Source organism: Salarias fasciatus, chromosome 10 (assembly GCF_902148845.1).
Source record: "Salarias fasciatus chromosome 10, fSalaFa1.1, whole genome shotgun sequence".
Taxonomy (NCBI): Eukaryota; Metazoa; Chordata; class Actinopteri; order Blenniiformes; family Blenniidae; genus Salarias; species Salarias fasciatus.
In genome coordinates, this window is record NC_043754.1 from 8,521,477 (window position 1) to 8,627,904 (window position 106,428).

At 41.7% G+C, this 106,428-nt stretch overlaps 1 protein-coding gene across 2 annotated transcripts; it reads right to left on the minus strand.

The window, feature by feature from the left end:
* Positions 1-11,368: 11,368 nt before the first annotated feature.
* LOC115395142 (roundabout homolog 1-like) lies at positions 11,369-97,024 on the minus strand. 2 transcript variants are annotated; one of them, XM_030100537.1, is made up of 29 exons: positions 96,459-97,023; positions 74,072-74,398; positions 36,903-37,060; positions 32,524-32,644; positions 30,084-30,222; positions 29,854-29,981; positions 26,802-26,926; positions 26,531-26,702; positions 23,999-24,204; positions 23,839-23,920; positions 23,578-23,743; positions 22,570-22,736; positions 22,359-22,480; positions 21,283-21,517; positions 20,593-20,714; positions 20,241-20,412; positions 19,860-20,057; positions 19,129-19,155; positions 18,448-18,487; positions 18,102-18,256; positions 17,622-17,981; positions 17,423-17,542; positions 17,195-17,330; positions 14,848-15,000; positions 14,339-14,769; positions 12,910-13,050; positions 12,605-12,820; positions 12,333-12,487; positions 11,369-12,204 (listed from the first exon to the last, which is right to left on the minus strand). In XM_030100537.1, exons 1-29 carry the CDS (start codon positions 96,514-96,516, stop codon positions 12,190-12,192), a joined length of 4,647 nt encoding a protein of 1,548 aa, XP_029956397.1. In that variant the 5' UTR covers positions 96,517-97,023; the 3' UTR covers positions 11,369-12,189. The 2 variants fall into 2 exon arrangements, with proteins under 2 accessions (XP_029956397.1, XP_029956396.1); XM_030100536.1 differs by having other exon boundaries at positions 14,339-15,000; positions 96,459-97,024.
* Positions 97,025-106,428: the final 9,404 nt, after the last annotated feature.

The window sequence follows — 106,428 nt, forward strand, 5'->3', positions numbered from 1 at the left end:
CATATAGCAAAGTGATAGTTTCCCTTAGAGAAGGCATTTTCAAATAGTTTGAGCCACAATGTTCTGCACCATGCTTTTTTAATGTAATTTTTTCACAAATATGGGAATATTGCTAATCCATATGGAGCAAAAAGAATAACTATTGTATAAATTACATTAAAAAATAAATTACATTTAGATGCTTTTCATTATGAGATGAGTCTAAAACTGATGAAATTGTAGTTTTGCGCCTAAGTTTATTTCTCAGGCCCTGTTTACACGACAATATTTTGATGTGACAAAGGAAACATTTAATTGAAAATGGCTCTCAATATGGAGCTTTTCGAAAACGCTGTCACTCCATGCAAATGAAGGAAAATACAACTTTTTCAAAATGCTGCCACGGCATCAAATCAAACCAAGATGGTGGTAAATAGTTCTAGTTGGACAACAACGTTTGCCTGCCAATATTATATCATGACTCCCAGTCCTCATTCTCCTGTCCACACAAATGTCCATTTACTTCTATTGTTAATGTGTATTGTTCTCTGCATACATATGTGTGTGTGCTTTCATTACAAAAATGAAGAGCAGCCCCCACTAGTGGTCCAACTTGAAAACTACAATGTTTTCAGTATAAATGGACATCGCTTTAAGTATCATATAAACATGAAACTTTTGCTATACGGAAATGCAAAATAAATGCATTTTGACTTGAAATGTTGTGTAAACTGGGCCTCGGGCTTCACCCACCTTTCATTTTTAGTTTTGGATTTCTCTTCTGAAAAAAATTGATTAAAAAAAAATTGCGCTGGGAAAGGGCAAGAGATCAGCAGTTTAACTGATACACTACCTAAAAAAACAAATTTTGACTTAACTGGTGCTCAGACGTTCTTATGGTAACAGAGTGAACAATTTAGCTTATCTCAACATGCTACACAGAGACACCTGTGTTGCTGCAGGAATCGGCAGTGAGGTGGAAAGCTTCTGGCCATCCTGCAAAAGGTCTGGTTCTCAGTGTGGGACGGCCGATCAATATCAGTATCTGTTTTTATGGACAGGCATTAGGACAGTCTGCAGATACCATGCAGGACACAAGACGCATTCACACCTCATGTCCTCTCCTTGGTCTCCTGAAGGTGTCAGGCCGACAGAAGAATCGCTGCTGTGTAGTCAAATCTATAGCACTTCCACTCAATTTGGCTCCCCTATTACAGGGACCAGTGCCTTGTCACCCGGCGTTGTACCGACGCCTCCTAATTTACCCGGCTTGTAGAACATGTGAATTTAATGGAGGAGCAGAAACACACAGCTCAGTCCACAGAGCCCAATTACAGGGCTCTACCTGCATTCATACAGCTGCAGTTTTGTCTTATAAAGATGTCGCCTCGTGCGCTGGCGTTGGAATGCTGTGCTGACTTTGTGGTTTGTTGTGGTTTCGGTTCGACGAACAATCAGTTTACTGTAACAAATTTATTGCCGAGGTACTTTCTCTTTTAGCCCCCGGGAGCAATTTGGCCCCAGACTGCTTCACTTCTTTCGACATGGCAACAAACAACTGAGAAATACTTGTACTGGAAAACACTGGTCGTTATCATAACAATAAAGCTTCTCTTTTCTTTTCTTCTTCTTCTTTTTTTTTTTTTTTACAAGAAATAAACACTTCACTTTACAAGAATCAATATTTGATTTCAAGCATTATTTGACAGCAACAATAAGAAAGCACGAACTGAAAAGATGATCCAAACTGTTTTTTATTAGTATTTATTTAAGCAAGCTCCAGGTGGAAGGCAGCCACGGGAGGACAGCGTGTGTAACTTTCTCTCACTTTTCCGTGTTTTCCTCACCTTTTCGGTCTTCATGCAAAATTCATGCTGCGTTTGTAAAGTGGGACACCCGGGGTGAGCTGGGTCGGTAGCAAGAGCGCTGCTCGGCAACTGACCCCGACCTTTTACCTCCGAATAAGTGAAGCAAAAGGACAATATCGCCTCGGAGGATGGGGAGAAAGCGGCGCATTTCCAGCTACGGCCACATTTTCCGGTTATATTCTGAGGTCCAGTTATTTCTACACATCAGCAAGTTCATATAGTTCATTCAAAGAGGGATGGATAAAAGCAGTGAGGACGCTCTTCAGGTGCAGCTGCCTCCGCAGAACGGCACCGATAAAGATATGAGCAAGAAAATAATTTGAACTCAATTTGTCAGCATGCACTTGAAAACCTAATCATCAGTGAAGAAAAAAAAAAAAGAAGAATAGAAAGAAAGAATAGTGTATGGCTAGCTCTCCCTCTTATCTCAAAAAAAAAAAAAAAAAAATGACAGGCTGCAGTTTACATTAACAAAATCAACCTCACACAATTCCTGTCAGCGCACATCCATATTCAAGATATTACATGTAGAACATTATTAGCATATTTACATAGAGAGTATTCACATTTGTGATGCTTTCACCCCAGTGCAGAGCTAATTTTAGACACCGGGAATGTCAGAATGAAGCATTTTTTTCAAAGGACATGCAGACAGTATGACTACAGAGCTCGCAAACATTCACTGTATGTTTAGAAATCCTTCATTTCTTTTCAAAGCGAAGTGGTTTCGTTGAGCAGTCGGCGGCTCGGACAAGCAAACAGAATACATTAAATAATCTGAAAAGCTTCTTTCAGAGAAGCAATACATAAAATATACATTATACACTGACACTGTACAGTATATTGCTCTGTGTGATGTGCTGTATTAGTTTTTGTGTTACGATCCTGTGCTGTGTCTTTTTTTCTGTTGCTTTTGTCTTGTTTTCTTGTTGTTCTTGTTGTGCTGTTCTCTGTGGTTTTTATGTGGTTTTCTATCATCGTGAAAACATCCTTTAAGCACCCCAAAAAGATTGCATAAAACATGAAGTATTAAAAAAAAATAAAGTACAGTAAAATTAGATTAGCACAACAGTTTGTTTCTATATTTTGGCATTAGAATTTTTCATCTTTAGCTTAGAGGAAAACATAATGAGATACAGAACACGTGTTACGGCATATGGCTACTTGTGCAATAAAGGGTTAAGGAAAGAAAAACAAACTTTTATTTTTTTCCCCCATCCAGCACAAGCTGTGTCATTTCATGTATTTTTCCCAACATGTGGTGGACAACCTTTTCAGTATGATTATGTGTAACCTTGCTTCGAAGGGCTGATTTGTGACTCATGACATTTGGCTAATTGCAACATTCAAACAGTGTGGTGGTTTACATGCTGCCCCCCCCCCCCCCCCCCCCCACCCCCCCCCCACCCCCCACCTGAGATGCACCAGTCCCGCTCCGTGGCTCCGCTACCCTGAGGGTAAGCTAAAGGCCAGTGGTCTCCCGGCCTTCAACTCCCTCAGTGACCAATTTATTTTCATCTTGTTCACCCCGATGCGTCGTCCGCCGCTTTCGCGCCGCCACTTCACAACGTGCCGCCGACACAATGCTCTCCTGGAGGTCTTTGATGGAGGCCGATGAGTAAATGCACGTCCATCCCAGTAATCATCTCGGTCCATGTCCACTGTTTTTCTGACTAACAGTCTTCAGATTATATCTGAAAGAAGTTCTGACTCCTTAATCCTGGCATCAAATTTCAACTCCAGTAACCAGAACCCCCCCCTGGAGGGTACATCTGTATTTTAGCCTTCCTGTTCGGACAGCATGTCTCTGCACTAGTGCCCAGATGCGTTCTTTTCCAGCAACTTTGACTCATGCATTGTCTGATGGTGCTGTCATGGGAATCTCATTGAGCCAGAGCATGACTGACATGAGAGGCTGTTTTCAAATCCGTCTGCCGGAGAGGCTTTCTCTCCAAAGTCGCCTTGTAGTTTCTTCACACAGCAAAGATTTACAGTAGTTTGGAAAGCCATCAAACAACTAGGAGGAATGAAAATACAAGAAAGACAGGGTTTGTTTTATTTTGAAATAGTACCATCTCATCTGCAAATTTGGCTGATTCCAGTTTGAGTTCAAAAACGTACTTTTTAACTCGACTATTTTCGCAAAGGAGGAACAAGTAATCACTAAGTTGAAGCATTGGCAACAGAAAACTAGACAAATAGAAGGATTTAAATGACTTTTTCTAAAGAATTGTCATGGTGCCAGATAACACTGCTTCAGTGCACAGTAATGTGGTTGTAATGTTATGGTTGGTTGGACTTTGCTAGTCTGGAGTAATTTTCAATACACTTTACATGATCTGTCATATTAAATCATTCACACTCACTTTGGGAATGATTTGTAAGCAGTGGAATAACTCAAAATCACATTTTGTGTACCTATAAACTCTAATATAAAAGAAAGCAGCTAAAATATAACTGCTTTGATCCCACATATGTGATGTTTGCACGTTCTCTCTGCGTGAATGGGTTTCCTCTCAGCCATGTGTGTATCCTGCCCTATTCCTCCCAGTGCCTCTAAGTTTGATAAAGAAGTCATATGTTGGATGCTGAGAGCAAAGTGTCGTGTTATCACATAACTTATCACCAAGGACGAAAAAGCTATAAACCAGGCACTGAAAAATGGGTTTTATTGGCTGCATTATTCTATAATCAATCAATACTTGTCATCTATCTTTTTCTTTTTTGTTTTGTTTTACTTCTTTTATTCACAGACAAACTCCACAACCCTCCAACTCTGATCGTGTTTGCAGATTTCCTGGCATAATCCTTACAACTGTGTGTCAGAGTGTGTGTAGAAATGTTGCCCTGATGTCCGCCCTGATGCTCCCGCTGACGCCATGAAGCCTGGGTATCATCCTCTCCACACTGAGTGCAGTTTGTGACAACCTCCCGTTCCCTTCTCATCTGCCGCCGAAAGCCCTCTCTTGGCACGACGGGATGCATCTTCACCAGTTTGCACTCAGCTTTTTTTTTTGCCTCTCTATAATAGCAGAGAGTGACACGGCTCCATAAACAAATTTGAATTCAGCACTGCTGCAGCGAGCTCCACCTCACCTCCAGATTCATTATCTCTGACACCTCCTAATTCCTCACCAACTGCCTGGTTTAAGAGGAAGTAATCTTCCTCAAACACAACTGCAGTAAATCAGAAATCATAAATTTGTGCCCCGTTATCCGTGTCCCCCTCCAATCATGACTCCTCACTCAGCCGCCGCCGTCGTCCCCTCATTTTCAAACCTTGGCACCTCCTCGCCGCCGGTGGGAAACACAGCCTCTCGGAGCTGAAATATGCTGCCTATCTATGACGCCACCTGTTTATTTTTCACTGCTGTGAAGCTAATCAATGTCTTCATCACCTCCAGACTTATTCCCTGCAACACTGCTCTCTGCACAATAAACCTCATCATGCTGAAAATCCCATTGCAAAATGACTGCATGTACCTGCCTGAGACCTGGAGTGGCGACCAGAGGAGGCAAATGCTCTCACTTTTCTTAAGTAGCAGTGTAGATGTAGAGTTTGTTTTTTTTTTTTTTCAGTGCTCCAATTTAAAGTGGTGGTCTCAGCAAGTCACTGCAGACTTAGAAATCTAGTTTTTATGAAACTTACTGGTGCATGAAGGATTCAAATCCCACATGCTTCAAGTCATGAATTCACCTGAAGTGCACCCAGGTGAGTGGAATTTATTTTATTGATGCACACTGGGGGATACAAACAAATGATTTAAGGTATCAAAACAAACGAAGGAAACAAAGGAAAAAAAATCTGATTTTAGTAAAACATAAATGTTCAGACCAGAGGTTTGAGAACACTATGTAACCACTGTCAAATGCTATAGAAAGATCCAATTTAAATGAAAATGTATTTGATTACAAAAAAAAAAAACAGTTTATATACTGTATATATTTGCACCCAAAAACTCTTTTGAACTTTTTTAATTTGTTCACCTCTGAGGTGATTTGCTCCACGAGCTGTTGTGAGTTAGTGTTGTGGAGACTTTGCATCTGCCAATCAACTCAACTCAACTCAACTTTATTTCTAAAGCACTCTCACAAAACAGCTTGTATATGTGTGCAGGGTGTATGTGCATGCATAGAATAAAGAGCTTTGATCCCGATATTTTCAATGTCAAGTAGGGACCCATGTCAACAAATAACGTCTCATGAAAAAGACACCTCTTGTTTTGTGTCAAACGGTAAATTCCAAATTAGCCCAGATTTGTTTGTCGGTGGCAAACTGAATGTGAGCACTTCACTGGGATATGCGGTGGAGCTGGTGGGTCACAGGAGATGCATTCATCCACAGGACACAGCCCGAGCCTCTATAGATCTGTCCCCTTATAAAGAGATGTTCAGAGCTGACAGCCATCAGTTTCATTTTTTCTGTCAGCCACTGTGCAATTTTGCCACATTTGCCCTAGCTGTCATGGCTGCCTCTTTGTCAACAGATTGCAGAGAATCTGCTGGATAAACACAGCAAAATTGAAAATGAAACTTGGCAGCTCGCGCGGGCGTGCGCACACGTACACACACACGCACCGAACAGTATCTTAGAAACCAAGGCAAACACTTGAATAACCCACTGTAGACAGTTGTCCTTGAGAGGGAGAAAGAGAGCGCATGAAAAAAAAAAAAAAGAGAGGAGAAAGAAAATGTGCGAGGTGACAGCAGTCATTCATGGTGCCGGCGAGTTGCTTTTCAAGTGGAGAAAACATGAGTCACAAAAAGTGAATCTTGCACAGAATTCATTTTCCATTGCATTAAACTGATTGGAATAATTCATGAAGCGCCTCGTTGCAGGGATGTCCGAGTAAACACTGTAAAAATGATTCAACACCACATGGTAAAGCCAATTTACATGTTTCTGTGCTCGTCGCTACCCAAAAAGAGAGAAAGATACTGAGGCTTTGTATCAATGATTGATTTATTTTGAGCCATATAGGGAAGCATCACACGGGTCACATCACTCCATCTTCGAAACGGGACAAAAAGGTCAGAATAAACATTACAGTGCGTCGTAGCTGTTGACAGATGCATAGCTGTAAAGAAGGTCAACCAGTTTTCACAAGCAGAACATACAAGATGTTCTCACAGTTTTTTTTTTTTTTTCTACTGAAAAGGCTTTTGTGCTTCCTGCCTGCTGTGCAGCATTTTTATGTATTATAGAAGGTAACAACATAGAAGCAAGTGCACCCGAGAATTGCTTTTCTCTTCAGAGAAAACAGCATGAATGTTATTATACTCTTCTTCGGTGTTTTGTTCTTCTTTTAGCTATTGTGTACATCCATCAGACGAACAGCAGCTTTATTTTTTTATTTTAGATACCGCATGTTTTGAAATGATGGCGAGTGAAGGAAGCAATATATTGAGATAGATAGATAGATAGATAGATAGATAGATAGATAGATAGATAGATAGATAGATCTAATATCACATTGTACACTTATTCCATACCTACTTTTTTATATCGATGATCCAGCTGGTGTGAAGGGAGGATCAGACTTCAGTCATGCATGTTGCTGTGGATCATGATTCTACAGACAGGCCTGCAAATTGAAACCACTGTAGGTTGAAAAGTGCTGAGTGGCCTCAGTTCTTTCCAGTGTTTTTCACACAAGTGTTTCTGGCGGCTGTGTTTAAATCAGGAGATCGAAGGGGGCACTTCAGTGAAAAGTGCATACACACTTTACAAGGTCAAGAGATTATCCTCCTCTGGCTCTCTTGCCATCAGTGGCATGCATTGTGAAAACCAGAGCAGACCGACAGTGCACGGCAAAACGAGGATTGTATTGTTTCATAGTCATGTCGTGTCATGGAAATGACTTATTTTGGGATTTAATCATTGATTGAGAAAAGGTTCATATAATTGTGATAATTTCTATGGTTTCTTACACAATGTTAGATGATATTTGCTGTCTTGGTTCCTCAATTCCACCACCAACACTGGCACCGGTGACCTCTTCAGTATCTGGTTATTTCTCAGACGTGCGAAAGGAGAACATGCACATTTCACCTGTTCTCCCTTCATCACTGTGCAATTGACTTTTAGTTCTTACTAACTAAAAGAAAAGAGACATATTACTGCCACCTGACACACTAAATTTAACGCACTCACCTTCAGGACCTGCATTACAAACCTTCCCACTTTACTGTTGTTAAAGTTGTGTCTCACACTCCGGATAGTTACTAAGAAGAGCAGATACCAAACAGTTTTACATCTTCTGATATTAAATCATGGATGCTGGTGTCTTTTTAATTGAGCATATATACGATTTGAGAGGTTTTAAGTGTTTGGAATAGATTTTCAGTCTAATTCAAACACCAAATGGGATTTAATAGCATCTTGCTTTTATACATTTTTCATTTCATCCTCCACTTGGTAACATCAGGAGCTAACCGTTCTAATTCAATTCCCAACACAGGCAGACTCCAAGCAATTTGAAATATTTGACAAACACCTAAATGAGTCTGAATTAAACAGATTGATTCCATCAGCTTCACTTTTTTAGTGTGACATTGAAAACCAACTTTGTGTGGGGAGGTAGGTTAATGTGGATGTGAACGTCAGCTCACCTCTTATGTGAAACAGCTTAATGAGTATTAAAACCACAGCACGGTACAGTGATGTCTGCTGTCTGTGAAATGAGAATACAGCAATCGGAACCCCATCTGAGCTTGTAAATGTGCATGTTGTGACTGTTAATCCGTTCCTTGGATTGGAAAAATTACCGGCCTGACACGGAAAGTTAAACTTCCAACAGAACCAGTCGGAGAGAAACATCCGTTTGGAGGAACATGAAGGAGGAGGGCAACGGGAAAAAAATCTGGGGATCAGATCAATGCATTTCCTTAGTGAGGTGTTAATTTTTGAAGTGACACTTAACAAAAAAATGTGGAAATATGTGAGCAAAACTATCCAAAATCCAATTAAAACACTTTTTTTTTTTTTTTTTAACTAGCGAATTCATTGTAAGTGCAATAGAGATTAATTGAAATAATGAAATAAGCCTTAGGGCTAAATCATAAGCGTAACCGAATATATATAAATGCTTATCAGAGTTATGCTTTTAATGCCTATGGATCCCAACAATAAGATCTTATTATGGGAAAAGCAATCGAAGCAGAAATAGCGGCTTGGCACGAGACAAAGCATGAGCTGAGCGAGTTAGATACATCCTCTCACACTTTGAAAAGCCCTGATCTAAGCTATAAGTTTAATGGCTGCATCAGAAATAATAAAAGTTTTTTTTTTTTTTTTTTTGCTGGCTACTATATCATTAGCCCGTCCAGCACAGAAATGATATTGCAAGTGGGCTCAAACTCACAAGATGCCCATTAAATGGAATGAAGTGCACAGCAGACCAAAGCAATACCGGCTTTGGGTAGATCCTCGTGGAAAAAAAAACTGAGATAATGCAATTTAACTGTGATGCTTCCCGGTCCAGTGTTTCCTCTACGCACACGTTTATGTTTCTCATCATAATTAAAGGGGAATAAAAAGACTGAGGGGAAGTACAAGCTGGGTCGGAGGAGTTGTGGGGAGGCAGACAATGGAGCAAGTCCTCAAGACCGCAGGACTTATTAAGGACAAAGAAACATCCCTCTGTATTACACGTTTTGGACAGAACTAGGAATACACATTACACACTGCCTTGTGGCAGAGCTTGCATGCAATTACTCATAATTTTTTTTTCACATTTTCTCAGGCTGGAGGTAGAATAATCTTAAATGTCACAGTATCTTCCTGCCTGGCTGCAGAATCGGTGCAGGATGTCTCTTGGTAATAAATCACAATTATACAATCAGTGTATTTATTTGCGGATGACACACCGCTTACCATGTGAGTCTTGGGATAACCAACCTACCTCACAATGTGCTGAAAGACATCTGTGAAATACTTTCTTCATTTCAAAGGCTTCCAGCTGCTCTCTTGTCGAAGGCTCATAAGCGAGGTTAATTAAACGGCATATCTCATCACGCCCTCTCAGTACTCCTTTCTCCTGTTTCTCTAATCTACCTCACCTCGCAACCGCGAAAAGGCAAAGGGTTTAATGTGCCTACGAGACAAACTGGGAGACATTCAGCAGAATTGTGATTGCTAGAATTCAGGAGACACAAGCGGAGAAATGTCTTTGAAGCAGCCTTGCTTGTAACCAGTGCGGCAAACATCACGTCTATATGATTTCTGACTTCTGTCGGTTTAATTTCGTGTGGTATTAAACACGCAGGCATGACTTTCAAAATCATTTCAGCCCGTTTAAAATACACAAAGTGAAGTTCTGTCGTCATGAAAATCCTCCTTCATGTACTTTCATTTCATTTGATTCACAGAAATGATTCGCTCTTTTTATTCCACCTTCTTGTCAAGGTTTTTTCGGTATTGCATGTGCTTTCAGACAAATGCACAAAAAAATGGCCATGACAACTTTTTTCTAACTTTAAATTGCCTCTTTAAAACACAAATGAAAAGCGGCAAAAAAAAAAACCTAACCCGTGTCTGACTTAGCGCTGCTTAAAATCACCTCCTCTTTTGACCCTTGCAAGATGAGTTGTTGTGTTTCACAAATGAGCTGTTCAAGTGTTGTAGTTGCTTTAAGACAGCAATGTTTATTCAAAGAGAGTAGTTAAAGTGACATATTTGTTCATAAATAACCCGCAGAGTACAGCTGGAGAAAATAACTAAAATAAACAAAGCAATAACTTCTGGTGCACAAAGCTTAATTTAAATTCACCTGAATCACTTTCAGCTACTGTTTTTTTGATTACTGGTACCTATATGATCAATATAGTGGTTCGCACTTCAAGCCTCAAGAGATCCAGGTTTAAGTCCGATTTTGCACCGAGCAAGATTATATTTGCGTTAATTTTCACACCTTTAGTGGATCAGACTTCACATTCGATGTTTATTTCCACTGAATTGGACTTGATGGCCGTTATTATGCAGATCAACCCATCATCCTGTAGGTTATTCTTGAATGCTGCAGGTGCCACGGAAAAATAAATAATTAAGCTCATCAGTTATCTAGTAATTGTTCTTGTGGCAATTATGTGCATGAGGAGAAGCCAGGGGAGGAGATAAAGCACAGAGATGCAGTCTCACGTTTCACTCTCAGAGGAATCTGGAAGCTGTGTTTATGTTGCAAGAGTCTTGCACAAACTTACAGCAAAATTTGGCTCAAAGTCCATCTGCTGTTTTGGACTCATGCGGCATGACACTCGCTCCACGTTCATACAACACAGCTGAGACAGCTTGCAACACATGTTGTGTGTGACAGTTATAAGAATACAGAGTCAATCAGTTGCAAACAGCAATTCAAGGAAGTATATATCCATAAGCGATTCCTCGTCAGTGCATTGGTAAATTCTGATTATTTCCCAGCTGTACTCCAGGAGTTTCGGCCAAGGTTAAGGGAACACAGGAGTAGATAAAATGAACTCAGTGGAGGGAAACAATAAATGGAACCAGTCCATGATGAGACTTGTCCTCATCCTGAGGGAGCACGGAGCAGTCCGGGTGTCAGGTGAAACCTCCTTCAGGTGAATCTGCATGCAATTCTCTCAGTACACACAACAGATAGCTCAAATCCGAATGTAAAGCAGCTCAAAAGTACGCAACCGAATGCACAATCACAACAAACAATCTTTTCCTCAGCCTCAGTGAACTGATGAAATGCTTAAACAAGCGTTTTCCTCCAGAGTGAAATTCATTTAACAATGGCAGAATAAAATTAAGTGATTGTGCTTTTATAACCAAAGTAGGACAAATAATACAAAGACAAGATGTACATCACTTATAAAACATTAACACTGTTATATAAAATTTGAATTTGAAGCACTTCTGTGGCAGTAAACAATTTACAAGATGGCTGGTAATGACTGTATATCAATTACAGTAAAAGAACAAAGACGACTGACAAACAAAGTTCATATGGACCGCGTCAAGCAGTCGGCATGGACAATATTTTTTGTAGACACTCACGACCGCCATCAAATGTGCATTCATCTTACGTTACCGAGCAACCAGCAGTTCAGGGTCCCGGTGGGGGGGGGGGGGGGAGGGGCTGGTCACCCCATAAAACATGATCAACAAATAAACAGTGCATCAAAATCCAAGTCAGGGGACTCAAACATGAGAGCACTTCTTCTTTTTTTTTTCTTTTCAACACCTAATGAAAATTTCGAAGTAAAAAAAACAATTATATGTATTGTGCAGTAATTTCAGAGTCTTTTTTCCATTTCAGAAAGGTCATAGTCCTTTATGTGAAGCAGCTGCAGGATATCTTTTGTCCACATGTTTTGCTTCTTAGTTGTTCTGGAACTGTGAAAAGAAGAAAAAAAAAAGGAAAACTTGTCAAAATTGCAAAGCTAATTTCGATGACTTTCAACACCCAACACATATATTCAGAGATAGAATTACACTACACGTGTAGCATTATATTCAATTACCTCTTCTACCTCTCCTGTAACTACCACATGTCCTCCCTGTTTGGTCCTCGAGTCTCCGAATGACAAAAAGCCGGATGTGTTAGATTCATCCGCCTCTCTTGGAGTTTGACCTGATGGGAAGGAGGGACGACTATACAGAAGAACATCCCCAAATTCTGAAAGACAAAACACACACACAAAAAAATGATGAACAACCTCAGCAACAGCACAGTTTATTCTTTTTTTTTTTTTTTTACAAGGTTTCGTTGTTGAAACTGGAATGCATACAGCACCTGAGTGCTGTCGGTGTTTTCCTTTTCCCGCTGTCTGATTCTTGTGGTTCTCCTGGTTCTCTCTGGGCTCGAGCGCGCCCTCTCTGACCCTGTGAGTCCCCGTGCTGCCTCGCCGGCCCCGGGCCTCGCCGGAGCCCATCCGGGGCAGGGTGGCCCCCCTCACTTTATAGTCTCCGTGGGACAGCTGGCTGGTGAAGTTCAGAGGCATGCAGGAGTCTGTGGACGAATCAGAGCGCAGACATTCAAATGTTGACGATTAACAAAGTCACGCAGGAGCAGATCGATCATTCTCGGCTCATATTTACCATCGTTGAAAACGTCTTTGGATGGGTAGCCCTGTTGACCAGACTGGCTCTGTTTATGCCTCCGGGGCCTTTTATGTGTGATTGCGGGGCTCATGTTGCTATCTGTTGACATGGGGCTGCTGGGTCTCTGGGGCCGCCGGCCTTCCATCACCACACGGGATTAACACAAATATTTAAAGTTTAGGACATCTTATCTGTAAAACTCATAACATATTGCGTCTGTCTGGGAGCATCATGGTCTTGATATGAAGTCAGTGTAACAGTTTTTGACATTTTTATTGAGAAACCTCTATTTTGCTTAATAAGTAGGGAATCAGGATTAGTTAGCAGTTAGTTGAAATTAGTTAAAATAGTCAACATTTTGTGCAAAGCTGAGATGTACACTGATAAATCTTTGTGTGCATACAGGATGCTTATAATAGAGTATCAGTATTTATGGTCTCTCTCTGCAGTAAACATATTACATATGTTTGTTGCAGGGTAAATTGCCAGCAGCTGTGGATGCCAGAGTACACAGGTTTAGTTGAGAAATGGTTTGAATAGGAAGCTATTTGCACTTACAGCATGCTACAAGAGCGTGGATGAGAATCAATACCTATTGAGAGCAGACAACAGCCTTCATGTCACCAAATAAACGGCGCTGTACAGTGTTTCTGTAGTTTTCCTCAGGAAATGCTGTGTTGTTATTATGTTTTAGTTTTCTACCGCGTGGAACGCATGAGGGGCCTAATCAGACTCGTGTTTTCCACTCCTGATCCTGAGGAGCGATCGCCCTGCATGACGCAGACGTCTTCCAGCACACCTGACTCCAGTGAACGAGTCATCCAGGTGCTGCCGAAAGACGCCGCCATTTAAATACTTAAATCAGGTGTGCTGGAGCACAGCAACAGGAAAATGAATGAGAGCTGAGTTTAGGAACACACGCGAATGATGTTGGGAATTTCTCATTATAAAATAGATGATAGTTTTACACATATCCTACTCCTACTATTTTTGACAGCTGGCATGAGAACTCTCAGCTAAAATAGTTTTGATTATTTTTCTATTGTTGATTAGAATTAGTCAATTTGAAATACTGGCGTGATGGTAAAAGACTTGAGTCCATCAGGAGCCAATGTGTGTGTTTTTGTCGAGATCTGAAATATTTCACGACATTCAACTGTTTGCAAAGGAAAAAAAGCAGTATAATACTGTAGTTATGTATCTATGTAACTTAGAGTAATTACTAGGAATTTGACTACTGAATTTCTACCTTTTGTTTTCCTTTTTCTTTACATGTATGTAACATTCCATTCATATATTCAGTTGTAATACATCAATCACTCCACTGAGAAACATGATCCACTGTTTTGGACCAGTTTCAGCACATATTTCTATGTGAAACAGCCACAGTAGCCACACAGTGATGCAGTTTTGACAGCTGTCTCACCTGACTCCTCTGGGTATCTGCACATGCGCAGGCCCACGATGTCTCGCGAAGAGGCCACCGCCTGGTTGAAGTCGCCATCTGTGAAGAAGGACCCCTCCGAGGTGCTGACGACGCTGGACCTGCCCGATGAGATGTTGTCCTCCGACGCCGAGCCCCAGCTGTTCACCATGGACCCTGTGACCGATCTGTCCAGATCCCCGGTGCTGGAAGCTGGGGTCTGCTCCAGCCCGTGGAGCAGCAGCTTGTGTGGAGAGGGGTGGTGCAGCTGGTGCTTGTGCTTGTGATGGTTGTGATGCTGGCTGTAGTGAGAGTCGGCGTGCTCCGCATCCGTCTCCCCCTCCGCGTCGTCCTCGTTCTCCTCCTGCTCGTCCACGTCCACGCAGAGGCGTATTGAGCTGTAGGTGTGCGTCGGGGAAAGGGATCCGGGATGGCTGGAAAACCATGAGAGCATTTTTGTCATGACAAGAGTTTTAGCAGAAATAACTTTAAAAAGAGGCGATAAATGCCACCTGAGCTGTTCGGCTCCATTGTGCAGGCCGTTGCTCAGGTCTCCCTGCGACGACGTGGCTGCTGGGTGACTGTACGACACCTCGGTGGGGGATGAGGCCGCTCCTCTGACTGGTGGGGTGGGGCAGCCTTCCCCTCTCTCCTCTGGATCAAAACTGATAAGAAAAGGACAGCTGACATAAGGTGATAGATAAAGGAATGAGGGGGGCTTGCAGTTCTGACACATTAGTCACAGCCCATTAGACATGAATGAACCAGCCTCAGCCCGACTTCAAAATAGTCCATAAAGGAAAACGTGCAAAAGTGAACAATAAGCACTCCGCACAATCTGTTTTTTTTTTTTTATCGCTCACATGCTGCTCATCTTTTTTTTTTTAACGCATACTTGTTTATCTCCCTCTCTTCGTTGTACATTTCAGTGAAGCCATTACAATTATGTACACCCTGCTATAACAGTAAAGTGACTGTCTGACAGTGACAAAAATCTAAATTGTATAATTAGTTTGGTTGAAAGTGCTTGCTGTGACAATACGCTCTTGTTTTGACAGAAGGCTTGCAGGTGTTCACAGCATATCTCCAATTAGGCATGTGTGCGTCAGATAACTTTATCATATTACTTTTTCATCCCAGTCAGGATAGGTGGATGGCTACAGTTGGTATAATGAGCAACATAATATGCGATAGCTGGCACATTGAGAGATGCTGCTAATCTAATTTTTGGCACTTGTGTGTCAGTCAAGAAGAAATAGTAGAAAATGTGCATTATTCAAAAGAGCACGACACTTCTGCACCCAGTTGGGAAACGTATTCCCATTTTCTTAATGATAAATGATTAGTTTTGGTCATGAGTATAGAAATAATGATAATTTAATAAAAAGAGAAATTATTAATTGTGGGGTGTACTCATTGTAAATGCAAGTATGTGCAGGCGTGTATATATGTATACATATATGTTTGTATATGGGTATGTAAATATATGTATATATAGCTTTCATTGTATATAATTTTTCTGCATAAATTATAGATTTTTGACTTAATAAAGTAACTCTCTACTCTCTTAACCTGATGATAAGCAAACCAAACCAAAATGATAATGCTATATAAACCCCCGACTAGCAATCCTCAGCAAATCTCATTATTTCCTGTGGACGATGATATTTTGCTTTTCAAAGTGAAATAATCTGGCTTCCAACCAAAATGTATTGCATAGTGTGATGGAAAAAGTGTGTAACATGAGTGTGATCCAAAACCACAAGATGCTCAAATCCAGCCCACCAAACCACCATTTCAAAGAAAACCTTTTGTTTTTTTTAAACAAGTTTCTACAACACAAAACTGAGATCCGATAATCTGTGCCACACCAACAAAAAATAACAACATTAATATGAGTAACGGCTGGGATAGTTCTTCCTACTAGTCTGCATACCCCTCTATCTTTCTTTGTTTTTGTTTTTTTTCCCCGACACCTAAGCTCCACATCTTGAAGTCTGCGTGATCACAGGAAACGTGTGTGGAACATTGCAAGGACAAGAGGGAAAGAGGACAAGTGTGCAGTGCGGGGTGTAAGAACGGTGCGTACTTACACAAAATATGACAAACAGATCAAAAAAAACCTGACAGGGATGCGACTCTGCGCACACACACACACACACACACACACACACACACACACACACACACACTTTAAATAAATTGTAACTCATCTGCAGAGCGATTAAAGCTGTTTTACCCGCAAACCAACCACAACACATAAATGTTTTTTTAAAAACAAAGTCAAACAAAGCTGTGATATCTAATGCAGTTAACTCTGAAGTCATAATTAAAGAATCATAATTACGTTTTTTCGTCTTATTTTGTCTGCATTACCATTAAAGCTCTGAAACATGAAGCTGTAATGTTTTAAAGCTTCACACTCTTTCATCTGACGTCCCTTTAATATTTGCAGCCTGTCTTTGTTTGCACCTCGCTGAACTCCCCCCACCCTCAACAAAATAGGCCCCTGTATGCGCCCCTAACACACCTTGAAATCCATGAAATTAGTATCAGAGGTTCAAGATTAGATCAGAATTATTAAACCTGGTGTGGAAGGGGATGAGTGGAGCCTGTCTGAGCGTGAGTGTGTATGAGCCTGGAAAGATATATACCAAATTGAATACATTATTTCACTAGACTGAGCTCCTCCAAAACCTAAACATGTTAACACATGTTGAAAGCGGGATCGTGTACAGATATTTCAACTTTGATGTCAAGGTGCATGTTTCCATAATCAAGACGTGATCGCGGAAACGTGTAGCAGGTAACAGACAGATGGGTATTATCACGATCTGTGCAGCAGCACATGCTTCTCACCTCCTTTCCATCGGCAGGCTGTACTCGTCGCAGTCCCAGGCATTAGCATGGGGAGGAGACAGGGCTTCTCCCCAGCTCAGTGCATTATGTTTTGGGATCTTTGGTGCCCGCGTTCCCTTCTTTTGATTTTGGCTCCCTGAGAAATGAAAAGTAAACATCAAGGTAAACACAGACCCGCCGTTTGCTTCATTAATATTAAACGTGGCACGGAGTAGACGCTGGCCTCACCTGAGGTGCTGTTGCTGCCTCTGTCTGAACTATGGTGTGAGCCTCCTGTGCTGTGATCGCGGCTCTGGTTGTAGGGCATAATTTTAGGATGAATCATTCCCTCACCTCCTTGCAGATGATCTGAACACAAAGAAAAACTTGCAGCAGATTTCCTTTTTTTGGATAAATCTGTTGTGCTGCATGTAAATTCTGACACTACCTTTGCTGTTTTGCTCCATCATGTTGCTCTGCATCTGTGCCGCCATCTCTTTAGTTATCGGAGGCAGGTTGGGAGGCTGTTTCCAGCAGGGTATGTCCAGAGGCTCGGCTCCAGAGCCGCCAGCGGCTGCCTTGTTCTTTATGCTTGCCTGAATGAGCTGCGTGGTGGCATATGGAATGGGCTCATACGTGGCTGCTGAATCCCCTCCTGGACTTGCATAGCACAAGTTGGAGTTGTTGAACGTTTTAATCTCATTGAGCTTGTTGGAGAGGTTCACATCGCTGTATATGGCTGTCTCAGAACCAAGCTGTCCTCCCTGTTTGTTTTCTGGATGGTTTCCATAGTTGGCTATGCAGTCAGCTGAGTACACAGAACAAAGAAGCGGCACATGAAGACAGGGAAAGTCACAAACCGCCGACACTGCCTTCTTATTAGTGACACAATTTCTCGCTGCTCTTTGGGATGAAATCTCACACTAACCTGGTCGACTGTATGTTGTCATGTTGCTGTCACTGGTGCCGTTGCCATTATTGCAGCAGTTGATGCTACAGTCCTTGTGATTGGCACAGGCATTTGGCCAATTGTCTGGCAGCCACAGCTGGTTTAGAGGTTCACCCATGCTGAGAAGGCCAGGTCTGCAACAGGGAGGACCGCAGAGCTGTCAATCACAACCTGCCACCTCCTCAAATCAGCAGTGAAAGGGCAGGGAGTGTGATGTGCAGTTCGTCCAGAGCAGAGAGACACCTCCCCCTAGTGCCTCTTCACTGGAAGTGCACTCCACCTGCTTGCCTTTATATAACACAGGAGGGACAAAAATATCACTCACCTGCCAGCACTGCACACAGATTCCCCCCTTTGATAAGCGACTGCAAAGAGAAAGAGCAAAACATTCAACCTTGATGAGCTGTCAAAAAGAGGAAGCGCCAAAGGCGCTGAAAACAATGAAAGGTGTTGCAAGGATCCGGAGCAGGAACCTAAAGTCAAAAGTCTGCTCTCACTTCAATGCATGCTCCCATCCATAGGGTGCAAAGTCTGACTGTCTGGTTTAATTTGCATGTAGACAACACAAATAATTGCCTGAGCCTTTACCCAACTCCACATAACTCCACCACTGATTTAGAAACACTGTTTGAGACTGTCTTTCATACCGGCGAAACCTGAAAATGAATGGGACTCCCACTGTGAAATATATTCCGCATTTCCTTTATTTAATCAAATGAACCAAGCCCAGCAAGTGCGATTTGGCACATAATTAGCCTGCAGATGTTTATGGGAAAAACACATTCTCTTTTTGTCATTGTCATCTACATTTGCATGAATTTTATTCAGAGTTTCTTCTGTTTTTAGATGTTTTAGTAAACTTCTTATTCTAACTGGAACGTGTAAGTCATCAACTTACTTTTTGCTATCAGCGTGAGCTGTTTTAAAACCCCCTCATGTCTATTGTGTGTTTTGTGCAGTCGGTTAGACATAAGGTCACTGGGAGGATAGAAATAACATTACATACCTGTAGGTGTAAAGGTGAATGAAGGGACTGCAGAGACAAAGGAAAAGCAAAGCAGAACGGATCAGTATCTTAAGCATTATTTCATTTAAGCACCTAATATTTCTGCAATCATTTTTCAGGGTGTGAGGTTTTACGTCACATGCAATGCCTGCTGTGTGGCTGACATCTTCTCATATGAAAAAAAAAAATCTGATGTATACAAACATTTAAATAACCACATGCCATCAGTGTTACTGCTGACTCCGTCTTTGACATGAGAGCTCAGGTGAAGGTTAATGGGGGTGACAGGCAAACCTGAGAGACGGGTGATGAAAATAACAGCAGTGTTGCGGCAGACATGCTAATGGCAGGTTGACAGGCCTGCGCCTACAAGTCTGGACGAAATGACACTCTACAAATAAGCGATTAAAGGTCAGCCTTCGGATGTCTGTGTCGTCTGAAATGCAAATTTGTTCCCGAGGTCTTTGTGTCAGAGGAAGATTAGACTGGATATTTTTTCCCCCTTTGATGTGATCTGCTTATCAGCCTGTGAAAAATAATCTTTAATATCTCTCACATGGCTGCTGCTTTTGAGCGCGGAGGCATCATGTCAAGGTTTGATCACTCCCACGCTCGGAACGGCCGTTCTGTGCGCTCATAAAAGGACTGCTGCAACCTGTTCTGTACATGCGTGGCCTGTATGACCAGAAACATTCACAACGTACTGATAGCCACAAGAGAGAAGTACACACCCTTGCGGATGCCCGTGTATGTGCTGCTGAGGCCACTTCTCTTCTTGCGGTGGCGGTAGAGCCACACGCTGAAAATCATGAGAACCAGCCAGCAGGTGGCGCCAATGCCAGCAATAAAAGCTGGCTGCTTCACCACATCTGAAATCTGGGACAAAGTGTCTTTTTCCTCACTGATATCCACCATCTGGCCGGAGGAGTCTGACCAATGAGAGGAGAAGAGAGGGAAGTCAAACATTCGTTAAAAAGCCTCAACGTTGGTCCTCCATCCAAACTTTTTACACAATGAAGTTGAAGTTGAAGGAAAACTCTGGAATAATACTGAATTTTCAACTGAAGAATCTGGAACATACTGTCTTAAAAAGAAAAAAAAAAAGGTTTTACCTAATTGAAAGAAAGCAACATCACTCTTCACCCCGGGCCCGGCCCCATTGCTGGCCGCCACTTCCACGCTGTAGCGAATTCCTGGTGCCACGCTGGAGATGAGCACCGAGAAAGTGGAGCCATCCACCGACTGGTTAACATGGTAGCGACTCTCATTACCCAGGCACCAGATCTGACAGGAGGAAGTGAACAGGAATATGGGATGACAGTGATCGCCCGAGGGACAGGTCCGACAGTACGACAGGCGGCAACAGTTTCACACAGACAGAAATTTACATCCTAACTGATTCAGGGTGTGTGTGTGTGAGTGTGTATGTGAGTATTTTTTTCTTCTTTTTTTTTTTTTTTTTACCTTATATTCTTGAATGATGCCACTCTTTTCTACTTCTGGAGGTGGTTTCCAGGAAACAAGGATGGCGGTCCCATTGGCATCACTCTTGGTGACTGTCACACCCTGGGGGGCTCGGCTCGGCGCTGAGAAGAAAGCACAACTCTTCACATTTGGCCATTTCATGTGTGGGTGTGTTACAGCAGGCAAGGAAGGCCATAATTAGGATGCAATTTGGAAAGAAGCAGAGGGGGGGTTGTTGTAATACTTTTTTGAGTAGAAGTATAATGATTTAAAAAAAAGGAAAGGAGCTTAAAACTTGAACAAATTAAATAAAGACAATGTATGATACCTGATGACATTATTTACAATAAATCTTCTCAATGTGAAATTCATCAGACAGTATTGCATCAACTAAAATTCAGTATGCACTGTAAGATCTTTCACTCTTGAAACCTGAGAGTTAGCAGCTCCTTAGATTGTAAAAAAAAACAATACTTGATATTTTTGTCTGGTTTACTGAGGGAGGTGCTTTTATAACCGCGTGAGCTCAAGATATATTTTTCTCCCTTAACTCTGATAGAAAAAAAATAATTCAGGAGGAGAGGGGATGTGTTGACCAGAGAGATGGGTAAATAACACAATTCTGAACACAACACACCGCAGTGTTGCTAATACTCCGTTTGGAATGAAAGACCACAAACCAAACCTCACCTTCTTCCAAAGTCCTGACCACCTTCACCTCGCTGTCTGCTCCCTGGAACTCATCAAAGAAGGGGCGAACTTTGAACTCGTAGATGGATCCTTTCTTCAGCTGACTGATCACCACGCCGTCCTCCCGCGGAGCGCGCGCCTCCAGGACGCTCCACTGCCCTTCAGGCTGGCCGTGCTCGGCGGACGCCCTGTAAAGCACTTTGTAGCCCTGGATGTACGGCGACTGCTGCTCGACCTAGTGGAGAGGCGGGGATAAAACATGCAGCGTAAACGCCACTAAGCAGCCTCCCTTCTGATCATAAGCAACTGAGCATTTGGCTCGGAATCAAACTGAAACTAATGTCTGAGGTTCGTGAGATTTATGTGAGAGTGAAAGTCATACATCTAGGAGGCAAAAGCTTCATCTTGTGTGAGTGAACACCCAGCGGAAAAGATGTTAAAACTCAGTTAATTGGCTTTTCCTACAGGGTGATATAGATTAGTATGCCCCAGTATCTGTGAGTTCTCACTGCGAGCCAAGATGAGGTCATTAATACCTTCCACTCAGTGTGGCTCCGGTTCAAACTAGGCAAAGAGAGGACTAAGCACTTTCCATTTAAACCGCACTGTTATGACAAAGGATCCCTGACAAGGTTTTAGTTGTGGCATTTACATATCCACACACGTTTATGTGCTTGGCTCACAGTGAAATATATCACACCAATGAATTTATGTCCCTGTGTTGTCGATTTATTTTTCTTTGGAGAAAAAAAATCCAACAGTGTAATGCAATTTCAACACAATAAAAGTTTAATGCCGTTCAGCTTGTGTTAGGATATATCTCCCGAGCTATAATGAAGAGGTGTTTTACTGTACGCCAGCTTAATGCGCTTATTTTATTTTTTACTTTGAAGTTCTTTATAACAACCTCGGTAATAAAAAGAAAAATCCATCAATGCTGACAGTACCTTCAAAGCCTGATCCTTCTCCTTTTATAACACTTCACTGGATATTTTCCTATGATTTGCTTAAACTTTAGCAACTTTAAGTATACGCAGTACTTAATGTGCAGGACAGTCACCACAACACAACCTTACCATCCACTGCACCCTGACCGCAGATGATGACAGGACAGTGGGTGTGTGCAGGTGGATCACAACATCTCCCAGTTCTCTCTGGATGTGACGGTGGTCCACTCCCTGCATGGTGGACGTACTCTCTGCAGGAAGGGAGGATGCAACATAGTCGCATTACTCATTTATTTTGAATCCGAAAGTCTATTAAAAGCAATGGAAAAGCTGCACTAACCTTGTGTCCTGACGGAATCAGAAATGGGACTGGGGTCACTGAGGCCATAGGCGTTCACCGCTCTGACCATGAAGAGGTAGACAGCTCCGGGTTTTAGGTTTTTCAGAACAAAGGTCTGCGTCTTCACATGCTCAGCTAGAGTCACCCATCTGTTTCCCAAAGTGTAACTGCGGGACAAGGTGAAAAACGAAAACATATGAATCCAAGAGCTGCTTGATTCAACATGTCCTACCAGTGTTGACTAAGTACTTCTTTAGAAGTAGTTTCTTAATACCGTGCATGCTGTGACATATGTACATTCACACGTTCACATAAAATTGCACCAGTTAAGGCCTGAATCCATCCATCTATTTGAGTATTACAGAAAAAAAAAGAGAAGAAAAAACAAAAATCTGAATTTGGCAAAAAAGAGAAATATTGGAGATTATCAGTCACAAAGCTAAACATTTTTGGAAAAAGAACAATAACAACAGCGATTAAAAAAAGACTGCAAGTCCTAAGAAGAGGTACAAGGGAGAACATATAAAATATTTAAATAAAAGTTGTTCGAGGCCGGCTGAGGGCAGACTCTCAGCAGTAGCATCTCTACCGAAGGCTGAGCCAATTAGCTACTTTTAAGTCCAGCAAAAAGAAATATTATCATAAAAAACACAATCATTGTTAGATGTTAGAAATCACATTATGTGTTGTATCTGAATTTATTATAACAAACTTGTCCCATGATCTGTGTGTGCTTTTCATTATGCAAACAGTCCTGACAAGATGAATCCAAGTTACAGCAGTGATGCAGAACTTAGTATAACACCTATTCTTGAAAAAAACAAATGGTTTTGATAACAATCAAACAGCAAAGAACAGCCTGCTATGAAGGTCGCGTCAACTGTTTTCATTTACAAGTTACAAGTTCACTAAAACTTTTAATTTTATATTAATAATCAGTTACAAGACTCTAAATGAAAGCAGTGGCTTTGCAGTAATTTATTGCCTATAGCACATTGCTCTCCTTACCTGAATGCCTCAATTAGGTAAGATGACGGTGGTCCACCGGCACTGGGCCCAGATTTCCACGATAAAGTGACAGAGGAGCGGCTGACCTCAGTCACCTCGGGTTTGGACGGAGCGCTCGGGATCAGGTTCGGATCTGAAGGACTAGACTGGACGACTACTCCAAACTCTGCAACACAAAAACCAACACATCTGCTTGAGTCATCATCTCGATCTACACAGAGTTAAAACCTTAATTACAGCTTCTGATTTTGAATAGCTTACCCTCCACTTGCAAGTAGGCTGTCCAGGAAGCCTCTCCATTGGGACTAGAAGCTATGCAGGTGTATAAGCCCGTGTCTCCCAGCTGATGAGAGAAGCCAACATGAGCAGGCTTGTTTTGTCTCCGGGTGATCTCTAACAAGCTCTATTTCTCTATCCTCACCTTGGCGTAGTGAATCTTCAGTGATCCTGTCTCCGTTAGGGACGTCCGAGAGTCCACCGGGGAAACCACCACGCCATCTTTCCTCCACTGGACCGTGGGAGGTGGAGTACCGGCAGTCTGGCAGCCCAACACAACAGTGCTGTCGACAGGTACAGTCTGATTGATCGGGCCCTGCCTAATAACAGGAGGAGGGTGGTCTGATCCGGCTAATAAAACACAAAAGAATGTAAGAAAAACAATAAAAATATTAAAAATTGTTCCACGGTGACTCACAGCAAATTGTATTGTAAACCCCATAAATGATAGAACTGCAGCACTGGGACTATTACTCCGTTCTCCACAGAAACATTATATAATGTGATACCGCCACGATCAGCAATAAAAGTGCAGAGAACAAAGAAAAGCAACTGTAGACAAAAGAAAATGTGGAATCATTATACTCCAAAACGTTCCGGTTACAGTTTATGCAGTTATATATCTTAGGAATGGTATTAAAACAAATTTTTTGGGGAAGATTAGTTGTCACAAACTATGCCAGACATGAGCAGCTGGCAACTCGTGGATCACATGTAGCACCCTTCCCATTTTTTTCCCCAGCCCCATGAGCTTATTCATAATTGGTTTCAGAAAGGTCACTAAAGCCAAATTTTAGTCAGATAAAAATTTTAATTCTGCTAAATTTCAACACCGAAATATCACACCTGCATGTTAATTTCCAAAAATTAATTTTGACACTGTGCGTGGGTTTCCTCCAGATCTTTTTGGTGTTCTGCCACAGTCCTAAAACATGCATAATTGGTTGCTAAATTCTTCCTTGGTGTGAATGTGAGACCACGTGTCTTTCTCTGTGTTGGACAAGTGACCGGGCCTAGTCATAATCTGGATATAATTTCCCCTCCGAATAGTGTACATGACCTTATTTTGTTCAAAATTGCCCATCCTTGGTCATTATTTGAACAGTGGAGTGACAAAATGCAACAAAATGATTAAATATGATTGGATAAAACTGTTTGTTGTGCAGAGAACAAGAGGGGTTAATATCAACCCATACGTCAAAACAATGAGTCTATTACTGTAGAGCAGAAATGAACAAAATGCCACATAAAAGATCAGTGCGTGACTGGAAACGGTGAGCTGATGTTCCTAAAATGTCAAAGTTTTAGAAGCAGAGAGAGAAATAAAAGTAAAAGAGATGAAAGTCGCGCAAATGGAAAGCGGAAAAGAAAAAAAAAACAGGAGACAGATAAGATTTGAACGATATTGAGAAGAAAATTGGTAAAGAGGGAGAACAATAAGCTTAGGAGGCAGTGCAGGCAGTGAAGGGAAAAGAAATCAACTCTTTCCCCTCCAGCGGAGAGCAACTAATCGTTCACTGGGTAGTAGGTAACGCCGGAGCCGGATCCAATCATGACGGCAAAGCCCAACTAATAACAGTCCCACTTAGATAACAGAGCTCTCTCTCGCCTCTCTCTGTCTGTCTCTTACATTTTAAAAACCCTGTGAATGGGGGCAGGGGTGCCAGATAAATAAATAAATAAATAAATAAAAATATCCCCCCCCAAAAAAAAGGTGATGGAAACAAGCCTTGAAAACTGCCAGAGGTAATGCGAACCAGTTATTACCATACAAATGCAGCACTCCAAATAGGGGGATGAGAGAAGTGTTGCAGGATGGGGAGAATTTGGGGGAGGGGGAGAGCACATAAAAACAAGTAGAAGTGTAGGCTGGCACGGATCACTGAAAAAAATGGCAAAAAAAAAAAAAAAAAAAAACAGAACCTCAGCCTTCTTTTTTTTTTTCACCAAATGCATACCTCTTTATTTCCTGTGTAAGCAAAACCTTGACCATCATAACAGCAGCACATCGGCACTGAATACCTAAATGTCAATTAAATCTTAAAAACCTGAAGCAAGCGGCTTCATTAATGTATGTAAGTAGCACAAACTAACTGAGACATACTCTCACACAGGTGTGTAATCACTGGCGCGGGCCTGCGAGCACATTTAAATTGGTTTTTAAAGCAATTAACACAGTTCTTTCATCATGTGGAAATTAGAAGATAGCTCCTCAAACCATTTCCCCATTAAAACAATCTGCAAATGATAAAAATGATGACATATGTCAATCTTAAAGTCGTAATAACAAATATTAGCAGTAGAATGTCGCATCATTAATTATATCAAAATGATTTTGTATTTTTTGTGTAATTCCATTGCATTGCATACAGTTTCATACAAAAACAGCCCCATTTTACAAAAAATTACCACGGAAACAGAAAATTTTGAGCCCAACATGAACACATTTTATGAAATGCCTCTTCTGGCCAACTAACACATCCAGTAGGAGTGGGCTGCTCTCGCCAGTCTGCCACCAAAGCAAAATTGCTGCCGCCGAATATACCTGCTCAACAAAGGGCCAAACCAGCAGCGAAGCAGGCTGCTTCGCCCAAAGACAAAAGAATAAAGCCGGAAAAACTCCCTCGTAAACCACTCCCCTCCTCACGCACCGCCCTTTCATCACTTTTTTACTCACAATCTGTAACTTCCAGTAGTGCTTTGGTAATGACGCTGCCGGCGATGTTGAGAGCCTGGCAGCTGTAAAAGCCGCCATCAGAGCGCTGAACATCGGTGATGGTCAAGCTGCCCATCTGTGAGACAGACAGGCGGCTGAAGGGCTGTGGCGGCTGGTACGAGAACAGGAGACTCTGGAGGAGAGACCAAGATCACAGTCGTAAACCCGCTCATTATCTTTATTTACGCCGGGCTGTGATTTAGTGTGATGACAGACTGAGGGTCAGTCTCACCTCGCTGCCCTCCCTCTGCCAGAAAATGGCGGGCTGTGGGTTGCCGGTGGCCTCGCACTGGAAGGTGACCATCCTGCCCACTGCCGCCACCTGGTTCCTCGGCCGTACGGCGAAAGCTGGCGGCACTGCGGAAGAGGAACGGTCCTAATTACCTGGCAGCCTCACACACTCTTACCGCTATCAGTTGTAAAACATAACAGTCAGCATAAAAGCTACAGAAGTGAAGCCAGAGATTCTCTTAAATGAACAGAAGCATCAAATGTTCATGTATTTATCCATACATAACATGAGTTACATACTGTAATGGTGGATGAAATTACAGTGCGGATAGGACAGTGACAGGGGCTCGTGATTTCCTGTTGCTGTCTGATGGTGAATGAGGGATGGATGACAACTTACCGGTATCGACTACAAGGGGAGAAAGACACAGAGAAGAGCAGTGTAATGAGTAATCAGGGTGAGTAACTGCAATGATGCACCACACAGTAATGACAAATGCTTGAATGAGTCGTGATGGAAATGGTCAAAAGCAAAAAAATGAAAGAAAAAAAATGTCACGAAATCAAAGACTACTAAATGTTCATGTGATTCATAAAAATGACACACAGAGTAAGGACATTATGTGCTCCGCAACAAATTGTATCACAATGGAAAGGCTGTTTATTCCTCATTTAAACGGTGATATTCATAGTAAATGTGCATTTGTGGGATTAGCAGCAGGGATGAGAGTTGAGTTTTCGTTGGGATTTTTGACAGATTAAAGGAGGTTTCTTGCACACATAAAAGAGAAGTGACAAAATTTTCTTTTGGATAAGACTGATTGACGAGTAGCATTGTTCCAACAAACACATTCATTTAATAACTACATTTTTTGCATTTGGCTTCAAGGTTTTTTACACCTGTTCCAAGCATTTTCAATGCTTCACACATTTCAATGTGATCCTTTAACAATGGAAGGAACCATTTCTGCTTGAGTAGTTTCTGCTTCCTCAAGAGTTTTTTTTTTTTTTTTTTTTTTTGTTTGGTAGGAATTTTAAAACAGTTCATTCTTTTCTCTGAGTCCATCTTTCTCTGAGCTGGTATATATGTGCCTTAACTTTCTCAGTGAAAAAAAATCCAATGATCTCCACCTCATATATAGTTTTCCAACACATTTTACTTTAAATACATTGACTATCATTAGATTTCCTCACTCCTTTGATTTATGGGTTCCATCTTCAGCCTAAAAAACATCTCAGTCTCTCATCTTCTCGATTTCACATCTTTCTCTGTGGTCATTTCACATCCTCCTCTCATTGTTCAGCCCCACACTGTGGTCGCCTCTCCTCACCGCGGTTGTTGTACGTCTCTTTCTTTGTGTCATTCCACATCCATTTGTATTCCCTTTGCCTCGACTTGTAGCTACATGGTATGTCCTTGCAGCCAGTTGCATCTTTTTGCGGTCATTCTCGGTGTCTTTGTAGTGGTTTTCTATCTCCATGCAGCCAATTTTCAAAGTTGTTCTTGGCAAAAGTATCTTTGTGATTTTATAAAAAAGGCTCGGTGTAACAGGATCAGGATGGCAGACTGGCTTCAATAATGCTTTTTATATTATTTCAAAACAATCTGACCCCTAAAATAAAAGTCAGAAGTAGGTTGTTAACCCCTGATTACAGCCAGCAGACTTTTTGGCATGTGTAAAATGTATAGAACTGCTGTTTTCAGGCATAGTAGGAAAAAAAAAAAAGTGACACTCAACCAGTTATCACATGAACTTATGAGGTGAGAAACAATCACAGTGTTTGAAATGAGACGTGGCTGGGAAAAGGCTTTCTGCTGTGAGTGTGCCTCACAAACAAATAGTCACACATGGAGAAAGGAATGGCAGAACATCTGTAACATCTGCAAACTAGATTCATGGAGAAATGAGTGGCCGGCCGGCCGGCCACTCTGGTTTTGGAAGTAGTGTGCAAGGATGGCTGTGGTAAGGTGGGTTCAAGCATCAGTCTGACATGAAAAATATATACTTATATATAGTCCAGTTAATGTATGATAGAAGGCAGCTAGGAAAGCCAATTCAGCTTTGGAGACTGTACAATGAGTGAGGGAATAGTTTAATATTAACCAAATGTTCCATGATCAAGACTTTGGCTCGAACAAGCCTGAGGTTAAGACTGCAATGTTTTCACTTAGCTTCATAATACTACCTCTACTTATCTCTCATACTCTTTTCCTCACTGAATGTAGGAATTACCTATAGCTCTCTTTGATGCAGTTTTTTTTTTTTAATTTTAGAGTAATAGGAAGACAAAGTAATTGGAGCCATGTCACGTCCCAGCATGCAACTATCCCTGTCTTTTCTTTAATTAAGCCCTACTGTCCTTGCAGTATATATCACCCACTGTGTCAAAGCTGTGTGTGTGTGTGTGTGTGTGTGTGTGTGTGTGTGTGTGTGTGTGTGTGTGTGTGTGTGTGTGTGTGTGTGTGTGTGTGCTGAATATCGGTCTGTGTGTGACTGTCTGAGGTGTCTTTCTGCTCATTTCCTGTCAGTGATTTAAGAACTGAAGGGTGTCATTGTTGCAGGGTGTCTCGGACCAAATGAATCCATTTTCTGCGGTCACGAAAACATTTACTTTGCACTCTCTTTTCAATTTAGTGAGGACATAACTATGAAACGCGCTGTAAACAAACTCCTGCAGTGCCTTTATGTCGCTTGTTAGGACCGGCGACTGCTGCAGATGTTATGTGACCTTCAGCAGGGGAAGTGCAATGGAAAAAAACAAACATACGCACAAGTACCCCTGAGATCATTTCACCAGTTTGTGCTGTCATGACAGCAGAAGCGAGCGAATGCACTATAATGAATACAACGACTAAATAAAAAGGCAATGTTGTAACAGAGTGATGCCCGGTTAATCTGAGTGACTGAGGGACCAGATCAGTTCTTCTTTTAGGCCTGCAACAACTGTCAGACACACACTTCTCATCCATGAAAAGAAACTTCAGAAAAAAAAAGTGTGACGGTCGCTCTGCAGTTGGAGAGTGTTACGTGTGAAGGTCGAGTTGTACTGACCGTGCACAGTGAGCGTGGCGGATGCTTCAGACTTCCCGACCATGTTCTCCACCACACACGTATAGGAACCCTCATCTGAAGAGGTCACTTGGCGAACAATCAGGGTATGGTCCTCTAGGATTTCAAATCTGCAGGCAGGACGGACACACATGCTCAAGAGATGAAAGAAGGAGTTGAAACGCCATGTTTGCATGGTAAATTACTGTATGTAGCGGGCCTTTGTGAGTTACCTGCCCTTGGGCAGGTCAGAATCATCTTTCCTCCAGCGCACAGTGGGAACGGGGTCTCCTTGAACCACGCAGTGAAACTCCACGCTCTCCTCCGCCAGCACCACCACGCTGCTCGGCCTCCTCACAAAGGTTGGCCGCTCTGAAGGGCAGCACAGCAGCATGAAATACAAACACAGTCAAATACAGCCGTGTACAAAAGAAAAGAAATGCATTAGGCAGAGGGTATACTGACAAGAGAGAATATTGATTTCCACATTATTTATGCTGAAGATGCTTCGCTTTTCTTGTCTTTTGAACGCATTCATGGCAATTAATTCACCCAGTGGTTCCTAAGCTAAAGGCCCGGCGTCTCCCGGTGGGCGGCTGACGGGAGGGGTGTACTATCTCTGAAGATCTCGGGTTCTGTATTTACAAAAAAGTTCTGAAAACACTAATGTACAATATTGTAATACCTGCCTGTATTATATTAAATGCAACAATTTTCACCTTTTTTCAAAGTGTCAAAGTCCATAATAGTCCAATAGTGCGATAACACATTTCATCCATTATTGTTATTACATTTTATTAATATTGTAATTAGTTATTTTATGACTGAAGTAAAAAAAAAAAAAATTCAAAATGTAATAACAGCAGCCAATTATGTAATAATGCATAAACACTGATGCATTTCTTGGAATTAAAACCCTTTTTTGAAGGTTTTGTGCAGTTTGCATTTAAACTCAAATCTCATGACACAAGAAATAAAACTAAAAGAAGCTTTCTTGTGAAACCTTAAGTGTAGCACCGGTTGCAGACTATGTTTGAAGATTTAACAGACTTCTGACTTGCATAAGAAGAGATTTTAATTGTCAATGGATCTAAAAGGTTCCTTGCAATTATCATCTTTTGGTGTGTAAAAACGTTTGGAACCAAAAAAATTCTTAGTGGGGATGATGCAAAACATGTGGTGTGAGAGTTGAACTGGTGAAGGCTGGGAGGGAACGAGGGGGTTGAAGGAGGCTTCTCATCCTGCACTGAACCCCTGATTAACCTCACTCGAGCTTTTAGTGACTGACGTAATCACAAACCACTTGTATTTACCATCATTTATGATCACAGCATGGCACCGGTCTCACATACTCATTAAAAATCATGCTCTCATCTGCAATGGTACTATCAATTTAAAATTATCATGCCAAAATCAAAGTTCTGTTAAATCCTTCAGAATCTGAATCAGGCAAACTTTATTTATTCCTGAAGGAATGAAGAAGACTGCACATCACCAAGGCCAATGAGACAAAATCAAGAGTTTTCAGGTTCCAGATAATCCATTATTTTGCACTTGGACTGCTAACTAATTATCAGAGAAACAAATAATTCCAATTTTATGTGTGCCAAACAACCTGTACCATTTAAAACTGATTTTAATTGTTTGACCTGAACCTTTTGAAGCAAACACAGCGAGGCAGAGTTAATGCAGCATTCAAATTGGACCATGGTGGATTGAATCTATTCATCAGAGGCTTGTTCACGTTTTGTTTTGGTCTTGGTCTGAGACTAAAAAATAAAAAAAAACACCGTTGAACTCAAACTCAGAGAGTGCTTTTGCCTCCTCTTGCTGTCGACACTCACATCACGACATTCAGGATTACCAGAAGTCTTCAAGGAACAGCCCCAACAGGCATCATTATCGAGAGGAATTCTACAAGTATAATCAGGGTTGAGATGATCCCCATTTGACCCTCTATTTATCCCTTTTCCTGATTATTCACATGCATGTAGACAAACATTAAAATGCAGGTGCTGCATAAATGCTTTTAATATACAAGTCAAAGTAACTGTATACAGCAAGCATCACAGCTGTTTCATTTATTCTTTAGAATTACATATGAAACTACTAAAATAAATCAACTTTGCACTTTTAAATCAATAAAATCTACCCATCTTCATTACATAGTGAATTGTTATGAACAATTTGCAAAGCCAACCATTTTGATTTGATTCTGCATTCAGCTCGATTATCCCCACAGCCTCGAAAGGCTCGACGAGACAGTAAACTGTACATGTGCTGCCCATACCAAGGTCATCTAATTGTGTGGTGCTGATAAAAGCCCCATTCTGACAGAAAGGGAAGGAGGGAAAATAGATGGGGGATGAATGTTGAAAACCGGAGTGTGGGGGTCCAGGTTTTCAGAAGCGTGGTACCATGGGGACTCTTACAGCAAAAGGTTATAATGTTGGATGCAGCAGCAGCGGATGCAGAGCACATGCTTGGTGGAAAAGCTCTCCAAAGCTGCCAGACTGGATGCTGCTGCTGCTGCATAATTAACATAATTAATGGGTTATTTTACCCGAGTGACAAAAGCTTCGTACAGCCGATTGGCACAGTTAAACCACCGTAAAGCAAGATGATACTTCAGCAAATATGGTGAAAGGCAATCATAAACTTGCTAATTTTTACCAAGCACTGTGAGTTCGGCAATCTCGCTCTCCCTCTCTCCCACCATGTTGGTTCCAACGCAGATGTATTTCCCGGCATCGCTCTTCCTCGTGTTGGTGATCATCAGCTTGCCGCTCCGAATCTTAAAAGAAAACACAGGAAATGTTTGCACTGCTGTATTTGCACTGGATTTGTGGTTTTGCATTCATAATTCGTAAAATAATCTGACTGCAATTTGTATTCCGTGATAAACGCACCACAGGTAAGTCTTCTCTGTGTGACATTGCCAAAATCACATCTGCACCTATCGTCCATTTGAAACACATTCACTTGATGGTACATCAGCTCATGCAGCTGTGTATGCCTGTGTGTGTATCAGTATGGCTCTCTACATCTGAAGAACAGAGTTTGCACTGCCTTTCAAGCTGCACAGAAGGTCACCCATTATGAAATTACATAATTCATATCTAGCGCTACACCAGAATCCTGGGAACAAAGACAATGTTTCTTTGTTGAGATTTTCCTTGATGTTCTGTCAGCCTGCTTTGCCTTTCCCAAACTTCTTTTTTTTTTTTTTTTTTTTTTTGTTACCAACCCCCTCTATACTGGTATCTGCACACACACAGGCACACCCACACACACGCGCACACACTACAAAGAGGTGGAAGACATATGCACTCCATGCTGTTTTCACTCCTCGCTATCCCCCACACGCCCCCGCAGACCACGGTAGCTGTCTTTACGGTGCTTTGAATGTGAGCTGCGGTACTGATAGTCTTCAGCAACCCCGTGTTAGAGGTGATGCCGGAGCTGCACTGAGTCGACTTGATGCTGCAGAAGGAAAACAAGCTGATCTGAGGACCTCCAAACAAACACAAAGCCGTGCTCTGCAGCCGGACATCTGTAACCTACTCGCAGGCATCAGCTTCAATTAAACTTTCATCCCAGTTATTATGCTTTAAGATTGCTTTTTCCTGGTTTTTCTTTTCTTCTTTCCAAGGCAAAGGAAATCAAACTATTCATACACCCTTGGCAGGAAAACGCGTAGTGCATAGCACAGCTCCATCATTTCTTAAAAGAGGTCGGAGGTCAAGGCTACCCCCGGTGCCTTGGTGATTCGGCCTCATGCTAGATAGCACCTGGCTTGGTGGGCACTCTCCACTTGCTGGCTCGCAGATGGACTACATCATTAAATTGCTGCTGCAGGGACGAAACCAACAGCCTTTCATTTATTAGTCAGCCTCCTCTGGGCAAGCCTTCCACCACAAACTGCTCATACTGTCCACCAAATAAATAAAAACTAAGAGAGGTCTAACTATGGCTGACAGTCCAAATCTGCTGTAAATGATGTGGTTTTAGGAGGAAGACTTAACAAACTGTGGAGTACCTCGCATTTGAGTGCACTTTGGATACACAATAGCAACCACTGGTAATGATAGGGAGCATGCAGGAGCGTTTGGGAACTGGTACTGCAGATTCAGCCGTTTCTGTCAGCATTCAGCGGATTAGGGTTGGATGTTTGGAATGGCATTCGAGCCAATGCAAAATGTTTGAAATTTGGTTGAAAATTGAGTTTTTAGTGGGGGTTATTTTGCACATGAAAGATGACTGAATGAAATGAAAACACAGCAGTTCATAAAAATGACACAGGGGGTTTTCAAAGCGTGGTGGGAGGGGCCCAAAATCACGGAGTTGAACCACGTTGCCACCCCCAGCCCTCTCAACAATGACTATAGCAGGGTTGTCAAAGATAAAGCCCATGGGCAAAAACCAGCCCACACGAAGCTCCAAGCTGGCCTGCTGATCCACCATAAAAATTTCAAATAAAACATTGTTTTTTAAAACTATTTCCTAAGAGTAGCAGACAGAGAGACCTGAGCCTGGCTATCAGTGATGCTGCTATGAAAATATAAACACCTCAATGGGATCAAAGTCAGGCTGTCAGGGTGAGGTGCAAAAGGCAACAGGTATGGGAGACATTTGTTAGACATGTCATCGTATTTTGCACCAGGAGTTATCTTTAAAATTGGCTTCACGTTGAGATTGTTGTTTTAAAAAAAAATCATAATTGTTTCTTACAATGTAGACATTTTCATCACTTAAAATTCCAATTTAAAGGTTATTATGGCACTATTTTACCAGGCCAACCAAGTCAAGATTAAATTGAGATGTATATGGCATCTGAATAGAAATATGTTACCCTGGTCTGTAGTCATAACCAACTATAACCTTTTTGTGCTGACTACAATGTGATTTGACATGATATTTAGACATTTTTCCCTCCATTCTTTTGTTTAAATCAGATTTTCTTCTCAAAATATAACAGAAAAATATCACGCTTTGAAAACACATCCCCCTGACTCCAAGATTTTTGATGCTGCTCTCCAAAGGAGGCCTGCTCCACACTTTGATAACCGACGACTCACACAACACAGCATCACACGTCAAATATTGCAACCTCGTCTTTCATGTCATATTAACAGAAATCTCAGTGGACAGCTAAATTATTGACTTCTCATCTTCTTATTGGGTTACATTTCCAATATATCTTTTCGACACGGCAACAACAATATGCTTCATTAAATATTTATCTCTATTCAGTGTTGATAAATCGTTGCATTTAAAAGGCATCTGCACTCATTCCCACCATCGGGTTTATGTAAGAAGTATTTCTTGACGGACTGATATCAAATCCTCTGGCGCTGTATCATTGCCAGTATTATGTTTCTCAAGGGAAGACATAACCAGTGTTTCAGACTAATTTTAACCTTCTGGTCTCTGCAGCGTTTGCTGTTTGCTGTAAATACCTCTGTATTCATAACTTATGCAGCTGATTAAAGAGCGGATGAAGAGCTTTTTTATTTCCTGTACTGACCGCTCCTCGTTTTTAGCAGCATTTCCATCGCACGGAAAACCAAGTGTGGTTTGTCTGTCCTCCATCTCGGACACCAAAACCTCAGCTTTCGTTTCTGCTCTGTTTCAAAGTCTTCTCTTTGCTCTTCACAAAGCCTCAGATACCCTGGAGGCACATGTATCCTCAAACTACTCAAAGTGCAATTTATACGTTCTTTACCGCATAAAGGCATGCAACTTGTTAATCACAGTCTCCTAGCATGTGAGTGCATTCATGAAATGTGTATTAAGAATGAACAACATCTACATATCAGCATTAATAACTATTGCCTCAAGGGGAAATACTCAAAAGGGGAGAAAGTAGCCATGAATCACTTAGCGGCGGACTTCTTTTGTCTTTGTACTGTAAGTAATGTCTTTGAGTGAACACTCATGGCAAAGACACATTTCCATATAGAAAAGATGATTAGGGAGGACAAAGACAGGCACGTGGAAAGTACAAAGCAAGAAACAGTCTTTGTATTTCCCTCAGAGGAGCCACTCCCCCCGGCTCTGATCCGTTCCTCTCCTTAAATCAGAGATAGCTGCTCTGTCCATCACAGTTCCCCAGAGAGACTCTACCTGTCACTCCACACTAACGCAAGCTTTGAGTCTCATGTCGGGTGTACCCGGGAGCACTCAGAGACATTCAAATAAACAAATCAACACACACACACACCCTTGCACACACACACACACACACACACACACACCACTGAACGCTGGTGCTATTCTGGTGTCAAAGCGACGACAAGCCTGCTGTTGCTCGTCAATCCTGCTCCACGCACAAAAAAAAAAAAAAAAAAAAAAACTTTAATGTATATCAAAACACGACAGCAAACTCACTGCTGTGTACTGACACAATCTGCACTGCAGCAAAACTGAGCAAAACAAATGAGATCTCTCCTGTTAATGCGTATCACCACTAATCATATAAAGCAGCAGCGTATGCACAGTGGAATGGAAGCTTTTCAAAATGCTAATAGATGGGAGAGGAAATTAGTGAAACTGAATAAGGGAAACGCACTTGTGCAACACAGAAATTTGACATTTCCTTTCATGAACAACTCACAACAGGTCAGAATAAAAGGATGGAACAACCAAAAAAAGATTGGCAAAAACTTCAGCGGCTCAGCTGGTGGAGCAGGCCATTTTCTACTCCTAGGATTGGCAGTTCAACCCCCCCAGCTTGTCCATCTTGCCCCTCTCCTGAAGGGTCCCTGGGCTAGACACGAAACCTCAGATGCTCCCGGTGGTGTGGAGGCACTTTACATGGCAGCCAAACAGATGAATGTGACTAATCATGCAAAGTGTTTTGAGACTGCCGAAGCGTTGAAATGTTCTGTATAAGTAAGGTCCATTTACCATTTAAAGATGAATCAAACAAATTACTCAATCCGGCAAAGGTGATAATTTACTTTTGAATGGAAGCATGGAGGATGAAATAATCATTAGTTGCAGCCTTGGAGGAGTGTCTGGATTTAAAGGTTGAAGCAGCAGTTTATTACTGTAATGCGCTCGTCTCTGTCATCTAGATTGGCGCCGTCTTTCCTCCAGGAGATGGTGGGTTCGGGGTGTCCGCGGGGCGGCTGGCACTCCAGCACGGCCGGCTCACCTACCGCCACCATGACGTCCACGGGGTTCTGCCTGAAGTCGTCCCGTAAAACTGCAAAACACAAAGACACACACATCAGTAAATTTACTGTTGTGAGCTCAGAAACTCTGACACAGGACATAGCATTTTTTGCAAATAACAAAGACCAAGGAAACAGATTCATGAATTCATTTCTTCACTTGTCTCCTTTCTGTTTTGCTTCCTAAAGCCAAAATACAAAAAAGGACCTTTTTTTTGTCTTTTTATTTTAAAACCTGGGTAAACTGGGCTGTGATCCGTTATGTTTTCAGTCACCTAGCAACAGTGTTACAAAGACGTAGACCACTCGAACGGCGAGGCATTGTGTACTTGACTTTTCATGTTGAAAAAAGTTAATAGCGGCATAATAATGGGTTGTTTGCCGGATCTGTCCGTCACAATTTTTTTAAGAGCTGCACAGAAACACTTACCCAAAATATAATAGCACAATGTTTATATTCCATTTATCAAGTGTCAGTCATTCATCTAATTTGTGGGTTCTCAGGATCCCCCCGGGGCTTAAAGCCTTACAGTCCGACTGAGACAAGCTGCTGTAAAAGTTGGTCCTTTTTAATGGACAACAGTAAAACGAGAAGATATAGCTGCAAAGCTCTGGCGAAAGGTGGAATCCAGACAAATGCACTTGCAGGAGGCGGAAAGCTACCAGAGTAATTCATCATGTTTCCATAACTAGAAGTAGAGAGAAAAAAAAAATCCTGCAGCCAGAAGCTGAAGACAAAGCAAACTTGGTTCTACTCTGAAGGAAACCCAACTGGAGAATGTGAGTTTTTGGTGAGCCCCTTCCTGTCTCGACTCCCCTTTACTCCAAACACCTCAGGGAGGATACTACCACTATTATTTGTAAGATCATAGCAAGAAAGGCCAGGATATGTAAAAGGGAAATGGGGTCCTTTGTAAGGAAAACAATCTCTCAGTCCATATCATTGAGCACACTTGTGCCCCCGACGAGATGAACACCATGTGCTAATGTAGACGCCTGTGCATGAGTGACCGCCGTTAAGCGTTCCCAGTCTTAAATTACAGGAGGGGCTTAGAACCTGAACAAGTCAAGGGAGCCCAGCCAACTCAGAGCGAGCAGAACGGCAGAACACGGCTGAGCCGGTTGGGGTGAAAAGACAGGAAACAATAAGGAAAAAAGGCGTAATGGCTCCCAGATGGAGGCAACCCGTTCACCTCTGGCTTTGAATTTGGCTTTGCAACTGTAGGCAATTGGGCCTGGAGAAAAAGAAAAAAAAAAAACCCCAAAAAAAGTCTGATGAGTGTCGTGGCTATGGGAGAACAAATTGGGATGACCTTCTAATTGGGAGTACTCGGGCCCCCGCGCGTCTTTGAGCTCCACTCCGCCACGTTGCCCCTCTGATCCTCTGAGCTCGGTTGCGACTGGCTGACTGCAGTTGACTGAGTGCTGATGGGAAACAGCTGCTTGACGACCACCGCCCCCCCCTCATCCACCACTCCGCCTCCCCTCTAACCCCCCCACCCACCCCCTCCACACCACCACACTCGCCAGCTCTGCTGCGTCACATGATAAAAGGCATTCCTCACGGGACACAAAAACACGGCTGAGGTTACTTCAGACAGGAAGAGAGCGAGACCATCGCGACTTGTCGTACAGTGCGCGGCGCGCTGACTGATCGACTGACGCTATCTTCCAGTTCCAACGGCCGTCGGGTTACAACATCTGCTTTTGGTATCGTGTGAGGTCTAAGTGTTTCCATAGGATTTGAGAGCCTTTCCTCCCTGCCTTTTGTCAAAGATTTATTTAGGTTTGATAGCAGCGCCGTTCGTGTCAGGAATACGGCGAAGGCAGATAAGGATTAAAAGCAGAGGGAAGCTCATGAAGGTTACGTGAAGAATGTTCTCATAAGTGTGCCTGCTTTTGTGTTTTTGTGGACAGGGAACAGTCGGGGGGGTGATTTACTGGTGTGCAGGGTGAGCACACAAATAATCTGGAACATGTGCTTGTAAAACTGTCTGTTTATGTTCTCAGAAGGGAAAATGTATCTGCTTATTAGGTTGTAATGGGAAATTATGCATGGCCAAGTAAAGACCGTGCAAGCATATACAAATGTAGGCACTTTGATTCTCAAAAGTTAAATAGGTTTAGACTGATTTCTTCTCCCCGTCAGGCTTCAACTCCTGCCGCTCTCTTGCATTAGCGTCTTTTCTTGTCATCTCCTATCTGTGCAATTCGGATAATTTCTGCTTATCTTTAACCGTATCCTCACAATCTCGCCTCCTGAGAGAGATGCTGCTCTCTCTACTAACTAGTTTTAAATCTCTTAAGTCAGTAACATTTGCAAAACCAAGCAATACGGAGAGGGGAAAATGAAACTGTGCTGACTAAAGGGACGATTGAAGAATTACGTAGCGGACAATCACTGCAAATTAAGCCCCATTTCTTTCTTTACTTTCTGTCAGTTGGCTTTGATTAGCAAATCTATTGCATCTCTCTTGTGCGCTCCTGCCAACTTCAGAAACGTCTGCAAAATCTTTGAGTTTGCTTTAATTATATTTTCCTTTCTCTCGCTCCCCTGCATCTGCATCATAAGGCTTTGTTCATCATGCTGCTTTATTGCGCGAGTTCCCTGCACGTATATTTCACAGGGTTTTGAGGCCATGCGCAGCATAAAGGGTTGATACCCACCTCTACAGCTTCTGAAGCCAACCCAGCTTGAATGTTTAGCTGGAGCTTTGCACCTCTCGCTGTCTTCTTTTCTCCCTCCATCTGATCCCCCCCCCCCTAGATGAGAATCTCATAGCCCACTTCAAAGCATCAGCCTTTGCCCTCACTAGTCTGGATCTGACAGTGCCTGACTTGTTGTTAGTCCTCTGGAGCCTGAGCCACAGCTTGAAAGGCCCGCTGCAGCCAAGCTCCAATAATCCTCTCTGCAGAGTCCAACTGGACCAAAAAGGAATACAATCAAGGCACACAGACGTGAGGGGTGGTATGCAGTAAAACTGTCACACTGTATCGCTGCACGAGACACCTTTAGTCAAGAGTGTCATCCTATCCTGCTGCTCCACTCGGTTTCACAATCAGTGGTTACAAATTGCAAAAAATAAGGGCTGTGTGTGTTTCTTTTTTTTTTTTCTGCTTCATGTATTTTGGAATTTATGAGAAGATTTATGCAAGAAAACAGTAAAACACAAATGAAATCAGACAAGCGTGCTGTGACATGTCAGTTTTGGCTCCAAAAGGGACTTTTTGAAAATGTGGCATTCATTTTTACAGTCAGCAGGACGTAAACTGACAACTATAATTATCTGTCAAGCAATAACAATAACTGATATTATGATCATAACATAAGATATGAAAAGAAGCTATAATGAGGATTTTTTTTTTCTTTTTTTTGGACATCAGGGAAAAATGCTTGATATAATCTGGAAACATGAAGCTAGTTAATAGCCGCCAGTTTAGTGAAATAGTGAAATTAAACTGAAAAAGGCTCGCCAAACTGTGTCCTCATGCTTCAAAAAATCAGACCGAACCAATTCAGCTGAGTTCTAAGCAGATAGATCTTACTTATTTTCTGAGATTGGACTCCCTCTTTCATGTTCAACTCTTTGAAGAACTTCATCAATTTCAACTTTACACAATCAAGCACTGACAGTGTCTCTGCTAATACACAGAACGGTGCATGGAAGTATTGGACAAATTATCCCACAGACTTCACATTGATCTACTGGTGGAGAAAAATGGCTTGTGAATATGTTTTCTGTTCTCCCATTAATGTCACAGGATTTCCCCTGCTTTGGCCTCACAGTCTGCCTTTTCAACTTCAGTCTTGCTTTTGTATTTGTACTAAAACTGAAGTGTGAAAACAGAAACTTATAGTTTAGAGGGTGTTATATGCAGGACTGTTCTCCTCTGGCTGGGAGTACTGACTCTTTTTTTGATTGTTTGCTGGTTTTGGCATGGATTGCCGAACCTATTTCAGACTGAATTCCACACCGATGAAGTAAATCATAACTTTTTGGTACATTTGCAGGTAGCCTATGGCATAGGTAATTTCCCTATATTTTATTTGACCATGCCTGCAATATGTGAATACTAAGAGGGAAAAGAGACGGAGACAGAAGTTGAAATTATGGTTCTTTCACTCTTCCATAGCACTCCGGACTGAAACCGCACTAAAACACATTATTCCAAGGGTAAGTGGTAATAAGTAAAAATAACTACTGGCATCTATTACACTATGCTGAAGTCTTAATGTTTTCCAGTACTTGAAAAACATTATTTGCGACTGAAACACAAACTATCCTTGTCCTACAAAAATATCCCAGAGCACTGAGGCAAAAAATATATAAATATAAGAAATACCCTGAACTAACCTTAAAAATGCAGCTATCATTCATTCCCAGCAGATATGAAATCCTTGACTTTTCTCACAATCTATCTCCTGACCTCTCCCTACCCCCTACCTCAGTGCGTCTTTGCACCGCAGCCCCTCCTCCTCTCCTCCTCCTGTCCGACTCCTTACTTTCAGTCTGGAGAGACAGAAAGCTGCAGGAGAAACAGCTGCTCCACAGAATAAAAAAAAAAAAAAAAAACAACCCAATATGCCCAGCTCATGTATAATAGCTGGGCAGATGGATCGAAAAAGGAATCAGGCTCACAAACAGTCGTACAGGCGGTCCGGTGGGTCCTTATCAAGCACCTACCAAAACCAATAATATAATATGAACAGCAACCAAGCAGATCCAATAAGAAGCGGAGGTCCCGCACATACAAATTACAATACATGCATTAGCTCAGTCTCATAACTATGCCACATGAGACTCGCGGAACACACACTAGCATCCAGAAGACAGCACACACTGCTTATAAAGGAAACAAAAAATTCCTCACCCGTCCTCCCCAAGCTCCCTTATTTGAATTTCATTTTCTACTAAGAAATCATTACTCAAAAAAGTCCCTGGGCAAACAGATTTTCTTTTGCATGCGAAGCCAAAATCTATCTTGTGTTTGGCAAGCCAATTAACTCGGCATAGTGGCTCACTTACCGGGATGAAACTCCCAGTTATAGTATTTGTTGAGTCTTTTAACTCTTAACTTTGTCTCTGCTCGTCTTCCTCCCGTTTCCCTCGCTCACATTCAGAAAGGAGTTTCCTGTGTGGCTCTACGAGGCCTAATCAGATGAACCCTCATAAGACGCACTGCTGCATTAACTTGTTTTTATCAAGATTTGTGTCATCTATTTAATGGTTGCCATTATTTTTTATCTCGCACTCCTGACAACTCCACTGACGATGCCGTCAAAGCTACTGGCGTCAACTTCAGGTCAACACTGGGGGGATGTCATTCTCCAGACAGCTTTCTTCTTATCCTAATAATAACAAAAATGTATTAAGTGTTTATTTTATTAACTCTTACATCCTCTTTGGGTCAAAATTCAACCATTTTGACATTCAGCAGCAGTCGAAAAACCCAATACGTCATTACTTGACCCTGAAATTTTCACAAAGTGACCAAAAACACAAAAAGCTAAATTCAGCTACTGTCAAATGTGACAATTTGCTGTCATGTTTCTTGTCGTATATTGAACAAGGCAGTTTATTGTGTATAACAGATGTTTTCCATCAAAAATAAGTGCGGTGTAACCATGAAAATACACTCTCCCTGCTCCGGCTATTTATACATCATAATTATATATTTCACTAGTATGAGTGAAATCTTGGCCTGGGTCAAAAATAATCTGCACCATACTGTGAAGGCACGAAATACGAACAGTGTGTCAGGATTATAGCACATTATTTTCGAACTGAACGTTAGCTACAGGATTCAGACGAACATAAATTATGCAATAAATGAATCCTGCTTAGTGTGAGAGAAAAAACAAACACGTGTTGTATACCTGTGGATTGCCTCTAAAAGCTGCTACAGGTGTTTTCACATCTGCATCCACAGAAGCTTCACTGTCTTTACTGTGAGAGCCAGGAAGTGAAACGATGATCCACATGTTCATACATTACAGCAAATAGTAACAATTTCAATGAAAACATTGATGTTTTTTTCTTTCCTTTTACAAAATTTTAAAACACAGCATTGAGACCCAAGATTGAATATCGACGAGGATGGCATGAATGCTAGCTATTTTGTTGCGATCAAGCCTGAAAGTCATGCCGTCAGTGTGCGTTTGGAAAAACATGCAAAATACAAATGGCTACAGAAAAAGTGTTTGAGCATTCCACTGTATTTTGCACCAGAAGATTTCCATAAAAGTGCCTGTATTGATTGTGGCAATTTTCAGGAGGCAACTGAGAAACATTTTCATCCCATATGCTTTACGCTACAGGAAAGTCAAACTTTCAAGTTTAAATTTAAAGGCTATTATGGCAGCATTTTACCTGCCCACTTGAGATGAAATTGGGCGGGATGTGGAGTAAAATGTGTTCGACACCCCTGGGATAAATCAAACTGCAGCTACTTGTTTGAAGTAAACACGTGTGCAAACGTTCAACCTGTGAGCGAGTCAATTACTGAAATATTTGGAGAATTGGCAGCTGTGCCTTGCAGTGATTGGTGATGGGGGGGAAAGGTTTTTGGGCGGGGCTATTAAAACCACAACCTTGGCACCACCTCTTGAAAACCTCCCACATAAACACGCAGATAAAAAAAAAAAAAAAAAAAAACGTACAATGACAAAAAAACATGAAGGAATGAGGGATTTTAGTCTGACAGACGATGTACATGTGGACTCAACACACGTTCATACAGCCTATTAAGAAGCACTGCGTTCTGACAGGGGGCTTTATGTGCATCGCAGGGCTGCACGGGTGTGTGTGTGTGCGAGGATGGATGCACTGTTTCATCGGTTCTTGGAAGTTCTGACGCTGTAATCCTGTTGATGTACGTGCAGAACATATCACTCGTGAGGGGCAGATATTAAAACCAGCTAAAAGGATTGTGTAACCTCCATTTTAATCTCCTCTGCTCACCCCGATCCCCTCTGTAAGAGGCAACGCACTGCTGAGAATAAGGAGAGGGCAGATACGAAAAGACGGACGGGCATGAGGCAGATTAGGAGAATTAGTGAGGTGGCAGAAGAGCAGGGTGAAACAGAGGCTGAGGCGCTCTGATAGGGCCCAGAAAAATTGTCAGCTCCACAAAAAGTGGTTGAGTCAGAGGCGCTGATTTCTTTTTTGCTGCCTTGCAACACGTCAAATTGTAGCATGAGCTTGCTTTTATTTTATTTTGCTTTGTTTTATTTTATTCAAATGCTGAGTATATTTATGAATCGTCTACACATGTTAGAGAATTTACAAGGACTCGCCCACAAACACTGTTTATAGTATGAGTTTTCATACAAGTGTTGAGGGACTTTGCTGACAATCTTTCATTTATGCCAATTTTTGGGGGGGTTGAAGTACAAGGTTTTCAAATGTTTTTCACAGTCTATCATATTCTTATTGAAAGCTGTTGGGATTTATAGCCAATAAACAGTCTTCTTTTTCTAATATCAGCTGAAATATCCAGCAAGCCTTTATATAGAGCAGACATGGAATACTGGTGCCTGTTTCCATTCTCTGCAGCCTGCCAGTTAAACTCCCCAAAAACTGTAATTTATTGGCTGCAAAGGTAAAGCAAGGAGGAAAAGTAATTTTAACCTGATATTATTTGCGATTACTGTAACACTGAAAGAATTCTGTAGTAGAACAACTGAAAATACAGATGTGCAGTTTGTTCTTTTTGTTATATTAGTTGCAAAAAATAATCCTGTAACTCTACCCTTGTGTTAGAGGGGCTGAGACAAGATTTGGCCTCATCACTGTGCAGATATTTATTGCCCTCACTATGATCAAAGTTGCCCGTCACTATGTAGTTTCCAACTGTTATCATTTTGCACTCAGGTACTTTTAGACTTAATTTCATTTTCTCTCCATAAAACCAAAATATGTGTGCTGGGAATGTAATAACTGCGTTTGCTCTCTACTTATGTCTTTAAGTCAGATTCGTTGGGAAATGCATGCTGGGAAAAGTATCCCCGGACCCCCACAGTTTCCTCTTAAAGCTTTTACCGGGGGAAGCACGCCTCACACTTAGAAAGTCACCGGTTTATTAGATATAATGTGTTTTTAACTCAAAAGACACCCAGACATTACTTCTTCACTCCAGAGCAAGAAATTAAGTGGAAGAACAGCCAGTGCTTGAAGCTCTGTTTTTCAGAGCCATTCATACACCGGACCCCCTGCTGTGTATTGAACTGTTGTTAGGCAAACAGTAAAGACCACGCTCTGTTGCCTGGGAACCCTCTGTGCAGAAGACCAGAATCACACCAGTCTCAGGTAAATATTACAGAGACCACATCAGATTGTTTTGGGTTGGAAAAAAGTTACACAAACCTCCATCCAGACCACAACTTCTAATGAGAAGTTATTTCTTTATCTTCCACAATAAATAAAATAAATGAAATTTGGCTGTAACTCACAAAAAAAGAAAAGAAAAAAAGAACAAGATCTTTCACGTCTGCTCTTTGATAAAGTATATTGTAACACACCAAGATAAACGACTTTTTACCACATCACATCCGTGTCTTTCTGCTTAACAAATCAAACCCGAGTGTAGGATTACGCCTCACTATTTCTGCAGATCGATAGAAAAATATTGATACTATTAGACGGCAAATGTGTCCCAGGATCGATCTTTGTGTTAAAAGATCATTATTCACTATAATATTCTGAGGTAAGCTGGTTTCTTCATGACAGAAAAAAAAAAAAACACATGGTGCAATTTACAAGGCCAATTTCTCATAGACGAACAGGAACTGCTTCTTGCTTCTGTCTGTAATGTGAACTACAGCTGCTTAAATGCCCCACACAGGTGAACTATGGTCATTAAATCAGAGGCTGAGATAGAAATTGATCATGGCAAAGCACAAAAACAGACATGTGTAGAGTTTTTTTGGCACTAACAAAAGGAACAATGTTCTCAGTTATTTATTGTTAGTATTTCTTAGACTCAGTTCACAGATACTATTTGAATGTACTTATGTTTACTTCCCCTTTCCGAAGACAGCAGGATTTTATCCAAGTTATTGATGTATATCTGTGTTATGAAGCATCTGCAAGACCAGATTTAGTTTGCGTACTTTTTTAAGTTCTTTAAAAACATACTAATTTTATTTGCGACTGACTTTTTTGTTGTTTTTTTTTTTACTATTCTACAATAGTGGTACATGGTTTTCCAGTACTCTTTCCCTCTCTGGTTAACTTGCACTGAGTTGACAACTAGTTTTATTTTGACATGATTTTAATGTAACGCTTTCATTATTAGCATCACAAAATGGTCGTGAATCTTAACCATGAACATGAAGATTTTACCAAAACACTTTGTTTACTGCCTGTGGGCTGCAGGTGCAACCTTGCTGATGTGAAAAGCCCTCTCCATCTTTAGGGTTTTATTAATTTGATAAGTAGGTTAAAGAAAAGTGAGAGGGGAGGGAGGTTAATACACATTCCTGCCATGCTGACATGCTTCCATATTACAGGGGCAATTACTATCCAAACTAGAGTATGGAAAAGCCAGAGGGTAAACATGGTGCCTCTCACTTTAAATTGGATTATTTTATGCCATTTTATGCGCTTGTGCATCAATCGAATTCACACAATCATTAAAATCAGTCTGCAAGCCAATCACTTGGAAGTGTGTTTTCTAATTAATTCTGCAAAGGTGAACTGCTTCATTATGTCAATCTTCTATTAAGCCAAATAAATGAGGAGAGAGTAAATCAGACCCAAAAATGGCAGCTTGGTCCATTTAATGAGCGCAAACGAATTCAGAGTGATGTTTCCATTCTTCGGGGCACACAATGACGCTGGCAGATGTGAAGTCTGCTGAAAGTACAGAGTTTTTGTCCTTGATGTGTTTTCTGTGCAGATTTACATTAGCGAGGAGAGAGTGCTCTCAGAGTGCCGGTGATGCGACGCAGGCCTTGTCTCAGCGAATCAATTCAGAGACTACATAACGCGTTTATATGCGTGGGTGATACCTGCACTTTTCACCTGTTATTTTATAAGCAGCTTCAGAGGACATGAGCGCTTGAATGCATGCAGAATTTCCAGTCTGCGTCAAATCCTTTGTCTTAAATGTCACTTTATAACCTGCGCTGCATTAAAATGCAACTGTAGAATGTACAATGTAGGATGACCACAGCTCTGCAGAAACAGGGATTCAGGATATTGAGATTTTGTCTGGCTTTGTCGTGATAGGAAAGACCAACAACTGAAAAGAAAAGGGGAAAATGTTGGGTAGATGACACTAATGAGTGACAGACCAGGCGACACATGACAGGGAGGTGACAGCAGCAGGTTGAAAAGGCGGTTGAGCACAGACAAAACCTGGGGATTGTCGACCTCAAAGCACAATGACCTATATACTGAGATCTGCTCTAACAACACGGCCCCAGTGGGACCTGACCTCCTACTAGGCTTACAATCTGGTCCCACAGCACACAAACATGGCTTTATTACTTTTAAGGCCCGTTCCAGATGTGAAGCAATTTATAGACTCCGTTGAGACAATCAGGATGTACATCGGCTCTCGACTCGAAACACAAAAAGACATCACAACTCCCCAAATAAAAACGGTTAAAAAAGACATCCTGGTTTTAATTATGACAGCCGCAGCAGACAACTGGATCTTTCAGATGGCAGGAAGTGCATGCCAACGAGAATGGGACCGGTACAAAACCAAATCAAGTCCTCTTCTTCTGAATAATGGAGGGAGCGAGAGGCAGTGGAAACGTGGCCCTTTCTCTCCGGGGCAAGAGTCCCTTCGCATGAAAGCGGAAAAAGCCACACACACACATCCACCACCCTTTAACCCTCTCATTAGTGTAATCCTGCATGAGAAGAGTAAATTGTCATGAATAAATCCACTTAGAAGCCAGCGAATGAAAGACTTTCACTTTGAGATGGCTGCATTACCATTTCAATAAGCGTGCCACACTGCAAAACGTTGGCAGTGTTTGACAGAGTAATTGGGAACATTAACGAGTAGATAAAATATAGTTAGCAGAGGGAGGTGTGCATGTAAGCATGTGTGTGTGTATGTGCATGTGTCTTTTTTTTTTTGTTATTATTATTTTTGAGCAGATACAAAACACATTTTTGAATTCTGTTCACTAATAAGGCCAATGTGCGCTCCCCCCCCTTCAGGAGAGAGACTGGTGAAAAAGGATTTTAGCAGGCTTTGTTTGGCAAAACAAAAGAAGTGAAAAGCAGACAGACCTTGAGACAAATGTATTCCAGTATGTTGGCTCATGGAAACCTTTGTTTGAGCAGCATGACCTTAGCAATGCTGTTTGGAAAATCTCCTTGGGCTACGCTGAGTTCTAAATAAGCACCTTTCACGAACTGTACACAAAAAGTGAAGGGGGGGCAAACTTCAGGGTACGTGCAATTACACGTAGCAGACAGGGTATAAATCTGAAGCTTAGCGGGCCACTCTTTGTTTGAGTGAGTGTCCACCGTAATTCCAACCTGGCCTTTTGTTTGCGAGAAAACACAAAGTGGGGGAGAAATAGAAATAATAAAGTGCGATAAGCCGGGAGAGATGCTCGGAGGAGAGGAGTGCGCCCAGGTCACAAAGAGAGGCGATGGGAGAGGAGGAGCAGCAGGAAGAGTTGGTGGTGGTGGTGGGGTGGGGGGGGCAACATATTGTAACAAAGAGAAAAGTGAGCAAGACAAAGGCAGGCGGGCATGGGTAGGAGCCGAGACACAGACACAAAGAAACAAAGAGCTACAGTGAGCACAGCTCGGAATGAGACGACTCAATAGTCACGGTTTGCTTTACGGCGAGCCAGGTGCCAGAAAAACGCAAAAGTTATGTGTTCACAAAAAAACACACACACCCACGCAAATCACACCCCGCTGCACACACTCATAGTTACAGCAATGTTCTGCATCTTAATGTACCCCGAGGTGCCCCAGTCTTTCCCCTGCCATCAATCTGGGAGACAACTCAGGGCCCAGGAGAGAACGGGGCTACAAGCGGATATGCAATGTTCGCCAGTGTGACAGAAAAAAAAAAAGAAAAAAAAAAAAAGGACAACATAAATCAGGCAAAGATATACCAGACAGAATCACGGGGATGTTTTCAACACAAACATTTGATACTGTGGCATTATATTCCGCGGCATATTGTGCTGACTGACAGATATACATTCTGCAGCAAGATACACAACATAACACAACAATGCTCTCATTCAAGCAGGGAAAATTGCATTTTCGTGACAGGAAAAGATGCTGACAGTGCAGGTACAGATAGCAGAATCACATGACTGTGAAGCATTTGACACCGCACTACATGTAATTTCCACACAACTGATGGATATGTGAAAAGATGCAGTAGAGAGGTGGAGGAATAAAAGAAAGAAAGATCACGATTGGCTGATTTGGAGCCATTTAGTACATCATGTCAGGTGTTCGATATTGATAATAATGTGTGCAGGCAGGATGAGACAGATGGGGCGAGCACAATGGCACATAACTGTGTATCAGTCAAGGTTCACCAAGTATTTCCTTCACGTTTATCTCCCTTTTTCTAATTCACTATTGTTCACTCTTCACCAATGGGAACAAATGCCGTCAATATTTTTTTTTTTTTACATTATCACCAGATTCAGGATGGTTTGCGAAATTTTTTACAAATCGAGTTGAGTAAAAAGAAATATCTACCAAGAAAATAACCTTGAAACAGTAGTCTAGCACTTACAGTCCTTTCAATTCGCTGAGAGGCTACAGACTGGTGATTTAGAGCCGGGATGGGAAGAGAAATTGAGTAGAACGACAAGCTTGTTTGGTTTGGACCGAACTGCACTGGGGAGGAATGAATAGGAGGAGAAATGAATGAGGGGTGAAAGATGAAACTTTAATGATCCCTCCAGGGAAATTCGGTCATTGCAGCAGTGTAGGGAAGGGTATAGATAAGGCCTGAGCAAATGCACATTTCCAGATAATGCATATAATTATAAAACTAAATAAACACCTTAAGGAGTGCTAAATACAGTGAATTTGATGATTAGTAACACCTTTATATGTCAAATGTCCATGTCAAAATGTCACATTGAGTGGAAATGTCAGGCGTGGTGAAAATGTGCAATGTGTGAGATGCTTAAATGATCCAACACTGCAGATGGAGCAAAGACTGCAGAGGAAGGGAAAGAGGGAGTGGAGACAGATTGAGCAGAGGAGGGAGGAAGACCAGGAGGATTGTGCTGAAGCAGTCCCCAGCCCCCTTAATTGGTAGGAAACAAGAGGTCTCTGAATAAACACTCGTCACAAGGCAGAGCCTGGCTCATTTTTCCTCTGCTCACACTATCCTTCCATTTTCTTCAAGTAGTTCAACTGAAGCTAACTCGGAGCTGCGCTCCGTTTCAAAGCTCTTCCTCCTCCTCCTCCTCCTCCTCCTCCTTCCCTCCTCTAGACTTCCCCTTCACTCGTCACCAGTCCCGGTTGTCTACCCTCCATCCTCTCATGTATATCTGTCTGTTGCTGGGACAACGCACTAAACACTATCTCGAGATTTCCAAATATAACAACAAACTGTTCTCAGAGTAGCAGCCATCCCCCAGCTCCGCACCGGCTCCTCTCCACGCTGGTCTCTGCTAGCCTGCTCTCTCTGGCTGTTGGCCTGCAGCACCTCCCGTTATTTCTGCTTTTTGGTCTTCTCCCTAATTATCTCTCGTGGAGGACTAGGTAGCCCACACCATCCCCCACACCTCTCCAGCCTCGCCGCTACTGAGAGGCCCTGATGAATAATTTCACGTTTTTCCAGCCTTCTCTTTCTCTCGTCCTCAAATTGATTATTGTACAGAAAGCACAGCTAAAAGAGCAGCCCACTGGGTAATTTGTCTTTCTGATGAGCAGAGTCCATGGATAGGTACAGCAGGGAGGGAGGGAGGGAGGGAGGGAGGGTAAAGCACGAGGGCTCGAAATGATATGCAAAGGAAAAGAGAAAAACGTGATTATATGAAAAATTGATATTGGATGCTTCGCCCGGCCTGCGTGTGATAGCTCATTCTGTTTGATGTTGTGGTCAGAGGCACAATTGGGGAAAAGTGGACATTTGCATGTGAAAATGTTCAGAGGAAAGTGGGCAAAGTGAGAGAAGTACATCCCTGAGAAGCATCCCTAATTACACCGAGCACGTCGGAAAAATACAGCTAATGCCGCGCCCTGTCATCTTCCTCCTCTGGTCCCTGTGTGTTACTCAGTAAATCCCTTTCGCAAACACTGCTGCAGCCCCCGTAGCTACAAACATTCATCTGTCAATGTTTGATTCCACGTTAATATGGCTGAGTGATGTGCGGCTGGGTGATGCTTGCCTCCAGGTGTTTGCTGCAGCGCTCCCATTGGCTGCTGTGCCAGACTCCAGTGATGACAGGGAAGGAGGGTATCATTTGGGCACCACAGGAAAGATCACGGTGTGTGTGAGTGTGTGTGTGTTTGTGTCTACACCCTGCCTTATCATTAACATGAGGTATGCTTTGAATAAACCGAATGAATAAGTGCTATTGAAAAAAAAAAAACCATGATGCTATCCTACCTTATTCCTCTGCAACATTTCATGAGTCACCTAACATAATTGGAGCAAATTAGCAGGTCGAAATGAGGTCAAGACTGTGTGTAATCATCAATTACAGCTGAGACAAGTGCACACCTGAAATGTCCCGAAGACACAGCTCACACAATCAGCATTCACCTTTTTTTTTTTTATTGCAGGTTCCACCATGCTGCTTCGATTCTCCACCACGGCAAAGTGAGCTGAATCAGCCACCCACCCAATCTCCCCGTCTTCTCCCGCTCTATACTGTACGCCTTCATCACTTTTTTATCCCCCCTGTGTTTTCCTGTCTTCAAACTTCAATCTGTGCTTACCCTCGTATTCGTTCCTCCAAGCTATCTTGCCATCTCTCAAGGCTTCGCTCCACCCCGTCCTCTTTTCTTCTACTTCAAACTTGCTGTAAAGTCTCTCAGCAAAGCAAGATTTTCCTCGCTGATTTTTTTTTTCTTTCTTCTTTTTTTTTTTTAAGGCCTGAGTTTCCCTCGTTTTCTCAAACAACCCTGTTGTGCATTCTCCTCTACCGCTACCACCACCACCACCACCCCAACCCCCCCACCCCAAACCCTCCTAATGGATCCCATGTCAGCAGAATACCACAGCAAACCACACAACTGCACTGTGGCTTCATGTCTGTCTCTGCTTCAACGTCTCTCTCCTCCGTGCATGAAAAAAAAAGGGACAGTAAAACTGCTGGCTGAACACAACGGTGAAAGATTATCCGTACTCCGCACGTCATATTTCACATGAAAAACCTCAAATGTTCACATTGCGTGGTTTATAACACAATAACCAGCAATAATGCGTCAGTTAAGTGATTAAGTGATCAGTTTGTTTAATTGTATTGACAGATTTTTTTTATTATTTATTTGAACAGGTTATTTATTTCTGAACATTTCTTTTTCCTTACTCATCTAACCATGGAAGGTATCATTAAACACGATGCAAACTCAGTTCTTCCATGCTCCAAAATAAGCAGTTGCTTCTGGTCTGCTCAGCACTTACTGGCCATGAAAATATTTCTTTTTCCTAATTTTGTGCCACAACTTGTATCCCAAAGGAAATCACCCTGGAAATGTGCTTAATAAACAGCCCTGTCTGCAGGAAATTATGCTTATATATTGCTAATTTGTAGCAAATATGTTTTGTTAGAAATATAATGGCATCTGAAAAAAACATGTATTTTTTTTCTACCAAAAAAAAAGGTTACATTAAAGTCGCATGCAAAATATGTATGAAACACGTTTGTGGTGAAACAACATTCAAAGCCATTCGCAATGGAAAGCTCATAAACAAAGTTATGCATGATAAGAGTGAATCATAAAATGAAGCAAATCATCTGGGGGCGAAGCTTTCAATGTGCCCGCATGCTTCATCTTATGAAGCGTGTTTCTGGTTGAATCCCAGCATCTTCTAATATTTCTCCCTTTACAAGAGATTATTCTAAATCAAGCCCCTGTGGGCCAACACTGGGCCACAAGGGCCTCCAATCTGGCCCACCACACCACCAAGCATTTTCAAGCCGCAGGAAAAGGCATGCCCCGGACCCCCAGACTGTTTCTGCCGCTACACCCCTTAATATTTCTGACAGGAGTATCAGTTTTTGAATATGCATATTTATATATAAACAAAAAAAATAAAATCTATGAGTAATGTACCTGCTATGTTATGAGCTTGCATACTCTGCACTCAATAAAAAATTCAAATAGTTTCTCAAATATGTGCCATGATGTTTTGAGTTCCTGAATGCAGCTTCTCATTACTCTGACAAATGTAGCTGCCAATGATTTCCCCTCAAACAGCAGGAAGTCAGACAGAATTACAGCTTTCCTTTTGCCTCGTTCTCTCCTTCAGTGAAGGAGAGAGACGGTCTGGGAACGGCCTCAGAGGGACAAGGGTGATAGACGACCTGATAAGAGACTGACAGGGACAAACTGTCACATCTCTGCTGGGCTCGGAGCTCCACAGGTACGCCGCACAGGCCCCGGCGAGCGGGGACAGTGACAAATGGACCCAATTTCCATTTATTTATCTATCTGTAGTGTGGACCACAGAACACATGCTGGCCCGCCCCCCCATAAATCTTTATCCTGTTAACACAGCACCAATAAAGCGGCACATTAGCCCTCCCAAGCAGCACAGTCTAATCAAGCATGCCGTCACACAATGCGTTAAGAACATGAACACATTTGCTGTGAAATTACTGGCAAAACGCACATCAAGGGGACAATTATAAAATCCCCGCAGACAAGTGCCTTTACTTGTGGACATCTGCATGCGCAACGAATGAAAAAATCAACCTATGGAGAGCAAAATGGATGGCGTGGACTCAAAGGAGAAGTCTGGAGCCCAAACAGCCTCACTTAAAACACAGTAATAGGTTTGTACTGCGGAGATGGAAAGGCCAGGAAAAAGGCTTCGGGGAAAGATGGGGTCAGGGCCGAGAGGAGGCACACTTTTATACTGCTGCAGTGTGATAAGGCCCTGGATCTGCTGAGTGAGGAAGAAGCAGGCTGCCAGTCTGAGTCAGTGACTCCAGCAGGGCTGGCTCAATGCGGAGGCCTTGCATGACAAGCTGTCCGCTCCGCCATTAACCCCGCTGACGACAGCTCACCCCTGACACTGATATCTACATTGTCGATCTGACTGGCCCATCTACAAACATGGCACTGGAGCTGATATTTCTTTCTCCGGTGGCCACTTCTGTCTCTGGCTCAGGTCCACAAACTCATTTTATAGCCTCAGTTACATCCACCTCTCTCTCTCTCTCTCTCTCTCTCTCTCTCTCTCTCTCTCTCTCTCTCTCTCTCTCTCTCTCTCTCTCTCTCTCTCTCTCTCTCTCTTTGACATTAACACACAGCCTCATAAACTCTCCCTGCTGGTTTTGTCATATTACCTGACAGAACACCAACAGATTTTTTTTTTTTTTCCTCATTGCCAAGCACTCAGTGGTGTGAATGGTTGAGCCTCTGGATTTAATTAGTGCTGCGCCCATATGGATTAGCAAAACAGACAGCCACACGCACAAGCAGAAAGTATGTCACACTCCCACCTGATCAGCTCTTAACATTGCCCTTGGTGGCATGCAAACACAGATGCACACATGAATACACACACCAGGGGGAAGGAGAGAGGGCGTGGAGTGGAGGGATCGGGGGAGCTGAGCAGCTTTATAATCAGGTGATTTCTTTGCTGTAAATTTAATTGGTTTTAGCAGCAGTGCAAAGAAAACGTTAAGGTTGGCTTGCTGCACCATGTGCACAGAGACAGCTGCTATGATGGGCAGGAGGCAGGAGGGAGCACAGGGAGCGCACTGCTAAATAGATTATTTTAAAAACCAGCCAGGTTGATAAACAACATACTGTCGTCCTGGCAGCACAGAGACACAGATGGACGGAAGGACATTCAAACACATGCACCATTTTGCCTCTTATTCACTTTCTGCTGGATGATCTCAACCTCCTGCCGATTCGCAGACGACATCAATTTGACCCGTAACTCCACAGTTCCTGGCAGTATTCCTTTTCTCTGACTCCTGCGTTGGATACATGCATACAAACATTGCATCAAGTACATATTTTACTAATTAGGCTGGATGTTTGGTTATTTGCACAATCAAAAGATTGTCCTTGATGTACTCTTTCATAAAAAAATGTTTTACTCCTTGTCACAGAATTTCTGCACAAGTTGAAATAACCAGCTTGAAAAGCTTTAACATGTGGAAAAATGTAAATTACTCATTATCAGTGTTGTGCCAGTTAATGAAAATTACAGTTACAAGCGCAGATAAAGTACCAACATGCATAAAGCAAGAAATAGCTCTTACATGAGTAATGTCACGTGTGTTCAGGAAGTTGAATATATCACAGGGACTGTGGAAGCAAGGCTTAATCTAACATCTGGATCTGGGAGCAGCTTTCCATGTGAGGGCAGAATTAAAACTTCAGTTATTGCCACTGCAATGTTATTTCATAATATTCACTTACATGCACACTGCTACCACAAGTAATGCAATACTTTATAACATATTTTGACACCGATTTTTATTAAAATGACAAGGACGTCATGGTGATGAGACTCACTAACATGAGAACATTTTCATGTGTTCCGGAGTTGTTGTGAGCTGTGCAGTCTTTGTTTCAACAAGTAAATCCTTGGATGTGCTCCTAATCCCAGAAGAGGGATGTGTGATGTTTCCATGTGTGATGCCTGAATTATTGCACAACACGATGATGCATTTAAGATGTTAGGAAGTTTCACATAAATCAGTACTTTCCACAGGGAATAACTATGTGGTAAATTATGATATAGCGGTTATGATTTTTTTTTTTTTTAAAAGTCACAGCTGTTTTCTGGCCTTTTTTGTTCTATTATGATTAGCTCACAGTTGTGTTCGAGCTGTAAGTAATTCAAAAGTATCTCAAGTGGAACTCCGAGCATGTACAAATGCCATGCACTGTAATGTGGCACTTGTAAGGCGTCTGGATCAAAAACAAGAGATCACATCTGGTTTCACTGCAGAGGCAGAAATAAAATCAATGGACAGACTTCAAATGCGACTGTACTTTAACACCTAACAGCTGCTGCTTGTAACGTGTCCTCGACTGAAGTCCATTTATCTCATGAACCACTGACAGCTGTACAGTTTTTCTTTCCCTTTCTCGCCAGGTTTGACTGATACTAATTAAATAAGAGACAAAGATCCTATTTTAAAAAAATAGTAGATTCCATATACTCACACACATATATGAAATAAGACGGGAGTGAGGGAAGATGAGACGCTTTGCTCAAAATCTTTCCTCATCTGAGGTGTCTTTTGTGAGCCCAGAAGTCAGAGCCCACACTCCTCGGAGCTAAGCTTCACTGATCAATCTACACCTGAAAGGACGATAGCATTTCTTCATTTCAGCCCAACAATACCCTCAAAGCACCAGCCTAATAGAGTCATCAACGATGTGTTACAGCCTGAGAAAAGAGCTGTAAAAGGGTAATAGGGTTTGGTTCTTCCTTGCCCTCACCCAGACTACTTAAATGGCGAATAATAAATAGCAGTATATGCTACGTAATGCGACGGCGGTTAAAGCATTTAATGCAGCTAAGCTTTGTATGAATAATAACGTAATCCGTTGCAATTATGAATAGATATCGTATAATTAGCTTGCTGTAATCCCTCCAGCTGTCTCCGACTTAGTAGACTCAGCTCTGTCTGGATCCAAATGGGAAGCAATGAGAAAGTGAGCAGTCGCGGATAGGGATGACCTTTCCTGAGAAGACGCTTTTTTTTTTCTTACCATTACGAACTCCAAAAAAAAAACTCATAAAAAAAAAAAAGGGAACCCTTCACAGTGTGGGGAGAAAGTTTCACTCCTGTGTTTGTTGGCTGTCAGGAGGGAAACAACATGAGAGAGAGTCGGGGTTGTGTTGACATCAGTGAAAATTGTAACTTAAACTTTGGTCGCAGACTCACACTCCGCAAAAATTACAAACCGTACCAAGGCTTCTCAACGAGACGCGATCGACTTTCTTGATTTTCACTCTGCCTGGCAGCATGAGTCCGAATTAATTGGTTTATAGTTAGACACGTTGTTTTCTTTCACTCGGCTTGATATAAATATGCAACTGCTTCGGGCTGTTGTATGATAAGAGGGAGGGTCAGCGCACCTTCGCAGCAGCGTTACAGTAATTTCCAAAGCAAGGGAGCACAAGCGCACGGTGACTAAAACCCTTGATTAGACGCAGTAGGTGTCTCTGCTGAAGGTGGCCCATGTTTAACAGCGTCCATTGAAGCGTACTGACGAACACGCAGGGCTGTTAAGGTTCCTGTTGTTTGTGAGCTTGTCCTTCTATTCAGGAAGTAAATTGGAGTGACAGGGAGGGCTATTAAACATGGCAGACTGTGTATACTGTAAACAACGTACAGCACATTCTCCTGCTGTGTGTTCATGCGAGTGTAAAGCTTCTTCCACTTCTTTCTCCCCGAAGCAATTTGGCACCAGACTTCTAACGGTGCGGTTGCTCTTGGCTACACAAACATACTGACGGAGGAAGCATTGATATCTATTATGGGTGTGTGTCTAAATGAGCTGCACATTAGAGGACACACTTATAAATAAAATGATGCTAACAGAACACCTCCATCAATATATCCAAAGGGATTGAGCTATTAAACAGTGGCAGTGCTTAGAGATAGCTTAAAAAATATCTTCCATGAAGAAATGCATGTATTAGTATCCAGAGAACCTGGCTTTGTGCGTTTTCTTCTTCAACTGAGATGTAAGGCTGAGAATATGCAAAAAAATGCGCTTTTTCTAAATGTTTTCCCTCTATCCCTGATATATCTGAAAGTGTATTCAGTAGACATCTTAAAACAGGTCGATACAGCAAAAACAACAGACCCCAGGATCTGTGGACAGGGACTAACAGGGAGAACATCTCCGCTGTTTTGACATGAGTCAATTGCCTCTTCATTTCCAAAGTGATGAACTAAAACTGGATAAATGAGTAGCAGCAAATCTGTCTGTGTCCCTGTTCAATAGAAGCACAGCACAAGCAGCACAATACTTCGCACAAAATTCAATTTGCTCAGCCAAGGAAGGTGCCTGAACTGTAAAGTCAAAGTGATAATCAAGCAGATACGATTTCATATAAATCCGCAAATAAATGTGGGATATTCTCATCCTTTGGCCTCTCCATCCTTTCTCCTCCAACCCTCCCCACAGTCCAACACCACCACCTCCATCCCCCACAGCAATGTGAGGCGGGCAACAGTATCCGCTCTATTACAGAACCTCTAGAGATATCTGCCTTCTCAGCATGCAGCGGGGCTAACACACACACACACACACACACACACACACACACACACACACACACACACACACACACACACACACACACACACACACACACACACACACACACACACACACAGGGTGGATCTCAGGTCTAAGATAATCAATGCCAACAGAGCAGCAGCAGATAGAGAGAGAGGGGAGAGGCAGACTCAAGGCCAAGTTCTACTCAAACAAGCAAAACCCCGCATAGAAAATATTCAAAGAAAAGGAATATGAGAGCATAAACCAAAAATATTTATAATTTTGTTATCTGAGTGCAGTGTTTCACAGGAATTCTCCAGACTTTAGAGCTTACTTCTTGTAACGGCTTATTAAAATTGTAACACGTGCAAGGCCTGCGCACAAGTGATAAACAACAACCAAGAAGTACAAGAAAAACAGCAAGAGTGCAAAACTGCAAGTGAATACGAATTAAATGTGCTCCAAAAATAAATGCATGAACAGAATACATGAGAACCTTTAATTAAATCGATATGACGTTTCGAGTCTTTGCTCCTGATATGTTTTTTTTCCCCATTTTTTTTTTTTCCTCCTCCTTTTTCTTTTCAGAGGTACACATGCTGACAGAAAATGCATGCCAACAACAACACCACATGGCTCCGGCATCGCCTATTTATAAAAGGCACTTAGAGAGAATAGGTGACAGCAAGAATACAAGACATCAGACTGACAGCACTCCTACATCACACTCTCTGCTGTCTCCGCACACGCTGTCAACAAGAAAAAAAAAAAAAAAAAAAAAAAAAAAAAAAACCTGACAAGATGTGCAGGTGTCCAATGGCTATTAGTGTAAAAAAAAAAAAACCTCTGTCAGTGAAAGGAAGCAGTTAGTGAACCAGCTGTCAATTAAACAGCCACTCATCTTGAGAAGCTTCTCACTCTCAAAGTACAGAGTGGGCGAAAAAGCCTATGTGTGTGTATACGTGTGTGTGTGGGTCTGTCTGCGGTGGGTGGTTGTGGATGTTTTATTGTCTGTCGGCATTTTGGTGCAAGACCTTTAGAGAGACATTTCTCGTGGCATATACGACATACCCACACTTGATAAAAGCTCATTCGAAAGAAAAAAAGAAGGGGGGGGGGGGGGGGGGGGGGGGGGGGGGGGGGGGGGGGGGGGTGTGGGGGGGGGGGGGGGGGGGGGGGGGGGGGGGGGGGGGGGGGGGGGGGGGGGGGGGGGGTGGGGGGGGGGGGGGGGGGGGGGGGGGGGGGTGGGGGGAATAGCCTGCTCTAAAATGGCAGCAGGCAATGAAATAGACAAGGTGAGTGTTGTGTGCAGGAATCTTATTATTATTGGATGTCTCAATAGGATTTGGGAGCTGTTCATGGCCCACGAGTGTTATTATATTTATTCAGAGTATTTGACAAAGTATGACTGGACAATCTATGATAGTGCTGATCAGCACAAAAACAGAAATGATACGCTTAATATGTGCATTTTTTTCAAGTTCTGAACTTATTTTCATTATATTATACATTCACTGTGCCAAGTAGGAGTGTCAGGGTTTGCAGCACTCGATCGATCTAATTATCTGTCCAGCTATGAATCCTGGCTCACTAGGCTCACTCACTCACTTACTCACTCACTCAAATAAATTCAGCAAGCCTATAATTAGCCAGCCTTGCTTGGAGGCCACTGGGATAACATATAGGAATGGAGCCGGGAAAAAATATGGGCTTCCTTATCGGCCTGTGAATCTTTCATGAGAAGATGCAAAAACCTTGGAGGAGGAGGCTTTCTTACGGTCAATAAACCAGTCAGACAGAAATCGGACTCAGTTACCTTGAGACACAGTCAGGCTGGAAATGCACGCACGCATGCATGGAGAGATCTGACAGAAAATACTGTACGTCTCAATTAAATCACATTGTTACGACACAACGCTGACCAACAAGCAGTACTGACACAGATGCATCTGACTTAAACTTGCTATCAGCGCACTGTCTTAAATGTCATTTAATGTAATTTAACCACTTAATAAGGTTTAAAAGACATGTTGTTTGCAGGCAGGATCACGATATAAACAGTATAAGAAGTTCAAACAGACAAAGTAAAATAGCATTTTCGACTTACCGGTAATTGTCATGTGAATGCAATAATCTAGTCAACAACCACAATAACAATGACTTTTTCAGCCGTGCAGTACATAAAGATGGAAGTACCTTATCTCCAATTTCACAGTTTCACTAGTAACAATCATTGGTGATAATGACTTTTTTTGCTTCCTATGGAACCCAACAGATATAAAGGACAGAAATCCTTTGACGCAAAATTCTTGAGACACATTAACCCAAGTTTGCTTTTTAGCATGAGGCAATATGTGCAGCGTATGATCTTCAAGTTAATAGGATTACTTCCACTCTGAACAGCCCTACTTTACTTGGATTCTAAGATGCATCCGTTTGATGTGGTTTGTCCGGGCTGTTGGTGCAGCACCTTTATCACTGTGAGAGGGAGATAAATCTTATCTTCCTGAGCAATAACTGTAATTCAGCAGAAAGATAGAGGGTAGATCCCCTCCAATTTCCACCCAGAAAATCGCTCACTGGATGGAGGGATATTGTCCATAATCACTGCATAGGCAGTACAGGAAACAACAACAGCGTTCATAGGCATGGACGGCCTTAAAAAATGCAAATATATTTTTTTCAGTCCCGGTTAAAAGCAAACCACATTAGCACTCTGCAGCCTAGGCAATTTGTGCATTAGAGTAGTGGAGCACACCTGTCATTCATCTGCCTCTATACATAATGCGGTGCGACAAAATGGTGGTGCCATCAAGCACTGAGCTTGTAAAGGTGCTTTTACACGTGTAATTTCTTGCCCACATACTGATGTTCCGTGCCATTATTCTACAAGAGCACAAAAACCGTTTCTTTTCAGAGCCCCCATCTGAGTAGCATTTATTTTCAGTTTCCTTCTACATACGTTAAGAGAGATAACATCTGATTGGCACTCATTAGTTATAATTACAACACACTGCAGAGAAACACCAGTTACTGATGCATAAGGAGAGTTTTGTGACCTTGCGCATCAACAACGTGACATTTCCACTTGATTTATTGCCACAGATAAGAAAGAATTATCTCATTTCATAAACTCTGAAACAAATATGTCAGAAGGTGATTGGCAGGGCAGAAACTCCAACACCATGACAGGTGGCTGTCGTCGTGCATGTGAGACAGCCAGTCAGCTGTTTTTCCCTTTGACCCCAGGGAGCGGGGGCATGTACAGTCATCACTTCAAGCCGCAGAAAGCACCACTTCATCAGCACGAGAGGGCAGAGCCACGACTCAGGCGTGACCTTCAGTGTTCTCACAGGAATGAATGAGGTTACCGATCAGAGGTTCATCAATTCAGCATGTACAGCTGGGAGAAAGTCACTGAGACCAAGGTATTGGAAAAGAAGCTTTAGGTTTAATGTTAATGTTCCTTTTAATGTCAAGTTATTTTTAATGGCAGTTGGCCTCCATAAGCAATGTAAAGTATCACTCTCTTTTACATGATAGGAAATGTTAGAAGTTGAAATTTCTGGTAAGACTTGTGATGTAGGATGCCACAACCATAACTATGACTAAAACTGCTTCTTTCCTTTCAAGACTATTTAATCGTTTCAATTCAGTGTTAATCCATTACACACACACAAAAAAAGCACTTATTCTCAAAGAGTGGGAAATGGTAACGTGGCACCCTAATTTTTCATGCTGGAGGCCAAGCCCCACACTGCAACCTTCAAACTTTGGCCCTGTTTACATGTCAACAGTAAGTGAAAACAGAAAACTTTCACTGTGCTTTGGAGATTAAATGGAAATCTTGTTTTTTTGCTTCCTGTGTTAACTGGGAGAGGATGTCTTAAACTCCACTTCTGCGCATGTACACTATGGTCTTTTACAGACATCATTTTCAAAATGTTGCCATGTAAACGCAACACATTTCTGAAATGAAAAGGCAAAAACGGTGTGTTTTCACTTGAAACGTTGTGTAAACTGGGCCTTAGACACTATTTTCTGATGGATGAGCTGTAAATGTCACGTGCACGTGCATATCTCTATAGTAAGAGTGAGGCAGAGAGGAAACAATTCTATTAGCGCTGTGCACATATTTCAATTTGACACGAAAACCTAAAAATATACACTCTTGTTGAGAAACGGCAAGTATAGTATTAAACCAAAACATTAATTCCACCGGCATAATAGCATATTTTTCATGCTTGGTTGTGATAAATTGCCACTAGACTGCTGTTATGAAAATGAGTTGAATCCTGACGTGCTTTGCATAACACTGATTAAATATATGGGCGGGGTGCAGGAAGGGGGGGGGGGGGGCAAGATTTATGTGCTGCATGAAGCATGGAAAAAAAATAAAAATGCATCTTTGGCTATAGGTAAATTACCTCGTTTTAATGTGCGTGTGGAGAGGAGCGTTTATATGTGTGTAAATGAATGAGAAGCCCCGGCGCTAACGGCTGTATCACTCCGAAAGATCCTTTTAATTATCTCCAGTCCCTGTTCTGTGTCTTTTGCTTTTCCTTTACCTCTCAGCTCCAGCCTCTCCTTCAGCTCCCACTGCCGTCTGTATTTGTGCTTCTTTGTTATATTCCTGCAATAGCCTTGGGAAGTCTGGGAGAAACAGCGAAGGGATTTTTCCACAGAGAAAAATATAGATTGCGAAGGGATGGCCAAACAGAGGAGGGGGATTTATTAGCAGGGGAGATTGCACAGTGAAATGGTTCCATCTTTTCGCCATTCTGAACGTGAAATGTCTGAAAAAAATGGATAGTCTTTCCTGAAGCACACAATGTCTGTCTCTGTAGACGCTCGTAGGAGACTGCTAGGTTGTGGTAGACTTAAGTAGGCTTTCATTCATGCCGTGGCCTTGCCTTATAATACTGCAGCCCTGACTATTTGCCTTGAGAAGTGGTTAACAAAAATGGAGAGATTAATTTGTGGATAAAAGATCCCAGCTAGGCAAACAAAGGTTGAGAACATAAGCTTTTACTGCAACTGCACAAAGCAACTTTAATTGGAAAAATATTGAAATGAGCTGTTTAAATTTGGCATTGTCGATATCACAAAAATTGCAGCCTTGTCCAGAATGTAATAAGTCAACTGAAGACACAGTTAATTTGTTTGATATGATTTTCTCTCACTCACTGAAAATTAACATCATGTGTTCGATGTAAGGATTGTACAACTTAAAGACAGACAACATTTTTGTGGAAGGCAAAGTTTCCATACAGGTAAACCTTTGTCTAACGTATGCGTGCAATTTGTGCTCAACAACTGTGTGTTTGTGCGACAATTCAATAATGAGGAACACATTACCGGTCATCAAAGCTTCCGGATTCCACAACAGCAGCTTCTTTTCAAACCTGTCTGCACACTGGAAATTATTCCCCCGGGAGAAAGGGAGGAAGCAATGCTCCAGAAGGATAAGGAGGAGGAGTAGGAGGAGAGAAAAAAAAATGGCAGAAAATAGGGGCTGCACAACTGACAAGCCAGGCAGGCTCAGGAGTGGTTGCAAGCGCCTTGGAACTGCTCATCTCATTATTTGGCTTTCCATTGAGAAACCACCCCCCCTCTCTCATTCTTTGTCTCCTGTTTTTGCTGCATATTGTAAATCACCCCATCTGCAGCCCATTAGAGAAGATACCAGATTCTTTGGTTGTGGTGTGTAAGCAGTAGGAACAATGCTGCATAAACAGTCTGCGACTCTGCAGCTGCACCAGGAACCGCTCGCGTCTCCGCTACCAAGTGTCTGTCACCGCTCCTCGTGTCTCTGTGAAGTACTCCGCTGAGATATGGTATTCTCAGTCTCCCAGACTGTTTCTGAAGAATTTCTGATTTGCTTGTCATTCTTTTAAAAAACAGCCATATTATATATTTATGCTGTGTTTTAATACTAAAACTTTGCAACAGAGCGTCTCCCAGTGATGCGGATGATGTTATGCTTTATCTCTCAAGGAAACTGAACACTGTCTTCCTAGTTGGACACATACTTTTGTATTTTACAGATTTAATGCAAAGGATTATTTCTTTTTTACACTGATTGTATTAATAGTTTTTAAAACTGTGCAAGAAGGGTACAAATATGCTTCTTGTATATAATGTTTCACCATTTCAAATACGCTTATTTTTTATCTAACAGAGTTCTATATTATATTTACGCCTTTTCTGCCAATAGCAAACGTCAGGAATCAACAGTCATAGCCTGTGGGAACAGCTTGGCTGTGCTCTTTGTGTCACAGAAGCTGAAATCTGAAGCTCCTATTTGTTAAATGAAAACTTTGTCAGTGAAATATAAATATTACTTTTAAGACTGTGATCATCCAGTCCATTGTAAACAGTTGTTTGCCAACATGTCAACAAACTTTTAAGCAGCTCTACTGCTCATCCCACAAATTTACATTTAAATTTGAAAAGGGAGAGCTTCGCCTGCTCTGGGATTGACAAGACAGTTTTGCACACATCAACTGAAATCATCAGAAGACACTTTATGAAATCAACAGTTTATTACTTTCATTTTTGGTGCTCCTGCTTTCATACATTAGGGAGGGTGTTTGTGCCCACGAGAGCTCAGCTGTAATGTTAAATGTGTGGGTGGGGCTGAGGCATTTCTTAAGATGTAACTGGGGGAGTAATATATAATTTTCAGCAAGGACTGTCAAACTTGTTTTTAGAATCAACACGTATTTAACATTTCAGTATAATGGTGAGTTACTTGTCATGTTCACCGTCAATAATAATACATATTAGAAGCTCAGAAAGCCATTACTAATTATGGCAGATAACAGATATACTGAAACTTGCAACAGTTTTGTATTTGTGTTGATCTATATGATTCAAGCCACACTGTGAATACTCCTTACAGATTGCCATGAAAAAAACACATTTGTAGAGTTATTTGAAAAACATGTGTTACGTGTTTATTAACTTGATCACTTTGTTGCCTCATTTTTTTTTTTTTTTTTTTAGAAGTCACGGCATTCTTGTATATCAGCATTAACAACAGCGCAATCAGGTATTAACAATTAATTTTGCATGATGCTATTAGTTAAAATTACCTTGCCAAAAATAAAAATAAATCTGTTCTAATCAAAAGCTGTGTATTTAAGCTTGATGGCATCCTGACTTTACTTTGTTCAACAGTAGTGAACGGTGATGAAGGAATCTGTTTGTCTGCAGGGTATTACTTCAAACATGCTCAAAAATCAACAATAAACACAGAGTCGAATCTCCCCACACAGTAATTTGCTCGTCTGGCGTTCATTCAGAGTATATAATACTTGATTGTGGTTGGCAGTGATAAAACAAAGCTTCCGCCTTTAGTAGATCACATAAGAATTTTGATTAGCGTGATGATAGTCCAAAAAAAAAAAAAAAAAAGTTAGCGTTTTAATCAGAAACACTAACAAACCATCATCAAACCACAATTACACAGCACACCATCTGGGGGAGCATTCATTTTTCATTTTCACGCCCTGGAGGGACTGTCAGAGTTGTGCTGGGATTCATTTATTTATTTATTTACTTCCCAAAAAGAATTACCCTTAACTTTCACTGGGTGATGTGATACAGCGCGGAGCAGCGGGGGACAGATGAAGACTGACACACGGCTGAAAAGAAAATGCGAGGCAACCTCTGACCCCCGGTGGACGTCGGCATTAACCCCGATCACAGACTGAGCCGGTGGATGCTGTTGACTGCGGCGTCGCGGAGTGACAGATAGAGGATGGATAACGTTAATATCTCACAAAATGCACAACCATCCCTCTTCTCTTGGCGACAGCGGGATTACTCAGCCATGCTATAAGCCCTTAATACGTCTGCACCGGCAAATTCATGAGAAAAATATAGGGCACGCTGGAGATATTGCAGTTGATGTCAGGACGTGGCGCGTTGCAAGTTGCGACACGATGACGGATTTTCACCGTTAATTAATTTCAGCTGCGGAAAAACTCTTCCCATCAATGCTGGTTATTTCTTCCCTCCAGGCATGTTTCCCATGCAATAGAAATCAGAGGAGGAGAGAGCGTAACACAGATGACACCAGAGCAACCTGATGCACAAAAGAGGAGGTTTTTTTTTTTTCTTTTCGGAAACTGATTAAACTCTGGCTGCGTCGCCGCTGCTCTCAGGTTGAAGGGAAATGCAATACGCACTAAATTTCTGCAAAGAGCGGGAAAAAAGGAAGGAACGATTCAGCGTCTTGAGAAAATGGGCCGAGCCGTACGGCGTCTCCCAGGCAACAATCAAGAGCCGAATGAATAAACCACGACAAAAATGATACCTCTAGTGTGATTCGGTGAGACACCTTAGGCATGTTGGCAGGAGACACCCAAAGCATATGTGTAATGTCACTCACATATGGACACCCAGAAGCACACAATATGGAGGAGTCTTCTTCAACAAAGGGATGTGTTGATTTGATGAATGCAGGATGTTTTCTTCCTTCTTTTCTTCTTCTTTTTTTTTTTTTTTTTACGGCCTGCACATGAACACACATGGCCAACAAAGCTTGTCGAGGTGGCTCCAGATGTCCATCAAGTAGCTGCACTAACAGCGAAGTTGTCTTCCGCTATAACGTCAAGATGGTTGTAATTAATGATGTAATACAATGAGCTGCCAAGTTGTGAAAGATGCGAAGATCGCTCCTTTTTCCTCTGTGAAATAATTGACAGATGCATATTTCTGACACTGTATCCGCAGAGACACACTAAAAAGGCATGGTTTCACATTCTGATTATACCGATACACACCCAGGAGCCATATGGTCTTTGTCAGAAGTGCTCAAGTACTTCCCCTGTACTTCTCTCCTCACCGTACCGTTGAAGCCCAAACAAACTCTCTCCCTTCACCCCGACACTCGGGCACAAATCTGGCTCTTGGAAACGCTGAGCCGTGGGGGAATATAGCGACTGAAATTGTTTAGACAATACTTGCAGCGCACTCGCCCCAGTCTCCAGACTGTAAACACAAACCAGCTGTCCCCCGAGTGCGATACTTACTCACTGACTGGTCTAACCATGGGCCAACTGGGAGAGAACAAGGGAGCGGAAAACAGGATGAGGAACAAGAGGCCAGCACCGCTTTCACAGACTGTCACAGGCAATTGGAAGTAAATACTGATATCTGACTCTGTGGCTGTGAATGGAGAGCATTTACAATGTGCCAGTGTCGGTCTTTCAAACAGTATCACCCCTCGTGCATATGGAGGGAAAAATGACAACTTTCTTGAGATGCATGGCTTCGCTGCCACTTAGGATCTGTTATTGCGTTCATCCGGAGTGACTGCAGACAGGACGCTGTCAGCGACAGTGACAGCCATTTGAAGTGGGGAGCCATTAGTTAATGGATAGGGGTAGGCACTGAGGGAATCTGACCTCCGAGGATGTCTTTGCGGCTTCAATCGTCTCCCGAACCCGCTCATTTCAAGATTACAATCAAAGAGGAGTGGGCAGGAGAAGACAGACCAGGGGTCCCACCTCAAGCTGTCAATCACACGGGGTGACTGAGCAGCCCATATCCCATGATCCTCTTCAAAGAGTATGGTGTTCAAGCCGACATGTCTGTCATCTTAATGCACTCGTGCAATTACCACAAGTTATCACGCCGCTTACACTGGATTTAATGGTTCAACGTATATGAAAAGACAAAAAGAAATGCTCATTTACATAGTAGGGAGAACAAGATCATATCATAGTCGTGTTACATCCACTTTTTTATTCTCTGACATTGTTAGTTCCATTCCCAAAATATTTAGTTAAGCAATTTGCAGAGATTTGACACAATGATGGTGCACAAGTGGGTGGACTGTTTGCATTCAACTTAGCGGAGGTGGGGAGACTTTATGGGTCTGTTGCAGAACATTTTACCTCTATTCATCCATCTTTTTTAATTACGTTTACTAACTACAGGTTGCATGCAGCTGGAGCTAATCCCAAGCAATGAAAGCAATGAAAAGCAACGCATGCTGGATATGTGGAAAATATTTGTCTTGCTCCTGTTTCTTACAGGTCATTAATTCTTCGTCTTTTCAGAACAGGTGTTATGCTGCATCTTGCATGACTGATAAAATACACTTTCTTCATGTTGGGTGTTTATAAATGACTGATTAACAGTTCAAAATATTATTGGTACACCAACATGTGACACCGAACTGAGTGGTGTAACTTCAGCTGAACATAATGACTGACGCGGCGACTGTCCTTCTTAGCTAATGAATCACAGCATCACTGCAATGAAAGAACTTTGTGTACATCATTAGGAATTAAAGTAACACAGGAGATGTTATACCTTTCAGAATACCAGGATACATGTTATTTCAGTAGTGAGGAACTTCACTGTTGAATGCAATCAAGGTACTAATTTTCAGTAATTCGCTCAATGCTGCTTGATATGTCAAAGCGATGATATCTGAGTGTATTGAAGACATGAACAACGGTAAACTGACTTCACTGATAAGGGCCAGTTTTGCCTCTTCAGCAGTGCAAATAGCAGCCATTCATGCACACACCAACACACCAGTGGTGGCTGCCATACGATGTCCTCAACCTCTATTATGAGCAATCTAGAGTCTAAGAACAAAGTCAGATGAAGACAAATCATCAATATTGATAGCGGAAGACAGCCAGCTTTACCAACTGAAACAGTCACCTCTGTTTCAAGTGGATTTCTTCATGCAAAAAATGTATTTAGTTCTCCTAATTTTGTTCATGTCAAGGCTGAGCATCGCAGTGAGGACTCTACTTCACAATGCATTTCCATTTGCGCACGTTTCCTGAGTTTTAACTAGCGCTGCGTGAAATCAGGTGAACACGTGATATGCAGTAATGTTGTCAAGTATCGTGATAATGATGCATCCATCCATTCATCTTCTACAGCAGTTACAGCCATCATAGTGCATCAAGTCCATATTTTTGAAGTGAAAGTTGTACAGAAAACCAGAACAGGCTTGGATCGATAAAGAATTGAGTTATGATAAGTTTTTTAGGCCAACTGACTGCATGTGATAAAAATAAAGTCAGAGGAGGAAAAAAACAAACAAACAAATGTGAGGCACCTCTGCCACTTGCCTGTCAAGTCATGATAAATAGCAACTTTCAAATAGAAGGTAAAATAAACAAGCATCTGCTGGAGCAGGCAGGCATGTTACTGTAGAAATCTGGATTTCTGTTCAGACTGAATAATGTACAGTGTACATCTACAATCCTATCAAATAACATATTCCAAATATCCAAATCAAGTGGGACCTTTTTCACTTTACAGTATTGAATGTGTGCTGGGTAATGTGGTTGTGTGGCCGTCTCTGCCTGTGGCTCATTACTTCCTCGCTGCAGTGTTGTGGCTTAACCTTCAGCCCCGCCATGAGCCTCACTTTCTCCCAGCAAATGGCAACGTCCAATTAGTTTAAGAATAACATTTATTCTTCTCTCTTACTGAAACTAAAAACAGTTCCACGATCCAATAACCTTTAGAGTGCACAGGCTGTGACTTTGCCTTCACCTCAATAAAGCGCTTTGTGATTGAATCAAGTGGCCGAGGTCAATAGGACATATGTTCATTTCCCAGGGTCCTCTGGGGTCCCTGCAGGCTGAAAAAATATGCTGAGTGTCTTCTGTGACATTTATTGGATAGGAACTAAATTCTATCTTTTTCCCCTCGTTTTTTTTCCCTCATTTCATCCCTCTCACTCTCGGAAAAGGCTCAACTACCCTGTGTGTGTCTGTGCATCCCGTGTGCACGTTTCGGAGTGCTTACACAGTATTTTAACCCCGTGGTCACGCTTCAGGCGCCGGCACATAGTACATCTGTCACTGTCTCCACAACGTCACCTCAATTTTCTGCAAACAAGTTTCACTTGTGTGCCTTGAAGGACAGATACTTCTCCCCCTCTGTCTTCGCTTCCTGCCTGTTTCTGTCACTCCTTTCCTGCTCCCTTCACTTCACATCAGTCAGCCTCCGACGCCGTCTTTTGTCAGCCGACTCCCCGCTTTTTAATATCTCACTCCAGTGAAATTATAGCAGCAGCAGGAGGGGGTGAAAAAAAGGGTTGTGATACAGTAAATTCATATGGAATGAAGTTGAGGTTTTTATAGGTAATTAACTTCTCTCTGTCGCTTTCAGATTTACTTCGTCCGGATGAGATCAAACGACTAATCCTCGGCGGGATTCTCGTCAGCATGCCGCAGTGTTTCTCCAGTCGCGGAAGCTAAGTCCATGAACTCATCATTAAATTTAAAGTGACAAGATAGCGATGACAACCAATCATGTGAATTAACAGCGACATTTACTTTGATGGACAGGTGTAAACTTTAAATTAGTTCAATAAAGTTCTTCAACCATCTTAATGCACTGTGTGCATTGCAGTTATGTTTTATATTTTTTGCTACACTCTGGTACGAATGGATTATTTATTGTACTGGTAAAAACAGAGAAACTGAGGGTGTAAATAAGAAAGTAAAAATACACACTATTGTCCAGACTAGTCCAAACCAGCATTTCAGAAAACCCACACCCAAAACGCAATGAAAGGTATCCGATGAAACACTGTTGTGTAAGAAATGTGGCTAAACAGACAGGAAGAGTCAACGGTGGAGAGAATGCTTCAAAAGGCATCAAAAGAGAGCAAATAGAAACTGTGATGCAGAGAAATGCACCGGCAGTGACACAAACAATTTCACAGTTTCACAATAAAACACTCATATAAACCTCCTTATGGAAAGGCCCATCTAAAACCAGCAAGAGCGCAGGAATCTATATCACCATGAGGCCGAAATTTCAATAAGAGAACTTTTCTGAAATCGTTTCACTTTCATCATCAGAGAGCATTTTTAAGAATAAACTCCCCAAGTGACTTTTCTGGGGTAACTAAACACCCAGAGTTCTTTGACTTGGATTAAATGGAACGATGGTGTTATCCTGACCATATTCTCAAGACACAAAATAAACAGAATGCAAACATCATGGAGTTGTTTGCCGAAAGGTATTCAAATAACTTTTCAACATTTAAAGCAGTTACTATATATTACACCACTTACATATATCTCTATATAGAACACATGACTGGGATTAAAATTTTGCCAACAAGCAGAATAAATCGAATCATAATAGATTAAGAGATGCACTTATTGTGGCATGAGTCCAACATATCGACATAGTGGCATATGAAATAGTTTGCAGTGATACCAAGAGCGTGGATTAACAGCCAGAGTCATTTTGTAAACATGAGAAGCCGGGTGTGACAGCCGGACAGCTGAGGTAATGGTTAGCCCGCCACATGAATGCACATGCTCTGAGCCTTGAGTCTAGAACTTTACTCTTTTCCCTTTTATATTGTATTTATCTCCGCAGGCACTTTCATATAAATGCATAAAAACTGCAAAAACATCATACGTCAGCTCAAAATCCAGTCACCTTTATGAAAGCGTCAGTAAAATCCCCTAAGCAAGAGCAAACGCACACAAAGTTACCATCACTTTGTCAAGACTAAGCTAAATATTTAAAACATCTATTGACAATGTAAGGTCAGTCCTCCTTTTAATGCTCCGCGCGTTCTCAGTTCTCCCCTAAACTCCTTCACTCAGCAGCATTTGCCAAAGGGGATTCTGTTTTACCATCTAGCCCCAGGGTGACCCGCGAATCTGTGCGACCTCTGAAGGATGAAGCAGGGAGGCATAATTCATCCGGGCAGCTTCAACAAGTCCTCACTGTGTTCCCCCTCGACCTTAAAACCTGGCAGTAAATTTAGTGAACTACAAGTAATAAACTCTCCCCCCAGAGGGCTTAGCTTTTCAGGGCAGGACCGCTGATCTAGCATTACCATGATACCGTTTGACCATCTATTTCATTATAATTCAAGAGGTGAAACAGATACTGGAGGGGTATTATTATTCTAAAACCTTGATGCCTACCCAGGAGATCAAGACGGGCTACCACAAGCTGACGCAGCCAAGCCTTACGGGGAGGATTGTCGATGGAGAATTGGGGAGCTGTGCGGCACGAGAGGCCACGGCTGGGATTGTTAACCCTTGTCACCAGCTCTTCCTTCTTTCACTGCATTCTTTGCTTGTTATTATCCAGTGTGATCCCCAGTGTTTTTGGATTTGTAGAACCTGTGCACTGCGGGGATTCGTAGCCCATCTGCACTCGCCCTATTTTGATAGTCGTAAGCCCCTGACCTCGTGCTCTGTGCCCTCGTTCCTTCCATCACTCCAGCTATCACGCACACACACACGTGTGAAATGTTGCATGCAACCTGACGGAATCCCGCCCGATACGGACTGTAAGTGAAAGGCTGTTTAACTGGCAACACCCCACACTTGACACTTGCAAGGCTGCGATTCAGCGAGTTGAGCCCGTCACCTGTTGGGAACATGCTCAGCACTTGTTTAAACCTGAAGACTAAAGCAGACGCACAGCTGCTGCGTGTCTGTGAATGAATTTCCACCTGTCCCTCCGCCATAAAATGGCCTATACTGAAAGTAACAAAATAGCAACATTTAAGGCAGGGGTGTCAAACATAGGGCTCGTGGGCCAAAACTGGCCTACAAGAGGCTCCAAACCACCAAGCAATTTGTAGAAATTTCAAAGACAGCACAGACTTTTTAACACATTTGTTAAGGGAAGCCCAGCACAGCACTGAGCGTCATGCTGAGATATCAGTGATGCTGGAAAACTAGCATTAGCCTCCAAATCCTGCTGTCAGGGCGAATCTGTTAAAAATATACATAATGCAACAGCAGGTTTTTGGGATATTTCATTGCATTTTGCACCAGAGGGCATCATTAAAATTGGATTTATATTCAGATTGTTGTAAGTGTCAGTAGAAATCGTTTAATTGTGCAAAAATATACACATTTGCATTACATATAGTCTGCATCACTCAAGAAGACACTGGGCTGGGTCTTAATCCTGAACTAACAAAATGTGTTTGACACCACTGATTCAAGATTTTAAATTCAAACAATGTTTTAGTAAAATTAGATAAATATTTGAAAAACCAAACTCCCACAATACCCAACAAAATCAACAAATATCAAGACTGATATTACTGAGGTGATTATTTATATAGCCTAAGGGAAAAAAATGTATCCCCTCTCCTGCAGATCAATGTTTTTTTCGGCAGCAGATTATAAAATATTTAATTAATGTATTTAAAATTCAAAATGAAGGAGGATTACCACCTCTCATAACTTGAGAATATAACACCTAATTATAAACTCACGTGCACGTTGTACATAATTTGTCTCATACCGAGGGCCTGATCCAATAACAAGCCACACTGAGGATTGAGTCCAATCAATAAAACACACTGGCCATAGCGCCATGATGTTTTTTAATTTGGAATTAATTATTCTGAATTAAAAAAATTTGGAATAAAATTATTCTCCTTCGCGTTTAAATGGAATAGTCATTCTGAACTGAGGTTTTCATAGAAATCGCGTTTATTCACCTTTATTTAATTCCACTTAGGATTAGGAGTTTGGGAAGGGTTCTGATTGGACAGTTGGCAGACGTGACGTAATCACCTCTACCGGAAGTAACTCTTGATATTATCCTGAGTTGATCACAAAACACTTGCAAATGAAAGCACGGGACAGGACTTACTAGCTACTTCCAGGGATGCGTTGTGACTGATGGCCTGGCCCAGGTAGTTTCTTGCCACACACACGTAGCTGCCGTCGTCCGGTTTGCTCCGCCGCCCATGGACGATCCGCAGGAAGAAGAGCGACCCGCTGGGCAGCAGCATCCGGTGGGAGCGAGGGTTGTCGCGGTCGGTCTCCACGCGCTCCCCATCTTTGTACCACTCCACGGTAGGGACCGGGCGGCCCTCCGCTTTACAGTTAAGAGTCGCCGGCTCCCCTTTGGACACGATGAGGTCTGAAGGATGCTCCACGATGCGGGGAGGGAAGTCTTCCTGACGAAGACGAGACCCTGAAAGGGGAAAGGTGGAAGTTCACATTTTATCGCCGAATCAACCTTTTCCACATGTAAGTAAGGCGCTCAAACACACCATGATGAAACACATCAAGGGATCCTTCCATGGTACAAAAAGTTATCGTAATCAAAAAAGCGGCGGCTCTGAAGGAATTAGACACGGCACATTATTTCTGCTGTGCAAGTGCCTTGTATTAACAATAATCCCGTTTGACAATGTAATTACCACACAAACACATGTCCCTCACACAATAGGTTGTTTCTGTTGGAAACCCCATGAGGCATTGTAAATTGAAAAACAATGCTGACATGTGCAATCCTCGGGAAGCAATCGTTTTCAAAACATGTCTCGTCTTTTAAAATGTATCTGCAAAGAGCCACGTTTTCACAGCTTTTGAGAAAAGCTTTGAGGCACAAACATAATGGGATTATAACACCATCAAGTCTGGGTTCCATAAAACCCAAATACAAAGCTTGGGTTGCAAACTAACCCTAGTGGTGGCCAACAGATAAGTGTAACCAAAAGCTTTACTGGTTTGAATCTGTGATCCTGAGGGAAGTGAAGCACATCTTGTCAGTGTTTTCAGGCGGCTCACAGCTTCTTCAAGAAGGGGAGCATAAGAATAATTTGTTGAAATACATCAGAAATTAACTGAATGTAATGATGAACATGAACAAGAGGACTGTCGTTTGATTCAATTGCAAAGCCCATAAAGACAGTACGGTCCCGACTACAGTATCTTCAGTCGCCAATGCATGTTTTTGAACTGTGAGAGGACGCTGGAGTCCCTGGAGGAAGATCACGCATGCTTAGGGAGAACATGCAAACTCCACACAGAAAGACCCCGGCCAGTATTTGAAAAAAGACCTAACCACTGCTCCATCAGCCTAAAATATTCTCCCCCAAAAATTTAATTATTATCAATCACGTTTCAAATCCATAAGTGAGCAGAAGTCCTTCATTTGTCCTATTATGAAGATAAATTAATGCTAATTGAATAAATATATAAGTGCATAGTTTTAGGTGAACATGCGTGGCACAATAATGTTGAGCATTGCGATATGATTCTTAATTAAAACACACAAAGAAGATGTGTGACTTATCTGTGTGTGTGTGTCTACTCATCTTGTAGTTTGTGGATCATTTTTGGGTCTCTAGAATGAGATGATGAAAGCTGTGAATAGACTGAAATATTTTTATTTTAAGATGAATCATACTTTTCTGTCATATTATAGATTCTGTTGTAAATGTAAACAAAATGAACACAATTTATGACAGCTTAATCAATCTTTTGTGATATGTACAGTATATTGCATATGTTTGTGATGACAATAAATTCCCAATATATTGAATAGTCCGCACTTCTATCTTCCACTGATTCTTTTTTAAGATAAAATCTCTTCTCATATTAAGATCTACTACTAAGCCAGAAATTGTGCTGGTAAAGCTGAGATCCCTGGAGCTTTAGTTTTCATCACATTAATAAATAAAAACCTGTCGGCACGCGTACACTCCCTCAGAGTTGAAGACGTTTCTGTTTATTTCAGTGATTTAAATTTCATAGTTTCAAATGCAAAGAAAATCTTACTACTACAGAAGACAGGCTTTATATGATACATAATACATTCTCTCGGTGCTTCTTGAAATATCATAAAAAATAATGGAGAGACTGCACTCGCATGCATGCATCCTGTTGTGTGTCTCTTTGTACATTTTTCATACATCATCACCATTTGAAGCCAATTTCACCACAGTCACTGCAGTCGTTAAAGTAGCCATAGAAATACGAATCAATACCTCCAACCGTGTCCACACTAACAACCACCAAATCACCTCTAATCCCCGATACACTGCTGAGACGTCAATCATGCAGGTTCTCTCAAAGAAACCATGTAAGAAAGAGTCCCAGTGAGGCGAGGGACAATGCAAACCTCCCTAATGAGATCCAGGTACACAACGCCAAAGCTTCAGTACATCCTACGTTCCATTCATCTCTTTCCAACCCCCAGTGCAGCCAAGCACGCACAGAAGTCCAGCGCCAATCCTGTCCACGCACAGGCCTCCTTATACTGTCTGTTCATTTTCCCTCATGGATGTGGCAAACCTTGGAGTGGATTCACCGTCGAAACAGCTACAAGTGTAATTTCTTCACACCACAGTGATCAATTCATTCAATACCTGCACACAAAACAAACACATGCATATGCTAGAATATATAGAGAGGGTAAAACGATGGACACATGGCATGCGACCGATGTTTACACGCTTTACTGCTGGGTGAGAACACTTCACTGTTTTCTCAGGCTGCTGCAAACTGCAGCTTGCAGTAATGTGCCAATGGCCTTGTAAAGCAGATAATCACCACCGTGCACAAGAGTGATGAGCTCCTACACACCTACTGCAGCCAATGAATCCCTCACAGACAAGTGTTTATCCACAGACACACAATAAATGTGAAGCATATCATTAAAAACGTTTTGAGAAAAAATGCTAACATTGCCATAATTTTTCTCCATATGATCAAGAAATAAGTCCAGAACAAATACAGGAGTAGCGTTTGCTTTGATGAACACTTCCAAATCCAGAGTTGAATGTCAGATTTGCACTTCCTTTGTTTGTTTTTCACTTCTCAGTAAAAGTAAGTAAAAGCTGCACACTAGCCTCAACAAAAGTAGATTTTTTTTTTTTTTTTTTTTTCTTCACAAAAGGAATGTAATTACCTTTGGAAAAAACGCTCCTCAGAATAGGTTTGGAACCCTGAAGCAACATAAAAAAAAAAAAAAAAAAAAGGAGCAAAGAACAAGAGCAGAACCTTTGTTCACCCTTGCATGGTGTAAATGCAGCCTGCAGGTGTGCAACAATGACACCTGATTGGTGATGAAATCATGACCCTTCTACAAGGCAACAGTTTGAGAAAGTACTACAATAGAGACCCTTCGATTTACAGAGTAGAACCCCCGTAGTTAAGCAGTAATTTTCAATTTACGAGGCATCGTTTTCTATTTTTCTTGGGCAACAGAATTTAATTAATACAACACAGTCATCCTCTGTATGTGGACATGGTAATGCTGCTCTCAAATGAAGCATCAGGGATTTAGTAAGCTTAGGAAGATTTATTCATTCATTCATTTTTCAGTATGCATAAAGGAAAAAACGTGAGTGGGTAGAGATTCTTCAAGAGTCTGACGGTAACAGCACAAAGCTTATTTTTCAAAAGCAATGACATAAATGACTTAAAACTGAAGACTATCTGTTTGATGTGAAAATTTAAGAAAAAGCAGTGAATTAATGTAAAACCATGTGAAGGAAAACAAAACACATGGTGTAGTTATGCAAACCAAACCACAGACGTGAGAGGCAATACCACCCACAGGTTTGTGCGGGAAAAAAAAAAAATTTGATTTAATACAATTTTACACATCGTCTGGATGTTTAGAACAGTATTTGAACAATATAAACACGGCAGCCGCTGCAGCCTCCCTCCCCTGTTTACACCACACATCCTGCCTTCCTTGTTCTTAATTGTGTTGGGTTGATGCCTGGGGGTTTGTGGAGCTCCCCAAGCTCCCTGGCATTACTGAAAGGCAATATCAGCCGGCCACAAGTGGCCCCCCAAAAGACTGGGCTTTATCTGCAAAGGGCCAGCAGCCAGTATAAAATCACTATGCAAAAACATGCACACAGGTGCACAATGGAGAACATACATGCATGCCAAAGGTCATTTGTAGCACCTGGGCAAGTGGAAATACGTTGTTTTTTTTTGTTTTGTTTTTTTTTTAAATTCTGTCAGTCATCCCTGAGGCACGTCTGTTGTCTTGTAGGAGATGTCTGAGTACTTTTGTCTCAGACCGTAAGGAAAGAGGTGAGCAGACAAGCCGGTCTTCCCCGTAACCGAGCGTCCCTCTGGAGAATCGCATAAGATGTGCGGCGAAAAAAAAAATGAGCAGAGAGCCATAGCGCGTTCAGATAACAAGTTGGGTATTTTGTATGTTGTGGCAGAAAGCAAGGCAATAGGGAATAAATTAAAGGAGGAAAGGAGGAGGGAGAGAAGAAGTGATAGAGGGGGAAGGTGGGGGCTTTAAAATAACAAATCATGAGCACCCAGATTGTAATAACACAATGTGAATGTAATTTACTGCGACGTTGGTGGTCTCGGATCAGCCCACCCCGGTGTCATTTACAGTACGACGCTGTATGTATTTAGAGGGCATGAAAGAGGTCTACTATGACTGTTTGGATCCAAACCAATGAAATATTCAGCAGAAATATCAAGTGTCACAATCAAATCAGGGTGCCGTGGCGAGGTCAGGGAGGCTGACACACACCAACACACCTTTTGAACCATCACTCAGAGTCTCGGGTTACACCGTTCAACTCATATTCGCGTTCAAAAATGTGCATAATTGTCTCTTTGTGGTGTGGCCAAACAAGCGGGCGCTACAACAGTGACGGTGACATTTATTCATGTCGAACGCAGCAGACTTAGTGTCATCCTTTGATGCTGCTGACAGCTGGATGACACAATCAGCTCGCTTGGTAATTCCGATACCAGGAAGCCTACCGGAGCCACGGCGGCGATAAATCTCCACCCGGGGTGCGGTGGGGGATTACCTGTGCTCGAGTGCCATCTCCGCGCTGGAGGAGCCAGGAGTCAGGAGGAGCTAATAAAGGAGGGCAAGATTGTGTAGGAGGCTTAAGAGTATGTGCAATAAATGAAACGGCCGTGTCTTGTTAAGCCGCTTCCTTTTGTTTCAGTCTGTGAAAAGTCATTTAGCTTTCTGTTTTAGTGACCCATGGGCTACACCGTGGATCAAAGTCCACACTTTTAATGGCGAGAGAGAGATTTCCACAAGCTTCTGAGTTCAGAGCACGGCTCTTGTAAGTCAAATGACACCGTATGTTGCTTGGGCTACAAAATAACAAAAGAGGAATGGAAAACGAGGAAGATTTGGAGGCTGAAAGAGAATTTAAAAGATAGCGCTGCAAAAAGAAAATGTCCACCGCAGCTTTAAAAAGAGCAGCTGGACATGGGAATGAAAAAAAAAAAAAAAAAAAAAAGCTGAGCCAAACTGAGTTGTTTGAAATTTCAGTTAGTGGACAGAAATGGAAAAATGTTGCTTTAAAATTCCTTCACTTTTGGCCCAGCGTGTCGCAGTTTCACAATAAATAATGGCTCGAGTATAAATTTATACCGCTGAATAAATCTTCTGTCTGAATAGGAAATGAGTGCTGTCAGCATTTCCATTATTAAACACACTTCATTGTTCCAGACAAGTCAGCTCTCAGACTCTGTGACACTTGACTCACAAGAGCAAAAGTAGTGATGTGAAAATTGGATGATAATATGTAAGTGTTGGCCGTTGCTGCGGCAGCTAAAGCACATTTGATTATACTGGACTGTCAGCTAAATATCCAATGAATTGGATATGGCACTGGCAATGCACCAAAAAAAGGGTTAGAACAGACAGAGAGGGCTTGTTCTATAAATGCCACGCAAAAAGGTTTAACTCCACACAAAAGACTAAATCACACTCAAAGTGATCGCTATTTTTAAGCCATTCACATGTTCAGCAGTTCATTTTCTGAGTCATAATAAACTGACGACGATGAGTAGATAAAGCCTTAAATCAGATCCTGTCGACACGGCGTGAGTGGAATTTGCATGTTTTCTCTCTGAGTGTTTTTTCCTGGGTATTCAATTTCTGTCTCTACAGTCCAAAACACGCTTTTTGAGGTTTACAAAACATGCATTGACGTCAGAAGTGTCTCTACACTGCTTAAGGTTATGAATATAAGTGTGTGCGATTGTCTCTCTGTGGTTTCCCTGTGATAGACTGGCTGTTCCAGCATGTCGTGACCTCAAGTTAGGTAAAGAAGAGACAGATGAGTGGATGCAAAACCAATTTGTGATCTTGGCAAAAATGGCTGTTTGTGTCTTTACTTGTTGCACTAATTGCCGTACTGTAAAACTTCCGTTCGGAGATGATTCAGCCCAGCAGCTCTCAGCCTGGAGATATTCAAGAGCACATTGCCTCATAAAATCATCACTTATTTTCCAATTCACTTTCTTTTTTTTTTTTTAAGGAATTTCCCAATCTTCATGCTGAAGTAACCAGAGCCTCCACTGATTAAAGCTTCAGATCGATCATAAACAATACCAGAGCGGCATTGATTGTCTCGGCTAATTCTTGGCAGCGAAGCAAATGAGTGTATTTCCAGAAATATCAACACACAAACACACATGCGCGCACATACACACACACACACCATTCATTTGTAAAGTAAAACACAGAGAACCAATAAATGCCAGACATTCTTTCTCAGGCTGTATAAACTACAATTAAGTGGAACAGTTGAACACTGTCATTCAGTCAAGAATGCAGGGGGGAGGAATGTGAGTGTGTTCCTGTGCCTGTGTGTGGTCAGGACAAGGTGTCTGCAGCCACACTCTCTCTTAAATTGATCTGATTTTGAGCTGCATCTGTACGTGTGGCTCACAATCGGGGAAAAAGCCATGAAAAAAGTCGAGTTATGATCCCACATAATGCGGTCATTCGGCATGTCTCCCAGCCACCTTTCCAATGGCACAATAGCGCAGTGAAGCAATCTCTGGGGAGGACAGTCAAGGTCACGGACATGATAACACCCTCCCGACTGCAGATGTTCAGGGCAAGATATGAGCCCAGTGAAAATGCAAGCACTAAAACAGAGCTGGCATTGTAAGCCTATTGTATTTACTGTCCTTCGTGAAAACAGTCATTATCTGTTATGACTGAACTTTAATGATTATACTTCAGATTAATTTACAGCGGTTCTCTATCTGTGGTCTGAGACGGCATTAAGGGTGAGTCGGAGATCATGGGAAGGTTGCAACACTTCGCTTGCCATGAGTTTGAGCACATCAAAAAATAAAAATAAAAGAATTAATATATATATTTAGGGGTACTATTTTTATCCGTTAGTCACAGTGGGTGTGTCCAACAGTGTTTGGGCAAATCAGAGATCAGACATGATACGCTGAGCCTTTCTTAGGCATAATCCAGGGGATCTCCAGTCAAAAAAAGTAGTTCATTTACTCACCAACACAAAAGCCTCATTCCTTGAGTATATAATGGATTTCATTGTTTACAATAACTTAGTGAAGAGACAGCGTGGTGAAACACTGGTTTGTCACATCCCAGCAAGAACACCTGGGTTTAATTCCAAGTTTATATGTTTCCTTTTAGTCAGCACAAGCTTTGTTCAAGTTTCTCTCATAATCCAAAGTAATTAGTGACTTTAGATTGCCTGCAGTCAGGTGAACATACAATATACAATGACGTGTTTATTACAATACAACGCATTTTAAGTCCAAGAATGCAAAGTGCATCGAAAAAAATTATTTCATTCAGTGTTTTTCAATATGCGTATTGCACATGATGATATTGCATTACCTATAAATGTGCAAAATATTGTGCATATGTGCACACTTGAATAACTCTCTGCACTCGATTTAAACTCAAGTATGCGTGTGTAAAACTGGCTGCACACTTAACATTGGCTGCACACACAGCTAACAGGACTCACTAAGGAACGCATCGTAGATGCAAAATAATACCAACAGTATACATTCATACATTAATTTACGATGCAGTGTGGTTTACAAGGCCTGAAAACATTTGCATTGTTTATGTGTCTGTTTTTAAAACATTTGAAAAGTAGAGATGAGGCTGTTTTTGGTGGGGGTCATTTCATGATCTGGGCCCTACAATTTTTATTTGCAGGAATTTCAACAGATATTTCTGTGTCGTATCTCATTTTATATCTAGCAGATCATTCCTCATATTGCTTTTTCCTTATTTGTTTGCTTGATTCGGTTGATTTAACTCCGTCAATATGTTGCTGTCCGGGGCTCAGCGCTCCAGCCAATCACTTCATGGCCAGTGCAAGTAATAATGTGCACAAAATCCTGTTCATCCGTGAAGTCGCTCATGGTGTTATTCCAAGTTGATCACCCGCAAAACACACTCAAAAGGGCTGTGGAGGGCAGAGGTTCACAGGTTGAAATCCCACTGCAGACAGGTTACCACTGCGGTTCCCTGAGCCAAGCCCTTGACCCTCAACAGCTCCCTCAGCGCAGCACTGTGGCAGCCCGCTGCTGCAAGCACGTGTAGTTAAGGTTAACTGCAAATCAGATGGGCTAAATGCAGAGAAGTAACTTCCTCAGGATAATTCATAAAATATGCTTTCTTTCTTGCATGCCAAGAGTATTAAAGTGAATAAGGCTCTATGTGTTTATCCTGGTAACTCTTCTGAAGTGTGACCTGGTCATGTTAGCTGGAAAAGAGTTACAAAAGACGGATCAATAGATAGTTCTTGAAGCACTTTCAGTCAATTTGCATGGAAATGGTTTGCAACTCTTGTTCACTTTTTTGTTTTTTTAACAATCCCTCTTTTAAAGACCTGCAATATGGTAACATGGAAAAAAATACATTTTGGTTTGCCATCTGTTAAATGCTCACTGAAAAGGTAACAAGCATTGAAATCCCCAGGGCACACTCCAACCAGAACATTGCTGGTGCATGATAAACATCTGAGCCAAGTAGGTCACCAGGACACTTTAACTGGAGAATAAATCCATCATGCTGTCTATGACACACACAAAGGGCCACACATATTGCACCTTTCTTTCTGATGCACTGCTGTAGGAGTCTAATTTGGTGCATCAGCTTTGTTCTGATTCGAATCATGCATACATGAATGTCAACTGCATTGCTGTTCAGGTGTGCATGGCGTATTCTCAGCTATGCTAATTATGTTTTCCTGGTAATCACTGATTGCATCAAACACTGACAGCATGCACTACGTGTTTGTTCTTTGTTTTAATACAAATAAGCTGAGGTGGACGACAGTCGGGATTTACCTTCTGCATTTGGAATGAGAAACACCCCTTGAATACAACTGCCTGGAAAGGCCAGCGGCCCCTCTGAGAGGCTTATTCTCACTCCATTAAATGTTCAGTGGAAGGTAAAGTGGCTGTATAGGCCATTGATTATCACTCAGGCAGATCTTGAGAGTCAAACTTCCCATGAACAGAGCAGACGTAGAGGTACTCTGTTATTGTTGCAGAAACAAAATCGGCTCATACGGTCTTATTTGTAATTAAACACATCCATCATAGTTCTTGTAAATGCTCGATAATCTCATCATCTTGAACTGAAATATAATCCAAAGAATGGGTGTTGAGAGTCCATTCCTGACCTTCTGCGGTTCCTTCCTTCATCTCTTTTGAGGCTTGTGAGTTATGAAAATGTTGATTGAACTGGCTGCGTCAACACTATTATTACTTTAGCTCCATGCTGTGTCATTGCTCATCACAAGTGCACGTCTGCGTGACCTACATTCACTTTTGGTCTTAATTGCGCCCCTGGTAGCGGCAGTCCAGATGTGAAGTGGCTGTCAGACTGTGAGGGGGGAGAGACACTGCCCTGGGCTCCGAACTCATCTACAAACTGAAGCCCTCTGACGGGAGGCGGGCATTTCCCGCACGCACACACACAGATACAGAAACACAAAACGTTCATGGCCACGAAGCAACAGACAGCCTTGGATTCCTCCGCTTGCTGTTGTCCTTTTCTTTTTCTAATCCCTTTCTCTGTTAAAAAATTACTTTCCTGAAAAAAAAAAAAAAACATTCAGACACGCTCACGTTTTGTCTCATTTGTTCCATTATTTGTATTGTTAATGACTATTTGTCTAGATTAAACAATGGAACACTTTCCCTTCAAAGCAACAACACTGCTTGTTTTAATTCTGGGCTTTGAGGCTTTTTTGGAGATTGCATGCTCTCCCTGTGCATACATGGATTTTCTCCAATGCCTCTGAATGAAGTTGCAATGATTTCTTGTGCCACCCTTGCACAAGAATAAAAACAGGATTACTGCTTCCTCTCACAATACAAAGACATATGTGAGGGTAAGTGGTTGAAATAAATCTCTTTGTCTTGTCTGGCTGATGGAGTGACGTTCATCCAGACTTCACTCTACCTTTTATCCACTAAGTTTGTCTTTGTGGATAAAGAGGTGGTTCTCAATTGCTCATGCATTGTTCATGTCACTTTTTCTGAAAAATAAAGTAAAATGAGGCTCAAATTTGCCTTGAAACGTCTGTTATTGTAACAAAAAGACCAACTAAGTTCTCCAGTGGTATTTCTTTTGGACTCCACTTACAGTAAAGCATTTATTCTGAACCTTGGAAGCTCCCAAAGTCAGTATTAAGACAGTACATCCAGCCACGGATAATTATAGTTCAATGCAAGACTCACTCACTCATGATGTCTTGACTTTGTCAATACCCTGCTTATTAAAAGAGGAATGGATCTAATTTATCCCAACAATAAGCCCCACGCTTGGAGAGCACTCAAACAACTGCTATATACACTTGATAATACAGCTCTCAGGTTGGATTACATTCATGTAGGCATATTAAAGAAGCAAAATGACTTGTGCATGCATGAGGGAAATTGTGTGTCTATATCTCCGAGTGTGTGTCTAATTATATTTGTGTGCCTTTAATGACATTTGTGAGATTGCCATGTGCCCAGTGAAATGTGTGCACGCGGATTTGTGCGTAGCTAGATTTGCGTTGCTGCGTTACAATATGCGAGTGTCTCATATGTTCTTCAGCGTGACGTTTTGACTAAAACAGTCTGACACTTTTTTAACCTCAAAGAGTTCAGTCCCCAACTCCAGGATATTTTTTTGCCCTTTACGTAGAACTTCTGAATCACTCTTGTTCTGCACTGTGACTCAGTGCTATACAGCCTTTACAATACACAGTCGCAGTGCAGCGGTACTTAGAAATTTCAAACACATTACAGAACCGTGTTGGATCCAGCTTCATAAAACTGGGCCTACAGGCCATAGATTGTACATGTGTACAAATAATATTGTTAACAAACACGCATTATGTTACACGGGAAGAAATCTGTGTATGATCAAAATTACAGATTTTTAATATCACAAGAAAACACAAAGCAGTACACAATACACATATCAAGATGCAGACACACAATTCTCCACATGCACTCATGTCCCTGTGATAGTATATTATCCCCACACATCTATATCTGTCATTGAATGAATATTTTATAATTAACAAGATCAATAATGCAGTCGCCGGTCTCAGTGAGAGCAGCTTTGGCCAAAGATAACTAATTCCACCTCAAAAGCTCGCTAATTAACACACTAAGATGACAATGATAGTAACCTTCACGAGTCACTATGAGCAAAAATGAAATGAAGGGCCTGAGACATCACAAAGCCAAAGGCTGTGGGAGAAAGAAGAGCAATAAAAAGATTCTGAAAAAAATTCAAGAATCAAAAATGAGTAAATCACAGGAAATGTCCTTTCAAATTTTGGGTGTCCATTTACACGACAGTGGTGCTCAGAGGAATGGAACTTTTTGAAAACTGTCAGACTCCATCTCTGTGGGAATGGGGAAAACACAACTTTTGCGCGAGATGGACAATGACAACAATGGCATCCTCCAGAGTGTCATGACGCCCAGACCTTATTCTCCTGGCACTTGGTGGTTTTATAGTTGAGAGTTGTGTTATTTTGTGCATCTATCTGGCAGGACTCTCAGAACATCTCAGAACATAATCATTTTAATTCATATATATTTTAATGTATGTTCACTCACATCCTTCTCCGGTTATGAGGCACAAAGCGTGGGCTCTCTGAGATTCAAGATTCACAAAGTACATCGCACTCCCTGCTGATGGTGCTATCCGAGCTGTCCAACACCTGTCGGGTTTAAAAGTGCTATGTGGTAACATCTGTGAGCAAAGACCAAATGCAGGATAAATATCATTTAAAATGCTTATATAAATGTTTGCCTGTTGATGTCTAATGTCATTTGACTGATGAGACTCTCAGAACCTCCACTCCCACAAACTGGCCTTGTTCTTTTAATTGAGCCAGCAAAATTCTTTGGAAACCAAAGACATTTTCATACCAGAAATGTAATCATGACATTCTACCTATGTATTTTTCCTTTTCACAAATTAACACACCAACTTGGCAGTGCTTTGCGAAGTAGTAGCGTTCGAAAGGAATTTGTTTCTTCTCAAAACACTTTTGAATCTTTAGGCAGCAGTCGAACTGTTTCAAAAACAGCAGCGGCTGTGTGAGACATTGGCGGCATTCACGCCAAGGAACCAAGTGATCTTATCAAAACACAGCTGCTGCTGCTGCTGCTGCCGCTGCTGCTGCTGCCATATCATTACCTTCACTAAAACACAGGCCTCATTTTAAATATTAGAGGCTCTGCTTCACCACAGAAAACATAGATTTCATCAACCTGAGTCGGTGGCTGCGCTAAATCTCTCTTTTTTTTCCCCCCTAATTAAAAAATGTACCTGTATGTCGTCTCACAGCATAAAGCTTCAACACAAATTGTTGTTCTGCTCATTAAGTAGGATAATGCAAAGAGAGCTTCAAATTCACTCAGAGTTTGAGTGAAATGAAAGAAGAGTGTATGTTTTTCAGATGCTTTTTGTTCAGCATGAGCTGCTCGGAGAAGCAGCACAGCAAGAGGCAGTAAGGCATCACAGTGAGGGAAAAGAAAAAAAAAAAAAAAACAGGAGTCAGAGTTCACCAAGGAAGAGAATCAGCTCCTGGAAGTCCATAATATCCTGACCTCTTGCTCTCATTGCAAACCTCCAGTCACTTCCCCTGCACATACATCATCCTGTACGTCCTGACAAATTACTTTTCATCGAAGGATTGACGTGCGAATGAACAGACTTCAAATTCGCCCCGTTTTTGTTCTGCTTTTTGTTTTTCATGTGAGGAGATAAAAGCTTATCCTTCCCAAAAGCTTTACCAACAGATTTTCAGAAGGTGATTAAAAAAATGCTGGTGCGGTATTTATCTGAGTTTATTTGTATGAACAGCTTTCCATTTGGCTCAGTTCATGGCGCTGCTGTTGATCACACACGTTGGCACAGGCTCGGCGGTTGGGTGTTGACGTAAGACACACATGCATGGTTAAAAGCCCCGCTTTACAGTTTGATGTGCTGCGTGGACGGCGTTTTGAGAACATGACCAAAAAAGCCTTTTCATGTTTTGGGGATTACATGGAGGCTTTCTGAGGTAAGAAATATTCTGTAACTGTAATTTGTAATTAGAAAAAGTATTTTATTGGAATCTAAAAACATATACTGGAATACAAAGGTCTATGACACCAAAAATGTACATTAGATTTCTCTACTTTTAGAGATGAAAAACCATCTTTCTACTCTTTTTCTCTCCACTGTTGGGTAAGAAGGAACTAGATTTGTTCTTTCATTTCTCTTTTGGACATTTTTTAAACAAGTAAGGTGATTCATCTTCAGCATTATTCCATATTCATCGAAATAAAAGCATTCCAAATAGAAAGCCTTTAAACATGTGTTCAACGTGGCCAATTTTGGAGCATAAAAGAATGTGACACATTGTAGCGTTTATAGCCTAAGCCAGGGGTGCCAAAGACATTTTAGCACAGCCGCCACATACAGTCCAATTTCATCTTGAGTGGGCCACATTGGGAAAATAACCTTTAAATTTAAGCTTTCAAGTTCTTCTTTGTTGTGGTGGGGAGAACGTGTGATGAAAATGTCTGTATTTTTACAAACAATTACTACTGAAGAAAAATTACAGTCCAAACACCAAACCTATTTTAATGTACCAGGTGGTATAATAATACGTTCTGCTGCGAAATAAAATGAAATGTCAAAAAGGCTGCTTCTATAGCTGTTGCATTGTGCATGTTTTCACAAACTCAACTGGACAGCATGGCTTTGACGCAAATGCTAGTTTGAATTTTCAGCTAGCTTTCATGGCAGCATCACCGATATCTGCAGCTGGGGTCTCAGTGTTGTGTTGCGCCTGCTACTCTCGAGAAAGTTGTTTTAAAACAATCAACGCTTTGTTTGAAATTTTTATTATTTGCTTGTTGCTTTGTTGGGCCGGATTGGAGCCTCTTGCAGGCCAGGTTTGGCCCACGGACCTTATGTTTGACACAAACAAATCAATATATCTTCAGTGTAAAGCTCTTTGTGGTTTTTACCTGTGAAAGGTGTGAAATAAATTAAATGTACTTGCTTACTTACTGATATACATTCTGTAATTGTTGACTGTTACAGTTTTACCCTATTTATAAGTCTGTCTATTGTACACCTCCCATAAATTCTGTTCCAAAAATGTGTCTTTAGATAAATTAAGCAATAGCTTTACCCTCCATTTATTTAATTTTTTTTAATATATTTTTCCTCAAAAATGAAAATGAAAAAAAAAAATAATGCAGAGGAAAAAGTATCAGCCCCTGAAGGTTGTGTGATGGATGTCCCCCGAAGGAAAGCCAATCCCACACTCTAAACACTATAACGAGTTTAAACAGCTTCAACACTATCGTTTCATTGAACATGCATTTGGTTTGACTCAATATAATTGTAACAGAAAAAAGTCACAGAAAAAAAATATCTGATGCCAATCTTCCACATCGCAATGAAGTAGCTGTCTGAGGTGAGCAAACCCCTGCAGGTACTGTAGCTGATTGGTGAAACTCAAATCTGTGGCAGAAAATCCGAGGCAAAGGGAACATCGAGGCTGTGAGAATGACGATCTGAAGTTTTCTTTTATCTCTGCGCTGGTACAAATTCTGAGCATGAATTAATTACTGTTTTTCGCAACACAGCCACCAAAGCCTGCAGATGTCACAGGGCCTAACGCCTTCACACATCCCGGTCCACACCACCTTTCTTTCTTACCATCTAATTAACCTGAGGCACATTTCTTATATATGATGCAATTCCATTGCCCATCACGCCGTTCTACATGAGCCCTGAAATGAAGGCCTGCGAGCTATATTGAAACCCAGCGCAGGAAGAGAGAGAAAATCAAATTGAAGAAGGCCAAACGTGTCTCTGGGATTCTCTTTTTTTTCATATAAATTCAGTTTTATTAACTATAAATAAACTCTTGAGGTGAATGAAATTGGCAGATTCTTGATGACTCTGAAGAAAAAAAACATAGAAGATTCAATCGTTTGTTCTTATGAACCCGACAAGTTAAAAGCAGCACGAAAAAAAGGATTCAAAAGTGATCACAACTGTAGCACTGCTGATCAAATATTCTCCAATTGTAGCACAATAAATCAGTTTTTTGTTTCCAAATCATGACATGACCTGAGTGTCTTTGTTTACTTTTAAAGGCTTGATTAAAATGAAGACATATTATTTCACTGACTATATTTTAATAAAACCTGAACTGTTAGACTTGCTTATTTGCATTTCGTTATGACAGATCATTACTTTACAAAGACCTCACACTGAAGGTGCTGATAGTCAATCCTGCAAAAACATTACGATATCCGTACTGAAAGAAATACTTCACAATAAATCCTTATACTGGCACCTTCGTAAATATACCAAAGAAGGTGTCAGATGCCACAGCATTGAGCAAGTTAAATGCAAAACTCACTTTTAGACGCCTCTTCTCAGTTAATTATGCTCAAAGACGAAAAAAACAGCAGTGGTAAGAATAAGCTGAAGAGACACGGTCAGCATCTCGCAGTCCTATCTCCCACAGGCCCTTCCACACAGCTAATGAGAGTGCATGTCAAAATGCGCAAGATGCTTTGAGAGGCTGCATTCCAACATTAACTCCTAGCTAATGAAGGTAACGCTAGGTATGGTCTCCTCGCTGTAATAACAAGGTCAGTCCTGAGGGCACCGCGCTCATACCGCCCTATTGATCACGCCGCTCGCTCTCTTCATCATTCACGGAAGGCCTTGACAAGTCAAGCGAAAAACTGTGTTTGCTTTAAATATATTATGATCAAGGCTGTCAGGTTTCGTTCTAATATCTGAATTTTAAGTAAATGACCAGAGAGAAGCCCATAAAATCAGGCTCGTCAGTATTACCAGCGCACAGACGCTTGGTTCCACACAGCCGAGGAGCTGACACCGTGCATGTTATCTGTCATGATGCCAGCGTCAGAAAATATCCAGCCTGATGAGAAGCTCCTCTCATCTCTTCTTCCAAGACATGTTTGGCAGCTCGTCAAATTCATCTCAGCGAAAGGACACTAACGAATCTTTTTAAGGCCATAATGAAATAAAACTGGAGCCTGAATTTTAAGTCCACATGCATTTTCTGAATTTTTACAACATATTGTTCTGACTCTCATTTCCAATTCATGCTGTCATTGATGTTTGCACTTGAAACTCGATCAACTCATGCTGCAGCAGGCTTCCATAATGCAAACTGACTCTTTTAGATGCAATAATAAAACTACTGACTCTGACATTTTTGCCTTATTCCGGGTTGATGTGTGAATTTCATCCAACCACACAGCATTTCAGAGGCTAAGTACTAATAATAGGTGTGCTAATTAAAGCGATGTATGCATGTTTTGGACACTTCAGTGAGGGATGCTCTGGTGGGAAAGACTTCTTTCTGCTGCAGGCTTTGAACCCTGTCAGTAATGACAGGCTGAGACAGGAGACAAATGAAGGAGAAAGATGAGAAGGACTGAGAAAATGGCAAAGGGATAATCTGCACTACTGATGCATTCTCTCACGAGCGTAAGCCATCGCTCTTTGTTTTCTTAAGCTAATCTGAGGTTTAATGCACAAAGCTAGCTTAATTGACGCTACGTGTGAGAATGCGGCCATTTTTCATGGGCGTCGGAGCGGGAGCGTGACAAGACTGCAAAAGATCCATCAGAAAAGGGTATTGATTCGATTGATTATTAGACGCCTGACTGGAGAGGAGATGATTCACAGAGGGAACCTAAAGAACCGTTTCGGAGGTCATACCACTGTGACCTTTAAAGCTGTCCTTTCAAAATATTAATTCCACCAATTACTCTGAAACCGGAATCCTTAAGGAATACGCGCTCACTTTTAAAGATACTGCAGCCGCTGCAGTACTTCAATCAATGCTACCACACTGACACCTTAAAAGGTTACAGCACTTTTCAGAGACAGAGTTCGTCTGAGGAAAAACAAATGCCTGGGTCAGCGCGTCCTGACGATCAGAGAATGAAAAATATATCTGCACACAGTTTAACACTTTGATCGCAATATGTTATAATTATTACTGAAAACTTCACCCTAAATTATGGAGAGCAGATCTATTTACTGTAGTAATTACCCCAAAAGGCCTCAGCAAAGACAGAAAAGTGGACACTGACCTTAGAAAATCGAAACTCTGGCCAAAAGGGCACAAAACAAACCAGAGAAAACCACAAACCGAAGGGAGTTTCTGAGCCTGGAAGTTCGACTGTCCAGATGAGCGCAGCTATAGCTTTAGAATCGAAAGTACTCTTTACTTTTTTGACTTTAAAGCGACTATTTTACATGAAAAGCACAACATATTGGAGGAAAAAAAACATCAATCACTTGCAGATGGTACTTAATATTTTTAAAAAAAAACTAAAAGCAGAATAAACTAGATGATGAACATTAAAGCTGCCTTCAGTATTGTTTTAACAAGGCCATGTGCTGGTCACAGTTACTTCAAATGAGAACATCACCTCTTTAAAGCCTGATAATTCACTTGAAAGAAGTAAAATTGCTGAATGAACACCTAAACTACACCAAAATGAGTCAAAAAGGTTGAAACAACAAGGGGAGGTGTGGGTGGATGCTGCAGGCGAGGAACCTGCTACCGTCGTAGGGCAGGCAGAAGGCGATCGATCCCCTTCAAATTGAGGAGCAGTGTGTGCACATGTGCCTTACAGTTGTATGTGTGCCTGTGTGAAGGTGTGATGACCTGCGTGCTCGAAGCCCAAAGGCACTTGCCAGAGCTCCCAGTAGCTACGTTCTCCCCGGATCAGCAGCTGCACTCTGCAACACTGCACTACATGAAACCGGCGAGTAAACAAGTGAGGCAATCATGAATCACAACTTTCAGGAGACAATCTGATAGGGCACAATAAAAACAAGCGTGTGTCGACACCATTACATATGCATTTATGCACATTCAGGCAGAGCCAAACAATTCCAGCAACATCTGCAGGGATTTGAGGGAGCAGAGCGATGCAGTCTTAGTTATTCTGCTCCGACAGTTCCTGGTGGGCGAAGTTCTCATGAGCAAACACTTGTGTCAAACAACGTTCATGTGGCCTGACCTCATTTCTACACAGCTTGACTTTGCGGATGCCTTGAATGACAACGAAAGCTATCACCTGAGATTAAAGGAGTTCGTAATCAGTTGTGGACTAGAAAGTCTGGAGATAACCTTCAAAGCAGCACCGATGAATCCCCAGGAAGGAAAATAAATTGCTAAAAAAAAACCTTAAAGTCCATCAAAGCTGAAAAACAAGGTGCGCCCAAGCATATGCATACAAAAATTATCCAGCATCGATCTTTAAAAACACATCGCTTTCAACGTTATCAGTCAGTGTGGATCAAGAAGATCTAGCTACTTGAAGTGTGTGAAGAAATTGGAAAAACAACATCTACAGCGATGCTTCTCAACCGAGCAGATGCCCACTGGAGCTTATTAACTGCTTCATTTCTATGGAGCACTGGAAAGAATTTGACAATTTTATCCAACAAACAATCGGAATTCTTGCCAGCCTACAAAGATGTCCTATCGGCCGTATCGTCCACGGCAAAGAAATCCTCATTAGCAATGGGACTCAGCTCATCACTGTCACCATCACAAAGACTACAGGGTGTCTTGTTAGCTTAGGGGAGGACACAGCAGGCCAGCTTCCCCACAATCAAGCTTAAGGTCCAGCATCCGTTAACAAGTGCGGCGCAGTATTTTGAGTCTAAACAGTGAACCTCTCAGAGCCGCGAGTACTGGTCACTAAAGCAGCATGAGTAAGTACACGTGAACTCTGACCTGTGTGCAGCTCAGTCCGACACGGCGGCCAGATGTGTCAGTTAAAGCGATCCCTGCAGGGCTGCTGCACACACCACTGATGGAATGAGGCTGTGCTCAGCAGGTCTCCCAGCCCCTCTTCTACTTACCTCGCCACAGATAACACACGGATGAGAGGGATTATAAAGGTAAAATATGCCTCGGTGGACCTGCGTTACTTATTGCTGAAGCAATTAGCTCAGTTATTAGCTTAGCTGGTGAAGTTATTGTGACGATCTGGTGTTCACATTGAAAGCACAGTTGTAAAACAACCATCCTAACACAGATTTAATGTCATGGGCAGTTCTTCTATTTTCCTGCTGTTCAATTTTTGAGGACGTGTTTGTAGACCGGCCAATAAAGCAGCACGAATGGCAAGGCAAAGCACAGCGTCACTCTGGGGATGCATAATTAAGATCTGTGAGATGGAAAGGAAATAGCCATCCCAACACAAGGGTACGCTTTTAATGACCATCATTTAGATTATTACATTTCATCCAATTACCATCGGCAGATTTATTATTAAGAGATTAAACCCCCAACTGAGGGGACTTCTCAGTTTTTAGTCGATGTTAAAATCAGTAAACACAATAATATCATTCTGCTTTTAAAGATAAACAAAAAAACTATTTTTATGCAACATGAGAACATGAGGCAAATCATTCCGATTATAATTAAAACCTCTGTTAACACACACACTTCAGACTATTCACAAAATTAATGCTTCTTTGGGGGGGGGGGTGTCTACTTAAAGATCACTATAAAACCCTGCTAACCGAAACTATAAAATGCATGACTGTGCACACTATAATGATTAAAATATGTAATTTCCTGCAGAAATTTAGAATCAATTTCTATTTCATACCACTGGATCCAGATTAAGGTCGCAGGGTGCTGGAGAAAATACCAGCTGACTACAGGTGAATTCAGGGTGCTGGACAGATCATCAGTCCATCACAGTGACGGTTATTTGGAATAACCATGGAGAACATGCAAAGCATCCGGAAAAAACCTCCAAGACCCAACCAAGGACATTATCACTATGAAGTGAGAGTAATGATCGCAGCACTACAGCAGGAACGGTAATTATCTGTTTTTGTTTAGTTTTTTTCCAAAAAAGGCTTGTTAAGGCACTGCAGGCCCTCCTGTGATTTCTCTATATGAAGCCTTGCACTGGCCACCTTCCCATTGCTAACAACTCCATCTGAGCCAAAGAATGAAGTCACACTGTGAGTAAAGACCTTTGTGTTATAAAATTCATAGTACATTTACTTCAAGGAAGTCCAAGAGTACCGTACCTAAAATCAAACAAGGCGAATGTTTTATCCGGCTTTATCCTTTCTGCAGACAGTTTGCAGCACGCAGTAGGGACAAAAATGGGCAATTTTCTGTGCAATTTAGCATATTCACACATAGTTAAAATACAGAGAGCAGGACGTAGCTCTCAAACCACTTTGGACATGCTTGAAGCGTGCTAGACTGTGTGGTGGTTACCAAATTTGCCAGTCTGGAAATTTACAGACAACAAACTGGAAAATTATTGTCATGCACATATTTGCACTCTTGATGTGGACAGGCATGCCTTTGTGTGTTTCCCTTTTTAACTTGCCACTGACATTCAAGAGAATGAAGGGCTGTTTTATGTCCACATGTTAACACTGTACATTTTTTTTTTGTTTTTCTTTTCGAACCAGCAGTGCTTGGAAACGCATTTAGCACATTATCTTTGGTTTGGACAGTGTCCTTAATGCTTATCATAATGTTATTTTTCAAGAGTGGCGTCACATGCAGGAGTAGAGCTGAACATGTATACTGTACTCGGTGAGGTTATTTCAGCTGTCACTGAAGCAGAAACTTTGGGGGGGAAAAAAATCCTTTCCATGCTGTCAAGTGGAGGAAGTCGCACTGTAGATAATGCCATCGATCAGTGTCAGACATTTATGAAAGAACTAGCAGAGAAAACACTGTTTCTTTCAGCCTGTGGCCTCTGTTAATGTCACTGACAGCTGTCTTTGCCTTGTGGAGTGAACACAACTGGTGCCGTCAGAAAATGTGTAACAGAATGAAGAAACCGTTAGCACATATATATATATATATATATATATATATATATATATATATATATATATATATATATATATATATATAATTTCCATGAAGCCTGGTCCAATAATCCAATGGAAGCAACAATTAGAAACTTCATCTTTTGGCTGCCCCTTTCAGAGGTCACCTCATAGGATTGTCACCACTATCTGACCGTCTTCCCTCCCTCCTCTGCTGTTACAGCAACCATCCCCTGCTTCACTACATCTATCAGTCTCCTCTAATGTCCTTCTCTTCTCCTCCCGCCTCTCTACTCCATTCCCAACATCCTTTGTCCGACACATCCTCTATCTATCTCTCCTCACCACATGCCCAAACCATCTCAAGGCTTTATCTCTAAGCTGCTCTTACAGCATGATCCAAAACTTTTTCTGTACACCCCCCACCCACCACCACCACCACCACCACCACCTGTGATATCAGTGTTATATCAGCTTGTGGTAATTTTCGAAGAATTAACCTTGATCCACCAAAATAAAAACACCCTAACACCCTGTAAAAACCCATCAACATGTGTAATCCAGAGCTTTTTTTTTCCTCCACCCTGTGTGTCTGTCTCTGATTTCTCTCAGTAAGAATAATGTTTAACCGTGGTTGGTGGCTGATTTCCCAACATGCAGAAGGTGCCAAACTAAACACATGCAGTGCATATTATGTAGTCGTTGTGTTCTGACTCTGAAGATAGAAGGTGAGAACTGCTCAAATGACTACCCCCTGGCACTGGATCATGCAGGGAGGCTTATTTTTCCACAATCTACACACTTAAAATATGCATTTTTTTCGAAACTCATAAATGCTGATTTCACAGAATTGAAGGGAAAATGCTGCAGATGGATGGGTCACACTTAACTGCAGCATGGGTCAGGGGGCACAAAGGCTAATGATACATGCTGCTTGCACAGAGAAAAGGTGATAACAATATGCTCAGATGCGAAAATTAGCCTTCCTCTCTTACTTCTTTCTAACTTCTCTTCCTGCAACTTGCTTCTAGTTTTCAAGAACTCAAGCCGCCTGAAAGGGCATCAACGCGCAAACGCAATATAAAACTCATACCTGAACAAATCCTGAGCAATGCCAGTAGACAGTAAATTCCTGCGAAACCGACAGGCATCTCTGAGAGCCGCTGGAAGCTGGATATCCAGTTAGAATGAGTTTTTTGTCTGTGTCATCTAAATCAGAACTTCTTCGGAGGGTGGAGGAGAGAGTTCCTGCGCTCCTCGGCGGCGCTCGGATAATAACGCTCAGAGTGGATTTCTGTCTGATCCAAAGTTCAACTCAGTCGGAGACATGGTTTGCGGGACACCCGACAAGTAATCCAGTCCAGTCCGCTCGGCTTTCCTCCGCTCCCCACGCCGAACTCCTCACTTCCAAACGCCGCCAACTTCGCGGAATTCATCGGTGATTCGCCGGGAGCTCCACTTTGGAAGAAGATTTCCCGAAAAAGAGAGAGAGAGAGAGAGAGCGCAATGATCGAGGAGAGGGAGGAAAGGAAGGAGAGATGGAGGGAGTGAGGGAGGGGGAGCGTCCACTTGCAGTCACTTTAATGGTTTAAATGTGCAGCGCTGCCCCGGTTTGGTGCGTCTGGCACTGGTTGGATGAGGCGCCGCGCGTCTCTGCGCACAGAGCTTGGCTCGGTTTTTTCCTCCTCAGTCAGAGGCTTTTCTGTTGTGCAGAGGAGATTCCTGCGAGTTAGGCACCATTTAACCGCATGTGAGGATACAGCCAAAGAGAGTGGCTCCTCTCAGACTTTGCATGGAGCTCATTCTGCGAGAAGAACACTGTCACATTACCCCAAACTATTGATCAAATATATAAAAACCCATCACTACATCAACTCGGATCACTAAGTGAAGTGGAATAAATGCCAGCTGCCTTTGTTTAAAGTGTCCATCATAACTCTGATGATATGAAGAGCCTTTTGTGAATTGCAGATCCCCCAACTAAACCGTACTTAATATTTCAAAAGTGCGTCTGTTGCTGAAAGTGAACCGAATATGACCTTGATGAATGATTTATGCTATTTTTATCTCTCGATCAAGAGGGACGTGCACTGTATTCTTATCTAAGACAAAAAAGGACAAGCTCAGGCAGCACACACAGAGACAGACACACACATCCACCAAATATACTGTGCTCCTAATGAGCCAGAAAAGCGAGCCTCCGTGCACACTGGGCTGCAGCCGCATTGTGCTCCTGCAGACAAAAATCGATCACGATCTCACCCTCTGACCTCCCAGCCTACCACTGGGAAATTAAATGATATTTTAAAGTGCATTAGAAATGTAATGCCTCGTATATTATGTCCCGATATCACGTTGAGGCAATAATCACTCGAACGCAATGATATCATACCTAAAATTAAATGCATTTTAAATTGATAAAGATAAATTATATGAAGTTCAGAGCTGCAGCGTGTCTGAAATAGAGAACTTCAGGAAAGATGTGCGTTTATGAGCAGGTCAGGACTCCATCTGCTGGTGGTTTGGCTGCAGCACACTGTGAGGTGCAACGTTTCTGACCTCTGCTGGTTTCTGTCTCACAACCTGTGGTGTTGGAGCCAGCGACCCCTTCAGAGCTTGTCAAAACTGGATTTGCACACGTCAAAGCAACCATTCGAAATGAATCTGCAAACTCACCAAATGCTTTTCTTTCAAAGATTTTTGAGCTGATGCTGTGTCACACGCCACAAACACTTTTCAATGCATTTTGTATTTTTTTTTTCTTTTTTTGCCCAAGTTTTATGATAACTGTTGAAGTTAAAGGTCAGAGTGTGTTCTCTGTCCAGTCACCCCACAGCGAGATCTGTAAAGCCTCGGTGGATTGAGCATGCAGGCCACATGACACAAAACAAACACACTAAGCATGTGCCTAAACTTCTACAATACCGAGCATGTATTTCAAAATCTCTCCACAAAGCCCACTGAAATCACTCACAGAAGCAAACAGACAGTCATTATGCATTCAAACAGACTCAGCCGTCCCAACCGCACCACAAAAGAAGAAACGATGGCTCTGTTCTTTTAAGTCACATTCAGACAGAAGAAAGTTTACTCTCACCCTCCCCGCTCGCGTTTCTGAAATCCTTTAATTGCCCATTGTGGATCACTGGTGGCTGTGCTGAATGCACCCGGCTCTCTAAGTCGAGGCTTCACAGTTGGTAAACAACCAGTAAAATATGGGAAATTACAGTCTCACCACAAGCCCTTGTCAGCCTTTATGAAACATGCGCTCTGTTTTTTCTCTCTCTCTCTCTCTCTGAAGAACACACTTCTCTGTCTGAATGCATTTTTCTTGTTTGCCAGCTCCCACTGTATACCCCTATTCATCTTGTTCTGGGCAACACAATGGCACTGAAACATTTTAACGACTGCCCCATATATCTTGCTCATTCCATTATTTCATATTTTTAATTCTCTTGTACATTGCTAACTCAGTACCTTTGAATGATCCCAGGTTGATTCTGGACTAGCAGCCTTTCTATTTGTCATTTCCAGATTCTCCCTGTGCATGTGTGATATTCTGCAGTAGCCTCTCTGAACGGGTTGATAATGAGTGTGTACCAGCTGGCTAATATTCTGTACTTTTTTTCCCTTGTGCTGCAGCTTATGCTACAACCTGCATCACAACGGATGCAGTCTGAACCATCATCTGCAACAGTTTGAGTTACAGTAGGACATTTGTTCTGCTGGACGACACGGACCACCTTCACTCCCTACACGCATCAATGAGCCTCGGCCACCCATGACGCTGTGTCAGTTGGCCTCTTTTCCTTGGAACACATTTGATAAATAATGACAACTGCAGACCGGGAATCCCCTGTAAGCAGTTCATTTTGGAAAATGCACTGACCGACTTTTCCAGCCATTCCTGTAATCCTGCTTTTTAACACATCAAATTTGTGGGCAAACGTTGATTTGCTGCCCAACAGATCACACCCACTAACATGAGCTCCGATGAAGCGGTGATAAAATGTCAGTGGCTGTACTATTTTAAAAGACAATATGGTATTGTAATAGCGGAATTATTAGCCCTATTTCACAGCATTATAGTAGACTAAAAATGAAGCACAGGTTGTGTCAGTGCAGCTTTTGCTTTATGCATGGTGCAGTATGAACATAACAACAGGTGCAGTGTTCCCAGCTAAATGCAGTATGTGCATTCTGTCATGTATTTCACAATCCGCCATCTCCGGCAGCAACATTTCCAGTAACAGATGGTGAAAAATGACACAAAGACATGCACGCCTTCATAGCAACACAGCACAGAAAATGGCAAGGATTTCAAGGAGAGAGTGCCAGGCACTGGGACCTATTATTCTTTATTTATTTATTTTACTCCAGAGCAGCTATGCACTTGGTCCTCAGCCAAGGAGAGAAATATCTCCAAAAAGCACAAAGCCAAATCCCAAAAATATTTATGAAAAAATAAATAATTTGGATTTTCCTCAGAGCAAAAATCTTGGCCTTGGTAAGGTCTCCTATTAGTCATTGTTTACCTTTGTGCCCAAGGAAAGTATAGACAGGTTTTAAATACCTGAAATACTCCATTCATACCCGGAACATGGTGAAAATGGAGTGTACGAGCTGTGAATCAGTAGATAGCAGTGTGTCTGACGGATTACTACCATTAGCGACTCCTTTCACATTATTTTTTTTTTTTTTTCCCAATCTGGCTTCTATTTTCCAGGCTGTTTCCTTCCTCCCTCCCACTGCAGCTGACAACCCATTGCCTGTTTCCATTTCTTGTTTATATCACTGCTTGTTTGCTAGTGCCTCGCAGCATATCACCACAGTTGCTCGGGGGTCACGCAAAGCACCGGAGCAACATGAGAGACGCTGCCTTCACCTTTCATAACACGGTCAGAGGAGCTGATGCAAGAGCCGTTCCTTCTGCTTTTCTCGGTCTGCCTCCAAATTGGCAAACCGGCAGGCGCACGGGTGGATGGTCTTATCAGCCGTTAAGACTTGGACATGCTTTCAACTTCACACAATCTCACTGTCATCTTCTTTTTTTGCCCCCCCCCCCACCCCCCCTGCTGAGCCACAGTGATTATAAAAATGACAAAAAAAAATGGCTTCTTATCTTGAGTGGGGAGACAGACAGATCAACAATCCCACTTTTAACCATTAGTGCCTCATGAAATACTTCAAATGGAATCCAGTAGGAGCTCCACTTAGCCCTTTATCAGTCAAGCTCGAGAAGAATGCAAACTTTTTCCTGTTTCATCAGAACTAATCATGGGAAACATGATTAAATGGCTCTTGAGTTATGAAGTGTTTGTGCAGGAGTTCAAAAATTTAGCAAAATAATGAAAATGCTTAATAATTCTACTTTAAAATATTCATTTAAATGGAAAAACAGCTGCATTTTCTCCTTTTGTTGTGGAAAACTATCTGAATCAATGCCTCTAATCTCTTGAAAATAGGAAAAAAACTAAGAAAGATTACTAAAATTGATCATGAACAAAATAATTGGCAATGTCATGATGTCCACTACTTCTAGTCTGTCACTTTTTTTGCAAAGCAACAATAATCATAAATGCCAGTGTTACCCAGAAGTGATAGGAATTATCAAATGGGTTGCAAAACCCATTAGAAAACTCCCAGTGAATGTTTTATCTCCTGGAGAGAAAACGTTAATGAAATATGTGTGATTTTGGTCAGATTGACAAATTGAAAAATATCACCTTTATAACATATAAATGGAATTTATTTGTGTCAAGATTTACTCTCAGAAGTCACAAAATACCCTCCTGTATTATCATTTGCTCACAACAAAATTTAAATTTAAATAAACTCCATGTATGTTAATGAGTAGAAAAAGTGAAACCTCAAATCTCAATTTCTAATAGGCTTGTGCAGCACAATCTAGCTCTGTATAAGTCATTTTTGTCACCATCCAAGGTAGAAGACGAGCCAGTGTCAGAGTCCTGACCACAAAATGTCAGAGGAAAAGAAGAGGGGATTGATCTTTGCTGGCTTTGGACACTTGCTCTCTCCAGCTGCTGAACTGGCATTAAGTGGTATTAGAGTCTTTGTCAGCAAAAGGAAGCCTAGCATTCTTCCTGGAAATGGGCTCCAGATTGTGTCTCGAAGGACACACTTGGAATCAGCACAATTTGAAGCATCAATTTACTGACCTGGCTTTGACAAGATCCATTTTACACTTCAAAAACAGTAGGAAAACAAAAAAAACAAGCATCAAAGAAAAACACCTACAGCTTACAGGCTGAAACAAATAAGAGGAAAAAAAGATATTTATTTGAGTAATGATTCTGACATCTAACTTATTCTGTTCCCCAGTTTGGGTTTGTATGGTTATTTTTAAGTGTGGGGTTGATCTTGTCTTTGGTTCACGATAAAATTTCAATATAGCCAGTACATAACAGCACATAACATGAACCATTACTGTGTCCCATCCAGCTTACCTTTGTATCCGAGGCTGTTGTCCTGCTCGGGTTCTAGATCGGATTCAGGCGGTTGGGTGACGGCTTCGCGGGTTCCTCTGAGCTTGACTGCATCTGTTTGTATATAAACACGAGATTAGCATGAGGATTCACCTGATGTGACTTCTTATTCTGGCCAAAGTTTAATCGTGAGCAAAGCAAATGAATCAGCGGAAAATGTTGAAAGATGACTGTGAACACTATTGCATTTTGTTATACCCTAACTCTCAGTGTAATCTCTATAATTGGTGCGAACTCCAACGCAGCATTTTTTTGTACAATGTGGGGAAAAAAAAACTCTAAATTGTACTTAAGTGATGATTCATCAAGTTATATTTAAAATCACATTTATTAAAGGGATATTTCCCTTGCCACTAAATGCATACAATTTTGCTCTGAAAGCACATTTTCTGAAGTGTAATCAAATTTAATAATGCAGTCAGAAGAAGGCAAATAGTGTCACTAGAGGAATATTCTCTCATCTTTGCAAGCAGAAATCTAATGCAACATGCATTTGGAAGTGCAAACTGCTGATGGAAGTTTGGCTCAGTCACAATAAACCTTTTACTGTTTTTTTTTTTTTTTTTACAATAGGAGCACTGAGTATGTCCTGAAAACTGGTATGCGCCAATCATTACATTTCCACTGATTTAAGCATAACATGAGCACAATTTACTCAATGATTGCATAAATTATGCTGCAATCATTTCGTGTCATGCACCAAGGTACCAACAATTTACCATGTTATTGGAATAAAAGTGGAAAAAGCAGAACCTTAAAGGTGTAGTGTGTAGAATTCTTACTTTTAAGCGTTGAAAAATGTCATTTACCCATAAATCAATGATATAGATATTTGATGCAATGTTAAAGGTGCATATGTTCTATATTCCAGAGATGCAGCATTTTATAACCACGACTATCAGAACAGAAATCTTATACCAATTATCATGACTGTCGTAATGGAGAGGAGGCTCTGATCATATTATCTATAAATGCAAATGCATTAAGCGTTCTAAGAAACAAACAAATATGAATTCTAAAAATAAAGATACTGAATATGAAGACAACAAGGATATTATTTGACTTCTGGTCACTGCGGTACCTTATCTAGTCTGAAATCAAGAGTAATCTCTTTTTAATATTTCCACTTAACATATTTACCTGAGCTGCTTTTCTTATTGATATAGGGTGTTGCTTTATGTTTCTGGCATTGGCATGTTTACATGAATGCACTAGGTTTGTTAGGTTTGTTTTATCAATCAAGTAATAAGAATTGAATGTAAAATCACTGCAAGCTCCAGTGTTTTTCATGAGTTATATGAAAACAATAAGGTTGTACAAACCAAAAGGTGGCATTATGTATTAAAACAGTCTGCATTTGACTCTTCCTATGGTTAAAAAATAAGATTACTTCTCAGTATCACTCTGCATGCTGTGCTCTAAAACATATGTCTTCACCTTTTTAGCCACAAGAGGACAGCATTACTACATCAGGATGATGAGCTGAGGTTTGGTATTGTTCTGGGCTCACCTGCTGTGATGTCCATGCCCTGGATCTGCTGCAGCTGGCTGACACAGAGCAGACCGACGAGAAAGATTCGATGAATCGCCAGCATAGTCCCAAACGGCCCTGTGTTTCTTTAGAAGGTCCTAATAAATCTGGGACACAGAGACAGAGGAAAATGTCAAAAACTTTGTTAGGACAACACTGCAAGATGCTACAACACTTTCTCTCATTTTTCATGCCTCTAATTTTTATATTAAATCCCATGAAAATAAGTATTTTTCTCTCTCAGGGTGAAATCACTCTTCCTCATTGTCCACTGTCTATCCTCTTGGCAGTTATGTCCAGGCATCTTTAAATGTGAAATTCCACTATAAAGAAAAGAGACAGACAGATGGACTTCCCTCTGACACTCTCTCAACACACAGCCAAACTCCGGCTCTGCCTCTTTCAGTACTATCCAAGCCACACTTTGTAGAGGAATGCTGATGGCTGTGGTTTCAGTGTGTCTCTCGCTGTCATATTTCAGAGTGAGCATCCACATTTTAAAAACAAACTGTGCATGTGCATCCTTTGTATTCAAGTGCTCCATCAAAATTTCATGGGCTCATGCATAATCCAAGTCGAACACCATGCAGACATGCTCACATTTACCTGCCGCACAACCCATCCTAAACCCCCCCCCAAACAAATGAGCATCTTCACACACTCGAGCACAACATAAAACACTCGCCTGCTCTCTAGCGAGTATGGTGATGAGACACGATGACAGCGCCAAGCAAGGAAAAAAAAAAGGAAGTCAGTTCTACTGATCAGCCATCTGTGTTACAAACAGCTTTGCAACTCGTCCCGGCTGTCTGATGGACAGCCAGATTCCCGGGATGTCTTGGCACCCTGTGGCCGCCGACTCCATGAACCAATTTAATTGTTCTGAGTGATGCACACCCACAGCCAACCATGTAAATGTGCCAGACCTTGAGCAAAAAGTGGCTATTTGGTGCACATAGTGATGAAGAGATAATACTTTCTTCATATAAAGTGAAATAAGCTTTGCACATGCACTGTTTATTGTTTCCTTTCAGTATTTTACCAAAATATGAGCCTAAATGGGGATTTTTTTGTTGTCTTTGAGATGCAAGATAATAACGACCATTCAGAGCTGATCTGCTTGTGAATTTGCAGGGCTTTTTTGCCAATTTAATATCTTGTCAGTCAATTATTCGACAATTAGATATCTCGGGTCTTGTAAACTTTGGGCTGTAAGTTAGAATTTGTAGTGTTTTTTCATAGTCAGGGGTGCTGTTGACAGTTTTAAAGATACACTGAAAACAAAAATCAAATTTTTTGGTTCGTCCTTCAGCTTTCAAAGCAGTTATACTTGTTTTTTTCATTAGTTTTGAAAGTTATTTTGGCTCAAAACACAAAAAGAAAAGAAAATATACTTGGAAAAGTTTGTTCGTCCCATATTTTTTAAGGTTGAAATATATGTATCGAAACTCATATGACATATGACCCTTGGTACAACTATTCATGGATAAATCTTATGAAAAGGAAGTTATTTGGGTTCAAATAAACTGCACTGTTTAGAAGAATAATGAATCACATTTTTCTGCATCTTTTGCATTCTTATGTTTAATGGCTGCTACATGTTCTTGAAAAAGGTGGGTAAAAAGCAGAGTTTCAGTTTTTGAATTCTGCAGCCCCAATGCCATCATCATCGGTCCTCTAACCTTTAAACTCCAGTTGAGTATGACTGAAAGCGGTTAACCCCGGGACAGATTGGCAATTCATCGCAGGGCAGAGACAGTCACACACACTCTCAACCACACTTCCATTTATTTCTTTGTCATCCATCCATCCACCCATCCACCCATCCACCCATCCAACCTTCCATTAAAAATCAGCACAGTTAGAACATGTTAAATCTAATCACTACAGTCGTCCTTATTCCTCCCATTTTCCAGTTTCCCCCACTCTTGAGTCCAACGGTCTCATACCGTTACCGATGTACCTTTCATAGAGTAGCCTCCAAACTGAAACAACACTTGCCTGCTAATTATGTATATGAAATATTTCAATCAGGATTTGGACTGAATTATAGTACCAACATTGCACCTCTCAAAATCACTACAGACTTCCTCCTCATCCTCCTTCTCAGGCTCAGTGCTTCCATTGACACCATCAACCTTCATCCTTCTCACTTGATGTGAAACCGTCTTTAACACCACTGGTCCAAATCATTTCTCTCTGACAGGCTACAGTTCATCCCCATCAACAACTGCAAATCCCCAAACTGCTCTGCTCTCTCAAGGTGTTCCCCAGGGTTCAGTTCTCTGCCCCCTTCTCTTCATTCTGTGCCGATTTCCCCTTTGGCCAAATAATCCTCTGTCATGGTCTCCAGTTCCACTCCTTCCTTGATATTCAGCTCCTTATCTCCACCAAGATAAATCTCTCCTGACACCCACTCAACCCTGTCAAACTGCAATACTGAAATAAAATCCTGGCTTCAAACAAACTTCCTGAAGCCAAACTGCAACAAATCGGAAATTATCATCATTGGACCGAAAACACTCAACAAATCCGCCAAAACTTTACTCTCAGCATTGATGGCTGCACAAATCTCACCTTTCCTCACAACCGAAATCTTGGCATCATCTTTGACAAAACCCTTTCCTCTGTCTAGGGCATCAAATACATTACAAAAACATTCTTTTTCTACTTCTTTCTGCTTATTTCTATTCTCCACAGCTGCAGAGATCCTCATCCTCAAGCCTTCATCGTCCTCTGTCTGGTTAACAGATTACAGCTGCAGTCTCCTCTATGGCTCACCAACACCAACTCTCAGTAAGTTCATTCAGGAATCTGATGCTCAACTTTTCACCCACTGACGCACCTTTTACCGCAAAAGCCTCCTTCTAACTTCCGAAATCCAATCTGGCCCCAACCGACCTGAAATCTCATCACCCATCCTGCACATTACTCTTACTGCCTCCCGCCACCGAAGCACACATCCTGGTGCAAAAAAGGCAAAGGGTGTTACATTGCTACACCCACTTCATGGAAGTCACACCCAG

Bases quoted from the DNA above. Each gene is read 5' to 3' on its own strand.
- LOC115395142 (XM_030100536.1), bottom strand. From the start codon at position 96,516: ATGCCTGTCGGTTTCGCAGGAATTTACTGTCTACTGGCATTGCTCAGG. The intron at 24,205-26,530 runs GTGAGTAAAAAA...GTGTTTTATTAG, and splicing joins ACTACTGGAAGTTACAGATT to CCGGATCAGACCACCCTCCT. The intron at 12,488-12,604 runs GTGCTGTATGCA...TTTGTCTTTCAG, and splicing joins AAAACACCGACAGCACTCAG to AATTTGGGGATGTTCTTCTG.